Here is a 144,179-nt window from a genome sequence, read left to right as displayed (position 1 = left end):
ATACCAATGGGCCAATACCTCCGGGTAAGGCGAAATTGCTCAGATGATTCAACCTTCAGGTCAGAGGCCAGAGCTTTGAGAAATAGATTTAAAGAGAGGGGTTATCCCGAGGGGACGCTAAGGAAGGCATTTAAGAGGGCTGATGCGAGTGACCGCACATCCCTTCTCTCGAATAAATATCGAGGGACACGAGATGGTGGGGACGCAGTTCGCTTCTGCACCAGATACTCGGCCCAGCATCGACAAATCAGCCATATAATCAATAAACATTGGCATATTCTTACCAATGATGTGAAGCTTAGTAGATGTGTTCCTGAGAGACCCCTCTTCTCGTTTCGACGATCACCCTCTCTTAGAGACAAGCTGGTCAGTAGCCATTTTATAAATCCTTCAGTAACATCTAAACATTGTAAATTAGTGGGCACATACACATGTGGTGGCTGTACCATGTGTAGATATGTGCAGGTGGGTCGGAATGTTAGGCTACCGGACGGTAGAGATTGGACACTTGCTCACTACGTAAATTGTAATACCATCTTAGTAGTCTATCTGTTACTATGCCCATGCGGTGCCTTTTATATAGGTAAAACTAAACGAGAGCTACGTGCCAGGATCTCTGATCATGTTACTAACATAAGGAGTAAGAGCACGTCCAATCTCACCCCGGTGGCCAGGCATTTCAAAACCATGCATGCTGGCAATCCAGCTCAGATGCGTTTTGTTGGCTTGGACCGTATTCATGCATCTCAACGAGGTGGGGACATGGATAGACTTTTATTACAGCGAGAATCAAGGTGGATTTTCGACCTGGGGGCGACATCACCCCCAGGTTTGAATGAAAATACCAGTTATACTTCCTTTTTGCCTGTCTGAGGTCCCTGTTTGCCCACCTCTCGAAACTACTCTCCCTGGTCGCTTGCGTCTCCTCCCCGGCCTGTGTGTGGGGGGTGTCCTCCCTATACTCTTTGCTAAACACTAGCTTTATAAGATGAAATTTCTTCTATTAAGGATGCTTGAGGCATCCACATTATGCGGGGTCCCCTTTTGGTTGCCTCCTCTTCTTGTTTTTTGCATTCATATATTATGGCTTACCATTAACGTCTTGCTGTTTATAATTAATATATGAATTTGATTCTGAGTTGAAATCCCTATTTGAATATATATTTTTGGATAAGATACCTGAGTGGGGTCTTGGTTTCTCTCTCCGGCCTGGTTTGTGGCTTGGGCCGGCTCCGCCCGCCCGCCCCCTCTGGCGGTGTCGCCTGGTGCGTTTGGGGCTTGGTGGGCGCGGTTTTTTGGGGGGTGTGCGGCTGCCTTTGGCCTGGCTGCTCCCCGCCACCGTGTCCATCCGCCCTGCCCGCCCCGTGTGCGACGTTCGGGCGGGTGGGCGGGGTTTGGCGGACGCGCCGGCGGGTTGCTAAGGCGGCCGGCCGCCGTGTCTGCCTGCCCCGCCCACCTGCCCGGCATTGGCCGCTTGTGGGGGCGGGCGGGGCCGGCCTGGCGATGACGTCAGGCCGGCGGGGGGGTTTTAAGATCCCCATGGAGGAACATGGAATTCGTTGCACACCTCCAGTGGAAGCCGGAAGTCCGGCGAAACCGGTCGAGGACGCATGTGCAGTGTCCCGGCCTCCATGCTGCCTCCTTCCCCGCACGGATAGAAGCCTCTGCCTTCCCTACAGCCAGTCCGGTGTCTCGGCCATACAGGAATCAATCTCCATAGGGATAGAAATCCTTGTTTATCCGGACAACTATCTCTCCTATTCAACACAGGCATTGATTTCGGAGGACATCACATTTAGCAACACGGTACTCCAGGATATCCATTGTGGACACGTAAGCAGCCCCACGGGCATGGCTTTTGTTTATGTATGTGGACTGCTTCTCAAAATTACTATACAAGTGAGTGGCGATTAATTGATGACACTGAGCCTCTTGGTGAATCTGCAGCTTGATTTGTGACAGCTATATCACTTGGCCTGAACCCTGCATGTGCCTCAGTGTGGTACCAACCTGCTTGCCCTAATGTGCCTCAGCTTGTTTATCCAATGCCTGACATCTCTGGAGATTATGTTCTGAGATTGAATTAATTTTATGTGACTGTCTTGCTTTTTCACCGGCTGGAAAATCCCCTTGCTTGCACTTATCTGCTTATTATCCACTCTAAAGACTGGCTGTACGCAACTAACCAATTTGTGTGCTGGCTGCAGTAATGTGCCGGTTCCTCACTTCAAGACTGGCTGCATGCCACTAACCAATTTTTGCACCGGCTGTGGTTTATACCTACATATATTTTTGGGTTAACTGGACGTCCAGAGTAAACTTATTCATTTATTTATATTTTTCAATGATTTAAACCCACATGATAATACAGTTTATAGTTAGTGGTTACACCATCTCTTTGGGGGATCTGTGGGGTAGCGGCAGGGGTTCGAGGTCGGGGTGGGAGGATGGCTTGGGGGTGCGGGGTGGGCACATTTTTAATTGATGTGTTTTTTATTGTTCTATAGATTTGGATTAATAAAGTTAAATAGGTTATTACAGTAACTAATTGTATGTGATTTGTGCTCAGTCGAGTCATACCCACCCTTTTCTATCTCACCTTTTTTTGATACATATAATTAAATGTTTCCATGTTTTATTGAACACACTATGCAAACATTCACAGTGCAGGTGGAAAAAGTATCTGAACCCCTAGACTAATGACATCTTCAAGAGCTAATTGGAGTGAGGTGTCAGCCAGCTGGAGTCCAATCAATGAGATGAGATTGGAGGTGTTGGTTACAGCTGCTCTATAAAAAACATACACCAGTCTTGGGTTTGCTTTTCCCAAGAAGCATTGCCTTATGTGAATGAAGCTTCACTCAAAAGAGCTCTCAGAAGACCTACGATTAAGAATTGTTGACACGCATAAAGCTGGAAAGGGTTATAAAAGTATCTCCGAAAGCTTTGCAGTTCATCAGTCCACGGCCCAATAGGCTTCCTGCCACTTGACAGGAAACTTGACAGGGAGCCTATTGGGCCAATAAAAGGGCAGGTATAATGTCCTTTAACCTCCCCGGCGTTCTATTGAGATCGCCAGGGAGGCTGCGGGAGGGTTTTTTTTTAATAAAAAAAAAACTATTTTATGCAGCCAACTGAAAGTTGGCTGCATGAAAGCCCACTAGAGGGCGCTCCGGAGGCGTTCTTCCGATCGCCTCCGGCGCCCAGAATAAACAAGGAAGGCCGCAATGAGCGGCCTTCCTTGTTTTGCTTACATCGTCGCCATAGCGACGAGCGGAGTGACGTCATGGACGTCAGCCGACGTCCTGACGTCAGCCGCCTCCGATCCAGCCCTTAGCGCTGGCCGGAACTTTTTGTTCCGGCTACGCTGGGCTCAGGCGGCTGGGGGGACCCTCTTTCGCCGCTGCTCGCGGCGGATCGCCGCAGAGCGGCGGCGATCAGGCAGCACACGCGGCTGGCAAAGTGCCGGCTGCGTGTGCTGCACTTTATTTGAAGAAAATCGGCCCAGCAGGGCCTGAGCGGCAGCCTCCGGCGGTGATGGACGAGCTGAGCTCGTCCATACCGCTCAGGAGGTTAAAAGAGCTCAGAGCAGGACGAGTGCAGCTCTCGCCATTGCCAATTATCAGCCATAAGTTCATAGCGCTCGCTATGCTATGATAAAGCGTGTTGACTCTGATAAGGTGTGTCAACTCTGATAAGGCATGTCAACACTGATAAGGCATGTTAGCTCTGAGAAGGCATGCTATTTGTCTTAGTGAATCAAGCCCATTGTCTATACATGGAGAAAGTTCAGCACTGCTGCTACTCTCCCTTGGAGTGGCCGTTCTTCAAAGATGACTGCAAGAACACAGCACAGAATACTCAATGAGGTGAAGAAGAATCCTAGAGTGTCAGCTAAAGACTTACAAAAGTCTCTGGCATATGCTAACATCCATGATCCACGATACGTAAAACACTAAACAAGAATGGAGTTCAGGTTAGGATACCACAGAGCAAGCCAATGTTGTCCAAAAAAAAGCCATTGCTGCACGTTTAAAGTTTGAAAAAGAGCACCTAAATGTTCCACAGCAGTACTGGCAAAATATTTTGTGAACAGATGAAACCAAAGTTGAGTTGTTTGGAAGAAACACACAACACTATGTGTGGAGAAAAGGCACACCAACAACACTGAGTGCTGCTGCCACCCGCTGAGTACACATCGCTATGCGCAAGTGTCTAGATACGTCTTCTCCCATTAACCCTACAGGAGCTTGATTACAGCTCCAGACAGATTTTTGCCCTCGAGCAAATTGTGCCTTGACAAAGGGGCCCTACGTGGCCCGAAACTTTGGCTATATATTTTATATGGAACTAATAAAGAGTCACCTTGGATGTGCCAGCTCTTTTTGATTGAAGTTTATACAGTATCAGTATCAGTCAAATGTCCTTCCTCCATTCAACAATTTTAGCCATGATGTCCCATTCCTTTCAAAATGTATATTCATGTCCCACTCCTGACAAAACTATGTAATATACTATGTACAGCACTGCATGCCGCCAGGCCTGGGTGCAAAATGATGTACTTTGAGAAAGATAATTCTGGTTTAAAAGCTACCTCAGCACCTGAAATTTACAAAAAAGCTACAAGATGCTGCCAGCAATAGTTGTAGTTGATTTGCTGTCAGTCCCAGGCCTGGTTGCAAAATTCTGTGCTTTTGGACAGGACATTTCTTATAAAAACCTGTATCTGTTGCAATATACAAGCAGTCCACTAGATGGCACCAATAATAAAAGCTGAGAAGGACATTGGGGTCAAATTAGTTACAAGCACCTATTTAATCATTGTAAGAAGACTAGTGATATTTAATCATTGCGAGAAGACTAGTAATCTGCATTACAAAATTAGAAGGCACGGCACTATTTTTAATGTGTTTCCAGAAATGTTGTACTAGTGGAATAGTACAAAATGTTATAGAAATAAGAAGTGATAATTCTAAGTTTCTGAGGTATTAAACTGTCACCTTGTACAGTAAATGCTGTTCTGTTACCCGCATGATTAAATTAAAGTGCTTTTTCAGAGCCATTAGTCATAGCTCTTCCTTGTCAAGCCCAGCCAGGAGACTATACTGTGAAACCAGAGAGATACATTCTTATATGAAAGGAACAGTGAGTTTTAGCATGTCTGGACTCACTGACATAATTCAGTTCAACTTTCCTAAAGAAGCACCCCAAGTGCTGCTATATTAGCTTTAAAATATAGTTTGGACATGTATGGCAGTTTCATGTTGGATGAGGCAATGGTAATAGTTGGTAGGAATGGTCATAATTATTATAAGGCCATACTTAATGTTACAGTATGTGCATATTAGGAACTTTCTCTATTGTGAACCTAGCACTAATTTGCTGCCCTATCTCTTGTACATCTTTGGTGTACAGCATCAGAAGGGAGACTCCCGCTGATCCTCTGCAAATGTTGTTGTTTTTCAACACTGGGGTGAAGACTGTGCATGCATCTGAATTGCTGCAATTGTTTCTGTATGGGAATGGTGATTAAGCTATCATGCACGGCAGAGATGCTGTGTATGGGAAATTAGTGCAGTGTAAGGGTTATGGGCAGCACTGTCAATTTTTACTGGTATGATGGAAACAAATGAGTGGCAGGGACACTGTGCATGACAAGGAGTGAAATGTATTAACCACTTTGAGTTTTTATTGCTGCCTGGATCACTGGTAAGTGGAGGGGCATTGGTGCTACTAGAACTGTAGTGGTTTTATGTATTAAATTGCCATCTTTATTTCATAGGTAGTGTATCTTTATTGTGGTGTTTATTTACATAGGTTTGACCTCTATCTTGTACTATATCAGAGCAAAAAAAAAAATATTGGAAAGATCAACAGAAACATCAATTATATTTGCTATAGGATGCTCCGACAATACCAGGAAAGGGATTAAAGAATTTAGCACATTCAAGTGGATTGTATACTGTACTTCAGTATAAATCTCTGTAGTGATAACTCACAGTTATATATACAGACCTTTCTGGAAAAATCCAGCAGATAGCAAAAGCAAATAGAAAAAAATGGGACAGAAACATGTTTTAACCTTCTTAGAAGGTTAAGACTACAGCAGTCTTCAGCACAATAAAAGGTCATGAGAATAAATGAAGAGATCTTTGCTATGTGGAAAAATTCCCAGGCTCCAGCGCTGCAAGAATGGGTGAGAAGGATGTCAACCTTTTGGAAACACAAATGATGAGTTTGAGGGAAGACAAGAGGCAGACATAGCCAAGTGATGGGAGACATGGGGCGGAATTCTTAGAGCACGAAGATAGACCTGCCTAGGTAGGAGAGGATGTGTACCTAGAGCAGGGCATGGACTCGCACATGAATGGTAGAGTGCGGCATATAAATGAAGCAAAAATGAATGCTATTGTCACTTTCAGTAACCGGGTAGTAATGCTATTCATTCCTAAATTGAGAATTAAGTTAAGAAAAGAAATAACATTTGATGTGGACCTTAACTCATCCACGGGACACAAGGAAAACAGATTACCATCCTGTGAAGAGCCTGTATAATTTCTCCTCAGCTGGAAGTAATCACAATTGTAATTTGTAGAAGCTTTCCAGAGGCGCCAATAGAATAAAAGTCACTTAAACGAGCTTAAAACCGATGGGGCAGTAACAGAGGCGCTCAGTGTGGTTTTGATGCTGTTAAGCTGTATGCTCCTTTTTGATTGGCCTGATGAAGCGGGATTGAGCCCGTGAAACGCGTTGCCTATTTTTACTGTGGAGTATAAATAAAATTGTTGTTTGACTGTTGATGGCACAGTCCTTCCTTTGTTTGCTTTGTCTGCATGGATGGGATAAGCCCACCACTGCCCCATCGGTTTTAAGCTCGTTTAAGTGACTTTTATTCTATTGGCGCCTCTGGAAAGCTTCTACATATTGCTAAGTCCACCCTTGGTGGAGGGTTGTACCCATCTTCTTCCCATCTACAGAGAGCGACTTTTAATCCTGAGTGGGGTCAGGTTGATCTCCCCACCTGCCTTCACAGTGGTTGCCTAATGGTAACCCTGGTTTGTGAGTATTAAATTGTTATATTACTCATTATTAATTATCATCTATACAATATCACACTATTGGGCTCTTGGTGTCCCCCCTCCCTTTACAATTGTAATTTGAGCATTCTGCTGCGTCAGCACAGGAATCTCGGCAGCTGCTTTTTTTTTTTTTATTAAACACAGGATGTTAACCCTTTTTCTGCTTTGATTAAAGCAGGATGTAGACACACTGCAGATTTATTGCAGGAGTTTTGTAAGCAGTAACAAAGTGATGTTTTTCTTTAAAGGTTATTATGTTGTTGCTTATCTTTTAGAGCAGAGAGTTCTGAGTTCAAGTCTGCTTTAAAGCCATGTATGAGGATGAGAGACCACTGGAGAGAAACAAAGCTTTCAGTCCCCTTATCAGTAGGTACATGAAGTGCTAGCATGATAGTGAGAATATGGCAGACGATGAGGGGACTGTGGTTGTACATAGTATTGTGTCAGAACAGGGAGTGATGACCCATGATCCACAAGGGTACTATTTATAAGGATTTAACGTTCAGAGTGAGGTTTTACTATCCTCAGCGCAGTTTTGCATCATCTAGATTTCTGCATGCAACTCCTCTTCCTCACCAGGGATGCCTTCCGCAAAACTGAACCGGCATCTTAGAGGCCAAGGCAGAGAGGGTTAACTTGGCTGCGTCATCGCTGCACTGCACACTGCTCTCCATCTTTTGCATTCACATCACATGCAGACGTTGGGAGGATTTAGAGCAGTGTGCGACATCAAAACTCCATTTTGCTTATCACTCACTCATCACTATTGTTAATACTCATACTTATTTGTCATGACCCTTGAGCACAATGGTGGCATTATCTAGTTGTTCTTCTATTGCCAAAGTCCTGTGGCCTAAGGTTTAGATTTCCTCCAGCAGCCTACCTGCTAGCCTCTTGCCGGTGGATAGAGCTTCCCCTTTGGCTATAAATTTGTCCATTAAGGGGTCTAAAACGGGTGAGCAGCATCCACCAAAGCTGAGAGAAATTGTTCTTGGCTGCTCTCTGACCTGGAGCTGTCTATATCTCCAGGTACCAACCCCACCTCAGCTGTAGCAATTCTGATTTCTTCTTGGTGCTATTGGGCACAGACTTTTTTCTGATGCTGTGTGCCATCACCAAGTTGTTCAAGAGCTGGCAACAGGGTTGCCCACCAGTGATTAATTGTTCTGTATGCGCTATGTACTCTAATTTTAGCTGGGGAGATGCCAGGAGTACTGAAGATAATCTAAAACACCGCCATGTATGTCCTCTGTGCTCATGTGCCACAAAAACATGCACAGTTTTTCACTGCTGGATCTCATAAAAGATGGAATTGTCCTGGTGAACACTAATCCCAGTGATCTGTTGCTGGGCTAAGTAAGATAAGTTACACAGTGTTTCTGTGGAGTACCCCCCAATCCTTATTTCTGAGATACTCAGACTCTTTGGAATGCTGGATGTTTTTTATTTAATGATATTACTAACCATTTGAAAATGTATCTAATTAATTGTAAGATGTGTCCACCAGATTTTTTATTTTTTGGGCTGTATACATCTTTTCCAATGTTTTGTTGTCCTGTCCAAGTTTTTTGAAACATATAATTCAAAATGAGCATATATATTTTTCATAAAACAATACAATTTCACAGTTACAACATTCATTAAATTGACTATTTTCATTTATACAAAGGATTTAAATGATTTGCCATTCATGGCATTTTGTTTTCATTTACATAGCATGCCAACTTTTTTTTTTTCGCAAAAAGTTGTGGGAGGTGCTTTTTCAAATTCTTTCCTAACAAATTGTGTTGAGTGGAAAAAAAATCTACAAATATGCAAATTGTCTAGTCAGATATCTTAACCCTAAATGGAAAGTTTGCTTGCATATGAAAGCCACCAGCTGCAGAGCAATTATCTAGCAGCTGATTAAGTAACACAGCTACTGACGGTTTGATCAGTAGCTAATGGTTAGCTAGCACAACTTCCACTTTATTAATGATTGGACATATGAATTTTAGGAGATTGTTCTGCTTATCACTAGTGACAAGCTTGTTTTCCTATGATTGCTGTGTCAGTTAGGGTCCTTTTACTTTGGCGCACTGTCGTAGCGGTGCGTTTTTGAAAAAAAAAAATGAACCACTTCACCACTGAGGGTTTTTCTCTTGAGCAATTTTTACATTTTAGCGCTCCTCCCTTTCATTAGCCAATAACTTTATCACTACTTATCACAACAAAATGATCTATATCTTGGTTTTTTTTACCACCAAGGCTTTCTTTGGGTGGTACATTTTACTAAGAATTATTTAATCTAAATCCATTTTAATGAGAATAAAAAGAAAAACATTGAAAAAATATCAATACCGTATTTTTTCAGTTTTCGGCCATTATAGTTTTAAAATTAAGCGTCTGTGGATAAAAGCCAAACATTTTATGTGCCCGTTTGATTTTGGTTATTATAACATTTCAATTATGTCCCTAGTACAATGTGTGGTGACAATATTTTATTTCAAAATAAAGGTGTATTTTTTTTAGTTTTCCATCCATCACTAATTGGAAGCCCTTACTTGCAAAAATAACAGTAATATACCCTCATGACATACATATTGAAAAAGTTTAGACTCCAAGGTAACTATTTGTGTATTTTATGTTAATGTCATATATGTATATATATACAAATGTTTTATTTTTGGTAATGAAACTATGGGAAAGTGGGGGAGGTAAGGTGTTCATTTTGATGGTAGATATATGTATTTTTATTTAATAAATGTATGTATGTTTAATATTTTACTATTTGGCCACTAGATGTGCCGCCATTTTATCTTCCTGTGCGTACTGTTAATACGCTTTCAGGAAGTAATGCAGGTACGTGTTACTGTGTTCCCATTCACTGATTTGTGTAATAACGGGCGGCGATGAGAATGCGCACGGGAGTGTGCTGTTGCAGCAGAGTACGTATATCTATGTCCCTGAGGCTAAGTTATAATCTCCAGGCCGGTAGATACACTGTTGCAGAACTAAGAAGTAGTTAACACGTGACTTCCTGTGCACTTTCAGGAGTCGCAGGGTAATGCACTGCAGCTTGTGCATTACTTTTGTGGCCCCAAGAGCACTTCCATTGCACTGCAGGCAGTGTTACATGTCTCAATGACTTTAATAGCCACTGTGACGAGCTGCGGCAAGGGAGAGTACCATGGCGCGGTAAGTGTAAAAGGGCCTTAATGACTGTCAGTTCAGTTTCTGTGACTAATTTTGTTTGAGCTCTATTACATGTAGTTTCCTCCCCTGAATAGATCTATTTCTGAAAAGTGCTTAACTCTTCATTCCTACAGAGCTCATTATATCACAGGCTCACGAGTGTTAGGGCTATTTTCCACCAAGTGCATTTTGCTATCTAATTTCAATCGCAATGAATTCCCAAAATGCTAGGAACACTTTAAACTAACGGAAACTACGCAGGGATATATTTACATTAGTGCGCTGCATTTGCAATGTGATTTTGCCTATTAGCAATTACATTTTTTTGTGCGATTGGCCTCTTATACAATGTATAGAAGGGCAGGAAAATTGCATAGCAATTGTTCTATGATTCAGCAATTCAAAATATTTTCCTGCCTGTTTCTCCTGTCTACACCTGTTGGATCGTGGCAGAATTGCAGTGGTATTGTGGCCCAATCACTGCAGTGGAAAATGAAAGAAAGATGATCAGTTTGCAGCACGATCACAATTTCTCAGTGGAGAACAGCCCTCAGGCCAGAAACCCACTAGGAGTGATTTTCTGAGTGCTTTGCAATTTGAAAACTATTGCTAATGTAATGCTATGGGTGTGATCCCACTTGAGCGATGTGATTCTATAAACATGCCCCACAGTATTGCATTAGCAAGAGCTTTTTCAAATCACTAGCAATTACAAATCGTTCCTAGTGGGTTTCTGGCCTAAGGCCTAGTGCACACCAGAGCGGTTCGGCAGCGTTTTTCGATCCGCTTGCGGATGTGGTAACGCTTGGGTAATGTATTTCAATGGGGTGGGTCACACCAGAGCGGGAGGCATTTTGCAGAAACACATACTCCCGGGCTGCTGCAGATTTTGGATTGCGGAGGCGTTTCTGCCTCCAATGTAAAGTATAGGAAAAACGCAAACCACTCTGAAAAACGGTAGTTCAGAGCGGTTTTGCAGACGTTTTTGTTACAGAAGCTGTTCAGTAACAGCTTTACTGTAACAATATATGAAATCTACTACACAAAAAACGCTTCCCAAAACCGCAAAATGCTAGGTGAAACGCTACAGAAAAATAAGAAAAAGCGTTTCAAAATTTGCTAGCATTTTGCGGATCAGCTAGCGGTTTTTGGTGTGCACCAGGCCTATGTGGAGTTTTGAGTAAATGTAGAAAACACAGTTTTGCGAGGGTATCCTAGGGTAAGAGGCTAAGAGGAGTTTAGCTCATTCCATTATTTTAGCATGGGATGCCTTTTACAAATATGCCAAATAGAGATGGTCAATGAGATGCAAATAATTCCAGTTTGCATGCAAATTTTATACAAACTGTATGCAGGTTGGAAATGAACCAATCAAAAATGATAGTAAGTGTATTTAATTGGCCCAAATCCAAGCTGCATTTCATTTGCATGCAAACTATTCTCATTTGATGGTCTCTGTAAGCCAGTTAGTGTTGCAGCCTTGTCATTCTTTTTATAAGACTTGCAAAACAACGAAAGTTAAAATAAAATGGTTGTATCTCATCTACATTTTTCTAGTTATTGGATATCGTACTGCCATAGTACTAATATCTGTCACTTCCAACCTCAGCAGTGCTAAAGGCTGTATACAGCTGTGGCACAGACTCTCAGCCTGTTTCAGACTACCAGCTGGCGTTAGCAGTACAGTCCGGGGACTGCAGCATGAAAAACAGGCCTTCAGGGATTACTGCGTTAGTAGGCAATCCCCTTCTGGCTGTCATCCAAACAAGAAATTACGCTCGCTTGTAGTCCCTTCCTGTTTTGGAAATATGAAAATGCTTGGAAGTGTATTGTAAAAATACGCTTCCGCACATGTGTGCCCGCTATGCTGCCGCCAACAGTTTTAAAAACCCCTGCATCGCCAAAGACTTACATGACTTCCAGACCAACGCAGATCGCTGCAGAAGCCGCACAGCAACGTAGGTATGCGCTCTCATTAGATACGGCTGTTCCAGCACAGCATACAGCAATGTGGGTAGTATGAACTACCCCATAGACTTTCATTAGGCAGCGGTGGGGCACCACACCACTCCTATGTGAAAGGGCCCTCGAGGTTTGCTGATGACAATATCTTTTAGGGACGGTTCACACAAATGGCTCCCGGAGTCTCGTTTCGTCTCGCTCAAAAGCTTTTCTGCTGCTGCCCCAAAAAAGTGTTTGTTGTTTACTGCTGTTTGTCGTTTTTGCATTTAGAACCTAGGGGAGTTCAATGTAACATGAACACAATTGGGTCAATTGCTGCAGTGCTTCACCAAACGTTATGAGTTGAACGCTCTTACTCATCTCAGTTACAAGATAGTGGATTCTTAGCATTAACTAGTTAACTTAGACTGGACATTTTTTATGCGTCCAATCTGAGCACTGTTCTCGCTAACAGGACGCACTGGTGCATTGTTCCAATCAGCGGCGGGTGCGCGCTTGTTCACACTGGGATTTACATTTTGGCAACTTGTGAAGAGGAACATGTGTTAACTGAGCCAATCGATGTGCCTGAAATGAATGAACATGACCCCAATCCGGAGCCATGTTCATTTATAATGATTAAAGTAAAATGTTACAACAACAACAAAAAAAAGAAAAAAAAAAATGTATGTTTTATCTATAGTTGCATTGTTTATTTTAACCATTTCGCATCCAGACCTTGTTTCCCCCTTATGGACCAGAGCCGTTTTGACGTTTTAGCCATGACCCTAGTTAATCAGCAATAACTTTATCCCTACTTATGACACTTATATGATCTATATACCGTTTTTTCCAAGACAAACTAGGCTTTCATTGGGGGATATTTTGTACTAAGAAAATAGTTGTTTTCTAATCATTTTAATAGGAAAAAACGTGGGAAAAAAATAAAAATGCATGATTTCTCAGTTTTTACCGGTTCCAGCTTAAAAATAAAAAGTGCTGCTGTCATAAAAACCATGCCACTAGTATTATGTCCCCCAGAATAGATAGCCAAATGTGTCCCCAGTATCAGCCCCCTCCCAGGATAGTCAGCTATATCCCCAATGTAAGCCCCCCCCAGTATAGTCAGATGTGTCCCCTGCATTTGCCACCCCCAGCCTAGATAGTCAGATGCGCCCCTAAGAATAGTGCCCCTGATTATAGCCAGATGTGCCCCCAGGATTAGCACCAGCCTCCCATCATAGCCAAATGGGCCCCCGGTATTAGATTATCCTCCCCCCAGGGTAGCCAGCTGTGCCTGACTAATAGACCCCCCCCCCCATTTAGCCAGATGTCCCCCAGTGATCTAACATCCCCTTCTTTTAAATACCCCCTCCCCCCCAGGATCGATAGCCAGATACCACCCCCCATCAGGCAGCCCCCTCGGTGCATAAATAGTTTAAAAAAATCCTCCAGCAAGCAGCCTCACTCACCTTACCTGGTTCCTGCGACTATCCTGAAGCCCAAGCCTCCGATCCTTGCTCTGCAGTCAGCCCCGCTATGCCGAATATCCGGTCCCGGCTTGATGACGTCATCAAGCCGGGACCCGGTAACCGGCAATACGCGGCTGAATGCAGAGCGGGGATTAGAGGATCAGGCTTCAGGATAGTCGCAGGAACGAGGAAAGATGAAGGATCGCTGCAGTTGACTACTGCAGCGATCCTTCATGGGAGTGGGTGGACTAATTGGCTATATGGGAACATGTTCCCTTTCGCCAATTAGTAATGCAGCTGACAGTACCGGAGAGTGCGCTCTGACGCGCACCCGATCGTGCACAGCAGGGCTGCAAACAGGTCAGTATATCTACGTGGCTGTGGCTTGGAGGGTACCACAGCTGACGTAGATATACTGTAGTGGTGGATTAAGTGGTTAAAGCTATGAGGAATGGAATTGGAGAAATCGTGATTTTTTTTCCTTGTATTTCCTTATAAAATGCATAGAAAAAGTAATTACTGAATAGAAGTATCATCCCAAAAACATAATTTCTGGAAAAAAAACAAACTAAGATATAGATCATTTAGGTGTGATAATTAGAGATAAAGTTATGGCCAAATGAATGGGAGGAGTGCTGACAGAAAAATGTCTCTTGGCAGTAAGGGTAATATAGCCTGTGGAGTTAAAGCAGATCTGAACTCAGAACTTCCTCTCTGCTCTAAAAGTAATATATGCAACAGCATTATAACCTTTAAAGAAAAAACATTTCTGTGTTACAGCTGATACAAATCCTCCAATAAATCTGCACTGTTAGGGTACTTCCTGCTTTCATGGGAGCAGACATATTGTTAACATCCTGTGCATTCAAATGAGCTTATCTGCCGTGGCAGTCAGTCAGGCGACACAGGGGAGAGATCAAATCACAACTTGTGATTAGACAGGCTAAATTCTGTAAATACATACAGGGTGCATTTCTCTATGTTTTACTTCTGTCATTTGCAAGAGTTCAGGTCCACTTTAATTGGCGCCAGCTGTCTATCTTAACCAGCCCTTATCACGTCGCCAGGAGTGTACTGCGCATGCGCACACTGTACTGGGGCTGCGCAATACACTCCTGGTGCCGTCAGCAGGAGCGAGGACACGGCCGTGCAGGCGCAGTGGTTCTCCGACTTAAGTCGGAAATTCCAGAAGTTAACCGAAGGAGGGATAGGAGAATTGGTGAGTGCCTGCGCGGGTACAGGAGGTCTGCAGAGGACCATTAGAAGCCCTGGGTAAGTTCAACTCTTTTTCCCCCTACAATAGTCCTTTAACCACTTGAGGACCACAGTCTTTCTAAACCTTAAGGACCAGGCACTTTTTTTCCATTCAGACCACTGCAGCTTTCACGGTTTATTGCTCGCTCATACAACCTACCACCTAAATGAATTTTGGCTCCTTTTCTTGTCACTAATAAAGCTTTCTTTTGGTGCTATTTGATTGCTCCTGCGATTTTTACTTTTTATTATATTCATCAAAAAAGACATGAATTTTGGCAAAAAAATGATTTTTTTAACTTTCTGTGCTGACAGTTTTCAAATAAAGTAAAATTTCTGTATACATGCAGCGCGAAAAATGTGCACAAACATGTTTTTGATAAAAAAAAAACCCATTCAGTGTATATTTATTGGTTTGGGTAAAAGTTATAGCGTTTACAAACTATGGTGCAAAAAGTGAATTTTCCCATTTTCAAGCATCTATGACTTTTCTGACCCCCTGTCATGTTTCATGAGGGGCTAGAATTCCAGGATAGTATAAATACCCCCCAAATGACCCCATTTTGGAAAGAAGACATCCCAAAGTATTCACTGAGAGGCATAGTGAGTTCATAGAAGATATTATTTTTTGTCACAAGTAAGCGGAAAATGACACTTAATGACAAAAAAAAAAAAAAAAAAAAAGTTTCCATTTCTGCTAACTTGCGACAAAAAAAAAATGAAATCTGCCACGGACTCACCATACCCCTCTCTGAATACCTTGAAGTGTCTACTTTCCAAAATGGGGTCATTTGTGGGGTGTGTTTACTGTCCTGACATTTTGGGGGGTGCTAAATTGTAAGCACCCCTGTAAAGCCTAAAGGTGCTCATTGGACTTTGGACCCCTTAGCGCAGTTAGGGTGCAAAAAAGTGCCACACATGTGGTATTGCCATACTCAGTAGAAGTACTATAATGTGTTTTGGGGTGTATTTTTACACATACCCATGCTGGGTGGGAGAAATACCTCTGTAAATGACAATCTTTTGATTTTTTTACACACAATTGTCCATTTACAGAGTTATTTCTCCCACCCAGCATGGGTATGTGTAAAAATACACCCCAAAACACATTGTACTACTTCTCCCGAGTACGGCGATACCACATGTGTGGCACTTTTTTGCACCCTAACTGCGCTAAAGGGCCCAAAGTCCAATGAGTACCTTTAGGATTTCACAGGTCATTTTGCGGAATTTGATTTCCAGACTACTCCTCACGGTTTAGGGCTCCTAAAATGCCAGGGCAGTATAGGAACCCCACAAATGACCCCATTTTAGAAAGAAGACACCCCAAGGTATTCCGTTAGGAGTATGGTAAGTTCATAGAAGATTTTATTTTTTGTCAAAAATTAGCAGAAAATTGATTTTTATTGTTTTTTTCACAAAGTGTCATTTTCCACTAACTTGTGACAAAAAATAAAATCTTCTATGAACTCGCCATACACCTAACGGAATACCTTGGGGTGTCTTCTTTCTAAAATGGGGTCATTTGTGGGGTTCCTATACTGCCCTGGCATTTTAGGGGCCCTAAACCGTGAGGAGTAGTCTGGAAATCAAATTCCGCAAAATGACCTGTGAAATCCTAAAGGTACTCATTGGACTTTGGGCCCTTTAGCGCAGTTAGGGTGCAAAAAAGTGCCACACATGTGGTATCGCCGTACTCGGGAGAAGTAGTACAATGTGTTTTGGGGTGTATTTTTACACATACCCATGCTGGGTGGGAGAAATAACTCTGTAAATGGACAATTGTGTGTAAAAAAATCAAAAGATTGTCATTTACAAGGTATTTCTCCCACCCAGCATGGGTATGTGTAAAAATACACCACAAAACACATTGTACTACTTCTCCCGAGTACGGCGATACCACATGTGTGGCACTTTTTTGCACCCTAACTGCGCTAAAGGGCCCAAAGTCCAATGAGTACCTTTAGGATTTCACAGGTCATTTTGCGGAATTTGATTTCCAGACTACTCCTCACGGTTTAGGGCCCCTAAAATGCCAGGGCAGTATAGGAACCCCACAAATGACCCCATTTTAGAAAGAAGACACCCCAAGGTATTCCGTTAGGAGTATGGTGAGTTCATAGAAGATTTTATTTTTTGTCACAAGTTAGTGGAAAATGACACTTTGTGAAAAAAACAATAAAAATCAATTTTCCGCTAACTTTTGACAAAAAATAAAATCTTCTATGAACTTACCATACTCCTAACGGAATACCTTGGGGTGTCTTCTTTCTAAAATGGGGTCATTTGTGGGGTTCCTATACTGCCCTGGCATTTTAGGGGCCCTAAACCGTGAGGAGTAGTCTGGAAATCAAATTCCGCAAAATGACCTGTGAAATCCTAAAGGTTCTCATTGGGCTTTGGGCCCTTTAGCGCAGTTAGGGTGCAAAAAAGTGCCACACATGTGGTATCGCCGTACTCAGGAGAAGTAGTACAATGTGTTTTGGGGTGTATTTTTACACATACCCATGCTGGGTGGGAGAAATACCTCTGTAAATGACAATCTTTTGATTTTTTTACACACAATTGTCCATTTACAGAGTTATTTCTCCCACCCAGCATGGGTATGTGTAAAAATACACCCCAAAACACATTTTACTACTTCTCCCGAGTACGGCAATACCACATGTGTGGCACTTTTTTGCACCCTAACTGCGCTAAAGGGCCCAAAGTCCAATGAGTACCTTTAGGATTTCACAGGTCATTTTGCGGAATTTGATTTCCAGACTACTCCTCACGGTTTAGGGCCCCTAAAATGCCAGGGCAGTATAGGAACCCCACAAATGACCCCATTTTAGAAAGAAGACACCCCAAGGTATTCCGTTAGGAGTATGGTGAGTTCATAGAAGATTTTATTTTTTGTCACAAGTTAGTGGAAAATGACACTTTGTGAAAAAAACAATAAAAATCAATTTTCCGCTAACTTTTGACAAAAAATAAAATCTTCTATGAACTTACCATACTCCTAACGGAATACCTTGGGGTGTCTTCTTTCTAAAATGGGGTCATTTGTGGGGTTCCTATACTGCCCTGGCATTTTAGGGGCCCTAAACCGTGAGGAGTAGTCTGGAAATCAAATTCCGCAAAATGACCTGTGAAATCCTAAAGGTACTCATTGGACTTTGGGCCCTTTAGCGCAGTTAGGGTGCAAAAAAGTGCCACACATGTGGTATCACCGTACTCGGGAGAAGTAGTACAATGTGTTTTGGGGTGTATTTTTACACATACCCATGCTGGGTGGGAGAAATAACTCTGTAAATGGACAATTGTGTGTAAAAAAATCAAAAGATTGTCATTTACAGAGGTATTTCTCCCACCCAGCATGGGTATGTGTAAAAATACACCACAAAACACATTGTACTACTTCTCCCGAGTACGGCGATACCACATGTGTGGCACTTTTTTGCACCCTAACTGCGCTAAGGGGCCCAGAGTCCAATGAGTACCTTTAGGCTTTACAGGGGTGCTCAAAATTTAGCACCCCGCCCACTTGCCAGGACAGTTAACAAACCCCACAAATGACCCCATTTTGGAAAGAATACACGCTAAGGTATTCCATGAGGGCCATGGTGAGTTCATAGAAAATGTTATTTTTTGTCACAAGTTAGCGGAAAATGACATTTTGTGAAAAAACAAAAAAAACCCACAAAACCACAATTTCTGCTAACTTGTGACAAAAAATAAAACATTCTATGAACTCACCATGCACCTCACGGAATACTTTTGGGTGTCCTCTTTCCAAAATGGCATCATTCGTGGGGTCTGTCCTGGCATTTTAGGGTCTCTGCAATCATTACATGTATGGCCAGTATTAGGAGTTTCTGCTATAGTCCTTATATTGGGCATAAGGGTAATGCACTGTGGGCTGAAAGGAAAAATTAACGTCAAACAATCAATCAATGTGGATGAAAAAATATCTGCCAAAAACTTTTGGAGAAAAAAAAAAAAGAGGAAGGCGTCTGCCAGGACATAGGAGCTGCCGCCCCAAAAATCCAAACCCACCAGCTCGTATGCCCTGGCAAACCTGATTTATCCATTCACACCGATCGATGTGGATGAACAAATCATTGCCAGAGTTCTTTTTTGATACAAAGTGTTTGCCAAAGCATATGAACCCCCAACACCACTCCTCGGCCCATATGCCTCGGCAAACGTATCTTTTTGACTGCGGAGGAGAAATCTCGTCCTGCAGCGCTGCATGCACCGACTTATGTGTAAGCTGACAGACGCGCATTGTTCTGTCAGGATGCACCATCAGTGCTGCAGCTGATTGGTCGGTCTGGATAGAAAAAAGAGAGAAGACAAAAGACAAAACAATACAAAAAGGAGGAGAAGGCGTCTGCCAGGACATAGGAGCTGCCGCCCCAAAAATCCAAACCCACCAGCTCGTATGCCCTGGCAAACCTGATTTATCCATTCACACCGATCGATGTGGATGAACAAATCATTGCCAGAGTTCTTTTTTGATACAAAGTGTTTGCCAAAGCATATGAATCCCCAACACCACTCCTCGGCCCATATGCCTCGGCAAACGTATCTTTTTGACTGCGGAGGAGAAATCTCGTCCTGCAGCGCTGCATGCACCGACTTATGTGTAAGCTGACAGACGCGCATTGTTCTGTCAGGATGCACCATCAGTGCTGCAGCTGATTGGTCGGTCTGGATAGAAAAAAGAGAGAAGACAAAAGACAAAACAATACAAAAAGGAGGAGAAGGCGTCTGCCAGGACATAGGAGCTGCCGCCCCAAAAATCCAAACCCACCAGCTCGTATGCCCTGGCAAACCTGATTTATCCATTCACACCGATCGATGTGGATGAACAAATCATTGCCAGAGTTCTTTTTTGATACAAAGTGTTTGCCAAAGCATATGAATCCCCAACACCACTCCTCGGCCCATATGCCTCGGCAAACGTATCTTTTTGACTGCGGAGGAGAAATCTCGTCCTGCAGCGCTGCATGCACCGACTTATGTGTAAGCTGACAGACGCGCAATGTTCTGTCAGGATGCACCATCAGTGCTGCAGCTGGTTAGTCGTTCGCTCGGTCCACCTGGAAGGTTATTGGATGGAAAAAGGAAAAAAAATACAAAAAAAAAAACAAAAAACAGGCAAGCAGCAAAGCAATTACTTCATTAACATTAATAAACTGAACTTTTTTAATAAAAACCTTAACATTGCAAACTAAACATTAGCTTCTTTGCTTACCTGTTTTTTGTTTTTTTTTGTTTTTTTTAACTTACCTCCCGAGGACAAACCTCTCCTCCCCCATGGGACAATGTGCGAAGTGCAAATCGCACAGAGTTGTGGCGAAGTACATTACGCATTTTGTCCCAAGTGAAAGGAGAGGTTTCTGGCAGCCCTGTGTATTACGCTCTCTCAAAACCAGATGTTTGGTTTCACACTGCATATTGACATATCCGGTGGGTCGAGCCCGCCGCACCGTATCGTCCAAAACAGACCTTCAGGGAATACCACAAGAGTAGCATTCGGCCTAGTAATGAACTGCGTCGCCATAGACTAACATGACTTCCGGGCCGATCGAAATTGCCACAGAAGCCACGCAGTAACGTAGGCATGCACTAGTGTTAAGTCAAGCACTTCCGGCGTAGGGGGGGACCGCAAAGTGTGACTTTCGCTAGGCATTTTGCCCTAACGCATCGCAGCAGTGTGAAATAGCACTGAGAGACCCTTGTGTGCCTACCGCTGTGTCTGTAGTTCCCTACTCTCTAATAGTGTACCTGCTCATGGTACCTCTCAAAACACTCCCCTAGGCATAGTCCAGGCTGGTCAGGGCAGCGGGGACAATAAACAGTGGTGTCACGCCTTGTTCCAGCCCTGCTGCAGACACGACAGCGTTTTCTTCGGATTCGGTGACCTGGGGTACTTGGAATCGGATAGGCGTAATGCCTTCCATGCAGCCTGCTAGTTGCATCTTGGGGTTGGGCCCGGGCACCTCCTGGATACAGGAGTTCCATAGTGATCTGTCTCTGAAATTGTAGAAACGATCCAGTTCTCCCAGCCTTACTGTAGAGAACAAAGCTGTTGTAAACTGCCAATTGAATTAAATAAAAGGACACTTTTTTATACCAGCGCCTTGTTTTGCGGGAAAGTAAATAGGGCGCTAACCTCTGGTCATTGAAGTCCACCCCTCCCATGTTGGTATTATACTCGTGGACGACAAGGGGTTTTTCAATGACCTCAGTTCGCCGTTGAATTTGGACTGTCGTGTCTGCGTGAATGGTGGACAGAAAGTAAACGTCCCTCTTGTCCTTCCATTTCACCGCGAGCAGGTCGTCAGCACTCAATGCGGCCCTCTGCCCCCGTTGAAGTTTGGTGGTAATGAGCCGTTGGGGGAAGCCCCGGCGACTATGCCGCACGGTGCCACAGCATCGGATTCCTTCTAACTTTAAGTGCTGATAGAGGGCCACACTTGAGTAGTAATTGTCCACATAAAGATGGTACCCCTTCTGGAACAAGGGTGACGCCAAGTCCCACACAACCTTTCCACTGCTCCCCAGGTAGTCAGGGCATCCGACCGGCTCCAATTTGGAGTCTTTTCCCTCATAGACTCTAAAATAAGATGTATAGCCTGTGGCCCTTTCACAGAGCTTATACAGTTTCACCCCATACCGGGCGCGCTTGCTTGGGATGTACTGTTTGATGCCAAGGCGCCCGGTAAAACGTATGAGGGACTCATCTACGCAGATTTGCTGTTCAGGGGTATAAGCATCTGCAAATTTTGATGACAGGTGGTCTATGAGGGGCCGCATTTTGTGGAGCCGGTCAAAAGCAGGGTGGTCACTTTCATGACAGGTTTCATCATCATTGAAGTGCAGGAAGCGCAGGATGTTCTCAAATCGTGTCCTGGACATGGCAGCAGAGTACAAGGGAACATGTTGTGATGGGTCTGTAGACCAATAAGACCGCAACACATTTTGTTTGATTTGACCCATGTTTAAGAGAAGGCCCAAAAAAATTTTAAGTTCGGAAACTTGGACTGGTTTCCACCGAAATGGCTGGGCAAGGAAGACATTCGGATTGGCGGTTAGAAATTGTGTGGCTTTACGGTTGGTCTCTGCCACGACTAGGTCTAAGAGATCCTGGGTGATGAACAGATAAAAAAAGTCTAGGGGCGATCCTAGATTATCTGTCATCACCTGGACTCCAGACTGGGCGGTGAAAGGGGGCAGTACGGGTGCGGCGGTATCAGGGGATTGCCAATTTGGATTTGCCAGCACCTCTGGTAAACTAGGGGTAGTACGGGCCCGTCTACTTGATGGCTGCGACTGGGGTGTTACTACACGTGCCACCGAACCAGTTTCAACTTCCACGCTGGTGCTCGCCACTTCACCAGGGTGTACGGAAGTACTGGTTCTAGGTCCAGGAGATGCTGTGCTGCCTGCCCCACCATGAAATCTCAGACCAGCACGAGCACCACTCTGCTGCCCTTGAGGCTGATCCTGCGCCACCTGCGGTCCAACGACATGGGGTGTGGTACGGCTGGCTCTAGCCGGGACCTCAACCTCGTCATCACTATCGGTCAGTGAGCCACTGCTCAATTCAGGTACAAACTCTGACCCAGATGATTCGTCGAATGGTTCGTCCCAATCGTCCTCATCCGACTGGGCCATGTACCTGAGAACCTCATCATCGGAATACCCCTTTTTTGCCATGGTAGACTGCTAAATTTAGGGGGTATTCCTCTGAGACTACCCAGAAAAAAGAGCACCTACTTAGCGAAAGGGAGTATTTGAGCGGTAGAAAGCTGTGATCACTGAGTTTTGATTAAAAAAAAAATCAAAACTGATGTTTACAGTGCACAGCTAGTGTACAGTGGTTTTTGCAGTGATCAGAAAAAAAAATTCTGTCACTGCGGTGGGGTGGGCTGAACGCAAGTGCAGGCGAGCGATCAGACCTGATCGGGCAAACACTGCGTTTTTTAGTGGATCCTAGTGACCCTAATAGATCTGACTGCGATCAGTAATGATCACTTACAGATACTATATAGTAACAATGTTGATTAGCGACAGTGATGACGCTAATTAGTGACTGTGGTGCAGTGGGCTGAGCACTAACTGACACTAACAAAGGGGCCTAGCTAACTGGCCTAACTGCTAACACTAGTGATACTAAAAAAGTGACAGTTCCCACTGATCACTGTTTTTAGATCACTAGGATAGTGACAGGGGGGTGGTGGCGAGTGGGGAATCAGAAGCAATCAGAAACAATCACAGGCCAATCACGGGACAATCAAAGCCAATCACAGGCCAATCACGGGACAATCACAGGCCAATCACGGGACAATCACAGGCCAATCACGGGACAATCACAGGCCAATCACGGGACAATCACAGGCCAATCACGGGACAATCACAGGCCAATCACGGGACAATCAAATACAATTACGGGACAATCAAATACAATGACAGCACAATATGACAGCACAATCAAATACAATGCACTGGGAAGGTGATTGGGGGGGGGGGGGTCTGAGGGCGATCTGAGGGTGAGGGGGGTTGATTAGGTGCCCGCACGGGGCAGATTGGGTCCTGATCTGATGGGTGGCAGACACAGGGGGTGACCGATGGGAGGTCAGTGAGTGATTACAGGGGAGAATAGATGTAAACAATGCACTGGGGAGGTTATCAGGGGGGGGTCTGAGGACAATCTGGGGGTCTGAGTGGGTGATCAGGTGCCCCCAAGGGACAGTTTAGGGTCTGCTCTGATGGGTGGTGGTGACAAGGGGTGATAGACAAGTGACAGACAGGTGATAGACAGGTGGTCAGTGGGTGAGGCAGATACAGTACAGTATACAGGGGTGGGGGGCTGGGGGGGGGGGGGGGTCTGGGGGGATCTGAGGGTAGGGGGGGGTGATCAAGGGACCCTAGGGGGCAGTTAGGGACCTAATCTAAATAATAGCGTCGGCAGATAGTGGCAGGGGGTGATTGATAGGTTTATTAGGGGGTGCTTGGGTGCAAACTTGGGTCTGCTGGGGTGGTCAGGGGGGGTTCTGAAGGCTGGGGTGGGCGATCGGGGGGTCTGTGGGTGTAAAAAACCTGTTCTGTGCTTGCTCTAACAGGGCTGCCTCCTCCTCCGAGATCCGTGCGAAGATGCGTGCAGAGGAGGAGGAGGCAGCCTGTATAATACGGTTGAGGGAAGGGAAGAAGAGGAGGAAGAGGTCGGCACTACAGTACACTAGGCAAATAGGAGGGGTCTTCGGCAGGAGCCTCAGCCTCTACACACGGAGACAGCGTGCTCTGGCTTGTGGAAAGGAACAATTGAAGGCAGGTAGAGAAATGCAGAAAAGTCGGCACTGCTGGTACTTCGTACATTTATTCTTCACAAGTGGCAAACATCATGAAATACGTGCATGAAAAAAGTATTAGACATACCATATTGTTGGAGGCTGTGACAAGTGGTGGGTGCAGGGCACAGAGTAGCCTTACGGCCGTTTCGCGCTGGCAATGCGCTTCTACGGAGGCTGTAAAATGCGGGTGGGCTGGCCGGGTCATATACCTTTCCATGCGGTGTATTTCCGCCTATTGGGGCCGCCCCTCACACTCCCTACAAGCCGGAAGACGCGCTGGAACGCACTATGCGTTCCGGCAGTGACTCGAGGGGGAGGTGACACCTACGGGAGACGGATGGCTGTGCAGTCCAAATCTCTATTAGCTGGCTGCATTGCTATTGCAAAAATCCATCCGTATCCGTGTTGGCGCCATCATGTGGCCAAAAACTAGACTGCTGCGTCTCAAAAGAAGTGCAGGAAATGCATAGTGCAATTGGTGTGTGCTGAACTCCAGTTGTTGCTTAATGAAATTTTTATTTCAACACTCATATTGGGTGCATAGAAATGGACGTGGCAGGAATTATAAAACATTGCCTGATTACAGGTAACGTTTGAAGGTGTCATACTAGTGTGGGTTAAAAATGCGCACAAATGGTGAGCATTATTGGGAGGGCAAGAGTGAAAATCTCTAGGGATAGTAAAATTAATTGGACCATATTCTCAACATATTAATTATTATTTTCCCTTTGGATCGTTATTGCTTAAATATTTACAGATCCTAGTAAAATACAAAACCTTCAAGGTATATACATTAGTGGCCTGGCATTGGGACATGGGAAAGAGGGAGGAAAAATGGGAGGGGAAGACGGGATACAGGAGGGAAGGAAAGGGAGGGGAAGGAACAGGGGGACGGGGAAGAAGGGTGAAGGGAAGAACACACATCCGGACAGGAGGGTAGGAAACAGGTGGAACATCGTCCAGCTCTCCAATCACTACAAACAATGGATCCTTTAAGGGTCCAAGAAGCATGACATATCTGTGTAATCATTTAGGCCTAATGGGCCCATAGCATCAGTCCTCAAAATTAGAAGCACTTCTTCTCTTTTCAGTTTTCTCTCTCGGTCTCCCCCTCTTCTTAGTATGGGGATATGGAGGATTCCTGCAAACCTCATAACAGTGGGGTCACTACCATGCGTATCCCTAATGTGATTGATCAGTCTTGGGGATCCGTGTCCTGACTTGATTGAGTTGAAATGCTCTCTAAAACGTCTGGTCATTGCCCTCGTAGTTTCCCCTACGTAAAATCGATTGCACGGGCACCAGATGGCATAGACGACAAATTTCGTCTGGCACGTAAAAAAAGTGCTCGCTTTCCGTCGCACTGGCCCCAGTTGGAAGCTGTTCCCGACGTTAAGCTGGTTACACGAAAGGCAATGACCACACTTATAATTGCCGTGAGGTTTGAGTTGATCCAACCAAGTGAGTTTTTGTGCAGTGGTAAATTCACTTTTACTGATGAATGATCCTACTGTGGGAGCTCGTTTGAAGGAGAAAAGGGGGCCATCTACTACCAGAGGTTTAAGAAGAGGATCCCTCAAAAGAATGTCCCAGTTTCTGGTGACTGTAGATTTGATTTGATTGGCCATTGCCGTATAGTCAAAGGAAAATGGCACTTTTCTCGACGTGACATTGGTCTTCCTTTTTGAATTAGTTAATAACAACTTCCTATCACAAGCATTTGCCTTTTTAAAGGCCTGTTGGATGAGGTCTTCTGTATAGCCTCTTGCTATTAGTCTTCCGCCCAGCTCCTCCGACTGTCGGCGGAAATCATCGTCGAGTGCGTTGTTACGGCGTAATCGGAGGAACTGGGCGTAGGGAAGGGTACGAGTAATGTGCTCTGGGTGGAAGCTAGTGCTAAAAAGCAATGCATTAGATGCTGATGCCTTCCGGAATCCTCTTGTGATTAGGTGACCATCTTTGATCACCAGTTCCAGATCCAAGAATGTCATTTTATCATGCGCTATATTGGCGGTGAAGGCCATATTTGCCTCGTTAGCATTAATGTAATGCAAGAATTCATCAAAGGTAGCACAAGTCCCAGACCAAAACACCAGTACGTCGTCCACATACCTGGACCACGCCCCAAGCTGATCACGAAAGGGATTGGTGGGCGAGTGTATGTACTCCTCTTCCCACCAAGCGAGGAACAAATTAGCGTAGGTACACGAGACAGCTGTCCCCATGGCAGTACCAGACGTAACAACGCACTCGACGATGATTTCCGCCGACAGTCGGAGGAGCTGGGCGGAAGACTAATAGCAAGAGGCTATACAGAAGACCTCATCCAACAGGCCTTTAAAAAGGCAAATGCTTGTGATAGGAAGTTGTTATTAACTAATTCAAAAAGGAAGACCAATGTCACGTCGAGAAAAGTGCCATTTTCCTTTGACTATACGGCAATGGCCAATCAAATCAAATCTACAGTCACCAGAAACTGGGACATTCTTTTGAGGGATCCTCTTCTTAAACCTCTGGTAGTAGATGGCCCCCTTTTCTCCTTCAAACGAGCTCCCACAGTAGGATCATTCATCAGTAAAAGTGAATTTACCACTGCACAAAAACTCACTTGGTTGGATCAACTCAAACCTCACGGCAATTATAAGTGTGGTCATTGCCTTTCGTGTAACCAGCTTAACGTCGGGAACAGCTTCCAACTGGGGCCAGTGCGACGGAAAGCGAGCACTTTTTTTACGTGCCAGACGAAATTTGTCGTCTATGCCATCTGGTGCCCGTGCAATCGATTTTACGTAGGGGAAACTACGAGGGCAATGACCAGACGTTTTAGAGAGCATTTCAACTCAATCAAGTCAGGACACGGATCCCCAAGACTGATCAATCACATTAGGGATACGCATGGTAGTGACCCCACTGTTATGAGGTTTGCAGGAATCCTCCATATCCCCATACTAAGAAGAGGGGGAGACCGAGAGAGAAAACTGAAAAGAGAAGAAGTGCTTCTAATTTTGAGGACTGATGCTATGGGCCCATTAGGCCTAAATGATTACACAGATATGTCATGCTTCTTGGACCCTTAAAGGATCCATTGTTTGTAGTGATTGGAGAGCTGGACGATGTTCCACCTGTTTCCTACCCTCCTGTCCGGATGTGTGTTCTTCCCTTCACCCTTCTTCCCCGTCCCCCTGTTCCTTCCCCTCCCTTTCCTTCCCTCCTGTATCCCGTCTTCCCCTCCCATTTTTCCTCCCTCTTTCCCATGTCCCAATGCCAGGCCACTAATGTATATACCTTGAAGGTTTTGTATTTTACTAGGATCTGTAAATATTTAAGCAATAACGATCCAAAGGGAAAATAATAATTAATATGTTGAGAATATGGTCCAATTAATTTTACTATCCCTAGAGATTTTCACTCTTGCCCTCCCAATAATGCTCACCATTTGTGCGCATTTTTAACCCACACTAGTATGACACCTTCAAACGTTACCTGTAATCAGGCAATGTTTTATAATTCCTGCCACGTCCATTCCTATGCACCCAATATGAGTGTTGAAATAAAAATTTCATTAAGCAACAACTGGAGTTCAGCACACACCAATTGCACTATGCATTTCCTGCACTTCTTTTGAGACGCAGCAGTCTAGTTTTTGGCCACATGATGGCGCCAACACGGATACGGATGGATTTTTGCAATAGCAATGCAGCCAGCTAATAGAGATTTGGACTGCACAGCCATCCGTCTCCCGTAGGTGTCACCTCCCCCTCGAGTCACTGCCGGAACGCATAGTGCGTTCCAGCGCGTCTTCCGGCTTGTAGGGAGTGTGAGGGGCGGCCCCAATAGGCGGAAATACACCGCATGGAAAGGTATATGACCCGGCCAGCCCACCCGCATTTTACAGCCTCCGTAGAAGCGCATTGCCAGCGCGAAACGGCCGTAAGGCTACTCTGTGCCCTGCACCCACCACTTGTCACAGCCTCCAACAATATGGTATGTCTAATACTTTTTTCATGCACGTATTTCATGATGTTTGCCACTTGTGAAGAATAAATGTACGAAGTACCAGCAGTGCCGACTTTTCTGCATTTCTCTACCTGCCTTCAATTTAGCCTGTATAATACACTTTGTTACGTAAACAAAGTGTATTATACAATACTATTGGCCAGATCGTATTTTTAAACCCCGCCGGCGCTGCTAATTGGCCGGCGGGGTATCGGGCAAGGTGGGCGGGACCTTTCGCCGCGGGGAGCGCGCGTCATAGATGACGCGATCGCTCCCCGGACACGCCTTAAGGACCCGCCGCCGTCAGGCGTATTGCGGTCCTTAAGGCGTCCACTTTGCCGCCGCCCATGGGCTGTGGGCGGTCGGCAAGTGGTTAAGTTATCTGTTCTTCCTCCAAAAAGCATCACAAGCTAAATTGGTTCCTTTACCTTGAAAGTGTAGACACAGGGATCTGGGCATTGCTCTATTCTAAGCTGGCATTTGTGACCATATACAATAACTGAAAGATTTTAGGATTGATTAAAGTACAACACTTCTAACCAGAAAAGCAAAATATGTATTTATTGATTGAACATATTAATGCAGCTGCATTCCACAGTTTATTCTACAGCTGTCTTTGTCTCCATTTATTGCCTTATTACATATGTTTAGACAGACTGGAAATTGTCGTTTTTTTTCTATTAATTTACTTTACTTTGGTAAGACATTAATACCATGTTTTTGTCAAGTATGATTAGTACCATGTCCCTCCAGCTAGCACCAGTGTGTACACATTTAGACCACTAGTTCACAAATCTCTAAAAATGTACACTAAATAACAAAAATTGTAACTAAAATATGTTTTAAATAAGTTTATTTTATATGTACTTTAAAGTCTAATACTGGAATTCTAACTGTAGCACTTTCAAAAATTACTTTTGTTGATGCTGTTATGTGTGTTTGGAAATGATCCCATAAGTTCTACAAAGCTCTCTTTTGAAAATATCTGATCCCTTACTATGGGATTAAAGTACATGTATAATGGTTTCAACATTTGAATAAGTTATTAATTAGGTTTAGTACTGAAATACGTTTAACTTGTATTTTTTTAATTTTGTTTTTATTAGGCAAGTATATTATTACAAATATTTTCAGCTCCAGCTCCTAGTGTTTTGTAAAAATAAAAGCATCTCTCCATGCTGCTACAGAATGCAGTCTCTGAGCAAGTGTTCCTGACCTGGTGATTTACAAGTACGCCTTATCTATCAATAATAAACTACAGTATCTTATCTTCAAGAGCAACTCCAGGCAAAAATATTTGTATATTTGCAGCAGTAACCAGATTTATATCAGATATGCCTGCCTCAACTAATGCAAAGCATATATATCCACGCAAATGGCCCACAAAATAAAGACCAACCCCGACAATAGCAGTTTTCACTTTCATTCCTGTACAGAGGTGTAACTAGAGCCTGGCGAGCCCCCAGCAAAACTGAGCCAGCTGGACTGGTTGCAAAACCCTTAAACTCCCCTAAATAAAAATTTGGCTGAGAACCCCCCCCCCTTCCCCATACTCACAACCATCCACCCTCAGAGTGAGCAGAGTGTGGCAGCAGCGGCATACATTTTGTGTTGTCAGCAGAGCTACACACCCTCCTCACTTCTCTCTTCAGTTATGCCAATGCAGTGTAACAAGTAATTATATGACACTTCTGCTGCCACACTTTGTATGCCACGACAGCCCCCTTAGCCCCATGTAACACCCCTGTTCCTGTAGGCACTGTTTAAGGTAGACACAAATTCCACTAAGTAAAACAAGAAGCTATTTATGTGTACAAAGCATACCAGGTAAACCAGTTAGTGGAACTCCAAATAGATATCACATTTTATTTTATAGTAAGTACGGTAATTTTCATCAGACTAAAAAATAATAATAATAGTACTAGCCTAATAAATAAAAAGACAATAGAAAAAAAATCACTATAAATGTCTAGCTAGTAATTGCTAAACTTTGCCTTTAGGCCTCTTTCACAGTAGGACGTTGCATTTTGATGCAACGTTAAAGTCGCAACGCAAATTACAACGCAATGCCCCAAAAAAGTTGCAACGCAACTTAATGCCCCGTTATGGTCGCATACAGTAGATCATACAGGCAATGAAAAGTTTGTTTCCAAGTCCTTACTGAGCATGTGCAAACAGTCCAACGCAGCTAATAACATGTATAACGCACAGCATGCAGCACTTTCTAATAACGCTACATGTTACACACAAACGCAACGTGTGCACAGTGCATGTCGCACAGACTTAGTATTGCTGTGCGTTAGTCTGCGTTAAAACATTTTCTAACGTACGACTTTACAGTCGCACTGCGAAAGAGGCCTTATGCTACCATTGCATTTTAAGTACTATTGCTTGGTAAACATGTGCTGGACCTTACGGTTGCAATTAATATTTTCTTGGTACCCTTTGGAAGTCCTGTAACTGTTTTTTACTGTGTTTTACCTGTGAAGACCACTTAAATGTATCCATCATCCTAAGCCCATTCCTTTGAGAAATGTGCTGGAAATGTACAACTGGCCTAACCTCTGTACCAGTTTGTGTATCTGTATAAAAGACTCTCACACAATTTCCTTCTCCTTTCCAGGACTCTGAAGATGTTTCCTTTTGCCAGTAGCCTAAGGGAGGCCTTATACGGCCTAACAGTTACAGTGTGATGCAATAGGAAGACTTTTAATTGGTTACTGTACACAGAGATTTTCAAGAGCTGCATTTAAATGTTAAACAAGTCTAAAGGAAGATCATGAAAGATAGCACTGTTACCCACCAAGCAATGTTGAAAACAGACTAATGTATTCTCTTTTGTCAGGCTCAGCATCTGCATATGATCTACATGTGCAGAACCCTCCCAAGGGTGATGAAAACAACAAATATTCCATAGTCAGCTCTCCTGTGGTTTTCTGTTACTGTGTCAATTTAGGGTGAATTCACTCAGCTGAGAAGGGAAAGGTGAGTCTGTCATATTCATACTAGGATAGCAGAAAACTCGGTTGCTTAATCATTGGCTGTCCTCACACCAAACAATATGATTCTACAATCTTTGCCCATCCTGCCAACATCTGTGTAGTATGATGTATAGACGATTCGATACAAATCAGAACTCAGGTTGTATAGTTAGTCAATATATTGTATAGGTATGCAAGATTTGTCAAAGATTGCACAGATTGAAATTAGGGCCCATAGGCAATTAGCTTTTTCTCCTTAGTTTTCTCCAAGTTGATATTTTCATTCCTTGTCCATAAGATGCCATATGAACCTCTAGTAAGCAAAAAAATACACAAAATCATTTTGATAGTACTTTCTCCACTACTTTGGGTACTTTTTTTTTAAATTGCAAAATGCTGAAAAGTTTTATTTTAAAACGAAGAGAAAAAAAATAAGAGAAAACTTAGAAGAAAAAGGGAATTACATATAGGTCTATGGCCTCAATTCACTAAGCTTATCTCCTGTCTTTAACCAGCTGAGCGGTCTGGACGAGCTCAGCTCGTCCAACACCGCCAGCGGCTGCCGCTCAGGCCCTGCTGGGCCGATTTGAATGAAATAAAAAGCAGCACACGCAGCCGGCACTTTGCCAGCCGTGTGTGCTGCCTGATCGCCGCCGCTCTGCGGCGATTCGCCGCGAGGAGCGGCGAAAGAGGGTCCCCCCAGCCGCCTGAGCCCAGCGTAGCCGGAACAAAAAGTTCCGGCCAGCGCTAAGGGCTGGATCGGAGGCGGCTGACGTCAGGACGTCGGCTGACGTCGATGACGTCACTCCGCTCGTCGCTATGGCGACGATATAAGCAAAACAAGGAAGGCCGCTCATTGCGGCCTTCCTTGTTTATTCTGGGCGCCGGAGGCGATCGGAAGATCGCCTCCGGAGCGCCCTCTAGTGGGCTTTCATGCAGCCAACTTTCAGTTGGCTGCATGAAATAGTTTTTTTTTTATTTAAAAAAAACCCTCCCGCAGCCACCCTGGCGATTTAATCAGAACGCCAGGGTGGTTAATACCTCTTCTATAGTTGTTACCATGGTGATAAGGCATGTAGTATTCAGGAAACATTTTACCTCAGGCAAACCTAAAGTTAACTCTTCTGTCTTTAAGTTAACTCTTTAATCCTTAAAATAACTCCAGAGTTAAAGACAGGCTGTTCATTAACTGCGTGTGAAAATAACTACAGAGGAGGTAACTTAACTACAGAGGAGGTAACTTAACTACAGAGGAGGTAAATTAACTACAGAAGAGGTAACATAAGGAATGAAGAGATAAGATAACTCTCTTACTGTGTGGAGGTAAGTTTTCTCTTGCCTTATTATCTCCAGCATGATCTTAGTGAATTGAGGCCTATGTGTGTCCAGAATTAGCAGTACTGATCAGGCAAGAAAACTAAATTCCTGCCCATTGTAGTTAAAATGGAGAAACTGAGGTTCAAGTTGCAGTATCTTTTATGATCATAGCTCATATATTGTTTAATTGAAAAAATAGTTTTGAATAAACCTGTATCCTTTTTATGATTCTGCTTGTATCTCAAAGCACTAGGAAATTCTTAGGTTACCAGTGTTCATTACTTAACTTGCAATTGTGTTCTTTCACACACCACTTACAGCAGACACAATTCATCATTTCTAGTCAAGTCTCTGTTAAACTCAACATTTCTACTGCAGTGCTGGGGCCCTGGTTTACTCCTCCTATTGCAAACAGTCTGTTTTTCAGGACAATGCAGGCACAAGCACATCGAGGTGTGGGCATGGGGCTTAAGTTTTCCCACTGCTTCTTCACCGGATGGAAGATCTCTGCTGTTTCCAGTACTGTTGGTTGATTTCCTGCATGAATGAATCAATTGAAATCATTAATTTCTCCAAAGTGCATAAAATTGTAACATATGACTAATTAAATTTTCTTGTCTTCTTTGCTATCCACATAAATTCTACTATCTTTACATTATTATGAGGTTTTGTAATTATTTGCTTGCAGACTGTGAGACTAAAGCACTTTATTGTCTAGATTCTCTGTTATTTAAGTCGAATGTTTTATTCCTTAGCTTTTATTAATGCTAGTCTCTGGGACTACAGGTCAGCAAAAATTATGTTCTGTATCAGCATCTATTTAATTGCAGTTTGTATTTAAATATATCTCCTGACGCAGAAATTAGACAGTATCGATTTTTTATTCAGGCTGGGATAAATTCCAATTATTTTACGTAAATAAAAACTGTCATCCAGCTTTTAGTAATTGAAGACAAGAAGAGAGATCAAGAGCCAAAAATAGTGCAGTATATTAGTGCAATGAGTATATAAGATTTAAATGAGAATGTACTCACAAGGGTGGGTTACCACTAAGGCAACCACTGTAATCGCAGGTGGGGAGATTAGACTTGATCCCTCTCAGATTAAGAATGTCGCTCTCTGTAGGTGTAGAAAAAAAGGGGCACCTCTCCACCAAGGGTGGACTCAAATATTAACAGTGTAAGTACAGAGGAGCCAGATAAGAATAAAACAATTTAAAAACCGTTTAAAAAGGGAAGTAGTGGTGGCCTTACCTTCCCAGACAGACTCGCACAGTCCAATTTCACTGAAACATAATTCTTTAATCAAAATACTCCAAAAATATGCAGCGCTTTTTTACAGGGCTACAACCCACTTCATCAGGCAGTAATAGTAGCAGCTGAACTGAAAATCTCTGCTAGTAGGAGGCGTTTCTACTAGCAGAGACTTTCAGTTCAGCTGCTCCCATTACTGTTTCAGTGAAATTGGACTGTTCGAGTCTGTCTGGGAAGGTAAGGCCACCACTACCTCCCTTTTTAGACTGTTTTTAAATTGTTTTATCCTCATCTGATGCCCCTGTTCTTACATTGTTAATGCTTTCTGTAATTGTTAAATGGTCCCGGCATGAAAGTGAGTTTTCAGTATGCGCGTTATGGTGGGTTACAATGCAAGTTATAATTAAAGGACAACTGTAACGAAAGAGATATTCAGGCTGTTATATTTCTTTCCTTTTAAACAATACCAGTTGCCTGGCAGTTCTGCTAATCCTCTGCATCTAATATTTTCAGTCATAGATCCTGAACAAGTATACAGCATATCAGGCGTTTCTGACATTATTATCAGATCAGCCTCCATATCCCTCTCGTTACAGTGGTCCTTTAACCACTTCGGGACCGGGGCCGCCTAACCCCCCTCAAGGACCAGGGCAATTTGCATGGAGGGGGGGGGGGGGCGCGTTGGGGGGGGGGGTCAGGCGGCCGGATCCCACCTGTGGCTGGCAGGGCATAGTGACCCCCCATGGAGGCAGGTGTCCCCCCTGTAGCTGGCAGCTTGCACTCACCTTCCAGGCTCCAGCAAAGAGCCGCAGTAGCCACCTCTTCTCCAGCCAGCATCTCCGCTCCAAATGACGCTCAGGTCCGGGTCGCTACTTGATGACGTCATCAAGCCGGGACCCGGCGCTGACGTCAGACGGAGCAGAGATGCCGGCCAGAGCAGAGGGGAGTGCCAATCGTCGATGGAACGGCAGGGAGGTGAGTGGATCCTCTTCTTTTCCCCCCCTGCCGCCGCCGCTGTCAAAGTGATCACTACGAACCGACGGCGATCGTAGTGATCACGTGTTTAGCAGCCATACGCGATGGCTGCTGATCACTCGGGGGAGATGCCAGCTGTCATATGACAGCTTAATCTCCTCCTCTGGGTGCGCACAATCGCGTCGGGACGGTTTGTTAGCGCGGACGTTGAATAAAAGTCCGGTCAGAACTGTAGCACCACCTGCTGGACATTGATTCAATGTACCTGGTCCGCAAGTGGTTAAAGAGAACCCGAGGTGGCTTGTAAGAATGCTATTAGCACACAAAGGCTGGGTCTGCATATAATGCCTAGCCTCTGTTGGTATACAGTGCCCCCCCAGGCTCCCCCCCCCCCCCCGCGCTCTGCTGTGCCCCCATAAATCAAACGCTGTGTTAGCGACACGCAGCGTGTTGCCAGCAGGCTGTTTACATCTACTCTATCACTCTCGCTGCTCCCCCGCCTCCTCTATGTCGCCGCTCCCCGCCTGCGCCCCTTCCCTCCAATCAGCGGGGAGGGAAGGGACACGGGCGGGGAGCGGCGACATAGAGGAGGCGGGGGAGCGGTGAGAGCGATAGGGCAGATGTAAACAGCCTGCTGGCAACACGCTGCGTGTCGCTAACACAGCGCTTGATTTATGGGGGCACAGCAGGGCGCGGGGGGGCCTGGGGGCCACTGTATACCAACAGAGGCTAGGCATTATTTGCAGACCCAGCCTTTGTGTGCTAATAGCATTCTTACAAGCCACCTCGGGTTCTCTTTAAACAGCAATGTGCTGAAATGTGTTCCGTGATAATAACACGAGCTGTGCGCTATCGGATAACATACGTTACACCTGCTTTACAAATGAATGGTGATGAGGTAATGGGCCATAAGCAAATGCTTTTTTCTCATGTATTTTCTCCTAGGTGATATTTTAACAACTTGTCATAAGATGCCTTTTAAGCCACCAGCAAGCAAGAAAATACTCAAAATACATTTGCTAGTACTTTTTCACCAACATTTGGGTACATTTGCAATAGTAAAATGCTGAAAAGTAGGTTTAAAGAGAAGCTGAAAATGATCTCCTAGGAGATAACTCAGGTGTAAAAGACAATTGCATATGGCCCACTGTGTGTTGCGACATACCCAATACCACAATCCAATAATTCTGAGATCTGTTGCAATGTGCGACGTGCACATCCAGATTCAATTAGAATTTGCCCTTAATATTAACAATTGTTTATGCAAATTTTCATGCAAATCTGGCCACCTTTAAAAGTTAGACCAGTTTTATGCTTGGACTTTAGCTTTATTATTTAACTTGCTGCCATGTTTTTCATCTTCAGTCTAATATAAAGGAAAATGCAATATGTCTTTATTAAAGCAGAACTAAGGTCTGGGACCCACTAACAGCGCATTTCTAAAGGCTTGCGATTTAAAAAGCTCTTGCTAATGTAACGCTATGTGTGCGTTCTCACTTGAGGTATGTGAGCTTAAAAAATTTCTCCATAGCATTTAATTAGCAAGAGCTTCACAAATCACGAGCACTTAGAAAATAGCTGCTAGTGGGTCCCAGGCCTAAGGTTGTCCTACTTATTAAAGACGACAGAAAAAAATAGACAACCTTTCATTTAGTGTGAAAATATTAAATTAAATAGTTGTACTGACAAATAACCTTTTTTGTGCAATGACAGATGACAGGATAAGGCCTGGTTCACATTAGCGTTTGCCAACGGAACCGGCCGTACGGTTTCGTGGTCTGTTCCGCTGAGCGGACGAAAAAAAACAATTTTCCAGACCGTTTTGCTCAGCGGAATGGACACGGAAGGTTTTCCAGCTACATAGTAACACATAGAAAACTGACAGTTTACAGCACACTGTATTTGTTCTTTAATTCATCCATGGTATCAATTCACCTTCAACCGGTAACTTTGAACATAATGCAAATGTTTGTAGCAACGGTTCTTATGCACCTTCTGAGTGCAATATGATGAGCCTTGGCATGCAGAAACTGAAAATTAAATATAGTTCTACCCACTGCTACTATTATTATGTTAACATGAGTTAAAGGAGAGGTGCTAAATAAAAGTACCCTCCTACCATAATTTGAATTCCTTCTGAAAACATTTTGTGCTATTAACATTGTATATCAAGAAGTGAATTTAAATGAGTTTTTAAACGCTCCTTTTCACACTCCTGCTTAATAAACAATGATAAACTACTTTTCTCAAGCAGAGAACAAAGAAAATTTTAAACACACTTGTCTTGGCAAGTGTAATGCAAGCGACTTATTCCTCTGCTTATATCCTGACTCATCTAAGCAGGTGAGTCAGCCAGCTAGAGGGAGTATACATCTGATAACTTTTGAAGGACATTGTTTTTAAGGTATAAATTACCGAGTTTATTCCTGTTAAATGTCTGATCCAGTAATACTTTATTAAAAGTGCTTGTTTTCAATTTCAATGAATCCTCTAAGTCAGGGGAGTCAAACAGAAATACAAAGTGGGCCAAAATTGAACACTGAGACCAAGTCGTGGGCCAACCTAAATTTCTAGTGGCCACCTCTTTCCCTTATAAAGTTCCCCGGTGTCTAGTGGCCCTGCTCCCTCCCCTGTACAGTACCCTGGTGTTTAGTGATCATCCCCTATACAGTTCACTGTTGTCCAGTGGCACCCTCCCTGCCCTATACAGTTCCCCTGTGTCTAGTGGCCCCCTTTCTTCCCTATACAGTTGCTTGGTGTCTAGTGCATCCCCTCCCTCCCCTATACAGTTCCCTGCTGTCTAGTGACCACCCTCACTTCCCTGGTGTCTAGTTCTTTCCCCCTCCCTCCCTCATATGGATTCCCTGGTAATCAAGGGCTTTACCTTCAATATGGCATCCTAGGTGGTCTAGAGTGGGCCAAACAAAATGCAAGGTGGGGAAAATACTTGAGGCCAAATTTGATGGCTCTGAGGGCCAGATTTGGCCGACGGGACAGAGTTTGACATGTATGCTCTAAGTTATACCTGGTACACACCATGCAATTTCCCCTAAGATAGAAGAGCAAATAGATAATTTCCGACTGGTCCCATCTGATTTCTGATCATATTCTGATCAATTCTAGCCAAAATCGATCCAAAAAGCTATTAGAAATCAGATCGGACCTGTCAGAAATGAGCTATTTGACCCTCTATCTGACAGGAAATTGCATGGTGTGTAGCAGGCATAAGTTACTGCAGTAGAGTCAGATTAACCCTGCAGAGTTGTGTTGTGATACCAGGCATAAGTGGCAGGCAATCACAGACAGAATATATCTGTTCTCATTGTCATGTTCCCAGGGGAAAAAACTATTGGCCAGGGATTTGCCCCAGTGATCACATGGGTGTGTTCTGTCTTGTGTTTGTACCTCAGCTGTACAGAGTATTACTCCATTGACCTGCAGGGTTAGTTTGGCCCTGATACATTAATTAGATTTATTGCATGTTAAAGTAAACCTGAAGTGAAGAAAACAAGAGTTAGATGCTTACCTGTGGAGAGAGAAGGCTCTGCATCCCATAGAGCCTTCCCAGTCCTCTCTCCATGTCCTTATTCCACTGCTGTCCCATGCAGCGCTTGCAGCTGGGTGTGAATTTTCAACAGGCCACGGCAGTGGAACAAGGGGACAGAGAGAGGACCAGGAAGGCTCTATTATTATTATTTAGTATTTATATAGCGCCGACATATTACGCAGCGCTGTACAGTGTATATATATATATATATATATATATATATATATATATATATACATATACATATATATATATATATATATATATATATATATATATATATATATATATATATATATATACATACACATATGTGTGTGTATGGACATTTTACGTGGCCCTGCTTCAAATGTGCATCATTGTAAGCAGTAAAAGAATGACAGCACACTGCCTTCCCACCCAGAGGAGCACACTGGTGACAGTTTCTGGTTGAAACATTGTCTGTTTTAGCCTGAGTGCAGTAACAACCCATGTTACCCCCAGAGAAATTAGCATGGGGCCTTAGTGATATGCGCTGGCGTTCTCCTCGCTGTTCAACAAAATGTAAGTTACACATTTTTTTTGCTTAGCTGCTCCCAAGGTTTTAAATTTAGGTTAGGTCACTTGCCCGGAGGTTTGCCTCACCGTGGCGCAAGTGTCTAGTACATTATACTTTGCATGCAAACCATATTGGAAGCTAAAGTTCCTCCTAGCGTAATAAATGTTAGCATTTGTTTTGGATGCCGGGCATGCATTTTTCAGTCTAGCAGAGGCGGTGTATGCCTGTGCGATTAACCATTCAATTGCAGCATGTGTTTAGGGATGCGCAGCCTTTCCCCCACTGTTTCTTAACTCTGTAAGTATGCAACTATCAGGTTAGCTGCTCCCAGTCCCTCCTCCTGAGTTTCCTGTTTGCATGATAAGTAGTAGCAGATTTGCATATGATGTGAATCTGAATTGAATGCGAAGTGTGCAGAAAGTCTATTTAGGTGCTGCACACATGAGCTGGTGGTCATTTCAGATGCAGCCTTAGTGGTATGCGCTGGCGTTCTCCTCGCTGTTCAACAAAATGTAAGTTACACATTTTTTGCTTAGCTGCTCCCAAGGTTTTAAATTTAGGTTAGGTCACTTGCCCGGAGGTTTGCCTCACCGTGGCGCAAGTGTCTAGTATAATATACTTTGCATGCAAACCATATTGGAAGCTAAAGTACCTCCTAGTTTAATAAATGTTGGCACTTGTCTTGGATGCAGGGCATGCATTTTTCAGTCTGGCAGAGGCGGTGTGTGCCTGTGCGATTAACCATTCAATTGCAGCATGTGTTTAGGGATGCGCAGCCTTTCCCCCACTGCTTCTTAACTCTGTAACTATGTAACTGTCAGGTTAGCTGCTCCCAGCCCCTCCTCCTGAGTTTCCTGTTTGCATGATAAGTAGTAGCAGATTTGCATATGATGTGAATCTGAATTGAATGCGAAGTGTGCAGAAAGTCTATATAGGTGCTGCACACATGAGCTGGTGATCATTTCAGATGCAGCCTTAGTGGTATGCGCTGGCGTTCTCCTCGCTGATAAAGTTATAGGCTAATGAATGGGAGGTGAACATTGCTCGGATGCATAAAGTGAAAACGACTGAGGGCTTAAGTGGTTAAACAATACCAGTCGTCTGGCTATCCTGCTGATCCTCTGTCTCTAATACCTTTAGCCATAGACACTGAACAAGCATGCAGCAGATCAGGTATTTCTGACATTATTGTCAGATCTAACTGGATTACATCGCATGCTTGTTTCTAGTGTTATTTGGACACTACTGCAGCCAAATATATCAGCAGGGCTGCCAGGCGACTGGTATTGTTTAAGAGGAAATAAATATGGCAACCTCCATATTCTTCTCATTACAGTTATCCTTTAAACTTCTCCACTGCACTACTCTGCAGAAAGGGGAGAAGTGGGCCCTCCATGGTCACTATAGTTACGCCAATTAATAAACAATTTGGTCCAGAAATTAGACTATGTTTTCGATTTGGCCCCTTACATTATTGAGTTTGACACCCCTGCTCTATGGAATCCAAAGCCTTCCCTCTTTATAGGTAAGTATCTATCCTGGAGCGAGTTTCCTCACTTCAGGTTGGGCTTTAAAATGAGAGAAATATTTGTGACTGTCAAATGCAATAGCCTCACAGACAAGCTGATTTTTGCCCCTTGGCATAATCGGCATATGCAGCTAGGGAAGAGATTAATCAGAAGAACAAGATGTCATCAGATTTTTTTGTATCTTCTCTTTGTTTTTAGTTCTTTACTAGATGCATAGAGTTTTCCAAACAAAGCTGTTAGTTATAGAATTCTAAAGAAGATTACCCACCAAGTCCTCCAGCAACAACAATTCTTTCATGTATTGCGCCTGAAACAAAATCGGCTCTTCTTTTCTTTAGAAAGCAGGAGCGATCTGTCTTTGCCCAGTTACCTAAAATAATTGGAAAAGTTGAATGTTACATATTGATACTTCTACACATACTTGGAATTTGAATGCAAGCACGAGTTAGGTGAGGTTTACTTATTTTTCCTAAAGAGTATTTCTGTGTTACTGTTCTACTAATAGAAAGTCCTTCTAGGAGACATGTAACTGAGGCACATACAGTAGCTTGTTTTGGATGTAGTAAGGTCCTCTGAAGAATAAAGAAGCTATGCAATAAAACTTCAGAAGGCTGTAATAAGCATGGAGGACTGTGCAACTGAGAGCAAAAGTTCTATCATCTTTTGTCTGTGAAAATTGACAGACTATAACTGGAACCTGCTACCTTGATTTTATTGAAATAGAAAGTAAAAGCTACATTTTAATAAGAAGATTGATTTTTTTTTGTACTGTTTATTGAATTATGTCCAAAAAACATTTAACAATGTTGGTGGGCTAGGTTGCAATCCCATTTGATACTTCTGCATAAAGAAGCAATGGTATAGGTAGGTTCTTCTATGACTAGAAGAAGCAAGCAGTGAGGCTCGTGTAATGGTGCTGCATACAATTCTCTGCATAAAGAAGTACCTTCTAAAAACTATACGCGTCCTTGATTTGTGAGGAACAATGGATGGTGGCTTACAACTGGTGTAAACTAGAACATCCTTGTAAATAGTGTAGCCTTCACAATGCAGATTAGATTATTTTAAACACCTTATAGGAGAATGCATGCAGTTTTAATTTACCTGGGAGGAATGGAAAGATGGAGAGAGAGTAAACGCTGTGATTGGACAATTTTACTACCTCTGTGCTGTCACAACAGCCTCCTTTAATGTTATTTAACATTATTTATATTCTTTGTATTAGTATATTCCAGTCCCCCTGCAAGATTTAGTTATTTAGCATTTCCCAACTGTAACTCCCTGCTCAACAGCCTTGTCTAGATGTTTCTGCAACAGTTGAGTTCAGTTAGTGAGGAGATCCTGCTGTGCTTGTAGTCGCATCATATTTTTACCTATGAATATGCTCTAAAAAACATCTTTGTATGCTTTCAACGCAAGTAAAGATACTACAGATTATACTTGGAGTCATTATTTCATCGAGTAAACTGCCTGTGGAGGTTTCTAAATCAGTGTGGAGTTATACTGCTATACAGACTGGGTCTTCTGGAGTATGCCTCACACATAAAGCGGGAATTCGAAACAGAACAACCTCCATGTAATGAGACTCAACAGATTTTGAATACTATGAACATATTTTGTAGGTAAACTCTCATACTACATGGAGGTGGTAATTGATCAGGGATTGGCCAATCAAAATTGAAGGTGTGCCAGGTTTAAGGTGTTTACAGACATCTAATTGCCAATTGATTGGCCATCAGAACTCATCTGTACAGTGTTGGCCCTGCAATGTTGCCTGAGGGGCCAGCCGAGTGACATGCGTCATACGCTTTAGGACATAACCAGGAAATGCAAAGAGAGTCTGCACAAACACAAGTAATATATATAGCTCTTTAAAGCGGTATAAAACCCTGACATAATATTCAATAAAAACATGTTTTCCTACTTTTTATATGCCATACAGTTATCATATTTGATTTTGTGCATACGTATTATTATTCATTTAGAAATTATACATTCCCAAAGTACACTTTTGTTTGCTCTGAAAGCTGACTTTGCATTTTATTCATAACTGCTTTATTCATCTTCTAACCTAAGCAGAAATGCTTTCTGATGCTTTCTGATTGTCTCACTGTCTTCAAGAGAGTTTGCAGTGTCAGAGAAGGGTTTGTTTACATTTCTCACTTGATACAATTAAACACAAGATAACATTATCTCTAGTTTGGATTCATCCAGCTTTCCCTGCAGGGGAGCTTCTAAGGCCTATTTTTGACCCTTTGAATGCAGTTCTATTAAAAAAAATGCTGGTTGTATATAATGTGCTGTAAATGATCTATTAGAGCAAAGAAGAAATGCTGGGTTTCATTCCGCTTTAAGGTATCATAATAAAAGATATAAGCAACAAAGCAAAAGTATCTTTTACTACGATACATTATAGAGCTATATATTACTTGATGGTGCTGACTCTCTCTGCTATAAATACATTTCTTGTCCTCTTGGGTACGAGGACTGGGTCCTGGCACATCATCCTTCATCTGTATTGGTCTGTGGGTGCTCCTGGACTTTCTATACAGTCAGATAGATTGCGCAGGCTGCAAAGACCTCCTAGCGAGCTAAAGGTAAAATCAGGCTATATTTTACGCTGATGATATAGGAGGAAAGAGTGAGTGCTAACTCTTCCTGTACCAAATTTGTATTGGCTTAGGATACATAAAATATGCAGATCCCAGGGTATTCTTATGCCTGCCATTCACATTGTACAGTAATATGCCCTAATGCATCTAAATAACAACAATATCTGCTTACCTTGCTCCATATCAAATATATCCACGGTCTTGGTAAACTTTGGTCTGCGATATGTACCTCCTTGTCGAAGTCCTCCTAAACTGTAGATGGAACCATCACTTAACACATATCTGGAGTAGGCTCTTTTGTTTGGTATGTTAGCAAACTTAGTCCAAGAGCGAGTTTCAATATCAAAGACCTCAAAAGCATTCACTGCATATTTAGACTGCCTCCCACCTGTGAAAATAGAAGAACTTATCAATATAGCTATACCTTTGCAAAATGCTTTAAAGTGAACATGAGATGAAAATAAACTAATGAGATAATCAATTGGATCTGTCCTTCTACTCCTAAAAATGACTCTTTTAGATATCTCAAGGTTTTATTTTATGTATAAACATTTACAAAGCAGATCTAATGTTTTATGGTGTCTGCTCAATTGCAGTGTCTCAAGAGTCCCAGAGTGAAAATACATGAACTATTGACCTTTTTATCTTTTCCCCTCACAGTAAAAAGCCCAGGTATCTGCTTGGGAAAGTGATTTATAGCTGTAATTTATCAGTGAGCCGACTGGGTCCTGACTGGAGAAAAACTGTCAGTTCCATAGCTAATTATAAATTCAGGCTGGGAAAAAAGGAAAGGAGCACAGCATAATTGTCTGTATGCTTGCCACTGTATATGCACATGTCCATTTCATCATGTCACATGTCATCTCTGGTACACTTTAAGCACTTTTCCAAATATATTTAGTAAAAATAATAATGATCAGTGGTATAAAATAATTCTTTCCTTGTCCATTAATTTGTAGTTCCTGGTGGTTTTGTAGAATCCAAACTTGATAACCCAATGAAGGTGACTGAAAATATTTCCATCTGAGGTCAGTGATCTCCCAGTTGAATTATACCTGAACCATGTTTACCTGTGTAATCACTATCTACAATAATTTACAATGCTTGCGATACTGGTACACCTCTTGTTGATATAATAACAAATTAGTAAGAACTCTATAGACTGTATAAATCTCCAGCTTATGTCATGTAAGAGAGAGACACATCAAGAAAATGTAATGCAAATCTGTGGATTAATATGCATGGCCATTGATTGACAAATATCTCCACATTAAAGCGGTTTAACACCCAGCATTACAACTTTGCTTTAAAAGATTGCTTACAGCTTACAAACTATTATGCCAGATTTTTTTTTAAGCAGAAATTCACTGAATGGGTTAAACATGACATTTTAGTGTTGGATTCAACTAGGAATCCGCATCCGTTCTTATCTTTTAGTTACAAATGTATCTTTATTTGGAATACAAATAGACCTTTGAAAAGCCTGCCGGGGAAGCCCTCTTTGTTCTCTCAGAGCAGTGTTTGTTTGTTACATTGTAGATAGATACATTTGTAACTAAACAAGCAAGCACGGAGGAGGATTTCTAGCTAAATGCAGCACTAAAATGTCATGTTTAATCCATTCAGTGAATTTCTGCAAAAAAAAAATCTGGCATAATAGTTTATAAGCTGTAAGCAATCTTTTAAAGCAAAGTTGAAATGCTGGGTGTTAGACCACTTTAAAACAGAAGGCCATCAGTCCTCCAGCTGAACCCACAATGTATTACTGTGAGGTACCTGGCCACCTGAACTGTTTCTTCTGATTAAAATAACTTTTTAGTACTCTGCAACTGAAAAAGTAGTTAAATATGTACTGTCAAAATTACTCTGAGCTTGCTGGTGGCTTAAAAGGCATTTTATTGAAAAGGTATGAAAATATCACCTAGGAGAAAACTTAGGAGAAAAAGTGAATTGAATAAGGCCCAATTTGCCACAGTGGATTATGTTAGTCCATCGGATGCGCAGATAGGAATTACTCTTACTACCATTTTTATGCAGCTAGACAACCGCATACTTTAGCAAAACTGCTTATTCATAGACAGGGCTTTTGAACAAGCAAAAACTCCATTCCACCCACTTATAGTGGATAATTACCAGCAGAATACTTAATACTAAACAACTTTTTATACTAAAGAAGAAAAATATGGGTGCAAAGCCTCATGGAAACAACATTAATGGTAAAGATAATCTGGTCAGTGCAAGCTTATGGTTTCACAGTGCAAAATACAGAGATACTTAGAGACTATGAAAAGCTTTTATTGAAAAGCCAGTTTCCAAAAGTTAAACTTTCTGTTTTTCTTCCTCTTTGTTGGACCCTGAAAAAAAAAACATGAAAAGATGGTTCTCCACTTCTAAGCATCTTTTAAATATAATTCAGAACAAGGGGCCTAACATCAGCCATGGACAAAATCCTTTCATGTTTTGTGTAAGAATTTCCATACAACAAAGAAACGATAACTATTTAAACTTTGAAGGAGGAAGTTTTGAATCAGGATGATACAATTTATTGGCTAACTTAAAAGAATAAGAGTAAGCAAGCTTTTGGCTTTGCAGCCTACGTCAAGCCAAAAGCTTCCTTACCCTTATTTTTTTTAAGTTAGCCAATAAATGGTATCATCCTGATTCAAAACCTCCTGCTTTTACTGATGGCTAACATGGTACAATACCTTACGGCTACTACTATTTACTACTATAAGTCTATGAAAAGAGGACTCCGGTTTTGAAAAAAAAAAAAGGTTCTAGTTTCCACATTAGTCTACCTTACAAAAACATCAATATGTTTTTTTTTTTACAATAAAAAGGCATGTATTTCTCATATGTCAGACTAAGATTCCTGTCACTACAAACACATTTAACAAGAGTAATGCAATGGTTGGCTCAATGGGTTAAAAAAGACTGAAACGCAAAGCTTATCATTCTTACAAGGAGCCTGTGGTGTGAGATCTATGGAAGCTGCCATATTTATTTCCTTTTAAACAATACCAGTCGCTTGCTAGTCCTGCTAATCTTTTTGAATGCAGCAGTGTCTAAATTGCACACCTGAAACAAGCATGCTTCTAATCTTGTCAGATTTGTCATAGACATCTGATCTGCATGTTTGTTCAGGGTCTATGGCTTAAAGAGGAACTCCAGTGAAAATAATTTAATAAAAAAAAAGTGCTTCATTTTTACAATTATTATGTATAAATGATTTAGTCAGTGTTTGCTCATTGTAAAATCTTTCCTCTCCCAGATTCACATTCTGACATGTATTACATGGTGACATTGTTACTGTGGGCAAGTTATGTAGCTGTTTCTAGCTGCTCTGGCTGTTACAGACAGCTTTAAACAGCCATTTCCTGTCTGTGAACATTGTTACATTGTGGCAGTTTGCCCAGAGTACCGCGGTATTCAGAGCCTCTTGTGGGAGGGGTTTCAGCACAAAATTAGTCACACAGCGCCCCCTGATGGTCTGTTTGTGAAAATCATTCTATTTCTCATGTAAAAGGGGGTATCAGCTACTGATTGGGATAAAGTTCAATTCTTGGTTGGAGTTTCTCTTTAAAGTATCGGGCAGAGGATCAGCAGGACAGCCAGGCAATATGCATTATTTAAAAGGAAAAAAACATGCCAGCCTCCATATCCCTCTAACCTCAGTTTTACTTTAAGTTTGGCTGTCTTATATCGCAGGAAAAAAGTTCAATAATTTGATGAATAAAAACGTATCTATCAGCTCATAGTTGTTTTTTTTTGTCAATTAGATAATTTTGTTTGATTATTCCGTTAGATTAAATATAAAGATTTTTCCAACATGTCCGATCGGATTTTTATTGAAAAAAAACAGGATAATCAATTATTTTTTCTTGAGCAAAAAAAAGATTATTTTAAATTTTAATTCGATTTGATCATTTTGGTTGAATAAATGGCTAAAGTGATCATTTTTATTGCACCGTGTGTAGGCACCATAAGATAGATTAAGCAGCACACACTTCCTGTCCTAATTTTTTTTTAAGCAAAGCATAAAACTAATCTTAATTTGTTACTGTTTTTAAAAGTGCTGTTATGTGACATGCTAAAGCTGAGGACACCAAATTTGACTTGTGGTCTGCTAGATGGTCCCAATTTAACCCCTTGAGGACCCTGGGCTTAAACCCCCTAGTGACCAGGCCATTTTTTACAATATAGGCCACTGCAGCTTTAAGGCCTCACTGCAGTGCCACACAACTCAGCACACAAGTGATTCTCTCCCCCCCCCCCCTTTTCTCCCCACCAACAGAGCTCTCTGTTGGTGGAGTCTGATTGCTCCCCAGATGTTTGTTTGTTTTTTGTTGTAAATATTTTTTTATTTTTTTTTACTTCCCCCTCTCACTCTCTGCCAGCCTGTCAGCGTGATAGGCTGTCATAGGCTTCAGCCATTGACTACAGATCACTTTTCTGCCTCTAAGGGGGACAGCCGCGTCACACGGCTGTCCCCAGTACAGCGCTGCTGTAGATCACAGCGTTGTACAATGTAAACAGATGGCGGTTTCACCGTCTAACAGTCTCCTAGTGGCGATCGCCGATAGGAGGCTGAAGGTGGAGCGGAGCTCTGTCATTGATGTGGAGATGCGCGTGAATCGGCACGCGCGATCTCCTGAAAATCCCCGCCCCGGGACTTGACGCCAATTGGCAATAGGCAGTCCTGGGGCTGCCGCCGCAGTCGCGCCCACTGGTGTGATGCGGGCGTAAGAGGGTTAAGTTCTATAGAAGAAAGTACTCTCTAAACAATAGTATAATAATTTCGAACACATCCTTCTTCAAGTCCACAGTGAATCTATAAGTCTTTAAAGGGTTTCTCTAGTCAATTTTTTATACTTAGTTTTGGATAACCTTGGAACAAGTTAAAATCCTTGCCAAGTTCCTATCATTATCTGTTTCCCCACTTGGAGACATCTACCCTTAGCTCCTTTTCTCAGTGAGCTGGACAGTGGGAAATGAAGTATTGGAAATCATCTCACTTGGACCAATAAACAGTAATTAAAAACACAGATAGTCATGTAGGTAAAATGTAATAAAACTGCAAAAGCAGGTGAGTCAGCACAGCGTGGGAGTCAGCATAGCACTTCTTCCATTTAACCACTGATGAACAGAAGTGGTGCACTTTGGTGGTCCTACAGGCTTCAGACACACTGTTATCCTTCCTTTTAATTGTTATTTAACAGAATACTGAGTTGTTGAGAAACTAATCATTTGAAAGCTTAATTTGGTGACATGAATTTGCAATTATTCATGCATTTTTATTTCATGAATTCATTTAAGAACTATGGTCGATTCAGGTCAAGCGTTTCAAAACACACCAATATGACTAACAAGCACATATAAATAAAAGTACATACGGTACACAAAAAGTAATGGTTATATTGCTCCCCAAATGATTCAATACAAAAAAAATGACTTTCCTTTTATCTCAGGGAGGTCATACAGATTGCTCAAAAGTTCAAATTTCTCTCAGACCCTTAAAATATCAAGAATTTTGACTTGACCCTTATCCTCAACTGCCGGCAACCATTAGAACTTAACACTGCTTCTAAGTCTTTGTTAATTAAGTATAAATATATAAATGCGGTTACAAGAAGGACATTTAAAGATCGGTTGTAACAGCAGGTCACAAATTTGATTAAGTTTTCATAATAACGTATGTTTGACTTGAAATGCAGCTACAACTATAATAAATGTGGTTATATCATTGCAAAATAACATACATTTTTGTGAAATTAAATTAAATGCGGCTATAATCAGTTTTATTAGCAGGTGCCTAAATTCTGTTGTAGCTGTTCAAAATAACATAAATGTTTGACATGAAATGCGGCTAAGATTAGGCACCACAATAGGGGGGTTAAGGTTAGGCACCACCAGGGGGATCTTGTGGTTAGGCACAACCAGGGGGAGTTTTAGGGCTAGGCACAATGGGGGGGGGGGGTCTTAGGGTTAGGCACAACCAGGAGGGGTCTTAGGGTCAGGCACCAATGGGGGCGTTAGGCACCAACAGGGGGGACTTAGGGTTAGGCACCACTGAGGGGGGGTCTTAGAGTTAGGCACCACCAGGTGGGTTCTTAGGGTTAGGCACCCCCAGGGGGGGGTCTAAGGATTAGGCACCAACAGGGGGCGGTCTTAGGGTTAGGCAGCACCGGGGGGGTCTTAGAGTTATGCATCACCCTAGTTCGCTATCAGATCACCCTAGTGATGTAGAGTTTAAAGAATCAGCTTGTCTTACAGTAGGTGGTGGAAGTCAAATAGAAAAGTACTGATCTGTATGGGTAGATTTCCTATAGATGTCTATGTCTATAAGTATCCACTGCTTGTCTCTATGTAAGCCTTGTACACACACCAGACTGCAAGCAGCCACCTCAGCCATGAATCTAGTATTCGTACAGGTGTCCCCCAAAGTCACTTAGAGATCCAGCACACTGGATCTGGGAATTACACCAATGAGGAAGCACATTGTTTTTGTATTTACCTCACCCACCAGGCGCTGCACCATCGTGCGCCACACCATTGTCCCACCTCCCCTCTAAATTGAAACAGAACATAGCATTTACCCAAGTGATATGTCTATGATATGTATAGCTCATTGCACGTAGTGTCACCTTAAGGACTGAGGGGCAAGTACTTCTGAATGCCGCTCAAAGACGGGCGAAGAGGTATTTGACCTACTGTAGCAGGTTGAATAACTTAACTGGAGGCAGAGGCATATCTAGGGAAAACAGCAGCTATGGCAAACATTCAAATTTTCCCCCAGGGAGGGGGCGCCCCTCCAATATTTTAATGTGCAGTCTTGGTTGAATTGGTTGTGTCCAAGTTGAAGTAAAGCATTCCTTTAACAATGGAATATTACAATAGCTCAGCCTATACCACATATTCCCCAAATAACAGTTAAGCAGCTTGTCCCCCCAAACAAAGCTTTAACCAGGCAGCAGAACGTCCTGCAGAAGAAAAAAAAACTAGACTCTGGGTGGAGAACACAAAGGATGCTACAGGGCAGCGCCCCCAGTAAGAGGTGCACATAGCATATGCCATACCTGTACTCCTGCTGGGAAAAGGAGACAGATCAAGGACTCTATGCTATCCAGTGCCTTCCCTGTACATAGGTAAGTACCTAACCTTTATTTATTGACCCATTCAGGTTCACTTTGAGTTAGAACATATTGCTATTCTTATAGGAATTGAAGAAGTTACTCTGCAGGAGTGATACAATATCTTCTACAACAACAAAAAAGAACTATTTAATTTAATTTATCTTTGGATGTACCATGACCTGGATAAATGAGAACCTTCACAGAAATATAATTTTGTCACAATCTACGACAAATAATTGCTTTTTCATGATGGTCTTGTACCCTTGCTATTTGCACTTCAGTGATTAATACATTGCCTCCTCCTCGCCTACGCTCATGAGGTATGGGCAATGGCAGAAAGATACATAGACCTCATTTATCAAAATGTTTACCCTTCCCCAAACTAGTCAGTTCTTCTAATTCATTTTCCAACTATTATCCAATGCAGGTGCCTCAGGCAAAGACATTGCTTTATTGGGTCCTGGTAGGAGTATTCCAACTGATGGCCAGATGTCCTTTCATTCATCATTCTTGATGAGCAAAGTGCTTGTGTACTGAAAATCCAATAATTATTTAGCTAAACACTACTATGTTCTATAAATAAAAAAAAAACAATTCAGTAAGTGCTTATGATGTTAAGTGGATTTTACATTTCTGAGAATAGCAAATTTCAAATTAGAATTGCAGATATATAGTGCATGATTAAGTAAATCTTCCAGTTGCTATGGAAACCCCTTGGAATCTCATTCAGGCACTGGGAAGTGCGGACTGTCCTGTCAGTCTGCTATCTATTGATGCCAACTTTATAAGCAGTTGTTATGCCATGGACTCTTTTAAAGCAGAGCTCTAAGCACATGTTAAAATCTGTAAGGCAACCGAAGAGGGACTCCGAGCAGTGCAAAAACTATGGAAAGATGCATATCATTTTAAAGGAATACTATCGATTGAAACGACTTTTTTTTAAATACTCTATATTAGTGTACACATTACCACTAGTGCTAGGGACACTTTATTTATTCACCCAGGTCTCTCTCTCACTATCCCTGCTTAAAAATTCATTTCTCACACAGCTCATAGTAGTTTGGGTCACCCTGAGCTGCTTGGTTACTCTGTCACACAGCTCACAAATATATTTCACCGTGTCACTCACAGTATGCAGGAGTCATGAGGAGAAAGGCTGATCTGAGGTGGTAACAGGTAACTAAATGAGCTGTAATATTGCTGGAATATAACTAGCTATAACACTAGTCTGTGTTTACACTAAGACTGGCTGCCTGCTTGTGGTGATTCACTCCAGGCTGCATCCACTTTACAAGCTGCTGAGAGGGGCAGACCACTGTCTACAATTAGCATTATTAGTATCTTTATCAGTCAAGAGAAGCAAAGATAATAAACACACATTGCTAGAATCTTTAACCCCTTACCACCATATCAATAAGATTATTTCAGCAAGGTGATAATTAAACTATAAACTGAGGAGTTGATAGCAACTCCCCTGTGCAGAGACATGGTCTAGCCCTCTGGGAGCCCTCAGTATTTAGATACATTTTGTATCCAACACTGACGCCAAAACTGACGGAGGATTTTACAGCTCAGGGGAACAGCTGTGTGAGGAATCAAATTGCTCCTAGTGCTTGTCCTAATGTGTGCTACAACATACAGCATTTCAAAATAAATGCATACATCGATAGTATTCCTTTAAAGCTCTCTTTCTCCTCTTTCCAATGATATATAAACCGCCACCCTACGCCTTTTAGTTTTCGCTATTTTCTCGTTCGAAATTGCCGCGACCGCGATTTCGATTGCGAAAATAGAATGGAGCTGCTGATTTTAGGAAAAAGTCGCCCTGTGTAATACAATGTAACTATGGAAAGATGGATTTCATTTCAAAGCTCTCTTTCTCCTCTTTCTGACGACCCCTAAATCGTCGTCCTACGCCTTTTAGTTTTCTCTATTTTCGCGATCGAAATCGCAGCCACGGCAATTTCAATCGCAAAAATAGCGAAAACTAAAAGGGGGGTGAGCACAGGCTTTAATAGTGATACATACTAATGAAATATTGAGAAACCCTGGTGTAGAGGTTGAGGACAATCACATGGATAGGTGGCAGAGTAGGATCTGGGTCAGATGGCAACTGATATGCTCATGTATATATATATATGGGTTAACCAGTTCGGCCTATCTGGACGAGCTTCCTCGTCCAGATAGGCACTGCTGCTGCCGCCGCCACGTGCGCGCGATCGGGCGCGCCCCCGCGCGCGCTCCCGCTGCCCGCCGCTAGCCCCCCGATCAGTGAATGGGAATATAATTCCCATTCACCGATCTATCTTCCCCGCAGAAATACCGACGCTTTCTCTCCAGAGAGCGTGGTATTTCTGCCCCCAGGAAACATTTCCCCTACTTTTAAGTTCCTAGATGCGAAATCGTTCGCATCTAGGACTTTTTTCACTGTGGCCATCTTGTGGCCGAATAGTAAACTGCACCACAATTCATTTTTAATTAAAAAAAATATATATTTTACATTTAAAATTAACAGTTTCCCTCCCACACCAAAAATTACCCACATACACTTTTTTTATTAAAAATAAAAATAAAAAATACAATTAAAAAAAAAACAAAAACAACATAAATAGTTACCCAAGGGTCTGAACTTTTTAAATATGCATGTCAAGAGAATATGTTATTATATTATTTAAAATTATAAGCTTATAAACAGTGATGGACGCAAATTGAAAAAATGCACCTTTATTTCTAAATGAAATATTGGCACCATAAATTGTGGTAGGGACATCGTTTAAATGGTGTAATAAGCGGGACAGATGGGCAAATAAAATACATGAGTTTTAATTACGCTAGCGTATATTAATTTCAAACTATAATGGCCAAAAACTGAGAAATAATGATTTTTTTTCATTTCTTTCTTAATCTTCCTGTTAAAATAGATTTAGAAAAAAATAATTCTTAGCAAAATGTAGCACCCAAAGAAAGCCTAATTAGTGGCGAAAAAAACAAGATATAGATCAATTCATTGTGATGAGTAGCAATAAAGTTATAGGCGAATGAATGGGAGGTGAACGTTGCTCGGATGCATGAGATTTTCGGACTGCGGTGCTGAACCGGTTAAGCCATTTTATTTTAAACATTTTGTTATGGGTGCAACATGATTTATGACATTAATTGTATATATGTACCAATATTTTTATTATTTTGTTTATTACTATTTTTTTTCAATCACGTGTTGTTGTACATACACTGTACTGAATTCTTTATTTAGTGTGCATTAGTTATTATTATTTTTTTTTTTCTAATTGTATAGTGCCAACATCTTCTGTAGCACTGTACGTAAATACGTTTGTATTTATTTGTGGTGTTGTATGTATCATATTTAGAGCTAGGGTCATTTTATTTATTTATGAAGTGGTGTGTGTGCGTGAGTGAATATGTGTGCGTGTGTACATGTTAGTTTTGTTATTGCCTTCAGTTAAATTTTCCTACTAATAAGAAGCATTTCCAATAGGTACTAATAAAAAAATGTATAAGAAAAATAGGTATGCTATGTCTCCTGTGCGCATGTGCAATGAAATAGGCCTAATGTCTACGGAATGCATGCACAAGAATTCTTCCATGCTCACTAGGTAGTATAAATCTGCGTAGGGCGGCGATTTATATATCATTGGAAAGAGGAGAAAGAGAGCTTTAAAATGATATGCATCTTTCCATAGTTTCTGCTCTGCTCGGAGTCCCTTTAAGTTTTTTCTTGCTAGCAGATTTTCTGAGCCACACCACCGACAACTTTGATCTTCAGGCTATAAAAAATTTCACAGGGATCAGATCAAAATCAGCAATTGTTCCTTTAATGTTTTTTTGATGACAGCAAACCAAATAGAATGTTCTTTGTAAATCCTAACACCTATCCCCTTAACTTGTTGTGTGCCTGTTTAGACACATTACACCCCTTCAATCCTTGCACAACAACACAGCAAATAACCATTTTTTTTACCTGTAAAACCCCCTAAACTTAAAGTGAATGTTTACCTATTTAAAAATAAAAAAATCAGATACTCACCTAGCGAGAGGGAAGGCTCGGTCCTAATGAGCCTTCCCTCTCCTCTCACGGTGCCCGGTCCCGCGCAGGTTCCCCCGTGACAGTATTCGACCAGTTCGGTCAAATACTGCCACTTCCACAGCCGAAGGGAGCTTTCGGAAGCCTTCGGGAGCACTCGGGCTCCCAAAGACGGGCCGCTCCTTACTACGCATGCGCGAGCGCCCTCTATGACGCACTCGTGCGTGCGTAGTATGGAGCGGCCCGTCTTCGGAAGCCCGAGTGCTCCTGAAGACCGCCGAAGTCCTTGCGGCGGCGGACGCGAACGGGGGAGCCAGCGCAGCACCGAGGGCACCGGGAGAGGAGAGGGAAGGCTCATTAGGACCGAGCCTTCCCTCTCATTAGGTGAGTATCCTCCAGACAAAAATCAAGTTCTTTATAAGAAATATTTGTATTAAATCATATGGATAAAAAAATTCAGTGACAAAACACATTCATCTACTTCTTCTCAGCAGATGAGTATAGGTAGGCCTCTTGTATACATCCGCCTGCTAGGATCAAGGCTAGTTCAGGAAACATATATGTGATACACTTTATTAGCATTAACTTGCCAGAATTTTCTTCACACAGCACTCCACTGTCTGCAACTTCTTCACCTCTGTCTTTTTAAAGTGGATGTGAGAAAGCACGGAGAAGCAGCCGCTTGCTCTCAGAGCAGGGCGGCTGCTTCCGCGTCCTGCATGGCGGCGCGGCGTGGAGGAACCGCCGCATGCCGCATAAACAGCGGTGAACGCGGAGAAGCCGCCGCGTGCATTGCGGCGGCTCCCGCGGCAGGCATCAGGGACAGTGCTGGTGTGGCTGGGACTCATAGTCCACCAGGGTTGAGAGTGACGCGCGCACGCGCAGAGAGGCAGGCCCAATATGGCAGCCAGAAGAAGGTCAGCTGACTGAGCGGGTCAGCTGACATTTCCATCGATCCTCATTGGTCCAGCAATTAGGGGAGGTACTGGAGAGTCCTTTTGAATATATACTGCTGGCTGTTCACTTGCCCGTTGTCTGGCGTTGCGATCATTACGTGGTAGCACGCAGACCTGAGTCAGATCCGAAAGTGTGCCGGGACCAGCTGGAGCTGTAATCCTACACTTAGCTAGATTTGTTGATAGTTTAAAGTACTAGTTTGATTGTCATTATCTGTTATGACCTTCTGCCTGCCTGACCATTCTCCTGAACTCTGATCCTGTACTGTGTCATTGTGATACTCTGTTGCCGAACCCCGGCTCGTCCTTAAACTCTGCATCTTCAATCTGGTTTCAGGAAATATCACAGCTGTGAAACAGCCCTCACCCAGATTTGCAATGATCTGCTCATTGCAAGAGACAAGGGTCAATGTTCCATCCTGATTTTGCTCGACCTCTCAGCGGCTTTTGACACAGTCGATCATGAAATCTTACTCAACAGGCTACAAGAGTACTGTGGCATAGATGGCATTGTTCTCCGGTGGTTCAACTCCTTCCTGGCTGGCAGAACACAAAGGGTAGCCTTAGGGCCCTTCCTCTCCAACCCTGTACCACTAAAATACGGTGTACCTCAGGGCGCAATATTATCCCCTTTACTGTTCACCATATACATGCTGCCACTTGGAGAAATCATACAAAAACATGGCCTGACATATCATTGCTATGCTGATGACACCCAGCTATATTTGTCATTCAAACCTGATGTCACAGACCCTACTCCACAAATAAACGCATGCTTAGCTGAGCTTCAGGAGTGGATGAATAATAATTGGCTAAAACTTAATGCTGACAAAACTGAGGTTCTTGTTATCGAGGGCCAGGGCTCAACAGCAAAGCAGCTCCAGTCTCAACCAACACCGCTAAGGATAGGGAGCTCAGACCTGAACAACTCAGACTGTGTGCGCAGCCTGGGAGTACTGATTGATGGGAAATTAAGCTTCAGGAATCAAATCTCAGCTGTTGTGAAACATTCCTTCTTTCACCTAAGGAATATTGCAAGGATTAAACACCTAATTCCTTCAGAGGATCTTCCAACCCTAGTTCATGCCTTCGTCACATCAAGGTTAGACTACTGCAACGTCCTCTACACAGGCCTGCATAAGAAAGACTTACGCCGCCTGCAATTAGTACAGAATGCCGCCGCAAGGCTGTTAACGAGCCAACCCCGCCATTGCCACATAACACCAACCCTGAGCTCACTCCACTGGCTACCGATAAAATGGAGAATTTTGTTTAAGATTGGCTTACTGACATTCAAATCCTTGCACAATCTGGGCCCTGGATACCTGAAGGACTTGTTGCAATTACATCACACCCCCCACAATCTTAGATCAAAAGGACGTAACACCTTGGTCACCCCCAGAGTCCACCTCAAAACCTTTGGAGACAGAGCCTTTTGTCATGCTGCCCCTACACTTTGGAACTCCCTGCCACACCCAATCAGGACAGCCCCATCCCTGGAAGCATTTAAGTCTAAACTGAAAACCTACCTTTTCAGTCTGGCATTCATGAACATCTGACTATCTCCTCTGTAACACAACCCAGCCTGCAACCCTGTATTAATCTGAGACACAGCTATGCGCTTTGAGTCCTATGGGAGAAAAGCGCTTTACAAATGTTATTGTATTGTATTGTATCTGCCTTCTGATTTTGTACCTCGATATTCTGATACCCTGTTGCCGAACCCTGCCTGTACTTTAGACTTCGCCTCTGCCTTCTGAATCTGTACTTTACCTGTCCGTGTGTTTTCGACCTGGCTTGTCCGACCTCGAGAACCGACCTTACTGTTAGAGGCGGTTCCCAGTCCTGATAGTGACACTCCCCCTTGAGTGTCACTCTCGTTCTGTCGTTCCTTCTCTCAGCCTGACTCCTCCCTCCGGGAGAGTCCAGAAGGAATTGGGCAGTACTCCTTACTGCTCTGAGGCCCAGTCCTCTCATTATTACTGTTTGCACCAAACACTCTACTCAGGTGTGCAGAGGTTAGCTAGTATATCGGATTATCGGTGATACTGCAGATCATCTATAATCTGGTATATATCTGTATTCCCGGTGATACTGCAGTTCACCGGTAATCAGATCCTCTCTGTGTTACACCGATCGTTACAGTGGACCTGAATTCTTGCATAGGACAAAAGGGAAAGTAGAGAAATGTCTGGTGGTTACCTAGCAACATCAGGAGGAGACAAATATGTTGAATTGATGATTGTGAATGACCACTTAACCCATTCAGGTTCCGTGGTTTTCACGTGAGAAATGTTCACCTCCCATTCATTAGCCTATAACTTTATCACTACTTATCACAATGAACTGATCTATATCTTGTTCTTTCCGTCACCAATTAGGCTTTCTTTGGGGGGTACATTTTGCTAAGAGCCACTTTACTATAAATGCATTTTAACAGGAAGAATAAGAAAAAACGGAAAAAATTCATTATTTCTCAGTTTTCAGCCATTATAGTTTTAAAATAATACATGCCTCCATAATTAAAACTCACGTATTGTATTTGCCCATATGTCCCGGTTATTACACCGTTAAAATTATGTCCCTATCACAATGTATGGCGACAATATTTTATTTGGAAATAAAGGTGCATTTTTTCCATTTTGCATCTATCACTATTAACAAGTTTAAAATAAAAAAAAAATATAGAAATATTTCATCTTTACATTGATATTTAAAAAGTTTAGACCCTTAGGTAAATATTTACATGTTTTGTTTTTTTATTGTAATGGTTTTTTTTTTTATAGTAAACATTTTATTTGGGTAGTTTTGGGAGGGTGGGAGGTAAACAATAGATTTATAATGTAAATGTGTGTTCATTTTAATTTATTTTTATTTTCAGTTGTAGTATTACTTTTTGGCCACAAGATGGCGGCCATGAGTTTGTTTACATGACGTCACTCTAAGCGTAACACACGTTTAGAGTGACGCATCGGGGAGGGAACGGCCAGAAAAGGCGCAGCTTCCGAGAGAAGCTGTCGCTTTTTCAGCGGGGGAGAGGAATCAGTGATCGGGCACCATAGCCCGATACATTGATTCCCTGGCTACCGAATCCGCGGCCGGGAGTGCGCGTGCACGCGCGCGATCGGCCACGGGAGCGCGCGGTAGCGCGCATGGTTCCTGGACGTAGTTTCTACGTCCAGGAACCAAAATAGGTTAATGTATAAGAAGCACTGCTGTCTCCTCTGTATTGTCTGCCAGCTGTTGTCACACCATCTCTTCAGATACTGCACTGCAGTCTTCACTCCTTTTCTTTAATCCTGTCACTTGTTTCTCTGTCTCACTCTTGTATGCTTTGCTGTCCTGTTGTCTCTGTGTCACTGTAATGTCTCTGCTGTTTTCTGTTATCTCTCTGTTACAGGTACACTTAAATATCTTTGTCTTTCTTTCTTATTGCTTACTGCTTCTCTTCTGGCTTATCTCTCCAGTATTGCTGCTCTTTATTGGCCTGTAGCTGTGAGTGGTCTCTCTCCTCTCATGTAATGTCTGCAGCTCTCTTTCTCTTCCTTAGTTTAGTTTTCAGTAAGTGCTCACTTGTCTGTGGCTCTGCCTTGCTCTGACTGTCTCACCAATGGCTGGTCTCTTCTTGTGTCTCTCCTCTATTTTCTCACAAATCAAGCTTATTTCTTGCTGCAGTACAGTATAGTACCGTGACACAATTTATTTCTTGCTGCATCATCAGCTCAGTCTCCACGGCTACTTGGCCCCTCCCTCTCACTAGCCTTCAACTGTCAAACTCAACTGATACTTCCTTCTTGCACATGCCCAGCTTCTCTCTCCTCTTTCCTGTTCATGGGCTCCCCCTGGCGGCACCTGCAGGCTCCCTTTACAGCAGCACTTTCCACAAAAAGTAAATGTATCTGTAACCCTTGGTGTGTGTGTCTGTTGCAATGACACACACACACAGGGTTACACATTACTTAACCTGTTCTCAGACTGCACAGCCATCCACCAGGGAAGCCCTTACATGTTTGTACAGTCAATCAACAGTTAAATCATTCTGGTGATAAGTATGACTTTGCTCACATGTGAAAGGCATGGAAAGCTATATAAATGCACTTTGCACCGAAATACTCAGAAGACACGTATAAATGCACATGATGCAGTCTAAGAGCAAAAAAAAAATCCCATATAACAAACAAAACACTCAGAAGGTGAATTATTAAAATTACAGTATACATGAAATAGAAGATAACAGTACCACTTGACCTACTTTAGGTGCACAGGAGATGGTGGAATTCAGCAGGCAAGTCAAATAGCAGTATATTCATTAATACAAAGGATTCTAGGCAGCATTGAACATTCAATGCTGGATTTAATTAGCCTTTGAAATCTTCTAAGCTTGACTCCTTTCTTTGTATATAAAGCATCATATATCCTCTTATTACAGTTTTAGAAACATATCATCCATTTCTGTGGAAGTAAGCCTGATAATTATAATGTTTGCATGTCTTTACCTGGGTGGAACATGTGGAGTGAGGTTTAAATGTGTGTAATGTATATGCAGTTGGGGAGTAAGAATAAGCAGGCAGACGAGAAAGGCCATTGACAGGTCTGCTGTAAAACCAGGCTGGAATAACAGCAGGGATTTTACAAGTCTTTTCAGACATTATATAATTGTTTAAATAAGATTCTTAAGGACGGAGTCGATCCAAGTACAAAAGAACTTGATCAACGCGCAAGTATACAAAAGGCATGGTCATGTCACATTATTAGACATGAGCTCAGCAGAGCTTTCCTGTACAGATTCTGAATTACAATTAAAACTTGTGGGCCGTGGCAGGGGGGCAGTTAACTTAAACCACATGATGGGAAGGGAAGATGATCAAATGCGACGTGGATCACAATGGCTATAGGCAGTGATAAGGGTAAGGGAACTACCTCCATGGCGTGGTGGAGCTCATGCGTACATGCTGTTATCAGGGCCGTAGCAGGGCCTCTGATCAGAAGCGTAGCAATAGCCATAGCAGCCAGAGAAGCTGCTATGGGGCCCTGGAGCATAGGTGGCCCATATGGTACTTAATGTGTTTGCCATTAACTTTCTTGTGTTTCTCCTCCCTCTGACTTTGTCTCAGTGCCCACGAACTATGTGCAGTGTTGATTGCATGAGAATGTAAATTGGCCAATTACATTTTATCCACAGGGTAGGGTAGGTGTCATGGTTTAAGAGTGCATACATCTGAGTGCCCCGTGAGCGTTTTGCTATGGGCCCCAGGATCTCTAGCTACACTACTTCCTCTGATATCAGAGATGCACAACCAAAGAACAAATGCATGTGTTGCATGTAGAGCTCATTGGTACATTAGGTGAGATTTTAGCCAATATTGCAGACATGATTTGCAGACACTGAAAAAGGCCTACTGATTGACTACAGGGTCAAGGACAGCAGTATTTCATGAACAGTGGAGATCGTCAACTGTTCACAGGCTACTGTGGTTTAAGTGTACCATAAGTGGATGAATAGAACTTTGTAATGACTTAACATGGCAACTGTGGGGCAGCATGAACCATCAATGTGAAGGGTGAACATAGACTGCTCTGGTTGGTGCAGGTCAATTGGCATGCTGCCATGAAGCAACTTTCTATTCAAATGACCCAGAAGCAAGCAGAGGTGTGTATGAAAAAGGAGAATACAGCAAACCCTATTGTGAATGGAGCTCCTGAGCAGACTGTTGGTGGCTGTGCCCTTGCTCACCAGGGTTCATCGAACAGCTGCTGTGTGCACAGGAATGCTGACATTGGACTTGCTCTCAATGGCAGACGGTTGCCTTCTACAGTAAGTCACATTGTGAGTTTAATTCCCTGTTCTTTGAATTCCTTAGCCCTTAACCGAATTTAGCACATTTGGGACCGCCTTGATAAGCATATTAAAGGGGCACTACAGCGAAAAACAGTAACATTTAGAATATGTACAAACATATACAAATAAGAAGTACATTTTTCCAGAGTAAAATGAGCCATAAATTACTTTTCTACTATGTTGCTGTAACTTACAGTAGGTAGTAGAAATCTGACAGAAGTGACAAGTTTTGGACTAGTCCATCTCTTTATAGGGGATTCTCGGGGATATATTTATTTTCCAAAGCACTTAGTGAATGGCAGTTGCTCTGTCCAACTGCCAAAAAAACTGTGTAGGGAGCAGAGAAGCTGGCCAGCATCTTTGTATAAATCCTTTTTAGGGAATATCTTTATATCTTTATAAAGAACAAAAGCCTTGATGAGAATCCCCTATGAAGAGAGAACCAAAACGTGTCACTTATGTCAGATTTCTACTGCCTACTGTAAGTGACAGCAACATAGGAGAAAAGTAATTTATGGTTCAATTTACGCTGGGAAAAAAGTACTTCTTATTTGTCTATGTTTGCACATATTTTAAATTTTACAATTTTTCGCCGTAGTGCCCCTTTAAACAACTGGATCTACCACCATGCATTGATCAGTAACTGTCTAGTGCACTGCAGTCTGCATTGCTCCTTTATTCTGGACATAAGCAGATGGTCATACTTACCTGTATTTCACTTGACTGTGTATAATGTATATGTACGCTTTCAAAAGGGAAAAGAAGTGTTGTTAACAACACATCTTCCAAAACAGTGTTTGTAGACAGCCACTGATTTACCCATACAACCCCATTTTTTATTTAAACACCTCCTTGCAAGGTTCCACATCAAAAGATGGTTGCATACCATGCTTCACATGTCAGTAATGAAAAAACAGAGGAATCAAACAAGCATCAATATCTCTGTCAGGCTATGGGTACCCTGACGATTCTTTTAACTAAAGATGTTATTCTATGGTGGGATAAATGACAGTCTCCAAGTTTCTAACCATGCATCTGTTTGCCTGTTCTTTCTTTCACCAATATCATACTGGCCCTCTTTTTCTGGTGCCAGTGGTCCTAAAGCCACCAATAGACATACAAGAAATTATCCTCTGAAGAAGCAACAGATTGTTGCGATACATGTGAGGGACAGCACGGCTGGCATTTTCCTGGGGGCGCTTGTGGTAAGATACTGGTTATTCATTATATATGGAGGTTTCTGTGCCATTTGTATGCTAGTACTGTGCAAACTGTATGCTATTCATCTCTATTCATCTTCCTTACACCTGGACTGGGTGTTTGTATTTGAACATATATTGTTCCTTTTCTACTTTGCTATCTTTGCCCAGGTACACTCTCTATGTGTATCAGCCCGCGTCCTCCAGTGTGTCATATACTTATTTATATATCTATACTCTTTGTGACTTGTACCAAGAGATTTATTTATTTATATATTTGTTTATGATGCTATGACCTGCTGTATGTGGTAGTTTTTAATTGTTTTTATTATGATATGTTACCCATTGAATAAAGATTTTAGTATTTTGGAGAAAAACATTTTTGATTTATTGTTATGATTGCCATATTGGATGGCTGTTTTCTTTTTCATCATATAATATTTTATTATAAGAAAAAAAGGGATATACAACAACATTGTCAGCATTAATGTGCATATTGTGCATCGACAACAACAGTCAACATTTTATTTTTCTCCTAAGTACAGGCCTAAATGGCTTATAGTAAAATATAGCATAGTTCTTTTTTGACTTTTACTTGACCTTTAGGCCCCGTTCACACTTGCGGTTTTTTAAAAACCGGAACGGATGTCCGGACCGCACCGGATCCGGACCGGACCTGATCCGTACGGTTCGTATCCGGATCCGTTCCGTTTGCATCCGTTTTCCGTGCGGTATGAACACGGTTGCGGTCCGGATCCGTTTGAGATAACAAGCTGTATAATAATACCTGGGGTCTGGGAGGTCGGCAGAAGCTCTGGGGTCGTTGTAGGGCCTCACCTCCTCGTTATCAGACGTATCGGACATGTTGCTGCCGGGGAGCTCCAGCGTGAGGTTGCTGCTGCTCCACTCTGTGGGCGCTGGGCCCATGTGTCCCCGTCCAGGATGGCCGCTGTAGCATGGAGGAAGCATGGGAGGTGGGGTGGAGCGTCCGTTTTTTACGGCCAGTGTGTTGTGCGCTCTCCGGTTCTCATTGCTTTGTATTGGCCGGATGCAACAGTCCGGCTCCGCTCCGGATACGTCTGCCGGAGGAGCCGGACCAAAAAATAGCGCATGTTGGATCTTACGCCGGAGTCCGGATCCGGTCCGGCTCCGGTCCGGATGGAACGGACGCATGTGAACGGACGCATAGACTTTCATTGCTGTGCCGTGCGTCCGTTCCGTCCGTTCCGCATGCGGTCCGACTCCAGCACGGCGATTCCGGACGGCGACCGCCAATGTGAACAGGGCCTAAAGGTAGTCAAAGAATGTCATTGCTAAAAGCCTGCTCTGACGGTTTCAGAGGGTTACATCTAACCTCTGTCAGTCACAGTGATAATCATAAGCCCTGACTTTGAGAGTATTTCACCCATTTAGTCTGTTAATTTCCAAGTCATATTTGTCCTATAGAGGGGTAAAATACTGGAGGCACAAATATCATGAACTTGTTTATGCTAAGATGTATAATATTGCTCTTGCATAGAGAGTTAAACATAACCTAAAAGTAGAAACACTAAACAACATATCCTATTCTACTGATAGCATATAAGATATCTCGAGGATCCTGTACTATGGCATAGATAAGAGGTTAGTTATACATGCAGCCAGGTCTCTGGGAAGAAAAATTCACCGTGTGTTAGGCCTACCCTAGCTCTGATTTTATTTTCCATCATGATATTATTATGTGTAATCGCTATGACATGTGATAAAGGCAGAGTGTCCTGAGACTTCCAATTTGTAAAAATTATGTGGTGGGCAGTGCAGATAATATGGCAGATAGAGTGTTTGTGTTTGAGGGGGAGGCTCTCCACACCGATAAGAAGTAATGCTAATTGAGGTGAGAGTTTGAATTGAGATATCATAGTCTTCTGTATTAAGTTCTCAATTTTCCCCCAAAGATCTGAGACAATGGGACAATTCCATAACATGTGGACATATGTACCTATTTCTTTATGACACCTCCAGCATAGAGGTGATATCTCCGCAGAGAAAGAGGCGATGCGTCTGGGGGTAATGTACCATCTATATAGAATTTTGCGAGAGGTTTCCCAATGGGTATTGCATTTTGATATCTTGGAGAGTATTCTATTTGCTATTTTAAGCTGCTTGGATGTTATATTGCATTGTAGGTCGTTGGACCATATATTTGCGTACTTAAGAAGTGGAGAGTTAGAGCGGGGTTGTAATGCCTAATACCATACGGAGATGCCCCCTCTATAGTGATCCGTAAAGTTTAACATTGTCAGTATCTCAGGTTGCATGTTCGGAGGGGTAATTTTATTGGTTACGATCAAGTGAAAGATTCTATGATATGTATATAGCTGGGAATGGTGTAAGTTGAATTGTTGGGATAATGCTTGAAAGGATTTAATTTCATGATTAGAAAATAAGTCAGAGAGGGAGTTGATCCCTGCCATGGTCCATGCATGAAGGTTTAAGTTAGGGGAGAAGTGTTGACAAACCAGTATGCTTGTTGTAAGGGGGATTGGTTTAGAGGATAGCGGAGGGGGGTGTTTAACAAAACACTCCAGATGGCTGTTTTCTTTGATGTATAGTGCCTTCATATGCATCTTAGGCTAGGCAATGTTATTGAATTGCCTCACTTGTTGTGTTACTATACAAGAAGTCAGTCGCCAGCATTATACTGAGTTGGAGCCAAGCATTTCTGTTTGAGCTATAGATAACTGATGGAGTTACCTCAGAGACATTGCCAACACCAGTTACCAAAGGGAAAGATGTGGTTGGAAAGATTTTTCACACTTACCTAATGGTACTGAGCTGGAGATGCCTGCAGGGAAAGCTAAGCACAAGAGGTGAGCATCCAACCCAGCCAAAAGTGCCACGATTTAGTGATTGTCATATTATGAATTTTACATTAATTATTATTGTCAGGGAGCCTTCAATTAGTAATTAGCACAGGATTTTTTTGCCGCAATACAGGAGAACCCTCATAGCCTGTGCACATAACTATTTTTTTTATAAAACCACAGTCCATTAGAATGTGTGTCTTTCTTCAGCATTACTGTAAAACAGAATGCAAGAAAATTTGTTTTTCCTATGCTAACAAATTACAAGAAGGTGTTAGACCCTTAGCATCAACTTTTTTCCAAAGCTAGAAAAGTTAGGAAAACTGTTGTATTTTTAAATGAATTTTCAACAAGTCCATAGATGTTGCAAAGTATTGTGTGTACTAACAAAAAATAAAAGTTCCATTTTTACTAGATTAATCGTGTTTCAGAATGTGACTTCTGGTTTGTTGACAAGCTATATGACTGTTGTAAAACGCTCCCTGCCATTACTGTATTACCGTTATGGAAGAATTCAGTGAGCAAAAAAGCCTTACAGAATCCATGTGTGTGCATAAACAAATTAAAAAATAAACTTGATTCAAGGATAAAAGAAAATAATGTAAAATACATATATTTCTTACCGAGTACATAAATCTTTTTTGCTTGCAGAAAGGAGGTGGCACCATACCGAGGTGTTGGCATTGGAGCTAGGTGGACCCATATATCTTTAAGCATGTCAAATTGCTGAAGGAAGCAGTGTGGTCGTAGATCTGAACCCATCCCTCCTGCAGCATACACCCTGCAGTCTAAAGACAAAATAATTAGATGATGTTATGAACAGACTGAACCATGAATTTACCTAGTTAAAGGGAACCTGAAGCAACCAGTATATGGAGGCTGCATATTTATTATCTTTTAAACAATACCATTTACCTGGCAGTCCTGCTGATTATCCTGACCTCAGTGGTCTCGGAATTATATAACGGAGACAAGCATGCAGCTAGTTTTGTCGGAGACCTCTGATCTGCATGCTTGTTCAGGATCAACGGCTAAAAGTATTAGAGGCAAATAATCAGCTGGACAGCCAGGCAACTGGTATTGTTTTAAATCAAATAAATATGTCAGTCACTTTATCCCTCTTACTTCAGGTTCCCTTTAGGTCTATAAATATTAGAATGGTGATTTCCATTTGTTTGATTTATACATCACCAGAATTACCGGTATTGCTATTAACAGATAAAGAGCTGGAGATCTCAGTACAAGCTTTACTTCTTCACGTAAAATTTGAGATGGAGCTCCAAAACCTTCCAGGGACACATATGCTAAAGCTGGGGAGGGGAGCAGTTTAATAATGATTACCACTATTCAAGGCACATATGGAGATGATCATTACCAGCAAGCACTAATAAAGAGCTAAGCCTGTGGTTGAAGGATGCCATTGGTGGGCCCTCCGCTCCAGGGGGGCTTGGTGCAGTTGCAACCTCTGCAACTATTATCACTACACCAGTGACCACAATAGAACTAAATAATTTAATCAAGGTGGGTTTTCAGGGTAGACAATCAGAAAGGGATTTACCAAGTATTTGAGCTGTTTAGGAAATTGCAGCCATTTTTATACAGAGTCCCATCACTTTCAGGAGTTAAAAAGTAATTGGACAAACTACCATAATCATAAATAAAAAGATAATTTTCAATACAATGTTGAATATCTTTGCAGTCAACGACTGCAACAAATATGGACCCCAGGGACATCACCAAATGCTGGGTTTCCTCCCTAGGGATTTTCCAGGTATTCAACCGCTCTGTATATCTCTCCCTTTAGTTTTGTCTTTAGCAAATTAAAGGTATTTTCATTTGTTTAAGGTCAGATAATTGACTCAACCCCCAAAGCATATTCTACTTAATTTTTTTTTCTACAAAATAACGGCATAGCCCCACCACCCCAGCCTCTTTTAACCCTTAGTGCTTAGTGCTCCCTCACGTCCTCTCCTCTGACCTCCCCACCATCATCTTTGGGGATTTCAATATTCCCATCGATGAAGCCAAGAACTCCGCTGTGACCCGGTTACTCACCATTGCCAACTCACTTGGACTAGTACAACACACCAACACCCCCACTCACACTGCAGGTCACACTCTCGACCTTATATTCACTAAATCCACCACCATTGCAGACCTTGACATCGCACCCTTTCCACCCTCAGACCATCACCTTGTCACCTTCAACCTCCTCACGGAAGGCACCTCCAAACTACCCGCCCACCCACCTGGTCGAAGGCAACTAGACCTACGCAAGCTCAACCCTAGCATCCTTGCTGACCCCCTCCATGCCCTTTCCTCCACTCTCCCCACCCTAACCTGTCCTAATCTTGCTGCAGCTCAGTATCGCCAAACTCTTTCATCAGCCCTAGAGAAAGCTGCTCCACCAATATTTCGCCGCAACCGACCCCCTAACCCCCAGCCCCGGCGAACTACTTATACTCGCAACCTCCAGAGGAAAACACGCGCCACTAAACGGAAATGGAGGAAAACTAGACTTAACCAGGATTTCCTACAGTTCAAGATTAACCTGCTGCAGTTTCACACTGCCCTTGTTCATGCGAAGCAGGAATACTTTACCAAGCTCATCGGAGCACAAGCTTCCAACCCCCGGCGTCTTTTTGCCACTTTCAACTCCCTGCTTAAACCCACCCCCCACCCTCCGTTTCCTCCCTCTCTGCCACAGATTTAGCCACCCACTTCACCAACAAAATTGTCTCCATCCGCCAGGAAATACTCAATCTCCAATCTTCACCTCCCACCCCCTCCCAACCAGCTCCTTCTCCACCCTCTCCTCCCCTCACATCCTTCACTCCTACTACCACCGAGGAAGTCAACCACCTACTGCAGACTTCCCATACCACTACTCCCCCCCCCCCCCCTTGACCCCATCCCTTCTGATTTACTCCAGCCTCACTTCACAGAATTGGCCCCAGTCCTCACTACCCTGTTCAACCTCTGCCTATCCACAGGCACCTTCCCTCAGACTTCAAGCAGGCCACTGTACTACCCCTGCTCAAGAAACCCTTCCTCGACCCCTCGCTACCCTCCAACTACCATCCCATCTCCCTCCTCCCCTTTGCCTCAAAACTCCTTGAGCGTCTGATTCACAAACGCCTGACCCAGTACCTCAATGCCAACTCAGTGCTGGACCCAGTGCAATCTGGATTTCGGCATGCCCACTCAACCGAAACTGCTCTCACTAAAGTGGTCAATGACCTTGCCTTAGCTAAAGCTAAAGGTAAATACTCCATTCTCCTCCTCCTTGACCTTTCAGCAGCTTTTGACACAGCAGATCATCCCCTACTCCTCCAGTCCCTTCCGGTCCATGGGCATTCACGATCTTGCCCTGTCCTGGCTTTCATCCTACCTCTCCAACTGCTCCTTCACGACCGCCTTCAATGAGTCCTCGTCCACCCCCAACCACCTCTCGGTGGGAGTCCCCCAAGGTTCGGTCCTTGGCCCCCTACTGTTCACCCTATACACATCCTCCATTGGCAAGGTTATCTCCTCCTTGGGTTTTAACTATCATCTGTATGCAGATAATACCCAGATCTACCTCCTCACCCCTGACATATCCACCACTACCATGGACAAGATCTCCTCCTGCCTATCAGCCATCTCCTCCTGGATGTCCGCTAGGTTCCTGAAACTAAATCTAGACAAAACGGAATTTATGATCTTTCCACCCCGGCCATCCATGAACCTCCCAGATGTGCATGTCACTGTTAATCACACTACCATTCGCCCTACCTCTCAAGCCCGCTGTCTGGGTGTCACCCTGGACTCCGCACTCTCCTTCACTCCCCACATCCAAAACCTCACAAAGGTGTCCTACCTGATCATGCACCTCCATTACTGTGCACCCATGCTATGCATCTGAGTGAACCTAATTTGCCTAATCTACATGCTCCCCTCCAGTGACTAAGCAATACCTTGTACTCATACTGTGCTGCATGTCATTTTGCTGTATGTCACCCCTAAATATTGTCTGTAACCAGGGGTCTAGTCCTGGGAAAAGAAGTGAGTGGACTCACCTGGAGAACCTCTGCGCGCCAAAAAATGGGCGTGGTCAAGCACACAGTGGGCGTGGTCATGGGTGGGGCCAAATATACATGACCTTAGCAGTGATGTAAAAGGTCTGCCAAGGAAGTTTGAGCTCTGCCGTAGTGTATCCCCCAAAAATTGATGTAATCTGACAGCATTTCACCAAAAAGACACATAATCTGGTAGAAGTTCCTCCAAAATACAGATAATATGGAAGTGGTTCCCCCAAAATAGACAATGTGGCAGCAGCAGTTCCACCAACATACACATAATTTGGAAGCAGTTCCCCAAAATACGCGAAACCTGGCAGCGGATCACCCAAAATACACGTAACACCCAAAAGACATATAATCTGGCAGTAGTGGTCCCCCAAACATACACATAATCTGGCAGCTGTTCCCCAAAATACATAACAGCAATTCCACAAAAATGCAGATAATCTGACAGCAGTTCCCCAAAATAGGTACCCCCAGGTAGCCAGGTCTATAGGTGTCCCCAGTATAAGTAGCCATGAGTATAGTAGTCCCCAGTATATGTAGCCAGAGGTATAGTTGCCTAGTATATGTAGCCAGGGGTATATGTGCCCAGTATATGTAGCCAGTGGGATATGTCCCCAGTATATGTAGGCAGGGGTATATGTCCCCAGTATATGTAGGCAGGGGTATATGTCCCCAGTATATGTAGGCAGGTGTATATGTAGCGAGGGGTATATATGCTCAGTATATGTAGGCAGGGGTATATATGCCCAGTATATGTAGGCAGGTGTATATGTCCCCAGTATATGTAGGCAGGTGTATATGTCCCCAGTATATGTAGGCAGGTGTATATGTCCCCAGTATATGTAGGCAGGGGTATATGTCCCCAGTATATGTAGGCAGGTGTATATGTCCCCAGTATATGTAGGCAGGTGTATATGTCCCCAGTATATGTAGCCAGGTGTATATGTCCCCAGTATATGTAGGCAGGTGTATATGTCCCCAGTATATGTAGGCAGGTGTATATGTCCCCAGTATATGTAGGCAGGTGTATATGTCCCCAGTATATGTAGGCAGGTGTATATGTGGCCAGTATATGTAGGCAGGGGTATATGTCCCCAGTATATGTAGCCAGTGGGATATGTCCCCAGTATATGTAGGCAGGGGTATATGTCCCCAGTATATGTAGGCAGGGGTATATGTCCCCAGTATATGTAGGCAGGTGTATATGTCCCCAGTATATGTAGCGAGGGGTATATATGCCCAGTATATGTAGGCAGGGGTATATATGCCCAGTATATGTAGGCAGGTGTATATGTCCCCAGTATATGTAGTGAGGGGTATATATGCCCAGTATATGTAGGCAGGGGTATATATGCCCAGTATATGTAGGCAGGTGTATATGTCCCCAGTATATGTAGGCAGGGGTATATGTCCCCAGTATATGTAGGCAGGTGTATATGTCCCCAGTATATGTAGGCAGGTGTATATGTCCCCAGTATATGGAGGCAGGTGTATATGTCCCCAGTATATGTAGGCAGGTGTATATGTCCCCAGTATATGTAGGCAGGTGTATATGTCCCCAGTATATGTAGGCAGGTGTATATGTCCCCAGTATATGTAGACAGGGGTATATGTCCCCAGTATATGGAGGCAGGTGTATATGTCCCCAGTATATGGAGGCAGGTGTATATGTCCCCAGTATATGTAGGCAGGTGTATATGTCCCCAGTATATGTAGGCAGGTGTATATGTCCCCAGTATATGTAGGCAGGTGTATATGTCCCCAGTATATGTAGACAGGGGTATATGTCCCCAGTATATGGAGGCAGGTGTATATGTCCCCAGTATATGTAGGCAGGGGTATATGTCCCCAGTATATGTAGGCAGGTGTATATGTCCCCAGTATATGTAGCCAGGTGTATATGTCCCCAGTATATGTAGGCAGGTGTATATGTCCCCAGTATATGTAGGCAGGTGTATATGTCCCCAGTATATGTAGGCAGGTGTATATGTCCCCAGTATATGTAGGCAGGTGTATATGTGGCCAGTATATGTAGGCAGGGGTATATGTCCCCAGTATATGTAGCCAGTGGGATATGTCCCCAGTATATGTAGCCAGTGGGATATGTCCCCAGTATATGTAGGCAGGGGTATATGTCCCCAGTATATGTAGGCAGGGGTATATGTCCCCAGTATATGTAGGCAGGGGTATATGTCCCCAGTATATGTAGGGAGGTGTATATGTCCCCAGTATATGTAGCGAGGGGTATATATGCCCAGTATATGTAGGCAGGGGTATATATGCCCAGTATATGTAGGCAGGTGTATATGTCCCCAGTATATGTAGTGAGGGGTATATATGCCCAGTATATGTAGGCAGGTGTATATGTCCCCAGTATATGTAGGCAGGTGTATATGTCCCCAGTATATGTAGGCAGGGGTATATGTCCCCAGTATATGTAGGCAGGTGTATATGTCCCCAGTATATGTAAGCAGGTGTATATGTCCCCAGTATATGTAGGCAGGTGTATATGTCCCCAGTATATGTAGGCAGGTGTATATGTCCCCAGTATATGTAGGCAGGTGTATATGTGGCCAGTATATGTAGGCAGGGGTATATGTCCCCAGTATATGGAGGCAGGTGTATATGTCCCCAGTATATGTAGGCAGGTGTATATGTGGCCAGTATATGTAGTCAGGGGTATATGTGCCCAGGTAGCCAGGTGTGCCCCCACCCGGAGGGAGCAGAGCAGGGAAGGCGAGCTATAGGGACAGCGGGGATGGGCGGACATCTCCCCCCCCCCCTCCCTCACCTTTGTGCTCCCCTTCCTGCCTCTACCCTTCGGCGTTTTTAAGTGTCGGCCCGGCGGCAAAAGTGGGCGGAGACTTACCTCGTTCCAGTCGCATGGGACGCTCCGCTCTGTGTGCGGCTAGAAGACCAGACTAGCCGCACACAGAGCGGAGCGTCCCATGCGACTGGAACGCAGAAAGTCTCCGCCCACTTTCGCCGCCGGGCCCGACACTTAAAAACGCTGGAGGGGAGAGGCAGGAAGGGGAGCACAAAGGTGAGGGATGGGGGGGGGGGGAGATGTCCTCCCATCCCCGCTGTCCCCATAGCTCGCCTTCCCTGCTCTGCCCTCCTCCACACAAGCCAGGGTGAACGGCGTTCACTTTGAAGAAAAAGTGGGTGGACGCCGTTCACCCGCGTTCACGCAGGACTTGACCCCTGTCTGTAACCTAAACTAATGTCCAGCACTGCGTAATATGTTGGCGATTATAAGTACAATAAAACCTTTAAGGTAAATCTTGGGATAATCAAATGTTTAGGTCTCATTGATCTTAGGTTGTGGAAGGTGTGATGCAGTTGCAATAAATCCTTCAAATCACTAGTGCCTAAGTTGTGTAAAGTTTTGAATGCTATTGATATAGGCTTGAAGAAGATCCTCTATTTTAAGGGTAACCTGTGGAGTGAGCAAAAAAATGGTGTTATGGGGCAATGGCAGGATTGACTTGTTAACAGCCTGGCAGACATATTCTGTACTAACTGCAGGTGGAGCAGATCTTTATTTTGAAGGCATTTGAATAGTCTAGCCAGGATATGAAGAAAGCGTTGACCAGGGTTGGCAGATCTTCTGGGGGAGAAGTTGTTTAATAATTGCAATGTTCCTTTGGTGAAAGTCGAAACAGTGCACATCAATAGAAATGTGATTTCTGATGTTTAATTCTCAATGAATTAATACACCCAAGGATTGGCATGTGGTCACAGCTATTCAAATCTGAATTCCCTACCCTCAGTGATGCCGATTGAGAGTGGAGCTGTTTTGCTGCTTAACCCTGACCTTGATGGCAAGAGTTTTATATTTATTTGCATTTAGACACTTGTCAGTCATCCATCCAACAATAATTGTTTTCTTAGCCAAGCTACAGGAGTGGATATGTCATGTCGGGTTCGAAAGGATAAATATAGCTGGGTGTCATCAGCATAACACTGGTATATCAGGCAGTGTTCTTGGATGAGTTGTTAGCATATACAAGGTGAATAGCAAAAAAGACAGGATGGAGCCTTGTCATCAAAACACACAGTAAAGGACTAACACACACACACACACACACACACACACACACACACACACACACACACACACACACACACACACACACACACACACACACACACACACACACACACACACACACACACACACACACACACACACACACACACCAACATACACACATAGGTAATGAATGGTTAACACACACAGACACATTCACACACAGAAGAGGGAAAGCTAGTACAGACATCCTCTCTCTTTGATTATAAAAAACAAAACAAAAACTTTTTATAGGGCAGCACGGTAGCATAGTGGTTAGCGCTCTTGCCTTGCACTGCTGGATCCCTGGTTCGAATCCCAGCTAGGTCAACATCTGCAAGGAGTTTGTATGGTCTCCCTGTGTCTGTGTGGGTTTCCTCTGTGCACTCCGGTTTCCTCCCACATCCCAAAAACATACAGATAAGTTAATTGGCTTCCCCCTAAATTGGCCCTAGACTAGGATAAATGCACTACACGATATAGACATATGACTATGGTAGGGACTAGATTCTGAGGTTCTCTGAGGGACAGTTAGCGACAAGACAATATACTCTGTACAGCTCTGCGTAATATGTTGGCGCTATATAAATACTTAAATAAAATAAATAGGCCATCAATTAAAACTAAATTAGCTGATATTAATTTGCACTGATGGGAGGTAGGATTGCTTTGTAGAATTGGTTTTCCATGTCTTTTTGCAACCTCCTTTTTTTGTGTTCAATACTTATTCTTTGTGTTCCTCTTCTTACCTTTACTACAAATTATTTCATTTATTGACTTATTTGTTTTGTTTTCTTTGTATGTGTTTATTACTTGTTACTGATATCTGGTGACAATTTCATGTCAATAGGCCCATTGGAAATATATTTATTGAGAAAAACGTTGACATGTTCAATAGTTATTTTCCCCGCTGTATATACAAATGAGCATTACTTAGATATTTGAACAAGCTCTGGATCCAGTAGCTATCAACTTGAAGTATTAACATGCTTGACTTTCAACACACCGGGTAAATTCTAGAACAGAAGCATGAAGTCTTATTATCTTTCACTGATTTCAACACAATTGCACATCTCCTCTACAGTAGCTCATGGCTGCCCCATGCAAGAACAGAATACTAACCAGAATTTACAATTAATAGCTGGAAAAATGCCTCTCTAAGCAGTTGCAAAAAAAAATGCTTTTAGGAATGTTTTCAAAAAATGTGAGAATTAGAATAATTGATAAAGAAATGTGCTAGAGAACCAGAAAGTGTTGTAAACAGAAAAGAATAAATTAAATCAATATTTTGTGACCGTTCTGTCTTTTACTCTGCAGCTACTCCCAATAATTAGGGGTCTGATTAACTATCCCTGTCTAAAAGTATATGTGCCCTGATTGATGATGATGATGAGCCTTAACTAAGCGATAGCTGCAGTCACTGCCACCAATCAGTTTGTGATGCTGCTTGATTCTGTGTATAAAACAGCCCTGCAGACTCTAATATACATGTGCGTGTGTGTGTATATATATATATATATATATACAGGGAGTGCAGAATTATTAGGCAAGTGGTATTTTTGAGGAATAATTTTATTATTGAACAACAACCATGTTCTCAATGAACCCAAAAAACTCATTAATATCAAAGCTGAATATTTTTTAAAGTAGTTTTTAGTTTGTTTTTTGTTTTAGCTCTTTTAGGGGGATATCTGTGTGTGCAGGTGACTATTGCTGTGCATAATTATTAGGCAACTTAACAAAAAACAAATATATACCCATTTCAATTATTTATTTTTACCAGTGAAACCAATATAACATCTCAACATTCACAAATATAAATTTCTGACATTCAAAAACAAAACAAAAATCAGTGACCAATATAGCCACCTTTCTTTGCAAGGACACTCAAAAGCCTGCCATCCATGGATTCTGTCAGTGTTTTGATCTGTTCACCATCAACATGATCAAGAAGATAGTGACATATTGCAACAGGTTCTGGATAGGATGGCTAAATGGGCACATAAATGACAGATGAAATTCAATGTTGAAAAATGTAAAGTCATGCATTTTGGTCGTACCAATGGTCTAGCACCATACAAAATAAACAGGATACAGTAGGGGACATCAAACTTGGAGAAGGACTTAGGAGTACTCATCGACAACAAGTTAAATAATTGTACTCAATGCCAAGCCGCTGCAGCTAAAGCTAACAAAATTTTGGGATGCAATAAAAGGGAAATAAAAACTCGAGATGCTAGCATAATATTGTCCCTGTTTAACTCTCTAGTAAGGCCACATCTGGAATATGGAATTCAGTTCTCGGCACCACGTTACAAAAAAGATATTGCAGTTTTAGAGCAGGTGCAGAGACGAGCAACAAAATTGATACGTGGGATGGAAGGTCTTGCTTACCAAGAAAGGTTAGATAAACTGGGTTTATTTAGTCTAGAGAAAAGACGCCTTAGAGGAGATCTAATTAACATGTATAAATACATCAGAGGTCAATAGAGCTTAGATGCTTTCCTTGCGTTGAAAGACATCCATGGCTACAATTACTAGGTAATGCCTAATGATGTTGATCCAGGGATTTTATCTGATTACCATCTGGAGTCGGGAAGGAATTTTTCCCTTTTGGGGCTAATTGGACCATGCCTTGTAAGGGTTTTTTCTCCTTCCTCTGGATCAACAGGGATATGTGAGGGAGCAGGCTGGAGTTGTACTTTGTACTGGTTGAACTCGATGGACGTATGTCTTTTTTCAACCAAAATAACTATGTAACTATGTAACATTGCGTGCAGCAGCAACCACAGCCTCCCAGACACTGTTCAGAGAGGTGTACTGTTTTCCCTCCTTGTAAATCTCACATTTTATGATGGACCACAGGTTCTCAATGGGGTTCAGATCAGGTGAACAAGGAGGCCATGTCATTAGTTTTTCTTCTTTTATACCCTTTCTTGCCAGCCACGCTGTGGAGTACTTGGACACGTGTGATGGAGCATTGTACTGCATGAAAATCATGTTTTTCTTGAAGGATGCAGACTTCTTCCTGTACCACTGCTTGAAGAAGGTGTCTTCCATAAACTGGCAGTAGGACTGGGAGTTGAGCTTGACTCCATTCCCAACCCGAAAAGGCCCCACAAGCTCATCTTTGATGATACCAGCCCAAACCAGTACTCCACCTCCACCTTGCTGGCGTCTGATTCAGACTGGAGCTCTCTGCCCTTTACCAATCTAGCCACGGGCCCATCCATCTGGCCCATCAAGACTCACTCTCATTTCATCAGTCCATAAAACCTTAGAAAAATCAGTCTTGAGATATTTCTTGACGTTTCAGCTTGTGTGTCTTGTTCAGTGGTGGTCATCTTTCAGCCTTTCTTAACTTGGCCATGTCTCTGAGTATTGCACACCTTGTGCTTTTGGGCACTCCAGTGATGTTGCAGCTCTGAAATATGGCCTTATTGGTGGCAAGTGGCATCTTGGCAGCTGCATGCTTGACTTTTCTCAGTTCATGGGCAGTTATTTTGCGCCTTGGTTTTTCCAGAAGCTTCTTGCGACCCTGTTGACTATTTTGAATGAAACGCTTGATTGTTCGATGATCACGCTTCAGAAGCTTTGCAATTTTAAGAGTGCTGCATCCCTTTGCAAGATATCTCACTATTTTTGACTTTTCTGGGCCTGTCAAGTCCTTCCTTTGACCCATTTTGCCAAAGGAAAGGAAGTTGCCTAATAATTATGCACACCTGATATAGGGTGTTGATGTCATTAGACCACACCCCTTCTCATTACAGAGATGCACATCACCTAATATGCTTAATTGGTAGTAGGCTTTCGAGCCTATACAGCTTGGAGTAAGACAACATGCATAAAGAGGATGATGTTGTCAAAATACTCATTTGCCTAATAATTCTGCACTCCCCTCCCTGTATATATATATATATATATATATATATATATATATATATATATATATATATATATGTATATGTATATATATGTATATGTGTATATATATATATATATATATATATACAGGATCTTCTCCAAAAATTAGCATATTGTGATAAAGTTCATTTTTTCTGTAATGTACTGATACACATTAGACTTTCATATATTTTCGATTCAAATGCACACAACTGAAGTAGTTCAAGCCTTTTATTGTTTTAATATTGATGATTTTGGCATACAGCTCATGAAAACCAAAATGTCCTATCTCAAAAAATTAGCATATTTCATCCGACCAATAAAAGGAAAGTGTTTTTAAAACAAAAAATCCTTTTGCAGAAATGACTGCTTCAATGCGGCTTGGCATGGAGACAATCAGCCTGTGGCACTGCTCAGGTGTTATGGAGGCCCAGGATACTTCGATAGCGGCCTTAAGCTCGTTCAGAGTGTTGGGTCTTGCGTCTCTCAACTTTCTGTTCACAATATCCCACAGACTCTCTATGGGGTTCAGGTCAGGAGAGTTGGCAGGCCAATTGAGCACAGTAATACCATGTTCAGTAAATCATTTACCAGTGGTTTTGGCACTGTGAGCAGGTGCCAGGTCGTGGTGGAAAATGAAATCTTCATCTCCACAAAGCTTTTCAGCAGATGGAAGCATGAAGTGCTCCAAAATCTCCTGATAGCTAGCTGCATTGACCCTGCCCTTGATAAAACACAGTGGACCAACACCAGCAGCTGACATGACACCCCAGACCATCACTGACTGTGGGTACTTGACACTGGACTTCAGGCATTTTGGCATTTCCCTCTCCCCAGTCTTCCTCCAGACTCTGGCACCTTGATTTCCAAATGACATGTAAAAGTTACTTTCATCCAAAAAAAGTACTTTGGACCACTGAGCAACAGTCCAGTGCCGCTTCTCTGTAGCCCAGGTCAGGCACTTCTGCCACTGTTTCTGGTTCAAAAGTGGGTTCATGCTTCCATCTGCTAATTTTTTGAGATAGGAAATTTTGGTTTTCATGAACTGTATGCCAAAATCATCAATATTAAAACAATAAAAGGCTTGAACTACTTCAGTTGTGTGTATTTGAATATAAAATATATGAAAGTCTAATATTTATCAGTACAATACAGAAAATAATGAACTTTATCACAATATGCTATTTTTTTGAGAAGATCCTGTATATATACAGGTCTTTCTCAAAAAATTAGCATATTGTGATAAAGTTCATTATTTTCTGTAATGTACTGATAAACATTAGACTTTCATATATTTTAGAATCATTACACACAACTAAAGTAGTTCAAGCCTTTTATTGTTTTAATATTGATGATTTTGGCATACAGCTCATGAAAACCCCAAATGTTTATCAGTACATTACAGAAAATAATGAACTTTATCACAATATGCACATTTTTTGAGAAGGACCTGTATATACACACAATGGGATGCAAAAGTTTAGGCAACCTAGTTAATTGTCATGATTTTCCTGTATAAATCATTGGTTGTTACGATAAAAAAATGTCAGTTAAGCTGGCCACTAACGGTCCAATTTCTAGCAAAAAATCGTTTGAGCGATCAGAAATTCTGATCGGATTGGTTGTAAATAATCTCCATTGGTGGACACAATCGATTATGAACGAGTGGTCGTGATAGATAGGAAGCAATGATTGGTTAGTTGATGGTGTAGTGAACGATTTTTTGTCCGATCAGAATTTCTGGTCGCTCGAACGATTTTTTGCTAGAAATTGGACCGTTAGTGGCCAGCTTTAGATATATCATATAGGAGACACACACAGTGATATTTGAGAAGTGAAATGAAGTTTATTGGACTTACAGAAAGTGTGCAATCATTGTTTAAACAAAATTAGGCAGGTGCTTAAATTTGGGCACCACAAAAAAAAAAATTAAATCAGTATTTAGTAGATCCTCCTTTTGCAAAAATTACAGCCTTTAAAAATGCTTCCTGTAGGTTCCAATGAGAGTCTGGGTTCCGGTTGAAGGTATTTTGGACCATTCCTCTTTACAAAACATCTCTAGTTCATTCAGGTTTGATGGCTTCCAAACATGGACAGCTCTATTTAACTCACACCACAGATTTTTGAAAATATTCAGGTCTGGGGTCTGAGATGGCCATTCCAGAACGTTGTACTTGTTCCTCTGCATGAATGCCTTAGTGGATTTTGAGCAGTGTTGAAGGTCGTTGTCTTATAGGATATATTTTATTATTTTTGTTTTCAAAATTTTTTTATTATTATTCTATTGAATAGCAAAATAGCAGTGAGAACATACAATTATGTGTAAAACGGTGCACATTGCAAGAAATATGCTTACAAAAAACTTATTATATGCACCAAGACTTCTTAACAAAGCATCTGGTTAAGTAAAGTATAAAGTATAAAATATAAAGTATAAAACAAAATGTAAAACAAAATATAAAACTAAATAAGATAATTCGCTTGAGAGAGACATAAACAGAATGTCAAACATCGGTGTGGTATACTGGAGATGAGTACATTCACAGTCACTTGGTGTGGTAACATATCCTAGTAGTGCAAACTGTCTCGCGAAAAGGCGAGGTCATATGCAACTTGGGGTGGGGGCTGGCAGCCCTAAGGCAACAAATACCAGCGCCCTCAATGGGAGCCACAGGCTGAACTTGTACTGGGTGAGTTCAAACAAGGTCCACCAGTCAGGGGGGTGGGCTATAATAAGTTTGAGAGGGCCGTGGGATCCCTTGATACTAGGACCCGGGTGTTGGGGGGGGGGGGGGGGGGCGAAGCCGTCGCCCCTCCTCCGGAGATACTTTTTTTAGAAAGTGTCTGTATCCATCGCGGGGGTAGGAGAAAAAGAGGGGGAAAAAGGTAGGGAAAGAGCAGGGAAGAGGGGAAAGGGGGGAGAAGAAAGGGAGTAGAGAAAAGAGTGAAAAGGAAGAGCAGAGTGAGAAAAAGGTCAACCCCGGCACCGCCTCCGGCCATAGAAGGGTAAAGTGTTTGGTTCAAATGCTTGCTTGCATGTGTAAGAAAGGAATTTATTAATGCACTAATTGTAATGGATGCCCTAAGGTTTTTAGGCAGGAGATTAAACTGTAGTTAGCGATTGGGGTAAGCTTGGATGGTATTGGTTAACGTATGGGAGCCAAGTTTTTTCAAAACGTGGAAGGGAGTCATCAAGTATAGCTTTCATTTTATCAAAGCAGAGGGCGCTGCTCAAATTAGTTCTAAATTTGGATATGGACAGGGTAGGGGACCTCCACGCGCCTGCGATGACTCTCTTTCCTGCTAAGCATATGTGTGAGAGCAATTTATATTGGGGGTTAGATATGCCCGGTGGGCGAAATCCCAGGAGTGCTATCTCCGGAACCCTGGGGACTTGAACTTGGATTGTGGAATAAATGACCTGGTATATTCTGATCCAGAACCTCCGGACCCTCGGGCAGGACCACCACACGTGAAAGAGGGTCCCCCCCTGTCCACAACCGCGAAAGCATAGGCCATTGTTTGTAGTATCAAATTTTGAAATGCGGTCTGGAGTGAGATACCACCTTAGGAGTACTTTATATTGGGTCTCCACGAGGGAGGCACTAATGGAGCATTGTGGGGTGAGAGACCATATGTCAGAGAGGTCCTCTTTTTCGAAGGTGGTGTTGAGATCGAGTTCCCATTTTATTATATATGAGGGCTTGGGAAGACCAGGGGGGGACACAATGCACCTGTACAGCAGAGAGATCAGGCCCGGGGATCCCGGGTCGGAGGCGCACACGTGTTCGAAGCATGTGCGAGTCAAGAGGGAGCCATGCCCCTTGGCAACCTGGGAAAGAAAATGTGAGATTTGGAGGTAGCGGAAATATTCTTTTATGGGCAGTTGGTGTTTCTCTTTAAGACATGCAAAGGGTTTAACTGCTGAGTCAGTGACTAAATCGTATAGAATAGTGAGGTTTCTTGAGAGCCACCAGCGAAAGGCTGCTGGGTTCTCCAGTCCAGGTGTAAAATCTGGGTGACCTAAGAAGGAGGTGAGTGGGAGGTGCGGAGAGATTAGGTTGCCTTTAAATTTAACTGTGTCCCAGATTTTGAGAGAGTGTGCAATGATTGGATTTTTAATATTTCTTCGCCGAACAGGGGGTAACCAGAGCAAGTTCCCAATGGAGATGGGGGAGCATATGGATTGCTCCATTGTTACCCACAGCGGAGGGTGCGTTAATTCATGCCACATAGCAAGTTGTGAGATCTGTGCAGCTCGGTAGTAAGCGATAATATTCGGAACACCCAAACCACCGTCAACTTTTAGACGAATTAAAGTGCTCCTCTGGACCCTTGGTCTGGTTTTGCCCCAAATGAATGAAAGTATGGAAGACTGCAGGCGTTTGAGGGCCGGGATAGGGATGTTTATTGGTAGCACACGGAAGGCGTAGAGTAGTCTGGGAAGGATTACCATCTTAGTCGCTGCTATACGTCCAATCCACGAAATACTGTATCTTTTCCAGCATTCCATCGATTGGAGGATGTTTTTAAACAGGCTCTGGTAGTTTGCCGAGTACATAGAGTGATACGTGCGTGTAATAAAGACACCCAAGTATTTTAGCTTAGTAGGTTCCCACTTAAATGCAAAAGAGGATTGGATGATTTCAAGTTCAGCGGGAGGAAGGGAAATATTAAGTGCATTTGATTTAGTGCTATTAATTTGGAGGCCGGAAATATCTTCAAATAATAAAAGGATATCTGCCAGGTTGGATAAGGAGTCACGAGCATCTGTGAGTGTTAAGACTACGTCGTCCGCGTACAAGCACAGTTTATGTTGATGACCAGACAGGGAGACCCCTCTAATGCCCTCGTGTCTATTGATCAGTATCGCAAGGGGCTCTATAGCAAGCGCGAATAAAAGAGGGGACAGGGGGCATCCCTGCCTAGTGCCCCTGCGAACAGGGAAGGCGTCAGATCTGTAGCCGCAATAGCGTATAAATGCCTGTGGAGAGTGGTAAAGCGCCTTAACCCAACATAAGAAATTAGGGCCAAAACCCCAGTGAGCAAGCAAGGGGAACAGATACTCCCATGATACCGTATCAAATGCCTTTTGGATGTCAAGGGAAAGTAGCATCATGGGAGTATCCGTCTGTCCCGCTAAGGTTATAATCTGCTGCAGGCGCCTAACATTGTCCCCCGCCTGTCGTCGTGGCATGAAGCCTACCTGGTCCAGCCCGATCAGTGAGCAGATGCCCTCGTTGAGCCGAGTGGCCAGGATCTTTGCTAAGATCTTAATGTCTGTATTAAGTAGCGAGATAGGTCGGAAGCTGGACCAGGCGGTCTGATCGGTATTAGGTTTAGGTATCATGCTAATAGCTGCAGAGAGAGAGTCCACCCCGGGCCATATTTTATTATTTTATCGTAACAACCAACGATTTATACAGGAAAACCGTGACGATTAACAAGGTTGCCCAAACTTTCGCATACTGTATGTGTGTTATGGCTAGAACCAGTAGTCTGGCCACTTTGTTTGCAAAGTGGCCGAATCATCGAATCATATGGCCAATTTGTAGATATTTCTAGTTTTTCAGACTTTGACAAGCTAAAATGCAAAATGACAGGACCTGGCAAGCCAAGTCCTGAAGGCTTTTCTGAAGTAGCAGTGAGCAAGATAAAGTTCATAGGCATTTGCATTCCTTCCCCTCCACACTCCTTGTCTTCCCCCCCCCCCACTCCACTCATCACTTTTGTCCTCCCATCACTCTTGGTGGCTTCTCATCTCTTTTCTGTCACTGCTCTGCACCTCTGGCCCTCCCTCTCCCTCTCCCTTGTCCTCATTTTCTGTTAGTCTCTGATGTCCACTGTCACCTCTGTCCTCGCCTAGTCTCCACAGCCATCTCTTGGCTCTATGCGCTGCACATCCAGGATTTGACCAGCTCTCAGCAGCATGTCCTGTCATTTGCACTCACTTGCCACAACTGAACTTTGCTTGCTACTTCTATAGGAAAACTTCTGGGATTTGGCCAGCCGGGTCCTGTCAGTATGCGTTTTGACCGACCAAAGTCCAAAAAAGAAAGATTTTTTTTGTATATTTGCTCCATCAGTCGACCATTTTGAAAATTAGCTGGGCAAATTCCAAAGTGGCAAACTTTGGGTTATGATCAAAAAGCCACCCTCACCAGGGTAAATACTTTATAGGTGTAATTTCTAACCTCCTATGCATTTACCACAATGTATTATGTATTACATAGTAATATACATATACATACCTGATTTTTAAAATATTTATTACAATCCAGCATTGTAATCCAGACCGGTTTCAAATACCTCCTTTTTCTTGTCCTTTTTCTTGTTTTTTTGTTCATCTTATCAAATATTCCTGCTTAATTGAAGACCCTCCACCTGAATATCTGTTTCCCTGTATCTCTATTACCAACTGAACTGTCGGCATGAGTATATTTTAATTTTTCACAGAGGCTTTCCATCGGTCCACCCATCTTGAGCAATGAAAATATTTAGAAGAAAATTCAAATAAGCCATGGCAAAAAATTACATTTTGTCTGGCAATGTACTTTTGCATGTACAAGTATAATTATTTTGTATTTATGTACTCTATCTTCAAACAGTGAACATACAAACTCCATGCAGATAGTGTGCAGGCCCATACTTCAACCTGGGACTCTAGTAGCGAAAAGCGAGATTCAAGGATTCAGACGTATGTAGAGCATTTCTGATCAAGCAAGATGATATTGCATCCCTCCTTACAATCACAGCTGCCGAGGCATACTAAGCTGTAAGAATGACAATTTGCAGTCCTTTGGCTAAGTAAATCAGCCTCATGATGTCTTATTTGCTTCTATCTTCATGTAATCTCAGGCCAGTTTGATAATATTGAGATCAGGACTCTGTGGGGAACAGAACATCTGTCGCATAATTCCTTTTTTTCTTTTCACTGCAGATTGTTCTTGTCTGTTTGTTTTAGATCATTGTCATGCTGCAGAATGAAGTTGGCACTAATCAGACACCTCCCTCTGGTAAGAAACTGTACTGTACTTTTCAATAGTAAGAGTGCCATCAATTTTAATCAAATATCCATCTTTATGAACTCCATGTATTGATTTCATTTGTTTTTCTTCTACAGTATTTACTGCTCTACATTTCCATGGCATTATTTTTAAATGAATACAGAATTTAATTGCATGCATACATCACTCAGTCAAGTAAGATATTAAAATTGTTACGGTAAGACATTTGCAGCTTCTTACCTCTCACTGTGATTGAGATACCCATGGCTGGCTCACGGAGGGAGCTTTTCTTCTTCCACTTGCCCTCATCAATATTGTAAACATCTACCACTTTTAGAGGTGTCTGATTTTCTCCCACTCCTCCAACCACCATAATCCGCTTTCCCAGTGAGACTACTGCCACTCCAGCTCTAGGAGAAGGCATGGGGGCCAGCTCTGTCCAGCGATTCAGTTCTGGAGAAAATACCTCAAAAGTATTCATTGGGTTTCCTGCATCGTCACACCCTCCAATGGCAAAGATTTGCCCACCGGATTCTACAAGAGAACAATATACACGTGGACTGGAGAGTGGTGCTAGTGTCTGCCAGTGGAAGTCTTTGGCAACTGGCACTTCCATGCTGGATCAGCAGAACAGCAGAAGCTCATCCGTTTGTGCAATATCTGGCATCCTAGCAAAAACAATAAAAATAAGTCAAAAAAATGTTAAGTTTTATGTGGTTTTATCTACTACTAGGTTTTACTTAATTCATCCATCTAAAGCTGAACTTGCAGTTCTTTATTTATTGGACACTCACAGTGAAATATCTGCACTTTGAATTTCTATATATTTCCATTTAATTAATCTACCATTTCAATTCTAGCTATACCACCCTGCATGGGAATCTTTGGGAGTGTGTGGGGGGTGTTCTGCATTTTTGAATTTAAAAAAATTAGCATAGCGCCCACCCCCAATTTAAACTTTCTTTAACCCAATCTCACCCATACAGGCTGGTATAGCCAGGATGGCTGAGTCATCTGAGCGGTGCTCTGCCATACTAACCATACCAGCCCAGATAGTACATGATATGGGGGGTCAGAAGCAGAGTGCCAGTGTCAGAAGATCGTGGCATGCAACAGTTGAGTTGTCGCGAACCTCCGATGTTGGTCTACGAATTTCGAACTCGAACACGTGAAAAAAGGTTACGAACCTGCAAACTTTCGAACCACCATAGACTTCAATGGGCAAGCGAACCTTCAAAACTACAAACACTAATTGTGGCCACTAAAGTGATGGAAAAGATGTTTCAAGGGGTCTAACACCTGTAGGGGGGCATGGCAGAGTGGAATACATGCCAAAAGTCATGGGAAAAAATCCAGATTTTACGCACAGCAGGGTTTAAGGGCAGAAATCACATTTTTTGCTAAATTGGAGGCCTAAAGTGCTTTAAAACATCTTGCATGTGTATACATCAATCAGGTAGTGTAATTAGTGTACTGCTTCACACTGACAGACTAAACTCACTGTGTAACGCACCGCAAACAGCGGTTTGTGTAGTGACGGTCGTGCTGGACTGGTGCGCACCATGGCGAGAGTGCAGGCGATGGCGGTTTTCAAGCCCATATAGTCGGGCTGAGGTAGCTGAATGACAGAACAACAGTGACTGAGTGTCCAGCTGATCGAATTTGGTCTATCCACAATGAAGCAATTACCTTATTATCTATCTTCTTGGGTCAGGTGTGCCCCCCAAACCCAACACACTCATTTAGCCGGTCATTGCTTCATTGTGATATGCAAGCCCCTTCACCGTGGCAAGGTAAAGATCACAAAGGGGAATTGACACATGTACATGCCTTTTGTTTTGTTGTTGCAGCCGCAGTGCAGCCAGAAAAATTAGGCAGGCATGTACACGCACCAGAAAAATTATTATAGCGGCCGCTGCTAGCAGCGGCCTTAATAATTCAGGAATCCACCTGGAGTCCTGGACCCTGTTGGTGGTGGTGGAGAAGGCAGTCAAGCGGCCTGCTGGCAGAGATGCTGTGTGGGGAGCAACTTAGTCTTGGGGCAGGCAGTCACACGGCGTGCAGGCAGAGATATGCTGTGTGTGGGGACTGACTTAGTCTACAGGCAGGCCTGACCGTGCTTTGCAGACCAGGCATCCATGGTCAGACGGGCCCTTGACCCAACACTGTGTGCCAGAGATGACACCACTTGCCTTTCAACATCACGGTACAGTTTGAATATTGCCTTTTTTGAGAAATAATTGGGGGGCAATGGGAAGCCTCCTCGTGGCGCCCCTGGATAGTGCTGTATAGCATGAACTAATTCCCGCAGGGCGATTGTTTTGCGGTTTTTGGTTTTGACCCTGCATATTTAGGCATGCGAAAGCAAATGCTTATTTGCATGAGCAATGTCTCGTGATTAGCCAATAGGCCAAATTTGCAAAGCCAGATTTGTCAGGTTCACTTGGTTGATGCACACATGCTTTTTCTCTGATTATAGTCAGCATTGCATTTCTTTCTTCTGAGGGCAGGTAGTGAGTGGCTTGTTTTAGGAGGTGAGAGCCCTGGAGCAGGCTATTTACGCCTGTCCGCCCCTTATGTGTCGCGCCCAGGTTATGCGCATATAGCAGAACGCAATGGACGTTGAGGTAAGTGCCTGTTTTTAATCCTGGGAGGTGTGTGCGGGCGGCTCTTCCCGGCGCTGGCCACGCTGGGGAGATCGCCTGCACCCCCTGGCCTCCACCTCCGGGGTGCCGCTGTGTGGGTTCCAGGCGGTGAGAGTGCCTGGGACCCCCGCGGCCCCCCGGTTGTATGGGGGCAATGGGAAGCCTCCTCGTGGCGCCCCTGGATAGTGCTGTATAGCATGAACTAATTCCCGCAGGGCGATTGTTTTGCGGTTTTTGGTTTTGACCCTGCATATTTAGGCATGCGAAAGCAAATGCTTATTTGCATGAGCAATGTCTCGTGATTAGCCAATAGGCCAAATTTGCAAAGCCAGATTTGTCAGGTTCACTTGGTTGATGCACACATGCTTTTTCTCTGATTATAGTCAGCATTGCATTTCTTTCTTCTGAGGGCAGGTAGTGAGTGGCTTGTTTTAGGAGGTGAGAGCCCTGGAGCAGGCTATTTACGCCTGTCCGCCCCTTATGTGTCGCGCCCAGGTTATGCGCATATAGCAGAACGCAATGGACGTTGAGGTAAGTGCCTGTTTTTAATCCTGGGAGGTGTGTGCGGGCGGCTCTTCCCGGCGCTGGCCACGCTGGGGAGATCGCCTGCACCCCCTGGCCTCCACCTCCGGGGTGCCGCTGTGTGGGTTCCAGGCGGTGAGAGTGCCTGGGACCCCCGCGGCCCCCTGGTTGTATGGGGGCAATGGGAAGCCTCCTCGTGGCGCCCCTGGATAGTGCTGTATAGCATGAACTAATTCCCGCAGGGCGATTGTTTTGCGGTTTTTGGTTTTGACCCTGCATATTTAGGCATGCGAAAGCAAATGCTTATTTGCATGAGCAATGTCTCGTGATTAGCCAATAGGCCAAATTTGCAAAGCCAGATTTGTCAGGTTCACTTGGTTGATGCACACATGCTTTTTCTCTGATTATAGTCAGCATTGCATTTCTTTCTTCTGAGGGCAGGTAGTGAGTGGCTTGTTTTAGGAGGTGAGAGCCCTGGAGCAGGCTATTTACGCCTGTCCGCCCCTTATGTGTCGCGCCCAGGTTATGCGCATATAGCAGAACGCAATGGACGTTGAGGTAAGTGCCTGTTTTTAATCCTGGGAGGTGTGTGCGGGCGGCTCTTCCCGGCGCTGGCCACGCTGGGGAGATCGCCTGCACCCCCTGGCCTCCACCTCCGGGGTGCCGCTGTGTGGGTTCCAGGCGGTGAGAGTGCCTGGGACCCCCGCGGCCCCCCGGTTGTATGGGGGCAATGGGAAGCCTCCTCGTGGCGCCCCTGGATAGTGCTGTATAGCATGAACTAATTCCCGCAGGGCGATTGTTTTGCGGTTTTTGGTTTTGACCCTGCATATTTAGGCATGCGAAAGCAAATGCTTATTTGCATGAGCAATGTCTCGTGATTAGCCAATAGGCCAAATTTGCAAAGCCAGATTTGTCAGGTTCACTTGGTTGATGCACACATGCTTTTTCTCTGATTATAGTCAGCATTGCATTTCTTTCTTCTGAGGGCAGGTAGTGAGTGGCTTGTTTTAGGAGGTGAGAGCCCTGGAGCAGGCTATTTACGCCTGTCCGCCCCTTATGTGTCGCGCCCAGGTTATGCGCATATAGCAGAACGCAATGGACGTTGAGGTAAGTGCCTGTTTTTAATCCTGGGAGGTGTGTGCGGGCGGCTCTTCCCGGCGCTGGCCACGCTGGGGAGATCGCCTGCACCCCCTGGCCTCCACCTCCGGGGTGCCGCTGTGTGGGTTCCAGGCGGTGAGAGTGCCTGGGACCCCCGCGGCCCCCCGGTTGTATGGGGGCAATGGGAAGCCTCCTCGTGGCGCCCCTGGATAGTGCTGTATAGCATGAACTAATTCCCGCAGGGCGATTGTTTTGCGGTTTTTGGTTTTGACCCTGCATATTTAGGCATGCGAAAGCAAATGCTTATTTGCATGAGCAATGTCTCGTGATTAGCCAATAGGCCAAATTTGCAAAGCCAGATTTGTCAGGTTCACTTGGTTGATGCACACATGCTTTTTCTCTGATTATAGTCAGCATTGCATTTCTTTCTTCTGAGGGCAGGTAGTGAGTGGCTTGTTTTAGGAGGTGAGAGCCCTGGAGCAGGCTATTTACGCCTGTCCGCCCCTTATGTGTCGCGCCCAGGTTATGCGCATATAGCAGAACGCAATGGACGTTGAGGTAAGTGCCTGTTTTTAATCCTGGGAGGTGTGTGCGGGCGGCTCTTCCCGGCGCTGGCCACGCTGGGGAGATCGCCTGCACCCCCTGGCCTCCACCTCCGGGGTGCCGCTGTGTGGGTTCCAGGCGGTGAGAGTGCCTGGGACCCCCGCGGCCCCCCGGTTGTATGGGGGCAATGGGAAGCCTCCTCGTGGCGCCCCTGGATAGTGCTGTATAGCATGAACTAATTCCCGCAGGGCGATTGTTTTGCGGTTTTTGGTTTTGACCCTGCATATTTAGGCATGCGAAAGCAAATGCTTATTTGCATGAGCAATGTCTCGTGATTAGCCAATAGGCCAAATTTGCAAAGCCAGATTTGTCAGGTTCACTTGGTTGATGCACACATGCTTTTTCTCTGATTATAGTCAGTGTAATTAGTGTACTGCTTCACACTGACAGACTAAACTCACTGTGTAACGCACCGCAAACAGCGGTTTGTGTAGTGACGGTCGTGCTGGACTGGTGCGCACCATGGCGAGAGTGCAGGCGATGGCGGTTTTCAAGCCCATATAGTCGGGCTGAGGTAGCTGAATGACAGAACAACAGTGACTGAGTGTCCAGCTGATCGAATTTGGTCTATCCACAATGAAGCAATTACCTTATTATCTATCTTCTTGGGTCAGGTGTGCCCCCCAAACCCAACACACTCATTTAGCCGGTCATTGCTTCATTGTGATATGCAAGCCCCTTCACCGTGGCAAGGTAAAGATCACAAAGGGGAATTGACACATGTACATGCCTTTTGTTTTGTTGTTGCAGCCGCAGTGCAGCCAGAAAAATTAGGCAGGCATGTACACGCACCAGAAAAATTATTATAGCGGCCGCTGCTAGCAGCGGCCTTAATAATTCAGGAATCCACCTGGAGTCCTGGACCCTGTTGGTGGTGGTGGAGAAGGCAGTCAAGCGGCCTGCTGGCAGAGATGCTGTGTGGGGAGCAACTTAGTCTTGGGGCAGGCAGTCACACGGCGTGCAGGCAGAGATATGCTGTGTGTGGGGACTGACTTAGTCTACAGGCAGGCCTGACCGTGCTTTGCAGACCAGGCATCCATGGTCAGACGGGCCCTTGACCCAACACTGTGTGCCAGAGATGACACCACTTGCCTTTCAACATCACGGTACAGTTTGAATATTGCCTTTTTTGAGAAATAATTGCGTGATGGTATCTTATACTGCGGTGTGTGGCTTTGCTTTTGTGTGCTGCTTTTTCTCAGGTGGTCATCCCATTGCAGTTTGTGCTTTGTAATCATGTGCCTTCGTAAGGTAGTTGAACCTACGCGGGTCTTGGTCTTTCCACGGCTCAATTTTCGTGGCAGAGAGTAAAGATGGCATTGCTCTCTTCTAAGGCAGACACACACAAAAATGTCCACACCGCTGAGCCCTGTGATGATGGCACTTTGGTGATGGCTGCAGATGGAGTGTTAAGTGGGGTGCCAGAATCAGAGCAGGAGGAGGAAGATATGTCACGCTTCCGTGCGGAAGCTGAGGAAGATGAGGGAGGTGTTCTGTGTTAAATAGTCAACTACGACCTGACAATATTGGGGGTTGATGTCACATGCCTTCTTCTGAACACTGTACTTTGGTCGAGGGCCACACTAAATCACGACAGTGCGACCTCGAACAGACCTGCTAGGTGGCCTGCCTCTGGCTCTGCCTCTTGTTTTGTCCATATTGAGGGGGGAGGGGTTAAGTGAAAGGTATGCACTGACCTGACTAATAATGTGCTGTTACACAGGTGCAGTGAAAAGGTGACTGCTGGTACAACAATGTGTGGTTACACAGGTACAATGAACAGGGTGCAGTGACTGATGGTACAACAATGTGCGGTTACACAGGTGCAGTAAAAGGTATGCAGTGACTGCTGGTAGATAATACAATGTGCGGTTAGTCACAGGTGCAGTTACAGGTATGCATGGACTGGTATTACACAATACAATGTGCAGCTGTCACACACAGAGGTGCAATGAACAGTTATGCAGTGACTGCTGGTATAACACACTGCGTGCTGTCACGCAGGTGCAGTGAACATGAACAGGTATGCACGATCGGACTGGTATTACAAAAGTGCAGCTGTCACACACACACAGGTGCAGTGAACAGTTATGCAGTGACTGGTATTATATAACACTGCGTGCTGTCACGCAGGTGCAGTGAACATGAACAGGTATGCACAGTCGGACTGGTATTATAAATGTGCAGCTGTCACACACAGGTGCAGTGAAAAGGGAGGCACTAAATGTGCTGGGCCTTGCACAGTATAAAAGGCCTGAACGATAAACCGTTTGGGGATCGAAATCGCGATCATGGAAACGGCGATTCTGTGATCGTCAGAGCGGCGATTTCATCCCCCTCTGCAGGTAGTGTAGCAGTCCCCTCTCATGCTGTGCAGCGGAAGCTCAGCGGGAGTTAATTGCGGTGGCTTACTCTCTCCAGTGTTCTTCCTACCGTGGAAAGGTCAGCGGCCCGCCCGGATAAGTCAGGTGGCCGCCAGGAAGAGAAACTAGGCTGTGCCTGTGTCCATCTGGTTTCAATTGCAGCTTCCACAGCGTGGCGATTTCTCCCTCTCCTGTCTCCTCCCCACCCTCTCAGCTCGCAGTACAGTAGCGGTTAGGAGAGGCTTTGAAATGTTGTTATCCAGCGGCCCCGCCCCTGTATCGGGAAGAAGAGCAGCGTATGCTGGAGCTGGCAGGAGATCTGCACGTTGCTGCTTATCATGATGCTTCCAAGGTATTGCCCCGACTGCTCCCTTCCAGACATCAGTAAAATGAGAGCCGTGCAGGGACTGGAATGTATATACATTAAAGTAAATCACACTTGTGGAGGATTCAGCCGACATTTCCTCCCACTCTGTCACAGCTGCACTTACCATCTCATTCACAATGCCAGCATCACTCAAGAAAGATAATTTGGTAGCTGGTCAGTTAATTTTTCTTTTCAAAGGTAAACTTTACTTATAGGAGATGTTTTCTTACTCTTCAACATGAAGTAGTAGCTCTCCCAGCATCCCTCTCATCCCCATTTCACACAGGCACAGTGCACATCCTACACTGCTACTTCTGGGCCGCAAAAAAAGTAATTAACTGTGCATAACAAATGTTTTATGCATGTTTTGGAACTGAATGGAGAGTATTTATTTGCAGTGCTGGTATGATGTAAAAGTTTAGGGCTTATTTGCACGATGTGCTATGGTGTTAGTTATGACAAACTGCACATATGCGATCCATAGGGTAACATGATAGTCCATAGACTTTCATGTTACCATTCACAGTACAGCATTGGGTTCCCAAATGTTGCGACTTGTGTGAGAATATTTTATTGCACGAAGCGCACACTTCCCTGACAGATTCTATTGTGTTGCGGCTACCCACATCTCTGCTTTAACGCATAGCAACACGTCGAGAATGTTCTGTAGTGTGAATGAGCCCTGTCCCTCTTTAATAATGCATACCTGAAACGGAATAAGATTAAAAGAAAGAAATTTAAAAAACTTTTACAGTGGAAAGCACTGCAACATGAGGATGCCTGGAACATGTCCGACGAGCTTTCAGACATGGTATCGCAGTGACATTGGTATTGTTTGTATTGCCTCCACCTCCTTTGAACAACGTGTCAGCGTGATAATGCTGATGACTGTGCTGTGGTGTTACTGACTGTGGCGACCTATTCTGCAAAGCTGTTGTCGGCTGCAGTGGGGCATTGTGAATTGCAAACATGACAGAAAATGACATCATACTATTAATTTGACAGTCATTTTCTGTCAGTGCATGTTTTCAAATGTTACAGTGTACATTGTGAAATTATTGATAAAGCTTGATTTGAAGAAAATCGTGAATCGAATCAAAATCACAATTTCTGACAGAAATCGTGCAATTCAATCTTTTCCTAAAATCGTTCAGGCCTACAATATAGCAATTAGCAAGGGCAAGCTGCGACACACAGGGCTGTATAATGCAGTGTCAGTAACACACACACACACACACACACACACACACACACACACACACACACACACACACACACACACACACACACACACACACACACACACACACACACACACACACACACACACACACACACACACACACACACACACACACACCTTCACAAGAACATTAGCTCTGAAAAGAGCTCTTTTTATGGTGCTTTTCACCAACAAATATCAGCTAGGAGCAAGCTACAAGAGCCTAACTAAGCTTTCCCTACCTCTGCAGCGTTCCTCTCCCTTCTCTCACTACTGCAGCAACACTGAGTGAGATAATGGCTGACGCAGCTGCCTAATACAAGGGGGGAGGGGGGAGGCTCCAGGAGGGAGTGCAGTCTGCTTGGCTGTCATGTGTCTGCTGACTGTGATGTAGAGGGTCAAAGTTTATCCCAATGATGTAGTATAGGGGCAGGTCGCGTTTTGATGCGAACGCGAGCCACCGATGTTCGCGCGAATAAGTTCGTGGCCGAAACGTTCGGGACAACTCTATGCAGCAGCAGACATTGGGTGAGTGGAAGGAGCTTTGCAGGTGTTTTTCAGCACCTGGGGACAAAGACCATTTTTTGCTCCCCCCTCTAGGCCAAACATCAGGTGGAGCCAAATGTACAAATTCTGTTAGCCAGATGTCCCCCCCATAGATAGCCAGATGTGCCCCCTATATGTAGCCATATGTGACCCTTTATAGATAGCCAGTTGTGCCCCCCTATATGTAGCCATATGTGCCCCCTTCCCCTGTTTAGATAGCCAGATGTGCCCCACCATAGATAGCCAGATGTGCCCCCCTATATGTAGCCATATGTGCCCCCCTTCCCCTGTTTAGATAGCCAGAAGTACCTGCCTTCAGATAGCCAGAAGGGGCCCCCCATAGATAACCAGAAGGGGTCCCCCATAGATAGTCAGATGTGCCCCCCTATATGTAGCCAGATGTCCCCCCCCATAGATAGCCAGTTGTGCCCAACTATATGTAGCCATATGTGCCCCCTTCCCCCATTTAGATAGCCAGAAATACCCGCCTTCAGATAGCCAGAAGGGGCCCCCCCCATAGATATCCAGAAGTGTTAATAACAGCAGTCTCACTGGCTCCAATATTCCAGCGATTATGTCATCTCTCCTCTGCAGCGTAACCAGCATCCTTTCCTTGGTAACAGCGGTGTCTCTTGTCACATTATGCCGCTGTTACCAAGCAGGATGCGGGGTGCACTGCAGAAGAGAGATGTCATTGCTGGAATGACAGAACCGGTGAGTCTTCTGCTGATATTAACGTTTCCACACTATTCTGCAGAGGGAGGAAAGGAAAGAAGCGGGCAAACTTCGAACCACCAACAAGCCACCTCTCACACATGTGGGGTTACGGCAGGCACATTGAACGCCCTCACAGTGCAGCGCCCAGGGATGTATGTCCCCTCCTAGGCCCCCCCCATAGCTATGTCTCTGTGCAAAACTAAAAATAAGACCCCGGGACTATTTTAGCGATGTATGTGAAAAAAAACTGGGGCAATATTATTTTTTTTAGAGAAAACAATCACAATCCTTGTTTCAGTTAGCAACTGCACAGTTTACCTTTGTTCTCATTGCATTGTTTTACAATATCACAAAAGTAATCTCATACCACCAGGTCTAACTATTCTATGATAAACTATTAAAGGAATAATGAAAGTCAGAAATCTTCAGTGATATCAAGAGGAATGGAATACAAATAGCAAGCAACAACATTCAATCCATTGCTAAGTTTACAATAACTTGTTATTTTTCCATTCATTGGTCTGTACTGAAGAAATTGACTCAGTAGTTGTAACAAAAAAATAATATGGCTTCTGGAATTCATATTAAAAATGATAACAAAAATCCTCTTTGCTCAATATGTAACTATTTAAATAAAAGTCTAGTGAAGATCACCACTCACCCACAGGTGTAGTACGCTGGATTCCAATCCTGCATAGACTTCACAGATGGAGAACATCTCAATACAACAAGATTCTTGACAAACTTGCCATTAAGCGATATGACTCGTAAACTCTTTGTTGGACAAACAAAAATTAAACAAAAGAATAAGATAAGGTTAGACTTTAATAAAATGTATTTATTTATATAAGCTTAGAAACGGTGTTAAAACTAAGTACAGAAACCACAGCAGGAGGATCTAATTATTTAGTCTCGCTAGACAGGAGTTCACTTCAAAACATTCAGATCTAAAAAGGCTTTTATGCTGCTTCTACCCGATGTAGCTATTTGCCCTACCCAGTCAGAGCAGCTCCATCCCGAAAAGTATTGAATCTTGAATGAAAACTGAACTGTCCAGTCTGTCATTTATGTAGATCAGTTCTCTGTGACGTGCTACTATTCACTCTGACTCTGATGGGAGAAAAGTGATTAACCAGTGATGTTGATAAGGGATATTATCCACAATAGTAAAGGATTTAACGCAGTGCTCAATGTCCATTAGTGCCAACACTGTTGTCATTTCTTCCACTCCTAGACCACACAGACATTTGTAATATTGTATTGGCATGACAGCTACTGGCAGCATTGGTGGTTCGACGCTAGTGCCTTCCTTTTCTGAACAGGCAGTGAGCTTCTTTTGAAACATCTGCCATATTTGGAAACTGATAGCTGACTGCAAACTGAAAAATGAAGGTGTTTTTTTCAATCAACACTAAATTACAAATTAGCTTGTGTAACACTGATGCACTTTATAAAAGTTATCTGTTTTTATTGTCCTGTAATGATAGTGTCAGGGTCTATTCAGAGATAATTAAGAGTGAAGGGTTAAGAACAATGTGAGGAAATTAGTTAGGACATAAGGACAGTATCATGGCTAGATATGGGTTAAGGTTAGTGTTGGCAATATTTATGGGTTAAGGATAACATCAGGGACAGTTATAGGTTAAGTCTAGTCTAGTGTTGAGGACTGAGGCTAGAGTTGATGATAGTGTTAAGGTGAGAGAAATAGTGTCAGAGGGCTACATTTGGTGTAACTCTGCTTTAATGGGTACAAAAAGAAATCTCTGCAGAATAACTTTACACATTGCCGATATTTAGTTAGACATTAGTACAGGTGCTTATATCTGTGTTTTGCTCTGCCTGTCTCAGTACTTGAATTCAGTCAGTTATGTCACCAGATGACAAGTAGGGATATCTAAGGGTACCTGCACTTGGGGTATAAATAGACAATATGGGCCCATATGCAATTCACTTTTTCTCCTGAGTTTTCTCCTAGGAGATAATTTTTCTTCTTCAATTTAAATTAACTTTTTAGTACTTTGCAATTGAAAAAGTACTAAAAAGTAGGTGAAACAGTACTATTAAAAATATTTTTAGTATTTGTTTGCTTGTTGACAGTTTAAAGGGCATTTTATTTGCAAATTGGGAAAATATCACCTAGGAGAAAACTCAGTTGAAAAAGTGAATTGCATATGGCCCCCGGACTCTGATCTTTCCTCTGAAAGTTACATATAGACCCATGTAAATGAAACATTTACTGCATAGACATAAGGTGCGTACACATACACTACCGCCGGCAACGACGGGTCCGCCAGACCCTCCCGCTGGGCGGGCGTTCCGGTGACAGTAGTGCGTGTGTACAGTCTGTCAGGCTGAGTGGACCGTTCAGAAACAGCCTTATCAGTCCTCCGACACCACGTACACACGTGCTACTGACGGTTGAACATCCGCCCGGCGGGAGGGTCCGGCGGACCCGTCGTTGCCGGCGGTAGTGCGTGTGTACGCACCTTTAGGTACAGGTGATAAGAAACAAAGACATTTGTTTAGACAATATATCATTCACAGGTGAAGCTAGCAATGCAATGCTCTGACCTAACCATTTTTAAAAGAGAAAAAAAAACATTCACCAGCAGACAAGGCATTCATACAGCAATTTGGGGCTCAAAATGTTTGATAAGCTATTGGATGTCAGCATGGAAACTACCCTATTTCTGTAACTGCAGTTACACTTAAGGCCGGTTTTACACTTGTGGTGTGTGTTTGCTGTGCGATGCCCCGCCGCACCGCAACAGACAAAACTACAAATATATCACTCTGTGGCATATTGCACAGTCAGGGTCATATACATAGCACCACCTCCTGCATGCCCATCACCACCCCTTGTCCAATGATGTACTCCCTGCTGGACAGGAAGTACATCACTGGGTTTCTCCATTGTATTCCCGTCGTCTTGTGCTGGTGCGCCGCAACTCCGCTGCCAACCTTTTAAAAGGTATGAGTCGCCTATTAACTTACATTACTTCCACCGCTGTGGAAGTCCAGCGGTAACGCGTTGTTCCCCCATGTGGCTTTGCAGCAGCGAATCAGGCACTTCTGGTGCGATGTGTTAAAGGATACACGAAGTGACATGTGACATGATGAAATAGACATGTGTATGTACAGTGCCATGCACACAGATTACTATGCTGTGTTCCTTTTTTTCTTTCTCTGCCTGAACAAGTTAAAAATCAGGTATGTAAGTGTGACCCTCACTGATAAGAAATTCCCCGTTTTATCTCTTTCTTGCTCTCAGAAGCCGTTTTCCGCTAGGAAAGTGTTTTATAGTTGGAATTTCTTATCAGTATACCACCACATTTGACCCCCAAATTTGGGGTGCATAGAGGGGCAGGTCAACTTTTCCACAGTTTATATACCAAGAGCACCCCTCCATGCTGAGTGCCTGTTGGAGCATGCTGATTAATGCATATCTACTTGACCTTGCTCTAGCTTGCATTCATGCATCTACCGGGCAACTTTTAAGCCGGCCTCTAGAGGTCCATGCTCAATGCGGTCACATGACAGTGAGCTTGGAGCTGTAGTGACCAGTTCAGAAGCTGCTGGGAGGGGAGGGGGGGGGGGGGGGCGAGACTGGAGCTGGAGCGAGGAGAGGTAGATATGTTTTCATCAGCATGCTTCAACTCATGGTCTGTATGGGGGGGGGGGGGTTGACTAATCGGCGGGTCACGGCACTGATATATACTGTATATCGTTCTTGGGCCCAACAATGTCCAATATAAAACTTGGGGCCTTGGTGTCCTGAGGAGGTGTGGAAACACGTGAAACAGCTACTGACACAGACAGCTCTTTTTTTCTTCATTGCATTTCTTAACCGTGCTTGAATAAAGTTTCCTGGAATTGGAGTGCCGAAATCCATTTCCTTCTTTGGTATCAAATATAAACCTGGCTTCCTAATCAAAACCTTTACTGAGAGCTTCTTCTTCCAGTGCTTGTAATTTCAATATGTTGCTCAGCAGTTTAGGCATGTTACATGATTAAGTAATTACCATAGGCATTTGTCAGTGAAGAGATACTTCACTTTGTTAGTGATAGCTGGAGCAATTTATAGGTGGATGTCTACCTCTAAAGATAACACGCTTATTATGATATGCACGTTTGCTTCAAATGAGCCTGTTACTTCAATTGGCTTTGAAAAAAATCTGTCATTTAATTAATTATTCCATCGCCAGCTGTCTGTTGACTAATCCAAAACAAAATTAGGTTTCAGAAATATCTATTTCAGTCAGTGGCTAGCAAGAAATTAATAAAACTCTTTTAACAGTATCATTAAAGAGCTGATGTTCTCCTTTTTATAGCATTTCAGTCTGTGTTATATACAGTATTTGAGGGCATTTCATTGTTTTCCTGTATGTTTTGTGTCTTACCTTGCGCCTGGCACTCCATTATAGTGTATTCTGTACAGCTTATCTGTACTTTTTGACAATTTCCACTTTTATTTTAGTTTTCCTTGTGTAAAGTTTTTTCTTTAAATATATAATTTGACAAATATGTAGCAGCTTATCAAACTCGAGCTGTATAGTACATTTCCCAATTAGGAGACATTAAGCGGACAGTGGGTTAATCACAGCATCATGAGTGTAGCACCCATCTACCCAGTTGTTAGCACTCAGCTTGATGAATTCTTGTTACTTAGCAACCAACGCCTACATGAACTAACCACGCGGTACAACAAGGACAGCATAAGCTAAAAGAAACCGGGCCTTGTGTATAATAATACATCCAATGCTAGACCAAGGAGTCAGTATGCTTAGGGAAATCCTAGGGGTTATACCATATGTAATGCTTGCTGATAGCACAGAAAATATGTCTGTGTTTATAAATGCTAATACTGAGCAGAGCAGATGTTTCTGGCACCAAAAGGGTTATAGGTGGATAGAGGAGGAGGAATACAGAATAAAGGAGGTTTAAATCCAGGTCACTTCTGTATTGCTTAAAGCCCTGAGGGGGAGGGAGGTGGGGCTGTTATGCCTTATGCGTATTTTTTAGTGATGTGATATTAGATCAGAATTAGAGACGCAGTATTTTCATACTGAGGCCTAAATTCCCTCAATAGGATGGCATAAAAATAAATCTAAGAACGGGGTAGCTTGCATCTGTTTAACCTAATAGTGACAGAACTTCTAGCAATTCTTCTGCGAGATTGAGCCTCAGCTGTAACATATACAGGTCACTGCAAAACATTAGAGCCCAGGAATAAAAGAAATGAGACTGTTTCAGTTCATTTCACATTGTGTTGGCAGGATTGGGGTAATGAGGAAGTTTTATGTATGGTTGCAGTTGTAGGCAGGTACGAAGATGGGTGCTATGCTTACCCTACATACTTTTTCTAGGTTAGTAACTTGCCAGGTAGAGGAGCCATTACATTAACATGTAGGTTAATGATCTTCAGTTCTAAAGTTATCAGTTCTGAGTTGTCCATTATAACCTAAACATAGCTTGTAGTGGTTTCTTATGCTCATTTTTGTAGGCTAGTTGATGTACTAAAATCCCATCAAGTGAAAGTAAAGTTTCTTATGTGTGATCCGAGGCTACTTAGCCTTCAAACCCTATCTTGTATAGTGTGTTCTGACCTGATTCTGTCCTAGTAATGTCTTCAGCTTCTCTCCTGCTTTCTTTTTGCCTGTCGCCTGACTGGCTATTTCCTTTTTCCTATATGTGCAGATGATCTGTTCAGTTTAAAGTACACTTGGTACGTAGCTAGCAGAAGGCAAGTTCTCATTCGATTATCATTATAGTGACAAAGAACCTTATTGCGGACCTGGACTCAGAACTTTCTCTCTGCTCTAAAAGTTAAGCAACAGCATAATGGCCTTTACAGAAAAACATTTATTTGTTCCAGATCACAGAACTCCTGCAATAAATCTGCATTGTGACTACTTCCTGCTTTCACGGAAGCAGACAAAGGGTTAACATCTTGTGTTTAGAAATCAGCTGAGGCTGCCGAAATTCTTGTGCTGACACAGCTGAGAGCTCCAATTACAATTGAGATTACTTGAAGATGAGAGGAAATTAGACAAAACACAAACAGGGTGGTTTAATCTGTGTTTTCCTTGTGTCCAGTGCACAAGTTCAGGTCCACTTTAAAAGCTTGCACCTGAATGTGCCCATGCATTGCACTGCAATCTTCAGAGCATCCTTGGACATGCTGGTCTTCTTGGCCTGTACTTATGTACATCAAACATTGACTTTCTGCTTGAGATGGAAGGGGTGGGAGTCAAGTCAAACATGAAGTCTAGTATCAGCTGTTTTTACTGGGCACTCTGGGTCCTTGAATTCCTCTGAACCTAAAACTATAGCATTAATAAGCACTTTCTGCTCTCACTTTTGGGTTATCTGTCACTGAAAAAAAATCCAAGTGACAGGTGTGCCTTTTCTGTTGATTTGATGTTTTGGGTAAGACTGTCTACTGATGCCATGCCTCACTGCTCTGTGTGTTTCTGCCGTCATATGTCATCCAGATCCTGCCACTCAGTCTTTTATAGCAAATAATTCACCAAGCAGCAAGTCTTGGATACAGCTGGAAGCACAGAGGTCCATGAGGAATTTGCCTCTTCAAGTAAAGGAGATAGCTAGGAGTACTTATGACTTCACCTCCAGTTGTCACCTCCAGCACATGTATGCTGTGCTGCTGCTCCTAGTGCTCCCAGCAGGCAATCAATACTTTTTATAGGGGCTTTATAGGGTAATATGCGTTTGCAGTGCAAGAATTCAGCTCTAGCTAGTTTTATATTTTTCACTTTATATTAATATTGGTTCCGCAGTACAATTATCGCCTTTACTCCCACTCCTTTTTTCTGCCAGAAGTGCTTCTAGTGTTACTGACAATTTTAGTGCACACATTACCAACACATTAGCAACTGAAGTTAGGTTACCACACTGGGTTTTCGATGCAATGTTCGTTTTATTGCATAAGTCAGCACAAGCTGACTTTGCTTGCTACTGTTCATGTACATGGGTGACTTGGCTTAGCACTCAAGTTATCCTCGGGCAAGGTGTGACACTCCAGAAACACTTCTTGCATTACATTACTAAAACCTGCTTGTTTTTATAAGAAAAAGAATAGGGATTCCAGAACACAGTTGTCACCTACGCATCTCTTACCGTATTATTGGAACCATTCTTATTTTCTGCAAGTACATTTTTATTTTGTTACAGAGCGTTAGAGATACGTTTCACAAAGAAAGTTAGCTTCTCTAAAACAAGTTTTTCCAAGTAGATTGGTATATGCAAAATAAACTTTGAGACAGAGGCTGAATCTTTCCCTTCCCAATGTACACGGAGGGGCTATATATCGCATGTCCATGATCTATGTTTTTATATCTTTCATTGCCATTTTTTAGCAATTTGTGCAAACTCTGAATGGTCATGCCAATGTAAGCGAATTAACTAACTAGACAGGGCTTCATTCCCAATGTAGAAACACTGTCAACAGGTGTTAATTTAGGTGAAAATATTGGTTCCTTCATATAACATTGGGCCGGTACCCCAAGGGTCTCCAGGGCTTTGGATCATTAGAAAACTTAAAATCCTTCATATTTTTCCTAGATTCATTACAAATGGATTCTGGCTGCATTTACCAGAATTCACAAAGCTGGGTAAGCCACCAAATTTCAGCTCCCTTTAATATCCCCAATATGACCCAAGCAAGGCTCACATTTCCACCTAATGCATGTCTTTACTTATACCTGGGCCAGAACTGCAGGATTTAGTATTTTCTCCAATGATCTACAGTTTATTCATTTGTAGTTAGCCAATAAATGGTATCATCTTGGATCTACAGTTTGGAGGCTCTTAAAACATTAAGTCCAATGTATTGGGGCTTTACCATTAGTGTAACTAATGGAATTTGTACTTCTGTTCTATGTAGATATATTTCCTATTGTCACATTAAAGTTTTTATGTTGTTGTTTTATTTGTTTCCTTCGCGCACCACTTCTGTTTTATATGAATATAGTTTATGTCTTACTCATCTAATTTTTGTGGCCTAAATCAATGAAAACTGAAAATATTGGTTCTGTGTTGTGACACTTTACTGGTGTCTATATTTTCATTGGCTTATAGTATTCCCATTCCTTTTTTCAGCACATATATTTCCTATTGTCACAGTACATTTTGCTGCTCAAATTACTGTACACTGTTGTCATTTAGGAAAGTAATTTGGCTTCTCTGTGCGACACCCTATAAAAGAACCTGCTGCATAACATCATTTCAATCCTGCCTTGTGTAGGACTTTTTACTAATGCAGTTCACTTGTGGTCCTTTCCTTATGCTAGCATCTCCAAATTCTTGGACCTACACAGACTTTTTTTTTATTCCCTTTTTGCGGTTGTACCCAGTAAATTAATTATTCCATTTTTCAATTGTATATGACTGCTCACCATTGCACTTTCTTTTGCAAAAAGGTGTATGTTTAGATCTAAGAAATAGCTACATTCATTTGATAATTTAAAGCTTGCAGTGCAAGACTTGACTTTGCATTGTAGTATGTGGTGATGGTTTATAGTGAGACAGTTTTGCAGTACAGAGTCTTGACTTTGCCATGTAGTATACGACCGAGGTGGTTCCCTCAAACAAGGCTATGTGAGCTCTCCACAATAGGAGCACTGATATTTGAATTGTGTTCAGTTTATCAGGTTTTCATCATCACAGTCATGCAGAAGGATGTTGTTCCTAAAATTTTGTTTCTAAAGCATAGACATTTGAACTTTAGGATTCAATGTTATCCTTTCATATCCTTATTTAAAGGACAACTAAAGTGAGAAGAATATGGAGTCTGCCATATTTATTTCCTTTTAAACTATATCAGTTGCCTGGCAACCCTGCTGATCTATTTGGCTACAGTAGTGTTTGAATAACACCAGAAACAAGCATGCAGCTAATCTTGTCAGATCTGACACTAATGCCCAATTTGCATATGCTTGTTTGGGGTCTATGGCTAAAAGTATTATGCTGGGTCTACACGCGTAGATGACGCTCTAATGTGTCTTATCAATCGAGCCGCTGATGTGGCTCGGTTGATCAGATCCGACAGGTCCGATCTCGCCACCGCCGATTCCCTGCTCGTTCCCCATGAGAGGACAATGGCCGAGAATCGAGCGGAAGATAAGCGGCGCCGGCGGGGCCGAGGGTGGATCGAATCCGACGCACGCGCGGGCGAGCGGGGACATGGCGGGTACGCGCGGGGATGCGGAAGAGGCGATCCGGCGGCTAATCGATGTTGGATTTAATCAGATCGTAAATAGAATCGTAATCAAATCGTATAAAGAATCGTATCGTGTAGATTGGGCTTAAGGCAAGGGGGGAAATAGGTTTGTGTAGTGGCTTCTCATTAGCAGAAGACACAGTTTCACCCTGCATTTCCATTACCATTACACCATTTTTTTTATTCTACAAGTCTAAAGAACTCAAAAGTGTGGGAATTTTTATACAGTTAACTATACATTGTTTTTGGCCACCTCTAAAACGAAAACTGTTTTTAAGTGCTTTTAGCAATTTGCTACGTTTTCACCTGAATTGCCAGGCAAGTTAATTTTGCATTTGTCACTCAACATGTCAGACTATTACCGCTTGCTTTGCACACAGGCAACAGAGAAAACAACTTTCTCTAGGAGAAAGCAGAAAACCATCTTGTTTATGTGATTTATACACACCTTGAAGTGTTTGAAATTGACAGATTTATTTATTATGTACTCTTATGAAATGTGTGTTGGCTTAAAAGTAATCTTGGTAAGAACACTTAGTAGAATGTGCGTTAATACAATCCATGCACTTAGCACAGCACATGTCAAAAGACAGAATGCCTCACCTAGTAAGTGGTATGACTATGAAGGGCTCATACAGCACTGTTATTCTTTCACAACGAGATTCCGGTGTCTGTTGCAAGAAAGTTTAAACATGAGTTTGGCACAGTTTACAATAAAATAGCTGCTAGACCAAGACAAGTGCCATCTGCGACTCCAAACTACATATTTTATTTTTATTGCTGTAGCTGAGCTGGTTATTTCAAGTCTGACACAAAGCCAGGGCTGTTTGCTTATTTTTCTGCTTTGTGTCATTGCTTGTAGCATGACAGCTAGTTAGACTCTTCCAGGCACTAAAGGGTTAAACGAGAAGCCCTGGCATACACAAATTATTTATTCTGATAGCTCCAGGGCTCATCTGCAGGATACAGGAACTCAGAAAAGCGTGAACAGAAATATCTGATTATTCATCTGAAGTTCCCTCTCTGCTGCGACTACAGCACCACAAACCACAGCTACGGATTTTTTGTTTGCTTTCACACGAAATGACCTCATAACTAGCCATAGAAACTGGATTATCGACCTTAGGAGGGAGGAAAAAAGCATTCAGGGATGTCTCCAACCACCACAACAGGGTGTAGGTGTTAATGACATTCACCCAACAAACCCCAATGAAAGATCACAGCAGCTTGGTCCATCTAATCTTCTTTCCTCCTAATGGTTTCAAACAATTGACCGTACGTAATCCTGTTTAATTTAGACTAGCCTACTTTCTAGATTTTTTTTGCAATCACTCAGCAACAAAACAGGGTGATGATGATGATGAATGTAAGTAGCTTTTCCATGGAGAGCTAGCTATTCTCAAGCAGCAGCAAGCATATCTATATTCAGATGTAGGCTTGTGTTGAAACTTGAGCAACATTTTTTACTTTTATGTAAAAAAAACCCCAAAATGTCACATTGGATCTTGTCTAAAGACTTGTGGGACTATCTGCCTAGAATCACACAATGTGCAGTCATGCATAAATGGGAAAAATAAATGATCACACAATCAGTAGGAAAGCAGAGACTACGAAGGATCTGTATCAATGTTTATGAGGTTTGATGGTGGAGATTTTGCTAGTGACAGTGTCAAGCCTTGCGTCTCATAACATATTCAAATAACTCATGCTGCTAGAGATTGTTGTACTCACCAATAACTCCGGGATTTGCAGATGTCTGGGTGCTGTCCCATGCGTTTTAAAGTTTGAACCTTGCTAAGCCCAGACCTATGTAGCGAGGGCTTCCTGAGTGCCTGTTTCTCCCAGTGTTCTTCTCTCTCTACTGTTACAGTGCACATGCCTGCTCTCTCTCACAACACAGGTCTGCCTCTCATCTTTCTTGCCTGTCCCCCTATTCCTCATATGCTTACGTTGTAAGTCTGTGCTTTGTTTTCTAGCTTCTTGCAGCCTGTAGGGAATGAGACAAGCTGTGATTGAAGAATGCGTCTGAGTGGAAAAATACCTGGAGAGAGAGAGGAAATGTATTTCAGCAAATGAATAGTCAGTTTCCCACACAGCGTCACAAAAGACAGCTGCTGACATGTGGAATACAACAGAAACTAGCCTGAGATGGAGTGGATAATAGGCTTTCATAGTACTACAGACTACAGAGCAAATTATTTTTCAGATAGAGAAAGACAGTGAGAGTGAGAGATGATATATAGATAGATAGATAGATAGATAGATAGATAGATAGATAGATAGATAGATAGATAGATAGATTTATATTAATGTAATTTTCAACTTTTAGGAGTATATGTATCACTGTTCAAAATCTAAATAAGGATTTGATTTTTCACCACTCTGTACTTGGCTTAAAGAGACACTGAAGCGAAAAAAAATATGATATAATGAATTGGTTGTGTACTATGAATAATTTCTAGAAGATTAGCAGCAAAGAAAATATTTTCATACTTTTATTTTCAGGTATATAGTGTTTTTTCTAAAATTGCATTATTCTATAATATGTGCAGATTACACAACACTCAGCATTCAAAATGATTCTTTCAGAGCAGTCCGTGAAGTAATGACCTCTCCTCTAGCAGAGAAAAAGTAAACAGTTCACTTACAGTTGAGATAATAAAAGTCAGATAACAGCCCTCTCCACGACTAACTTAGTCGGAGAGCTTAATGGCTTGTTTGCATAGAGATAACAACTGGAGTTTCTCAACTCTTCCTGTACTGGAAACAATTAGACTGATGTATCTGATCTTAATGTTTTATTTCTTAGCTGTACTACACATACAAATCATAATATCATAATTTTTTTTCCGCTTCAGTGTCTCTTTAAACCATTATTTATAAATGCGCAGAAGCTGCAAATTACATATTCCTTTAGGTAGCATCAGTCTTAGCAGTTCCTTTACCACAATTTTTAATTTACACTTTGGTGCTCATTTGTAGTTGTTTCCCAACTTTGGGATTTCGTCAGTGTCAAAATAATTTATCACTCAGTTTTCACCATATTTATAAAGACAATATTGGGTATATTTTGATGGTGAAAAATATTTACTTCCCCTCTAGTATTTACCGCCCAAAGTCAGCAAAAATTATTGAAATTCAGTAAAAAAGCTGGATCAGTGAAAATTTACACCAGACAAGAGGCAGATATTTTATGGGGAATTTAGCTGTATATTTCTGTAGCTCCACACAGTCTAGTGACCACAAATTGCAGCCTTGGTATTTCAAGACCATTCCTTGCTTAGAAGACCAAAAAACATCAAAAGGAGGGTAGAAGAATTCCATTAGTTCACTTGACTTTCTGAGCAGTTTTTAGGGATTCAAAACACCTGTATGGATACTTTCATTACAGACAAAGGAGAAACTTCAATTGTATGGGGAGATGCTAAGTTTCCGAAACCCCAAGACTCTGAGAACCAGACAAAGTGCTTGGGGTAGTCACCTTATGGCAGGATGTACCGCAACTTCTTGTAGTACCAAAAGATACTAAAAGAGTGGACTTTAATGTAAAATCTAGGTGAAAGCTCTCAGTAAACACTTCAGAAATGGACTTTGGTTATGCTAGTATTTTAGGAGTCTTCCCAAAACACTATTTGGTAGTCTTTTTGATAGGACAGAGAGATGCCTTAGTATTCCTAGAAATACATTTGGCATCCCTTGATCTTTTTTTTTTAATCTTTTTATTGATGCAGCAATATAAAGTTATGCAAAACATATTATGTCATTCAACATTCACAAAGCTGTATCATTATTTTAACTAAATGAACATCAAGTTTTAATAAAAAGGAAAACACCTCCTCTCCTAGGGCGGTCATGAAAATGGTATCCTGCAGTCTCAGGCAACAATACAATTTACATATACATACATAGATTCTGGGACGAAAAGAACAGTTCTTGTCCAAAAAGAAAAAAAGAGCACAGAAAATAGGGACAGCAAGCTCCTCATACATTTCTCAGGTGCCATCTCCACTCTGCGCCAATCCTGGCTTGAAGTTCCCAATAACAGAACTAGAAATGTCCATACAGGCATCTGTAACGATTGGTGCTAGCAAGATCAGAGTTCTGATTATCAGGTGATCTGCAGTATCACCTATAATGCAGATATATAACTGATTATATGGTGATCTGCAGAATCACCAATAATATAGATATACGAAACAGATGCTAAGTGTACAAGTAAGTAGCACTATTTTATTGCACTGCGTGTAGTGATTGGTGCAACAGTATGTACTAACAGTTTTGGCAATACCTCACCAGAGGAGCTGGTGGGCACTGTAGTACAGCACCTCTCACCAGAGACAAGGGCTCCCTGGTGAGAGTAGAGTGGTCAGACAGAACGGTTCGGCAACAGACAGACAGATTACAGTACAGAATCGACAGGCAAAAGCAGAACGGTATCCAGACAGAGTTTGGCAGTTAGATCAGATGGGCAAAGGTACAGAATCAGGAGACAGAGACAGAGTGTTAAACAGGCTTAGTTGGCAACAGGATCAGATAGGCTAAAGTACAGAATCACTAAGAGTAAGGTTGGTCAGAGCTAGCCAGAGTCATACACAGATAATACACAATTGGTACAAATTAAGTTATCAAACAGATCCTAAGCTTAGTGTGAATTCCCAGCTCCTGCCGGTTCTAACACACTAGGGAACTGACTAAGGTCTGAGCGCTAACACGAAGTATTCACGACAGCAGACCAATTGCAAGTGAAGCCGAGAGGCTTAAGAAGCGGAGGAGACCCTCCAAACACGCTCATCAGTCTCAGCCAATCAGGAGAGGCTAACGTGCTCCCTGACGTCAGCCGACCAGCTGGTCAGCTGACGCGCCTCCTCCTGGCATAAAGGTCCTAACGGCGAGCGCGCGCACGCGCTAATGTGCCCCTGAGAACAGTAGAGACACGCGTCCCCGGCGTACTAGACGCCTGAGACACGGAAAACCTGGCAGGCAGGGAACCAGAAGCAGCTGCAGTGGTACTGTTATCCACCGCAGCTGATAATTCACTATTCATTACATTACCCCCCCCCCCCCTTGAGGCGTGGACTCCGGACACGTACCACTCGGTTTCTCAGGATGTAATTCATGAAACCTTTGTCTCAATTCCACAGCATGCATGCGATAAGCTGGTACCCACAACCTCTCCTCAGGCCCATATCCCTTCCAGTGCACCAGATACTGAATAGAGTTGCGCACCTTACGAGAATCCAATATCTGTTCAATCTCATACTCTGGTTCTCCATCAATCACCACAGGGAAGGGGGGGGGGGAGAGAGGAGTCTACATGCACCGCAGGCTTTAACAGAGACACATGAAAAGACTTCCCACATCTCATACTGGAAGGTAGAGCGATCGCATAAGTCACATTATTAATTTTCTTGGATACCGGATATGGACCAATAAACCTAGGGCCTAGCTTGGCTGAAGGCTGTTTTAATGCCAAATGCCGAGTAGAGACCCACACCATATCCCCAGGAACAAATTCCCACTCTACAGACCGCTTTTTATTGGCAGGTTTCTTCTGGGTAGCAAAAGCCTTTTCCAAATTTCTTTTTACCATAGCCCAGATGTCCCTCAGACATCTCTGCCAATCCTCCATAGCAGGGAGAGAAGAGGACACCACAGACAACGGGGAGAACTTAGGGGATCTGCCTGAGACCACCTGAAAAGGGGAGAAACCAGAAGAGGAACTCTTCAAATTATTATGTGCGAATTCCGCATACGGCAGGAATTTCGCCCATTCCAATTGAGCATCAGCCACATAGCACCTGAGGAACTGCTCTAGTGACTGATTGACTCTCTCAGTTTGTCCATTGGTCTGTGGGTGGTAACCTGAGGAAAATGACAAATTCATTCCTAAATGATGACAAAAAGCCTTCCAAAATTTGGACACGAATTGGACTCCCCTATCTGACGCCGCATTTTCTGGTATCCCATGTAACCTAAAAATGTGCTGGATGAAGAGATCCGCCAATTCCTGAGCTGTGGGGAGTAGGTCCAATGGAATAAAGTGGGCTATTTTGCTGAATCTGTCAACAATCACCCAGATAACAGTTTTACCGTCTGACCTGGGAAGTTCACCCACAAAATCCATGGACAAATGGGTCCACGGTTGCTCAGGCACTGGTAAGGACTGGAGTGTGCCCACCGGAGTCTGTCTGTACGGTTTGTTTCTAGCACAAACCGAACAATCTCTGATGAACTCCTTACAGTCCGTTACCAGAGACGACCACCACACACACCTGTCGAGCAAATCCTGCGTTCTAGCTACTCCAGGATGCCCTGCATTCTTATGTGCATGGAATAACTGTAGAATTGCAACCGAAATTGCATAGTAATGAACAGTACCCCATCTGGTTTCCCCTCAGGAATATCCCTTTGGTAAGGACCCAATGCAGACATCCAATCCTCCCACGTGTTGGTGGCTGCTATGACAACCTTCTCAGGCAAGATATTCTCTGGGGCTGGTGGCTGTCCTGTCTCAGGCTCAAAACATCTAGACAGAGCGTCTGCCTTGATGTTTTTACTTCCTGGTTTGTAGGTAATGACAAAGAAGAATAAGGACCAACGGGCTTGTCGAGGACTAAGTTGTTTGGCCCCCTCGATATATTCTAAATTCTTATGGTCTGTATAGACCGTGATAGTATGCTTAGCTCCTTCGAGCCAATGGCGCCGTTCCTCAAATCCTAGTTTGACCGCCAAGAGCTCGCGGTTCCCAATATCATAATTTCTCTCGGCTGGAGAGAATTTCCGAGAAAAGAACGCGCACGGATGCAATCTGCCCTGAAGACCTGAGTGTTGAGACAGCACAGCCCCAACCCCTACCTCAGAAGCATCCACCTCCACAATAAAAGGGAGACCGATATCAACATGCCGCAGAATAGGCGCAGAACAGAACAATTCTTTCAATATTGTGAAGACAGCATGTGCTTCTGCCGACCAATTGTACGTGTCAGCCCCCTTTTTGGTAAGTTCTGTGAGGGGTGACACCACAGAGGAAAATCCTTTAATAAACTTCCTATAGTAGTTGGCGAATCCAAGGAACCTCAGAAGTGCCTTCAACCCCAAAGGTTGTGGCCACTCCAGTACGGCAAATACTTTACTAGGGTCCATGGTGAGACCAGTAGTAGAAATGACATAACCCAGAAAAGGGACTTCAGAGACTTCGAAGAGGCACTTCTCTAGCTTAGCATATAAAGAGTTCTGTCTCAGTTTTCTTAACACATACTTCACATGTTCTCTGTGTTCAGCTAAACTAGATGAGAAAATGAGTATATCGTCTAAGTAGCTGAGGACAAACCACCCTAACACCTCCCTGAAGACCTCATTGATCAACTCCTGGAAGATGGCTGGAGCGTTACACAACCCGAAGGGCATAGCCAAATATTTGTAGTGCCCGTCGGGCGTGTTGAACGCCATCTTCCACTCGTCACCCTCTCTTATGCGGACCAGGTTGTATGCCCCCCTGAGATCGAGTTTAGAGAAGATACTGGCATTAGTAACCTGGGAAAACAAACCATCAATGAGAGGGAGTGGATAACGATTATTTACAGTAATCTTGTTTAACCCTGTATAATCAATGTATGGGAGAAGCCCACCGTCCTTCTTGTGTACAAAAAAGAAACCCGCTCCGGTTGGAGACTGAGAAGAACGAATGAACCCTTTAGCCAAATTCTCCTTTATGTATTCCTGCATAGCAAGTTTCTCAGGGCCAGACAAGTTATACAAATGGCCTCTAGGAGGCATACATCCTGACCTAAACTCAATAGCACAGTCAAAACTTCTATGTGGTGGAAGTTTATCTGCGGCTTTGGGACAAAAGACGTCCAGAAAATCATTATACTGTGCAGGCAACCCTTCCATCTGAACCTTGGTGTTACAGACAGCAACTTTCTCCAAACAATGATGATGACAGTGAGACGATCAGCTTAATAGCTGACCAGAACTCCATTCAATCTGAGGAGAATGTTGTTGTAGCCATGGCATACCAAGAATCACCGTGGAAGTAGCCATCTTGAGCACAAAGAACTGTATTTGTTCTTTATGAAGTACCCCCACTTGACATAATAATGCAGGAGTTTGTGAGAGGGGTTGTTTCCCCTGCAGTGGAGAATCATCCACTGCAGTTACAAAAATCTGTCTGTCTAGGGAAACAATGGGAACTCCCAATTTCATAGCAAAATCAGAGTCTATGAAATTGGCTGCGGAGCCCGAGTCTATGAATGCCTGGGTAGATAAGACTCGATTCTCCCAGGTAATAGAACACGGGAGCAGCAAACTATTTTCTTTTAGAGGTAAGTCTGGCTCGCCTAGGGTAGTACCTCTAGCTACACCTAGGCGGCAGAGTTTTCCGCCTTCTTGCGGCAATTCTGTACCACATGGCCCTTCTCTGCACAGTACAAATAGAGTCCCTCAGTCAATCTCCGATTCCTCTCTACCTGCGATAATTTTGAATGTCCGATCTGCATCGGTTCATCTCGGGGAAGAGAAGGAGACGGTGAGGAACTGGCAACTGGCATAGATCTTCCCGATAATCTGCCTCGGGTCTGTCTCTGATAACAGACCCGGCGATCTATCTTAACCGCCAATGAGATCGCGTCATCAATGGTTTTGGGCTCAGAGTGACTTAACATAAGATCTGCTACTGCATCAGATAGCCCTGTCAGAAAACAGTCTAGCAAAGCAAACTGACCCCACCTAGCTGATACAGCCCATTTTCTGAACTCCGCAGCGTATGTCTCGACAGTGTTATGCCCCTGCCTGAGGGTCTTTAGTTTCCTTTCTGCGGTCACTGCAATATCGGGATCGTCATATATAACTGCCATAGTTTTAAAAAAGTGCTGTACAGAGGTCAGAGCCTCATGACTTGCGGGAAGACTGTAGGCCCAAGTCTGCGAATCCCCGGATAACAAAGTTTTGATAAATGTTACTTTCTGGCTTTCTGAGTCTAAAGATGTAGGTCGTAACTCAAAATAGGAAAGACAGCGGTTCCTAAAATTCTGAAAATCCGACCTATGCCCTGAAAACCTTTCAGGGAGCGGAGCCCTAGGTTCCATAACCACAGGGGATGGCACTGTTACGTTAGCGGTCTGAAGGGTCCGCACCGCTTCAGACAGCTGATTGATCTGTGTCTGCTGAGCGTGTAATGATCGCTGCTGCAGCAGCTATTACTGGAAGTATTAGTGCTGCAGCTCAGGCAGTTCTGATCTATTTCCATGCAAGTTGCATAGCTTTGTCTGTCTTTCCCTGCTGTCAGCTTGTGACTGATTATCATTCACCTGTGTGGGAATCTGCATGTCTGCTCCCATTGGATGACCTCAGTATAAAGATCTGCTTCCTGCAGGGTTTCCTTGGGTTTTCATAGCTTCAGCTTAAGCCTGTCTTGCTGTCGCTTTAGCCCCCGATCGTGTTTCTTGTTAAAGATACTTTGCTGGTCTTTGCATCATATATTGGTTCATTGCCAATATATATGCATACCAGCACGTTTATTATTTTCCTTGTATTTGTGTTACGTTGATATATCAGTGTTGCTGATATATACGTACACGAACTGTTTATTTCCTGTGTGCAGTTAGTCAGCTTTCCAGCACGTTTTGGTAGGTTGCGCGTACCGTGACCACCCGTGCTGAGGTAGTTACCCTGCTCCTGGTTCTGTTTGTGGATTGCGTTCATCTCTGCGAAGAGATAACGAATCCTTCTGAATCCTGTTCTGTTACTGTTTGTGGATTGCGTTCATCTCTGCGAAGAGATAACGAATCCTTCTGAATCCTGTTCTGTTACCGTTTGTGGATTGCGTTCATCTCTGCGAAGAGATAGCGAATCCTTCTGAGTCCTGTTCCCTGTGTTACTCCATTCCTAGTCAGCGTTCCTGCTTATGTCATATATCGGTTCATTGCCGATATATACATATGTTAGTCAGACGTTACAAATAGTTTCATTGATAGCTGTAATTGTAATACGCTAGGAAAACATACTTATTGTATATTTATCTGTGTTACGTTCATCTATCTCGATCCTGCTATTTTCTGACTATCCTGTCCTGTCTTTGTGAGGCACGCCATCGCCGCAACGCATTGGCTGCCTCATTCCAGTCTGTCTGGTTTTGGACGCTTGCTGTCGCTAAGTAGCCGCTAGCTAGCAAGCGTTCATTCTGTCTACCTGTCCTGATCTCCTCAGTTCTGATTTGTGCGCTCAGCGCTACTTTGCGCTGAGACGTTATATGAAAAGCATTGTTTGTGGCTGTCAGATCTGCACCAGCTCTGTGCGCCACAATCTCCTATTGGAGTCAGTCCTCCCCTCCACTATACTAGGGATAGCCTGTTTCCTGGTGCTGGTGTGTGTACCTCCTTCACGCCAGCTCATGCGTTGCATGCTGACTGTGGAGAATACACCACCAAGCGTTACATTATGAAAACCCCATTACCAATCCCCATTGTGGGGGGGATTCCCAGAAAGTATGACACTGTTAATTATGGTTCCTGTTCCTTTAAAAAATTTGAAGAACTTAGCTCTGAAACAGAAAATGAGTTTTTCTCTGAATGTGCCAGGTTCCTGACCAATCCTGATCTCCAAGCGACTCCTGTTTCAACCTGGGCACTCCAACTAAGTTATATTTTGTTTAAAGGGGAATTATTCCAGTGGGCATTTGATGTTCTCAATCATTCCGATTTGAAAGATAGACCGCTGGAATTTCTAGCGTTTGTGATCCATAACTGGTTGCGCATAGATCCATTGCCTTTTCCTCTTAATGAACTCCTAGCAGCAGGCCAATCAGCTGCTCCTTCAATTGCTTGCAAGAATGAGCAGCAAGCAGAAAGTGTTACTGATAATTTTCCTGCAGCTTTGAATAAATCACCAAAAACCGCAAGGTCAAAGGCAAAACGCAAACGTTCTAAGAAACGTGTCCAATCTGCAGAATCATTATCCTTAGCGACTGAGACCTATAATGAGATTCTGCCATTAACAGATAATGAAATGCAATTGTCTTTCAGGGGAGTTAAATGGACTTATGAAACTACTAATGAACTTTCCTCCCTGGCTAGGGAAAATAAAGATTTTTGTTTAAAAGAATTATCTGAGTATGATTATGATGAGATATTACAGAGTATTGAACAAATCAACTTATTTGTGAACCAAGGGAAGTTTGCATACACTACAGTTCAACACTTGCTACAGGTATTGGAAATTCTTAAGAATAAGGAATCTGCCAATCACCTGCTAATTAACCCTATACATGTGCCTGCCACAATCATATCTGCAGACTGTGATCAGCCTAAATGTTTCGCTGTTAAGTATGCATGGGATCCTCCATTCGAGAGGGGAGAGATGGAAGCCCTGGTCTGTGAATGGAAGAATGATTCAAGTTCATTTTGTCAATTTTACAGTGCAAAAAGTGAAATGGTATTGAACGCATGCATTAAGTCAGCCTATAACCTAATAGAGGCTGGTGTGTGTAGGTATGACCGTGTGGCTCCCTTGATTGATGTGTGGGAACTGATTTTGGATGATTTTTATGTGACTCCGAATTCGCAAATTTGGCGTTCTGACCCGCCTGCTTCAGCACCTTTGGCTGATTCAGCAGGTGATTCGGAGCTCTTTTTGTGTGAAATTGAAGTTCCTGCAATTCCACCCTGTACCAGGGATAACTCAGTGTTACTTCCCAGTAAAACAGAAGCCACTGATACATTCTTAACCTTGCCCTGCGCAAATTTCTCAGCAGAGAATCCAGAGGTCCTGCTGACTTCCGAGTCCAGTCTAGCCAGTACTCATGACTCTTTGTTTAGTGAAACAGACACCAGAAAAATCTTGCCTTTCTCTGCAAACACTTCTGCAGAAATTACCTGTGTTAATAAAGTTCAACTCCTGTCTGATCCAGCAGATGCCAGTAGGTGCACTGCATCAGTTTCCGAGTCCCAGCAATCCTGTCTAGTAAACTCAGAACCCCAGCATCTGAATTTTCCAATTTTACAAATGAATGGTGATTCAGATGCGCAAACATTGTGTCTTGATCTTCCTGTTTCTACACCTCGCTCTAGTTTCGTGAATAGCTCAGAGCATCTGCTATGTGAACCTGAAATCGCAGAATTATTACCTTGTTCAGAAAATTTTCCAATAAATTTGCCCTGTACCATGAATTGTGCAGTAGATCTCTCCAATGAAACTCAGGTCACAGAATCATTATGCTGTCCAGCAGGTGCTTCCATGGTTTTGCCCTGCAATATGGACTGTTCAGTGATCCTGTCCAGTGAAGCTGTGGTCGCAGAGTCTTATGCTTCACCCAGTACTTTGGATACTTTAAACCCTCTAGCAGAGGAGGCTGAAGCACTGCTTACCTCAGTTGGTGTTGCAGTAATATTCACTTGTCTAGCAGCTGTTTTGGAATTAAAGTCTGCTCTAATAAAACTTGATGAATTTCTGCCCAGCAAAGCAGAAGCCATTGAAATATTGTCCTCGTCAGCAAGTGTGTCAGATACCTTGCCCTGTACACAGTCTGATTTAACCAATGTTGAGTCCCTCTCCAGTGTTGTAACAGCCGAGGAACTCCAGCCCTGTCCTCTGAATGTTTCAGAAGTCTTGCCCTGTAACATGGATAATTCTGATTCTCTGGTCAAAATAATAGAAATCTCAGAATTTCAGTCCGGTCTGATGAGTGTTCCTGAAACCCAGCCCTGTATCCTGAAAGATTCTGGTTCTCTGGCCGCTGTGGCAGAGGTTCCAGAGTTCCCTTCCTGTCCAGGGAATTCCTCAGTTTTGCCTAGTCCAGTGGGGGCTGCTGCAATACTGACTTGTTCTGCAGCGCCTCATGAGCTCCAATCCAGTGTATTAAATGAGTCTCTGTCCAGTCCAGAGGTAGTTGTGGAGTCCCTGTCTGGTTCAGTGCATACATCAGAAGATTTGTCCTGTCTTGTTAGTGCCCCTGAATCTGATTTGTTACTGACTTTGCTGGAATCAGCGACATCTAAGTCTGATCCAGCATTCTCGTGTAAAAGTCCAGTAGTTGCGAAGTTTAGTCATGATGATTTTTTTTTGGCCAGTCCTGGTTTTGGTCCTGTCTTGGCTGACCCTGAGGCTCACAGTTCCTTGACATGCCCAGAGGTTTCTCTTGTGCCGGTGTGCCCAGATGTTCTTTGTGTGCCAGAATGCCCAAGTGTGTCTAAGGTGTTAGCGTGCTCTGATGCTTCCTTAGTGGGAACACGTTCTGATATTGCCAGTCTGCCTGCATGCCCAGAGATGGTTCTGGTCCCTGAAAGCCCTGATATTGATGTTTGTCCTTGTGGCCCTGACTCGGGAATTGCCCTAGGTTCCATAGGGGTTCTTGATAGTTCTCCATGTGAGCCTAAGGGGCATTCTGACCTATGGGGATCTCTTTGGAGCTTCAAGGTATTCTGGGAGGTCTCTGAGAAAACTTGTCCTGGTGCCTTGGACTGGTTCAACAGTGGGTTTTGTGTTGGTAAAGACAGTACCGGTGGGCATTGCAAAGGCTTTGGCGTTTCTGAACTGTTCCTGGAAGGCGGTGGGTATCGCTCAGGGAGTTTCGGAGGGCTTTCTTCTGGAAATCATGGTTCTGATGGGTGTCACACTGGGGCTTGTAGTACTGATGGGCATGGTTCTGTAGGTTCTGGTTCTGATGGGTCCAGTCTTGTGGGGACTGATTCTGGAATTCGGTCTTGCCGGGCTGTCCCGGTCATCATGAATTATCAGTCAGACTGTTTTGTTGGAAATTTCAGTTTTGAAAAGCGTCTGGAATCCACTTTTAAAGGCGGGGGTACTGTAATGATCGCTGCTGCAGCAGCTATTACTGGAAGTATTAGTGCTGCAGCTCAGGCAGTTCTGATCTATTTCCATGCAAGTTGCATAGCTTTGTCTGTCTTTCCCTGCTGTCAGCTTGTGACTGATTATCATTCACCTGTGTGGGAATCTGCATGTCTGCTCCCATTGGATGACCTCAGTATAAAGATCTGCTTCCTGCAGGGTTTCCTTGGGTTTTCATAGCTTCAGCTTAAGCCTGTCTTGCTGTCGCTTTAGCCCCCGATCGTGTTTCTTGTTAAAGATACTTTGCTGGTCTTTGCATCATATATTGGTTCATTGCCAATATATATGCATACCAGCACGTTTATTATTTTCCTTGTATTTGTGTTACGTTGATATATCAGTGTTGCTGATATATACGTACACGAACTGTTTATTTCCTGTGTGCAGTTAGTCAGCTTTCCAGCACGTTTTGGTAGGTTGCGCGTACCGTGACCACCCGTGCTGAGGTAGTTACCCTGCTCCTGGTTCTGTTTGTGGATTGCGTTCATCTCTGCGAAGAGATAACGAATCCTTCTGAATCCTGTTCTGTTACTGTTTGTGGATTGCGTTCATCTCTGCGAAGAGATAACGAATCCTTCTGAATCCTGTTCTGTTACCGTTTGTGGATTGCGTTCATCTCTGCGAAGAGATAGCGAATCCTTCTGAGTCCTGTTCCCTGTGTTACTCCATTCCTAGTCAGCGTTCCTGCTTATGTCATATATCGGTTCATTGCCGATATATACATATGTTAGTCAGACGTTACAAATAGTTTCATTGATAGCTGTAATTGTAATACGCTAGGAAAACATACTTATTGTATATTTATCTGTGTTACGTTCATCTATCTCGATCCTGCTATTTTCTGACTATCCTGTCCTGTCTTTGTGAGGCACGCCATCGCCGCAACGCATTGGCTGCCTCATTCCAGTCTGTCTGGTTTTGGACGCTTGCTGTCGCTAAGTAGCCGCTAGCTAGCAAGCGTTCATTCTGTCTACCTGTCCTGATCTCCTCAGTTCTGATTTGTGCGCTCAGCGCTACTTTGCGCTGAGACGTTATATGAAAAGCATTGTTTGTGGCTGTCAGATCTGCACCAGCTCTGTGCGCCACAATCTCCTATTGGAGTCAGTCCTCCCCTCCACTATACTAGGGATAGCCTGTTTCCTGGTGCTGGTGTGTGTACCTCCTCCACGCCAGCTCATGCGTTGCATGCTGACTGTGGAGAATACACCACCAAGCGTTACAGAGCGTTAACCGTGTTGGTCAAGGCGTTAATAGCCGTGGTTAACAGCTCAACTTGACCGCAAAGTGCATCCATAGACATTTTGGTCTGCTGTTCTGTAACGATTGGTGCTAGCAAGATCAGAGTTCTGATTATCAGGTGATCTGCAGTATCACCTATAATGCAGATATATACCTGATTATATGGTGATCTGCAGAATCACCAATAATACAGATATACGAAACAGATGCTAAGTGTACAAGTAAGTAGCACTATTTTATTGCACTGCGTGTAGTGATTGGTGCAACAGTATGTACTAACAGTTTTGGCAATACCTCACCAGAGGAGCTGGTGGGCACTGTAGTACAGCACCTCTCACCAGAGACAAGGGCTCCCTGGTGAGACTAGAGTGGTCAGACAGAACGGTTCGGCAACAGAGAGACAGATTACAGTACAGAATCAACAGGCAAAAGCAGAACAGTATCCAGGCAGGGTTTGGCAGTTAGATCAGATGGGCAACGGTACAGAATCAGGAGACAGAGACAGAGTGTTAAACGGGCTTAGTTGGCAACAGGATCAGATAGGCTAAAGTACAGAATCACTAAGAGTAAGGTTGGTCAGAGCTAGCCAGAGTCATACACAGATAATACACAATTAGTACAAATTAAGTTATCAAACAGATTCTAAGCTTAGTGTGAATTCCCAGCTCCTGCCGGTTCTAACACACTAGGGAACTGACTAAGGTCTGAGCGCTAACACGAAGTATTCACGACAGCAGACAAATTGCAAGTGAAGCCGAGAGGCTTAAGAAGCGGAGGAGACCCTCCAAACACGCCCATCAGTCTCAGCCAATCAGGAGAGGCTAACATGCTCTCTGACGTCAGCCGACGAGCTGGTCAGCTGACGCGCCTCCTTCTGGCATAAAGGTCCTGACGGCGAGCGCGCGCACGCGCTAATGTGCCCCTGAGAACAGTAGAGACACGCGTCCCCGGCGTACTAGACACCTGAGACGCGGAAATCCTGGCAGGCAGGGAACCAGAAGCAGCTGCAGTGGTACTGTTATCCACCGCAGCAGATAATAATTAACTATTCATTACAGCATCCCTTGATTTTACCTACCCTGATATATGGGGCTGCACATGATCTCAAAAACTCCATTTCTGCTCTTGTTGCGAGAAAAGTTAACTGGAGGCAGCTTTAACGGAGATTGAATAAATCATAAATCCTATATTCCAAAAGCTTGAAAAGTGTTACTAATTTTGTTCTTCACTGTATACACACTATCCGCACCTTTAGGTATGTTAAAGGAAGTGACCATTTTTTATACGCTTTTCCAGGAACAAACCAGGTTTGCCAGTGAAAAAAAACAAAAAACTGTTTTTAAAAGCAATCAAACTCCAGGGACTTTAATCGTTCAATTATGACAAAATATACCAAATAATGTTAATGCCTTAAAGAGAATCTGTATTGTTAAAATCGCACAAAAGTAAACATTCCAGTGCGTTAGGGGACATCTCCTATTACCCTCTGACACAATTTCGCCGCTCCTCGCCGCATTAAAAGTGTTTAAAAACAGTTTTAAAAAGTTTGTTTATAAACAAACAAAATGGCCACCAAAACAGGAAGTAGGTTGATGTACAGTATGTCCACACATAGAAAATACATCCATACACAAGCAGGCTGTATACAGCCTTCCTTTTGAATCTCAAGAGATCATTTGTGTGTTTCTTTCCCCCTGTTCTCATGCACTGAAGTTTCAGGCTGCTTGTTTCTTCCTGCAAACAGCTTTGCCCTTGTCTATAATTCATCAGTATGTGAAAGCCCAGCCAGCTCAGAGGACGATTTATCCAGCTTGTAAAAGATAAGAGAGAAGAGAGAAGCTGCTCTAATCCTAAATAACACACAGGCAGTGTGCATAGAGGGGCCTGGAAGGGGGAGTTCATAGCAGAACCATAACACTGAAGAACTTGGCAGCCTTCCAGACACAGGCCGACAAGTCTGACAGGGGAAAGATACATTGATTTATTACAGAGACAGTGATAGTATAAAGTGCTGCAGTAAGCCAGAACACATTAGAATAGCTTTTTGAACTTGTAGGATGATAAAAAACAGGATGTAATTTTTGTTACGGAGTCTCTTTAAGCCTTAAGTTGTGGTTTAAAGAATACCGAGGTGAACTCCCTTGTACAAATGAACGTTCCATGCATGTATGAGCAGGAGTCCTCATGGCCACTGCTCTCACCGTTCACCTCTGCCCCCTCCATTCTGGTGTAAAAGCCCCCACAATTGTGCCAAGTCATGGACAAGTTGCGTACTATTGCGCAAGCTCTGGCCAGGCGGCTTGTGTCCTTGATCGCGTTCCCATGGCCAGGAGCACTCTGCTCATAGGCTTACATAGGCGTACAAAAAGCTAATGCCTTCTTGTGGGCTTATGAAAATATATTTGCGTAAAACTAATGCTTTTCTTATGGGATCATGAAAATAGTTTTGCATAATTTGCCTGCTCAGGCCTACTTGCCACAACTGTGTATGAATATAAACTGGCAGTGCAAATTCTATTTGCCATATGGAGTGCTCATTAAAAGAATGCAGACATTTTCTCAAGTACCATCAAATCTCCTTTGATTTGGTTTGGTTCAATGTGCGGGGGCTTGGAAGTTCTTAAAACCTAAAAGAACAAAAGCAAACCTATGAGAAACAATCCTTTTCATGGGCATAATTTCTATTATTTTTATTAACTACCCCTTTCTTTGCCACAGCAGATGTTTAGTTGACTGGACTTTTGAAAGCTTTTCCTCTGTAAACCAGAATTCCACACTAGCAGTGTCAATACAAATCCATCAAAAGATGATGCATGTGTAGGTAGGGGCAGAACAACAACACACGGGCAAATGGCATGGAGCCCCCTCCCATTCACTATGATTTTATACACCCTCCAGCAGCAAGTTAGAGCATGCGGCTGCCATGATGAACAGAGGAGACTCGATGCAATGCTGGAGCAGGTAAATATAATGCTCTGCTGTGCAGCTCTGCAGAAGGAGAAGAGGAGTGGGCCCTCATACCCTTGGCTACCTGGTCAATGGGAGCTTAATTGAACATTTCATTTTAAATCTGCCTTGGGACCCTCCCAAAAAAGCTAACTCCAACCAATGTTTGGTCATAGGAAACATAAATTGAGAGTAATATACAAAACAATTCACAAGGGGTTTTAAAGGAACAGCATCAGTCTTTAATTCTTCATAAATATTGTATCATTTGATTGCAGTCGTATAGACAGATATCCAATCCCAAAACCAACAATTGCCTGACGTGTTTCATGGCACAAGGCCACTTCCTCAGAGGCAAACAAATGCGTTCAGTCTGTTAAAAATACACAATACATACAAAAAATTGTCAATACACCTACCCTACATCAGATGCCTGCGTAAAGAAAAACCGGGGTAAACCCCCATCTAATTGCAGTTATCTTACCAAAATAGGCCGGACAGTCCATCAAGAAATAAACGAGTGGATCACAATCTAAAAACACATAGAAAAAAATCAAGGTCACCCAAGTATGGGACCATGTTCCCTGCAGTAAAGAAGTATACAGACCGACCATTAAAGTGTCATAAGTCATGCAAAATTGCAGGAAAAATGACCCTTATATAGTCCGTGACAGCATTAAAGGTAGGTACCCAGTATAAAAAGGTACCCATATACAAATTGTTAAAGGCCATATAAGCCTACAATACCAACACCACAGGCTACTTCAATGATCTAGGAGACCTAAAAGACCAGTGCACAGTTATATACCAGAAAGTCAGACATCCCGTGTGTGCATATCTCACATAGTACATAGTACCGATAGAGAGCCCACAGTGAACCTTAAGAATCAATAAATGCACTAAATTTGCATACTGATTCACCATAGTGCAACAAATATAAGATCAAGTATAAACTCCTAGTTAAAATGCCCAAAATAGAAAAATGCAAGGTAAAATATAGTTACCTATGATGATAAACCAAATGATAGACCCACACAGGGTACTGCTGTGTACGAATGCCACCAGCGTACTAAACAGCGGCTTCCTGAAGGAGTATAATACCAGGCTGGACCAATGATACGGGGGGGAGGGAAAAGGAAACGGGGGAAAGGGAAAAGGGAGGGGGGGGGGGGGAAACAGAGGAGTGAAAAACTAACCTCCACATGTATCTGATAGGGCAAGGTGTGTACATACCTATTACATAAACATTATTGCGGGTGGAAAGAATTCACCATAATTTACATAAATACTTTAAAACTGACATGATCGTTCAGACCCGGATGCTCATCAGCCAGTAGTTTCCAGATCCACCTAGCCTCAATCTGATGTAGTTTCTTATCTATATTACCTCCTTGAATATTCTGATGTATTCTCTCTAGAACTGCAAATTTAATTGCCTTCTTGTTTCCACCATGTTGTTCTATAATATGTCTAGCTATAGCTGATTTTTCACCTTTTTTTATCAACATCATGCATATGTTCACATATGTGTTCTTTGAATACTCTCTTAGTTTTGCCCACATAGAATGCATTGCACATGCATATTGCTATGTAGACCACAGCTTCCGTTTCACAATTTGCATAGTGTCGCAAGCGCAAAATTTGGACTTAACCTCCACCGTCTGTCCCCTATATATAAACTGACAGTAAGGGCATCCTCCGCGTCCATATGTGCCTTTGGTTTTGCAAGGTTCTCCTCGTTGGGCTCCTTGATAATGACTGTTCATGATGTAATTACCTATAGTTTTAGCCCTCCTGTATACCACCTGAGGGGTTTTGGGAACCTTGGTCTGAAGAAGTTTATCTTGTCTTAGAATTGGCCAAATTTTTTAAGGGCTTATTTAATATTATGTTCGTCACAGTAGGTGGTTACCATTGATAGAGAGAAGTCCCCACTGTCATTTTGTTTGTACCTTTTCTTTTGGGTGCCATATATAAGGGACTTTCTATCTTGAGAGACGGCCCTATTATAGGCCCGTTTTAGGCTTTTTTTTTCCTCTGTAGGAGCCTATTCTGTAATTCTCTTGCTTCTTTTTGGAACATAGTGAAATCTGTACAGTTCCTTCTGATTCTAATATATTGTGAATAAGGTATACTCTTAATAGTGCTAGCTGGATGTGCACTCTCCGCTCTCAAAATAGAATTTTTAGCGTTGGGTTTACGAAATAGGGTAGTGGCTAACATTCCATCCTGGTTTTTGATGATTTTAAGATCTAGAAACTGTATTTCATCTCTGCTGTATGTATAAGTAAATTTTAAATTCCACTCATTATTGAGCCAGTTAATAAAATCATGCAAATCATCCTCAGTACCTTCCCAAATCATAAATACATCATCAATATATCGATGCCAGGTGGTAATTAGATGTATCAAGTCATACCCATCTTCCGAAATGATCTCCTCCTCCTACCCTCCCCCCCCCCCCCCCCCAGGTAATTGAGAGTAATGAGATCTCTTTCTAACTTCTCATTTACAGAAATACCTTTGACGAAAGATAAATGGAAAATTGCTCTATATTATTAACTAAACTCCTACTTAGGAACTACACCTAGTGGGAAAAAACAAAAAACCCTAAAGGGTGGATGGGCAACAAATGGAACAGCTATCCTGCCTTCCGCTATTTCCTTCTTAATTTCTTTTGAGAATACCCTTTCTAGACCTTCTACTGATTTTTACATGAGACCTCTTGAAGCAGGGAAAAAACTCCACACAAGACCTCTCAAAGCAGGGAACTTCAGGATGGTTACCAGAAAAATAACACTACTATGCTTACACTGCATGTGTTCTGTAATTGACACTCTTATTACACGTGAAACACACGGCTTTTCTAAAGATAGTGGTTTACGTGGAAGGTGGTTTGAGATAGCAGGTGCAGCGACAGCCCAGCATTCTTGAAGAAACAATTTTGAAAATGATTATTTACAGACTATAGATCATAGCTATGTACACATAATACATTGTGTCTTTAATTTGTGATTGTCTTACTTAGGTGAAAAATTTGCATCCTTACAGCTGTTCTATGAGGTTGTCCAGTTATCTATCATGACAGATTGCTAAACCGCAAATGGCAAGGTTTTCCTCTATTGCTCTTTGCACTGTTATGTTTGCAGCTCATAGTTTACCCTCCTTTCTTCAAAGATACAGACCATGGGTGCCTGGGGGCTGCTGCTTCATAAAGATGAGGAGCTACCTCAAAGCTCAATTACAGTTGGCTCATAATGAGCCAGCACGACTCTCACTCATAACAACTGCAATGACAGGTACAACAGCAGGAAATGTGCGAGGGTACCCAGAAGCCAAAAGTGGAGCATAGTCACATGCAGGGGAGTAACTAGAGAGGAGCTGCCCCTGCGATGGCATTGGGGCCCAGAGCTGCTGGGGGGCCCCAACTTCTAACCTTCCCTTCCTCCAATTCAGGCTACTATAATTCAGAACCGTGGTTTTGTGGCTACACAAGTTATGGGTGTGAAGATCATGATGGCCACACTTGCTTTATGACCCTGGTGAGATGGGCCCCAAGGCTGTGAAGGGCACCAAGGGGAGGCAAGAAAAGGGGTGTGAGCATTGGGGGGCCCCATGAATTGTAGTTACACCACTGGTCACATGACTACTGTGAGGTCCAATCACAATTAGTGGGGTACATGGGAAACTGCATTCTAGAAATGCTTATTATTTTACATATTTTTTTCTAGTCAAAATAAAGAAAAGTACCGAACATTTTTTCCCAGGTTTCTCTGCATTAAGACAGCAATATCTGTAGAATGACAGCTGTAAGACACGGAGGCCTTTTGAAACAGCCACTCAAATTGTCCTTATTCAGCAGAGTTACACTTTCCCCGTTAGTTACTCATGTACCTCATTTACACAGGTTCCATTAGTTTCTCATCTGCATTTCACAAGCCACAGAAATGATGTAGTTTATATAGTTCAGTAATAAAAGGGATGAGTTAGCAGGCACATTAGGCATAACTTCATCATTAATAATATTACTCATCTTTATTTTAGAAACAGTAATCGTCTTAGTGCAGTGATATGAAGATGAACACAAGTTTCAAGGTCAGAGAATATACAGGGAAGGCCATGCAGGAGAAAGTGGAGGAGGACAGGGTGGGTTAATAGAAGAAACAAGAGTGGAGACCATATTGTAGATGCTGCACCCTTGATACGTGGCTGACCTCCAGTCTAGGAGAACTGCCAGTTCCACTGACCAGGATGTTGCAGTAATAATTTACATAGTTCCTGTGAACAGAAGGGAAGAAAGAGAAATCAGATAACAAGTAGGGGTGGTCAATAAAATGCAAATAAGTCTGAGTTGATGCAGGATTATGCAAATTTTATATGCAAACTTGTGAAAGTTTAAAATGGACCAATTGAATTCCACCTTGGCAGGATTTGATTGGTTCATTTTAAAGCTGCATAAATCTGCATATAAAATGTGCCTAATCCTGCATCTCATTGACCATCCCTAATCACAAGGGATTGGTAAAGGGGCCCATACACTGGTCGATTTCAGCCATCGATCAATTAATCGATTCTATAGAATCGATCTGTCAAATTAATTCTATCAAATCTATCGATTGTTCGATTTGTGGCAGATTTCGATCGATTTGATCTGACAGGATGGAAAATCTAGGTCGATCTGCTGCTGGCAGCAGATCGATGGCCCATAGAGTTGTATTGGATCTAATGGTGCAATAATGCATTTAGATCGATTTCCAATAGATTTCATTTTCAAATCTATTGGAAATCTGTTCCTAGTGTGTGGCACACATCAGATAGATTCTTGTCAAGACATCTTATCTGCATGCTTGTTCAGGGTCTATGGCTTAAAGTATTAGAGGCAGAGGATCAGCGGGACAGTCAGGCAATGTGCATTATTTACAAGGGAATAAACATGTCAGCCTCCATATCCCTCTCACCTTGGTTCCCTGTAACCCCTCTGACTGTGCAGAGGGGGGGGGGGGGGGGATCAGGGTAACTGGGCTTAGTAACACGTCATTTTGAGCAGCAGATATAAAGGGGAGGTTACAGGTTCTTTGATACAAATCCAGCTATGGGCATGTGCTTTGATGTTTCAATACCATTTTTTCAGTAATACATCTGCCATTCAGGTTTGGTGCTTGAATTTAGGAACGAGAATGCTGTCCCTGGGGAGAAACAATGCTGGACACTGGGAAAAATATCTAGCAAATGTCAGAAGTATGCAAAGTGCATTTAGAGAATGTTTGCCATCACTGAAAAATGCTGCGTGCTGCATTTTATTACTGTATATTTCTTTTACTACTCTGTAAATATAATGCCAAACATGTGCTAGTGAATGTGTGAGTGAATGGTCTCCAACATTCCTCAAAAAATTGCTGCATATGTCCAAAATTAGTATGTGAATGAGCCCCAAGGCTTCTATAAAGCAATCTTTCTTCTAATTTTTTTATTATCAGTATAAATCTACTTCAAAGAAAGGTTAATTGTGCTCTTCACATAGAAAAATCCTGTAGAAAAAAAAAGTCTAACATAGTGCCTCCCACGATGCGCACCACGTGATTATAAACACTTCCTCCTTCAACCCGGAAGGAGGAAGTGTTTGTAATCACGTGACCGTCACTTGGACCGCATCGTGGGATGTGCCGAGGGACGGACCGAAGAAGACGTCAGACAGGTAAAATTGAGCCCCCCGCCCACCCTGCACAGGTTTACTGGGAGATATCCGGATAGAACTATACAGATGTCTCCTGGATCGGATTTGAGCAGGGACATCGTACTGATGGTACTATAGAAGCGGGACACAGCAGTTTCCTTTTCCCCCAACAGTTCCCGGTTGGATATTGGATCTTATTTATGCAATGCTGTTTTTACCTGGAGATGTAAGTGCAATACTATAGTGTAAGCTGCTTGTCAAAACATTCTACATTATGGTCTTCTGTTTTATCTTTTTGAGATCAATTCAATTCTTTGAAGCTGTTGTCTGAGATCTGGAGCAGTTTGTTTGCCTGTGAGGAATATTGCTGGTTGAAACGCTAGATCCACCTGGTGTGTGAGGTGGCTACCATCTGGTGAGCCCCAGCATTTTTATTGGCGGATACTTCTTCTCACAGTGTATTGTGCTGCATGTGTTGATCACTGATGCATTGGGTGTTTTATGAATTTGGAATATTGTGACCTGTTTACTACAGTATTACACTATGTTAGACTTTTTTCTGCAGAATTTTTCTATGTGGAGAGCGCAATTAACCCTTGTTTGAATTTCATCCTTTGTGGAACTTTTCTTGCGAACCCACTGGGATCTCCATTTTGTTTGAACTTAATCAGGCAGGCACAGTTTACATTATTTACAATAGATCTACTTTAATTGAACATTGTCATTGAGTTATCTAGAACAAACCTACTTTAAAAATAATTTGTGGAAAAATAAACGCCCTAGAATTTCAAGTCAACCACCTGTAGAAAATAATCTGAGGTTTAAATCACTGTTCTTTACCTGTGATAGTCTGATCCATTTTTAAAGTGTGACATAGAAGGTGAGAAATATTTTTGCGTGTTAAATCTGGTTCATGTACTGAAACTGTTCAGAGACTTGTGATAAATGCCGTTGAATGTGGGAATGTTTATGTTCATAGTGCAGAAAAAAGTATCCAGAGACTCTCAGGAGCCAAAAGGAAAAACGTGAATTAGACAACTCATCTTGCCAAAAGATATAAACTTTACCTTTCATCATTTAAAAGAAAAAAGTGACTTTTATTGGTAATAGGATATAGCCAGTTAGTGTTATATTGAAGTAAAAAAAAAACTAAAACAAAAAACAAAACAAAACTATAATGGGTTTCTCTTTCTGTGTAGAGGAGATTGTATTAGTTCTCTCTGTACAATTTTCTACTCCCTACATACTTTTTGGACTTTCCTTTTTTACAAGTTACGCGTGATTGTACAGAACAAAGGGATCTTTGGAAGTATCACTACTCTTTCTCTTCTGTTTATTTTTAATTACTAAAAAAAAAAAAAATCATTTTCAACAGCTTTTATTTTTTTTTAATATTTAGGGCCCTTTCACACTTTGGCCAATGTGACGCATTGCAATGGACAATATCATTGTATCACCATGTGATACAATGATATTCCTACAGGGCTTTCACATTGAGTACAATGTGGCACGGTGGGTTCTCCAGTAACATGCAGGATGCTGGGCGACGCATGTGTTTACTGTGGTTGGTAACATTTACTGTCATTGTACTGTATGCTTCACTGTATAGTCACACAGCATGTCTAACACACATTGCGATAGTACAGCCGGACAATGTGCATAATGCAAATAGGTGCTTAATGCCCAAATTCAGGCGTGTTGGGGCTTTTTTACACATGCATTTAAAGAGAAAATTATGCAGACCTTGGGTAAAATAAATAAAAAAAAATAACTCAACGTCCTTAACGAAGGAAAGGGAAGTCTCTGGATGCTGTAGAGACTTCCCGTATCCAGCTCGCTGGGATCCTCCTGAAGATCCAGGCCATGTGCCTCTTCAGGCAGGAGTACAGTCGCACCTGGGCAGTAGCACGGAGCTGCTTGGGCTGAGCAGTTCTGGCTTACTACCCAGGGACGGCCATACTCCCGCAGGCACAGTATGGCCACGCGCATGCCTGAAGTGGAGTGCATCCCTGATCTTTTTACCGACAAGCCCTTGTCAGAAGTCTTCGGAGGGGAAGCCTGTGCTTCGCAATGGGGAGAAGAGGACAGTGAGGGGAGCCTCTGTAGGCTTCCCTCTTCTTAGTCAAGAATGACTTTTTTTAAAGGACAACTGAAGTGAGAAGAACATGGAGGCTGCCATATTTATTTCCTTTTGGCTGCAGTATGTCTGAGTAACACCAGTACCAAGCATGCAGCTAATCTTGTCAGATCTGACATTAATGTCAGAAACACCTCATATGCCTTGTTGAAGGGCTATGACTAAAAGTATTAGAGGCTAAGGATTAGCAGGACAACCAGGCAACTGGTATTTCTTAAAAGGAAACAAATATGGCAGCCTCCATATCACTCTAGCTTCAGTTGTCCTTTAACCAGAGGTTCGCCTCAGGTACACTTTAATTAAAGAGCACTCACTCTCCTCCTGCATGCCAATGTGACTTTGAGAGGGGGGAGTTGTTCATACTGACTGTGAAGGAGGAACTGCCTGTAGGTCAATGAAGGGGGTATAAAGATTTTCGAATTGGTGCAGCAGGTAAATTATTTTTTCTAAAAAAATTACAAAACAAATTAAAATAATGTTCTATTCAATGTATCTGAGAAAAAACTATTGGAACAGGAGCTTTGAAGTTTAATAGGCAAACACTAAATTAAATAAACTGCTCTTATCAAATCAATAATGTTGATATAGGTTATTATTATTATTGTTAAGTATTTATATAGCGCTAACATCTTCTGCAGCGCTATACAGAGTATATCGTGTTGTCACTAACTGTCCCTCAGAGGAGCTCACAATCTAATTCCCTACCCTAGTCCTATGTCTATGTATGTATTGTAGTCTAGGGCCAATTTTAGGGGGGAGCCAATTAACCTAGCTGTATGTTTTTTTGGGATGTGGGAGGAAACCGGAGTGCCTGGAGGAAACCCACACACACACAGGGAGAACATACAAACTCCTTGCAGATGTTCACCTGGCTGGGATTCGAACCAGGGACCCAGCGGTGCAAGGCGAGAACGCTAACCACTACGCCACCGTGCTGCCAACCATAATGTCTATGCAAACCAAACAAGGCAAAAGCTGATATAGAGGACCTTATGTATGTATATTTGATTAATAATTGAATAATACAGTAGAATCCCAATTAACCAGAACTCTCAAGCAACCAGAAAAAAAACTGGCCTTGCAGGATACACAAAGCTAGTTTTATAGTACATTAAACAATAATAAAACTGAGTTATTTTAAGTTTACCTTCATTTTTTTAAATTTGTTTTTAATTACTGTACTCCAAAATTAATCATGATTATGGTTTGAGTATGAAATGAGCATTGGTTAGCTCTATTTTTAACAGTGACTCAAGCCACCAGAAACTTAATTTATACGGAATATGCAAATCTCTGTAGCTGCTCGATAACTGAGATTTTTAAGGGGTAATTTAACCAGTTCGGCCTATCTGGACGAGCTTCCTCGTCCAGATAGGCACTGCTGCTGCCGCCGGCTGGTGCGCGCGATCGGGCGTGCCCCCGCGCGCGCTCTTGCTGCCCGCCGCTAGCCCCCCGATCAGTGAATGGGAATATAATTCCCATTCACCGATCTAACTTCCCCGCAGAAATACAGACGCTTTCTCTCCAGAGTGCCCCCAGGAAACATCTCCCCAGCATTTTAGTTCCTGGATATGAGATCGTTCGCATCCAGGACTTTTTTCACTGTGGCCATCTTGTGGCCAAATAGTAAACTGCACCCACATACATTTTTTTTTATAATAAAAGTTTTTATTTTCAAACATATGGCGTGAACAATAAACAAAGAGATTGCATAGAAATTGAGGTTACACCATTCTAAACACAATTGTAGTACATGAATGACTTTGCATATTTAAGAGCAGGCTAGTGGGTACCGGGGATTACACACAATAATGATGCCTATGTTAACTGAAAATACATTATTGATGTCTAAACTGCCAAGCTCAAATTAGCTTTTTACTATATTCAGCCGATATAGAAAAGAATAACAGTAACCGTGTGTACTAGCAAAAGACGAGAGGAATAGAGGAGAAAGAAAAAAGGAAGAGAAGGGAATGAGAGAGGAAAAGTAAGGAGGGAGGGGTATTAAGTAGGGAATGAAATGGCCGGTATACATATATATAGATATGCCAAGAGTATATATTTCCATTCAAGACGAACTATGATTTACCATTTCCAGAGCTACAGCAGATTCCCTAAAATCATACCAGACTGCCCATTTTGTGACAAAGGCCTTGTTTTTTTCTTGATCTGTGTAATATACGACGGTCATCCATTCTGCAAAGATCATTCATCTCTTTAAATACTTGTAACATGGATGGGATCTGTGTACTCTTCCAATTGCGAGCGATAAGAAGCTTTGCTACGTTTAGGATTGAACTAGTGAGAGATTTTTTAAGATGCGAGATTTTCCCAGGGATTAAGGCCCGGTTCACACTTGCGGTGGCCCTCCGGAATCGCCGTGCCGGAGCCGCACCGCTTGCAGAACGGACGGAACGGACGCACGGCATAGCAATGAAAGCCTATGCGTCCGTTCACATGCGTCCGTTCTGCCGAACCGGAGCCGGACCGGATCCGGGCCGGATCCGGACTCCGGCCTCCGTTCCAACATGCGCTATTTTTTCATCCGGCTCCTCCGGCAGCCGTATCCGGGGCGGAGCCGGACTGCACCATCCGGCCAATACACACCAATGGGAACCGGAGAGCGCACAACACACTGGCTGAGAAATCCGGATGTTCTACCCCACTTCCTATGGGGATTGTTGCGGCGATATTGGATGGGGACACATGGGCAAGCATTTTGGAGTGGAGCAGCACAGCTGGATCCGGATCCGGAGATGTTGGCAGCATGTCGGAGGTGGAGGTGAGTGCTAAACAGCAGAGGGCCTGATTCCACAGGTCCCCCTTCTGCTGACCTCCCAGACCCCAACATTTTTTTTGTTTTTAACGTAACTTTTGCCAAACGGATCCGGATCGCATCCTGATGGACACCTGATGCAACCTGACCGGATCCGGATCGGATCCGGATCAGAACCGTACGGTTCCGATCCGGATCCGGTCCGGATCCGGTCAGGTCATCCGGTCCGTTTGGCAAACAACCGCTAATGTGAACCGGGCCTTAGGCTAATAAGGCAATTTCAGGCTTGAAGGGGAGTTTTCTGAGATATAAATATTCATGGATAGAGAACACAGATCTCCAAAATGGAATTATCTTGGAGCATGACCACCACATATGAAAATACGTGCCCTTGTCTGTTTGGCATCTCCAACAAAGATCAGTCGTATCTGGTTTAAATTTTGCTATTTGACTTGGGCATTTAAACCACCTAGCCCAGATTCTATAGTTTCTTTCTTGAAAATGTGAAGCCATAGAGGATTTATGTATTGAAGTGAAATTTTTTTCCCACTGTTCATCTTTAAGGCGATAGCCTAAGTCGCTTTCCCATTTATCTGTCATCTTGAGAAGCAGATCTGTGCTGTTGCTACATATTAGGGATGCGTAAAGAACCGAAATTTTATGTTTAGTGGGTTCCGATGTTACACATAGATTTTCAAACCAAGTAAATGTTCTGTGTATGTTGGTGGCTGGAGTAAGTGAGGCATAAAATGAACGAAGCTGCTTCCACAGAAGCCAGTTGAGTGGCTGTTTGTTCTCAGGATTACCAATGTTCTCTCTGTCCATTAGGCCTCTGTTAGTAATTATGTGGCGTATCTGGGGCCAAAAACTCCTATTCCAACCGAGGACAGAGGAGGCCCCCATTCCAATGGCAAAAGCCTCATTATCTAGCAGTGGTTCAATAGGGCTATGAAGTGTTGATAGGTGGTATTTGTGGCGAAGCAACCTCCAACCCGTGAGAAGGATTTTGGGTGCATATGCTAAGTTATTTTTATATATCCTAGGTATGCCTGGTGACCACATCAAGGCTCTTAGGTCCACTGCAGAGAATGTGGTGTCCAACTCAACCCATTGTTTTAGCGACTTACTTTGGTGCCAATCAAGAATTTGTGTAAGTATTATAGCGTGATAGTATACTTTGAGGTCGGGTAAGCCCATGCCCCCTCTGTCCTTAGGTCTGCTCAGTAATTTACAATTTATCCTATGAGGTCTGAGATTCCAGATAAAACAAAGAAAACGTGTCTGTAGTTTAGATAAAAAAGCATTGGAGAGCCAAACTGGGATTGCTTGCATGACAAAGAATTTTTGGCAATATATCCATCTTAATTACACATATTCTTGCTGACCATGATAAATTCAGGTGTGTCTACTTCTCCAAGTCACTCGATATCCTGGAAAGCAAGGGAGGAAAATTTAGGCGAAAGAGTTGGTCTAAGTGTTTTGATATGAATATCCCAAGGTATTTTATTTTGTCATGTTGCCATTTGAATGGGAAGGATGATGCTAGATTACGAACCATTTTAGGATCTAGAGTGATGTTAAGGATTTCTGTTTTGGAGAGATTTATTTTAAAATTACTTAGTTCCCCATATGTCTTCATTTCTTGTAGAATGTTCGGAAAGGCTATTAAAAGGATTGGATACATAAAGTAGCAAATCATCTGCAAAGAGGGCCAATTTACACTGACCGGTTTTGGTTGGAATACCTTGGATGGAGGGATTATCTCGTAAAGCTATTGCTAGGTGCTCCATGCAGATGACGTATAAAAGGGGTGATAAGGGACCCACATACATTTTTAATAAAAAAAAAATATTATTTTACATTTAAAATTAGCAGTTTCCCTCCCACACCAAAAATTACCCATATACACTTTTTTTTTTTTATTAAAAAATAAAATAAAAAATACAATAAAAAAAAACAAAAACAACATAAATAGTTACCCAAGGGTCTGAACTTTTTAAATATGCATGTCAAGAGAATATGTTATTATATTATTTAAAATTATAAGCTTATAAATAGTGATGGGCGCAAATTGAAAAATGCACCTGTATTTCTAAATGAAATATCGGCACCATAAATTGTGATAGGGACATCGTTTAAATGGTGTAATAACCGGGACAGATGGGCAAATAAAATACATGAGTTTTAATTACGATAGCTTATATTAATTTTAAACTATAATGGCCAAAAACTGAGAAATAATGAATTTTGTTCATTTCTTTCTTAATCTTTCTGTTAAAATAGATTTAGAAAAAAATAATTCTTAGCAAAATGTACTACCCAAAGAAAGCCTAATTAGTGGCAGAAAAAACAAGATATAGATCAATTCATTGTGATAAATAGCAATAAAGTTATAGGCGAATGAATGGGAGGTGAACGTTGCTCGGATGCATGAGATTTTCGGACTGCGGTGCTGAACCGGTTAACAAGCCGTGCCTGAAGCGCTCAATATCCAGAGTAAGGATAAACAGCAAAGGAAGCTGCTTCAAGACTGATTTATAACACTACGAATCAGCACAAAGTGGTGTTCAAAATTATTTCCGACAAACAGAGCAACCAGGGAGTGGGATAACCCTTTAAAACTGTAAGTGAGCCAACAGGTAGCACAAGCATGATGATAGGATCAGGCAAAAGCTCATAAATAAGTCCCATGGACCACAGACATGTCTTCATATAAATAAAATAATAAAATGGCTCAGATAGAGATGGCCCAAACCTCTGATTTTCGGTTTGCGAACATACGCAAAAGTTCGGTTCGCGCAAACTTTCGCGAACCGCAATAGACTTCAATGGGGAGGCGAACTTTGAAAACTAGAAAAATTATGCTGGCTACAAAAGTGATGGAAAAGATGTTTCAAGAGGTCTAACACCTGGAGGGGGGCATGGCAAAGTGAGATAGACGCCAAAAGTCCCAGGATAAAAACTGGATTTGACGCAATGCAGCGTTTTAAGGGCCGAAATCACATTGAATGCTAAACTGCAGGCCTAAAATGCTTTAAAACATCTTGCATGTGTATACATCAATCAGGGAGTGTAATTAGAGTACTGCTTCACACTGACACACCAAGCTCACTGTGTAACGCTTCGCGAACAGCTGTTTGTGTAGTGAGGGCCATGCTGGACTGGTGTGCACCATGGCCAGAGTGCAGGCCGTGGTGGTTTTCAAGCCCATATGGTCGCCGGGCGGAGGTAGCTGAATGACAGAACAGTGACTGTCCAGCTGATCACATTTGGTCTGTCCACAATGAAGCAACGACCTTATCTTGGGTGTGCCACCCCCTGAGACACTCATATAGCCGGCAGTCATTGCTTCATTGTGATACGCAAGCCCCTTCACCGCGGTAAGGTAATGATCACGAAGGGGAATTGGCACATGTACATGCCTTTTGTTTTGTTGTTGCAGCTGCAGTGCAGCCAGAAAAATTAGGCAGCCATGTACACGCACCAGAAAAATTAGTATAGCGGCTGCTGCTAGCAGCGACCTTAAAAATTCAGGAATCCACCTGGAGTCCTGGACCCTGTTGGTGGTGGCGGAAAAGGCAATCAAGCGGCCTGCAGGCAGAGGTGCTGTGTGGGGACCGACTTAGTCTTGGGGCAGGCAGTCACACGGCGTGCAGGCAGAGATGCTGTGTGCGGTGACTGACTTAGTCTTAGGCAGTAGGCCTCCGGGATCCATGCCTCATTCATTTTGATAAAGGTCAGGTACTGAACACTTTTGTGACTTAGGTGACTTCTCTTCTCAGTGACAATGCCTCCAGCTGTGCTGAAAGTCCTTTCTGATAGGACGCTTGAGGCAGGGCAAGACAGAAGTTGGATGGCAAATTGGGACAGCTCTGGCCACAGGTCAAGCCTGTGCACCCAGTAGTCCAAGGGTTCATCACTGCTCACAGTGTCTACATCCACACTTAAGGCCAGGTAGTCGGATACCTGCCAGTCCAGGCATTGGTGGAGGGTGGATCCGGAAGCGCTAAGGCGAGGCGTTGTCCAATAAGATCGCTGGAGCGCCCTGTCCTTGCCTGCGTGGACATGGGAGAAAGATTACTGGCAGTGGTACCTTTATTCCGTTGTGCTGTGACATCACCCTTAAACGCACTGTAAAGCATAGTTGCCAGCTTGTTCTGCAAGTGCAGCATCCTTTCTGCCTTCAGGTGAGTTGGTAACATGTCCGCCACTTTGTGCCCATATCGAGGGTCTAGTAGTGTGGCCACCCAGTACAGCTCATTCCCCTTGAGTTTTTTTATACGGGGGCCCCTCAACAGGCTGGACAGCATGAAAGACGCCATCTGCACAAAGTTGGATGCAGACATACTATCCATCTCCTCTTGCTGTTCCTCAGTGACGTCAGGTAAGCCCTCCCTCCAGCCACAAACAATACCATGGGAACGTTGAGCAGCACAAGCCCCCTGCAATGCCTGCTGCGGTTCTTCTGCTGCCGCCTCCTCCTCCTCCTCCAAAGAAACACCTTTCTCATCATCCGAGTCTGACTCCTCTTCCCCACACGACTCTTCCTCCTCCCTCTGTGCTGCCGCAGATGTTGAGGAAACATCTGGTTCTGCTGAAAATTGCTCCCACAACTGTTCCTCCCGTAACTGTTCCTCTTCACGCTCCTCCGTAGCTTGATCCACCACTCTACGCATGGCACGCTCCAGGAAGTAAGCGTACGGGATCAAGTCGCTGATGGTGCCTTCACTGCACCTCACCAGGTTGGTCACCTACTCAAACGGCCGCATGAGCCTGCATGCATTTCGCATGAGTGTCCAGTTGTTGGGCCAGAACATCCCCATCTCCCCAGACTGTGTCCTTCTACTGTAGTTCTAGAGGTACTGGGTGACGGTTTTCTCCTGTTCTAGCAGGCGAGAGAACATAAGGAGGATCGAATTCCAGCGAGTTGGGCTATCGCAAATGAGGCGTCTCACCGGCAACTTGTTTCTCCGCTGAATCTCGGCAAAGTGTGCCATGGCCGTGTAAGACCGCCTGAAATGCCCACAAAACTTCCTGGCCTGCTTCAGGACATCCTCTACTTTGACACAAATCTTTGAATGACTAGATTCAGCACATGTTCCATGCAGGGTACATGTGTCAGCTTTCCCAAATTCAAAGCGGAAATGAGATTGCTGCCATTGTCACACACCACGTTGCCGATCTCCAGCTGGTGCTGGGTCAGCCACTGATCCACCTGTTTGTTAAGAACAACCAGGAGAGCTGGTCCAGTGGGTCAAGAGGAATTCCAACCGGCAGATGGAGCTGTGGAGTGGAGAGGAATAAACCCTCTGCACAGCCACAGATGCCAGATAGAAATTGTACGAATTGAAGCAATACAGAGCAAGATAGCCTCTCGAGAGTGAGCACAGGGACAGAATGTATGTATGTCCCCCAATCTAGTCGCCACCCGGCGACGGTTGACATACAATAGCGAAGACCAAGTGAGAAAGCAATCGCAAGAATGGCGATTGCTAATAGAGACACAAGACTGAGTAAAGACAGATCATAGGAAAAATAATGACAGAACCGATTAACAAGCTGTAATCCAACATGAAGGAACAGACAAGACTAGCTACACGCGGTCACCACACGTTAAGCGCAATAGCGACAAAGCGCGTGCAAGGCACGGTCACCGCACGTTAAGCGCAACAGTGAGAAAGCGTACCAACCCTGACTAACAAATTAAATAATCGGTTTCCTCACACCAGACAACAGCAAGCGTTCGTGCTAGACAAGACAGACTGAAGGAGTAACCAGTAGCAACCGCTGCTCTGGCTACACTCCAGGACAGAGTACCGAGAGATCCACCACCTCTACCGCTAGGGCGAATGCAATCCCAACAGACAGATGGAGCAACCAGTAGCAACTGCTGCTCTGGTTTACACTCCAAGACAGAATACAAAAGATTCACTGCCTCTACTGCTAGGGCGAATGCGATCCAAACAAACAGAGCGATTCACTGTCAGCCGCCGTTGGAGAAAGTGCAATCGCAACAGATAAAACAGAACTAGGCAATACAAATAAACAACCTGACTGCGCTAGAAGGAATGCTAGTGCACTCCAAAGGATAACTACTCTAAGACAATATTTAGTAAACAATTAGCAGAGGGGCTGTAACGCAAGGTAAGTCTGGCAGAACCAAACCTTTATGACCAGCAGGGAATTCTGGGAGGAAATGGCATTTATACTGCAAGCCTTCAAAAGAGGCAGAGCTATCTATAACCAGATGAGTGAATGCAAATCCCTCCCCAGAACAGATAATCTGAAACTTGCAGAGTGAAAACAGGTCTCCTTTCCAGGGACCTGCAGCATGCAGACCTGAAAAATGGTCAAAAAGCTCCCTGCCTGTGCAGACAGCAGAGCAGATCACTACACTTCCGCTCAAAGATTTCCTTCACAGGCACCTGGCTGCTGTGAGCAGAGGAGCAAGGGAGAAAGAGGCTGAAGATGATGCGCCTGAAGGAGGAAGAGTAGAAGGAGGGTGGCTTTTCTTTTGTGTGCTGCTTTTGCTCAGGTGCTCTTCCCATTGCAGTTTGTGCCTTTTCTCCATGTGCCTTCATAAGGCACTTGTCCCTACATGGGTGTTGGCCTTTCCATGGCTCAATTTTTCAAGGCAGAGAGAACAGATGGCATTGCTCCGATCTGAGGCAGACAGACTAAAACATTTCCAAACCGCTGAGCCCCCCGGGGGGGATGGCACTATGGTGGCATCAGCAGCTGACGTTGAAGGGCATGTTGGCTGGCTGTACATAGCTGTTTCTGACAGCGAGCTCCCCCTGCTTCTTTCAGTAACTCGTCTCCTCCTACTCCTCTCTGACTCCTCCTCTGAACTGTCCCCCTGTTCATCTCCTCTATTGGGAACATACGTGGGATCCGTATCATCGTCATCATCATAATCATCCTGCCCAGCTTCGCTTGCCTCAGACACCTCCAAAACTGCACCAACAGCAGGTACTTCATCACCCCCCTCCACACACGTTACGTCCATACTGTCACCTAACTCAGACATATGAGGTGGTGTAACTTGCTTAGCGCTTTCATCTGGTTGTAACAATAATGGCTGTGCATCAGTGATTTCCCCACCAAATAACTCCTGCGAACTGTCAAATGTAGCGGATGTTGTACTTGGAGTAGCGCTGGTGGCTGTGGAAGATGAGGTGTTCTGTGTTAAATAGTCAACCACGTCCTGACAATCTTGGGAGTTGATGGGATGTGCCTTCTTCTGAGCACTGTACTTTGGTCCAGGGCCGCACAAAATCACATCACCACGACCTCGCACAGACCTGCCGGGTGGCCTTCCTCTGGGTCTGCCTCTACCTCTGCCGGGTTTGTCCATTTTGTCCATATCGGGGGGATGAAGTGAAAGGTATGCACTGACTTGAATAATACAATGTGCAGTTACACAGGTGCAGTTAACAGGTATGCACGGAGTGGTATATCACTCTGCATGCACTCACGTAGGTGGTGGGTGCACAGTGAACAACAGGTAGGTATATGCAGTGGGTATTACAATGTGCACCTGTCACACACAGACAGGTACCAGACAGGCAAAGTGACACTGCGTGCGCTCACGAAGGTGGGTGGATGCACAGTGAACAACAGGTAGGTATATGCATTGGGTATTACAATGTGCACCTGTCATACACAGACAGATACCGGACAGGCACAGTGACACTGTGTGCACTCACGTAGGTGGGTGGGTGCACAGTGAACAACAGGTAGGTACCGTATATTCCGGCATATAAGACGACCCCCCAACTTATCTAGTTAAAATATAGAGTTTGGGATATACTCAACATATAAGACTACCCCTCTTCCAACGCACACCAAATAAAAAAAAATCATCATAAATTGGGGCTATGTATGAACTTGTGCTGTACTGTGTGGTACCCAGTATATAACATTATATAGGTGATTAACTGGTTACATTAGTCAGCTCTCCTTGTCTACCTGTTTATCAGAGCGGTATGGAAGAATAGATTGCTCTGTGCCCATAAAACACGCCTCTTTCACCCTTCTGGCCCACCCTTGTATCCTATTTACCTCATTCTCTGCCTCTCAGATCTCGCACATGTGCGCCTGCGCCGCTGCACTACAGTCCTCAGCAGCAAGATCTGAGAGCCGGTAACAGGATAGGGCGTATCACACAGCATCAATGACACCCGGCGTATAAGACGACCCCTGACTTTTCAGAAGATTTTCAAGGGTTAAAAAGTAGTCTTATACGCCATAATATACTGTATATGCAGTGGGTATTACAATGTGCACCTGTCACACACAGACAGGTACCGGACAGGCACAGTGACACTGCGTGCGCTCACGTAGGTGAGTGGGTGCACAGTGGACAATAGGTAGGTATATGCAGTGGGTATTACAATGTGCACCTGTCACACACACTGGTAGTAGTCACTGAATGTGCTGGGCCTGGTAGTGGCGCACACAATAGGAATTAGCAAGGCTGTCTATGCAACACAAGTGTCAGTGGGACACAGAAAAAAAAATAGATTAGCTCTCAAAAGAGCTGTTGTAGGGTTTTTTTTTTAGCAATAAGAATCAGCAAGGAGCAAGCTAACAAGCCTACAAGAGCCTAACTAAGCTTTCCCTATGAGAGTCTGCAGCAGCTATCCCTTCACTAATCACTGCAGGCACATGAGTGAGTGAAAAGCCTGATGCTGCCTGCCTTTTATAAGGGGGTGGGGCTCCAGGGGGGAGTGTAGCCTAATTGGCTACAATGTGCCTGCTGACTGTGATGTAGAGGGTCAAAGTTGGCCCTCATGATGCACTATGGGGGCGAGCCGAACTTCTGGAAAAGTTCGCGATTCTCCGCGATCGCGAACCACGGAAGTTTGCCGCGAACCGTTCGGGCCATCACTAGACTCAGACAGTGGACCAATGGGGAGCCCCGGGCTGCAGATTCAAAGATGCTTTGCCTGGGCTCCTATGCGGACAGTAATTACAGTGATAGATACACTGTAATTACAGGACGGAATTTGCGGCAAGAGGCGTAGGGTGATTAGCGGCGGTATGTATATTTACAAGGAAGCCCGGCAGACCTACGTGGGGGGCTTCTAAGGTGTGCGGTGACCCGACGGGGAGCTCTGGGGGTCTCCTTATTAAAGAAGATCCCCAGATGCTGCGGCGGAAGATGGCGGCAATGTTCGGCGTGAGTGTGAATGTGTGGGGAGCGAGGCCGTGGTGCTGAAGGACAGCACCACAGCGTAAACCTCACTCCCCATCGCCCAGTAAAAGGGATCATCGCTCAGGCTTTCACCTGAGTAATGCTCCCTAACGATCGGCCATCGCACGAAGGAAATAGGCAATAGGATTTGCCGGTAATCCTCTCCCGATGGCAAGGTGATAAGTAGCTCGCATCTGCAAGCTACTTATCACCTTGAATAGGATATGGTCCTTAGTGGCTGCAGCTCTTGAGTACTTTGAATCCAACAGGAGAAAAGCATTATACAAATGTTAGGTTTATTATTAGTTCAGATTTCATCTTACATATTAGTAGGAAGAAGGAAAGAGCAAATAGCAGTAGCAGCCAATTCCACAAAAATGTCTCAAATAGCTATAGGCTGCATATGTCAAAGTATCTCTATGCTGTTATTGCAGCGTCTACTCAATATAGAAGTCTGCAAAAAGCATGACATACTGTATACCGTAAAGGTGGGTGGTAATTTATAGCTGCAGACAAAATAATGGCCACAGCTCAACAGCACTGTTTGTGTACATACTTACATACATACTGTAGATACCAAAGTCACTGCTGTCTACCATTAGTCCAAATAGTTTAGCTCAGCATGGTCCCATCCAGTACACATACGGGACAGCAGAATCCATACGCTGTAGTACTTCAAGATGCTGTTAGCGCTGCCCACAAATTGGCTACATGCACTACAAGGATTCTTCATTGGGGTGTTACATGGTTTGTTTGGTTGGGAAAAAAAATTGTCCATTAAGTGTTAAATGTTTTTTCATTCACTGAAAGTATACATAAGCATGTCCTATATACCAGCTTTTACCCTTGTTACTAGTATACCAGTGCAAAATGTTTCAGATTTGGTAGATTCTGAATCAGTTATCAAAGGTACCAAAATGGCAAGCAAAGCAGATAAGGGCCCATATGCAATTCATTTTACTCCTGAGTTTTTGCCCAGGAGATAATTTTTAAACTTCTTTTTAAAATATCTTTTCAACACTTTGTAATTGAAAAAGCACCAAATATTAGGTAATAAAGTATGATCAAAATTATTTTGAGTACTTTCTTGCTTGCTGGTGGGTTTAAAAGCATTTTACTGACATATGCAACTAAACTTTTTCTAGTAGTTTTCTCCTAGTTGACATTTTCAAATGTGTCAGAAAAATGCCTTTCAAACTACCTGCAAGCAAGAGAATACTCAAAATAATTTTAATAGTCCTCCTTCACCTACTTTTTGGTACGTTTTAGTAGCAAAATGCTGAAAAGTTATATTAAATAGAAAATAAAAAAAATTATCTCCTACAAAAAAACTCAGGAGAAAAAGGTGAATAAAATAAGGGTCCATATGCAATTAACTTTTAACTGAGTTTTCTCCTAGGAGATTACTTTCAGCTTCTATTTAAAATAACTTTTTGGCACCTTGCAATCTAAAAAGAACCAAAAAGTAGGTGGAAAAGTACTATCAAAACTATTTTAAGCATTTTCCTGCTTGTTGGTGATTTAAATGACATTTTATTAAGTTTGAAAATATCACTTAGGAGAAAAAACTCAGGAGTAAAAGTTAATAGCATATGGGCCAAAATGTCTAAGGTGCACGTTTTTTTTTCCTTTTAAAAAGGGCACAAATGTGTACAGCAAGGGGTGGGACAACATGGGAAAGATGCAATTTCTTTAATTCATGTATTTGTGGGATCCCTTCTTGTTGCACACACTTATGAAATTGATAGCATTTATTTCATTGACTCTCAATAGCAAAGCCGCACCCTGGCAGCACATACTGTACATTGCTCTGTATTAAGACTGAAGACATTTTTTAAACACTTGTTTTGTTCACAACATCAGTAATATTTTGAAATATTTCAAAATAAGTCAAATTAAAAGCTTTTTTTTTTCATGTAGTCCAAGATTCATCTGATGGGTTCAGTATTCTGCTACATCCCTTCCCTTCACCGTTGTGTGGAAAGGCCAGCAGCTGTGTAACCTGGCAGCACACGGACACTCAGCAGACTTCTGACTCCAATTCTTGCCAGGTGCCCATAATCATGCTGCCCATACACATACAATTTGATTCAGACTCGACCCTTATAGCACTTGACAAAGGGCGTGTAGCAGAAACATTGTGCTTTCTTGTTTTGCTGTATCACCACTGCAATATGGAAATAAGTTGTTAAATTCTTGCTATAAGGGTCGAGTCTGGATTGTATTGTATGTGCATGGATGTGATTGCATTGGAGGCTTGGTAAACCTTCCTTGATCTGCGACTTCCCATGACACATTAAGGTCTGAGGCCCTCAGACACCTCACTGTTGCCCACAATCATTCTGTCCCACTCTTTCCCAGCTCCACTGTGGCAGGGGTAAGTACTATGTTGTCCTTGCATGCTGTGTACTTTTTTCCCCTTGCTACTTTGTACTCACTACCTATTACTTGTCAGCCCAGTTTCTTTCAATCACTGCTTGTATCCTACTGCTTGCCTATCACTACTTTCCTGCTACTAGATTGTACTGGTCACTAACTGCCTGCTAGTTGCTAGTGGAATCTTATGGCCCTTTTACACTTAAAGCGTTGGTATGCTGCGTTAGTACGTGTTTTTTCCATAGCAGTGCATTATGAAAAAGCTTTCAGTTAAAACACATATAGTGGGAACTGTGTCATAGGAAAATATGGGCATTACTTTGAAAATCAGTTACAGAGCAACTGATTAAGTGTAAGAGGACCCTTACTATCGCTTCCAGCCCACCACTAGAATCTGAATATCATCACAATAGCATACCACTACAATTTGTTAGTCACTACCTACCTGCCATTAGACTATCACTACTAGCCTGCCACTCGTCATGCAGTAGCAGGGACTCACCAGCGCCATCGGCGGCGTGTCCGCTGCATACCGCTTCTTCTGTCGGCTCTGCGGGCTGTCTCCTTCTCCCTCCTGGGCTACCTGTCTTTTC

At 43.2% G+C, this 144,179-nt stretch overlaps 1 protein-coding gene across 2 annotated transcripts; it reads right to left on the bottom strand.

The window, feature by feature from the left end:
* Positions 1-32,894: 32,894 nt before the first annotated feature.
* On the bottom strand, positions 32,895-105,442 carry KLHDC8A (kelch domain containing 8A). 2 transcript variants are annotated; one of them, XM_068269572.1, is made up of 7 exons: positions 105,129-105,442; positions 94,821-94,933; positions 84,317-84,744; positions 65,651-65,815; positions 43,188-43,403; positions 40,672-40,773; positions 32,895-33,098 (listed from the first exon to the last, which is right to left on the bottom strand). In XM_068269572.1, exons 3-7 carry the CDS (start codon positions 84,690-84,692, stop codon positions 32,905-32,907), a joined length of 1,053 nt encoding a protein of 350 aa, XP_068125673.1. In that variant the 5' UTR covers positions 84,693-84,744; positions 94,821-94,933; positions 105,129-105,442; the 3' UTR covers positions 32,895-32,904. The 2 variants fall into 2 exon arrangements, with proteins under 2 accessions (XP_068125673.1, XP_068125674.1); XM_068269573.1 differs by lacking the exon at positions 105,129-105,442 and adding an exon at positions 98,560-98,659.
* Between the last annotated feature and the right edge of the window lie 38,737 nt (positions 105,443-144,179).

This window comes from Hyperolius riggenbachi, chromosome 2, assembly GCF_040937935.1.
Source record: "Hyperolius riggenbachi isolate aHypRig1 chromosome 2, aHypRig1.pri, whole genome shotgun sequence".
Taxonomy (NCBI): domain Eukaryota; kingdom Metazoa; phylum Chordata; class Amphibia; order Anura; family Hyperoliidae; genus Hyperolius; species Hyperolius riggenbachi.
Note: the sequence above shows the minus strand (reverse complement) of the source record. Positions and strands in the feature narration are given on the sequence as shown.

Coding starts and splice junctions, on each gene's coding strand:
- KLHDC8A (XM_068269572.1), bottom strand. CDS start 84,692: ATGGAAGTGCCAGTTGCCAAAGACTTCCACTGGCAGACACTAGCACCA. Junction 65,816..84,316: donor TATCTCAATCACAGTGAGAG/GTAAGAAGCTGC, acceptor TTTTGTCTTTAG/ACTGCAGGGTGTATGCTGCA. Junction 33,099..40,671: donor TGTTGTTGCTGGAGGACTTG/GTGGGTAATCTT, acceptor TCATTCATGCAG/GAAATCAACCAACAGTACTG.